The sequence below is a fragment of the Taudactylus pleione genome, unplaced genomic scaffold (genome assembly GCF_031769625.1).
Source record: "Taudactylus pleione unplaced genomic scaffold, aTauple2 ptg002154l, whole genome shotgun sequence".
Lineage (NCBI taxonomy): Eukaryota > Metazoa > Chordata > Amphibia > Anura > Myobatrachidae > Taudactylus > Taudactylus pleione.
This window is the reverse complement of record NW_028286548.1, coordinates 26962-171140: the sequence shown is the minus strand read 5'-3', so window position 1 is coordinate 171140 and position 144179 is coordinate 26962. Positions and strand designations below refer to the sequence as shown.

Sequence of the window (144179 nt, the reverse complement as noted above, 5' to 3'; positions counted from 1 at the left end):
CACGTGCGGCTACTGCACACACAATTCACAAACACAGAAAATATTTTTTTATTTTGTTTGGAGTGTACTTTTGGGTTTACAGCACCCTTTAATGGTCAAGCCAGCCGGCCCTTTACTTTTGACACAGGCGCACGCTTGGCACTACTTTGCTGATGCACGTGCGGCTACTGCGCACACAATTCACAAACACAGAAAATATTTTTTTATTTGGTTTGGACTGGAGTGTACTTTGGGGGTTACAGCACCCTATAAAGGTCAAGCCAGCCGGTCCTTTACTTATGACACAGGCGCACGCTTGGCACTACTTTGTTGATGCACGTGCGGCTACTGCGCACAAAATTCACAAACACAGAAAATATTTTTTTATTTTGTTTGGAGTGTAATTTTGGGGTTACAACACCCTATAATGGTCAAGCCAGCCGGCCCTTTACTTTTGACACAGGCGCACGCTTGGCACTACTTTGTTGATGCACGTGCGGCTACTGCGCACACAATTCACAAACACAGAAAATATTTTTTTATTTGGTTTGGACTGGAGTGTACTTTGGGGGTTACAGCACCCTATAATGGTCAAGCCAGCCGGTCCTTTACTTATGACACAGGCGCACGCTTGGCACTACTTTGTTGATGCACGTGCGGCTACTGCGCACACAATTCACAAACACAGAAAATATTTTTTTATTTGGTTTGGACTGGAGTGTACTTTGGGGGTTACAGCACCCTATAATGGTCAAGCCAGCCGGTCCTTTACTTATGACACAGGCGCACGCTTGGCACTACTTTGTTTATGCACGTGCGGCTACTGCGCACAAAATTCACAAACACAGAAAATATTTTTTTATTTTGTTTGGAGTGTACATTGGGGGTTACAGCACCTTTTAATGGTCAAGTCAGCCGGTCCTTTACTTATGACACAGGCGCACGCTTGGCACTACTTTGTTGATGCACGTGCGGCTACTGCGCACACAATTCACAAACACAGAAAATATTTTTTTATTTTGTTTGGAGTGTACTTTGGGGGTTACAGCACCCTTTAATGGTCATGCCACAGCCGGCCCTTTACTTATGACACAGGCGCACGCTTGGCACTACTTTGTTGATGCACGTGCGGCTACTGCGCACACAATTCACAAACACTGAAAATATTTTTTTATTTTGTTTGGAGTGTACTTTGGGGGTTACAGCACCCTTTAACGGTCAAGCCAGCCACCCCTTTACTTGTGACACAGGCGCACGCTTGGCACTACTTTGTTGATGCACGTGCGGCTACTGCGCACACAATTCACAAACACAGAAAATATTTTTTTACTTTGTTTGGAGTGTACTTTGGGGGTTACAGCACACTATAATGGTCAAGCCAGCCGGCCCTTTACTTATGACACAGGCGCACGCTTGGCACTACTTTGTTGATGCATGTGCGGCTACTGCACACACAATTCACAAACACAGAAAATATTTTTTTATTTTGTTTGGAGTGTACTTTGGGGGTTACAGCACCGTTTAAAGGTCAAGCCAGCCGGCCCTTTACTTATGACACAGGCGCACGCTTGGCACTACTTTGTTGATGCACGTACGGCTACTGCGCACAGAATTCACAAACACAGAAAATATTTTTTTATTTTGTTTGGAGTGTACTTTGGGGGTTACAGCTCCCTTTAATGGTCAAGCCAGCTGACCCTTTACTTATGACGCAGACGCACGCTTGGCACTTTGTTGATGCACGTGCGGCTACTGCGCACACAATTCACACACACAGAAAATATTTTTTTATTTTATTTGGAGTGTACTTTGGGGGTTACAGCACCCTTTAATGGTCAAGTCAGCCGGCCCTTTACTTATGACACAGGCGCACGCTTGGCACTGCTTTGTTGATGCATGTGCCGCTACTGCACACACAATTCACAAACACAGGAAATATTTTTTTATTTTGTTTGGAGTGTACTTTGGGGGTTACAGCACCTTTTAATGGTCAAGCCAGCCGGTCCTTTACTTATGACACAGGCGCACGCTTGGCACTACTTTGTTGATGCACGTGCGGCTACTGCGCACACAATTCACAAACACAGAAAATATTTTTTTATTTTGTTTGGAGTGTACTTTGGGGGTTACAGCACCCTTTAATGGTCAAGCCAGCCGGCCCTTTACTTATGACACAGGCGCACACTTGGCACTACTTTGTTGATGCACGTGCGGCTACTGCACACACAATTCACAAACACAGAAAATATTTTTTTATTTTGTTTGGAGTGTACTTTTGGGATTACAGCACCCTTTAATGGTCAAGCCAGCCGGCCCTTTACTTTTGACACAGGCGCACGCTTGGCACTACTTTGCTGATGCACGTGCGGCTACTGCACACACAATTCACAAACACAGAAAATATTTTTTTATTTGGTTTGGACTGGAGTGTACTTTGGGGGTTACAGCACCCTATAAAGGTCAAGCCAGCCGGTCCTTTACTTATGACACAGGCGCACGCTTGGCACTACTTTGTTGATGCACGTGCGGCTACTGCGCACAAAATTCACAAACACAGAAAATATTTATTTTTTTTGTTTGGAGTGTACTTTGGGGGTTACAGCACCCTTTAATGGTCAAGCCAGCCGGCCCTTTACTTATGACACAGGCGCACGCTTGGCACTACTTTGTTGATGCACGTGCGGCTACTGCGCACACAATTCACAAACATAGAAAATATTTTTTTATTTTGTTTGGAGTGTACTTTGGGGGTTACAGCACCCTTTAATGGTCATGCCACAGCCGGCCCTTTACTTATGACACAGGCGCACGCTTGGCACTACTTTGTTGATGCACGTGCGGCTACTGCGCACACAATTCACAAACACAGAAAATATTTTTTTATTTTGTTTGGAGTGTACTTTGGGGGTTACAGCACCCTTTAACGGTCAAGCCAGCCAGCCCTTTACTTGTGACACAGGCGCACGCTTGGCACTACTTTGTTGATGCACGTGCGGCTACTGCGCACACAATTCACAAACACAGAAAATATTTTTTTATTTTGTTTGGAGTGTACTTTGGGGGTTACAGCACACTATAATGGTCAAGCCAGCCGGCCCTTTACTTATGACACAGGCGCACGCTTGGCACTACTTTGTTGATGCATGTGCGGCTACTGCACACACAATTCACAAACACAGAAAATATTTTTTTATTTTGTTTGGAGTGTACTTTGGGGGTTACAGCACCCTTTAAAGGTCAAGCCAGCCGGCCCTTTACTTATGACACAGGCACACGCTTGGCACTACTTTGTTGATGCACGTGCGGCTACTGCGCACAGAATTCACAAACACAGAAAATATTTTTTTATTTTGTTTGGAGTGTACTTTGGGGGTTACAGCTCCCTTTAATGGTCAAGCCAGCTGACCCTTTACTTATGACGCAGACGCACGCTTGGCACTACTTTGTTGATGCATGTGCGGCTACTGCACACACAATTCACAAACACAGGAAATATTTTTTTATTTTGTTTGGAGTGTACTTTGGTGGTTACAGCACCTTTTAATGGTCAAGCCAGACGGTCCTTTACTTATGACACAGGCGCACGCTTGGCACTACTTTGTTGATGCACGTGCGGCTACTGCGCACACAATTCACAAACACAGAAAATATTTTTTTATTTTGTTTGGAGTGTACTTTGGGGGTTACAGCACCCTTTAATGGTCAAGCCAGCCGGCCCATTACTTATGACACAGGCGCACACTTGGCACTACTTTGTTGATGCACGTGCGGCTACTGCACACACAATTCACAAACACAGAAAATATTTTTTTATTTTGTTTGGAGTGTACTTTTGGGTTTACAGCACCCTTTAATGGTCAAGCCAGCCGGCCCTTTACTTTTGACACAGGCGCACGCTTGGCACTACTTTGCTGATGCACGTGCGGCTACTGCGCACACAATTCACAAACACAGAAAATATTTTTTTATTTGGTTTGGACTGGAGTGTACTTTGGGGGTTACAGCACCCTATAAAGGTCAAGCCAGCCAGTCCTTTACTTATGACACAGGCGCACGCTTGGCACTACTTTGTTGATGCACGTGCGGCTACTGCGCACAAAATTCACAAACACAGAAAATATTTTTTTATTTTGTTTGGAGTGTACTTTGGGGGTTACAGCACCTTTTAATGGTCAAGCCAGACGGTCCTTTACTTATGACACAGGCGCACGCTTGGCACTACTTTGTTGATGCACGTGCGGCTACTGCGCACACAATTCACAAACACAGAAAATATTTTTTTATTTTGTTTGGAGTGTACTTTGGGGGTTACAGCACCCTTTAATGGTCAAGCCAGCCGGCCCATTACTTATGACACAGGCGCACACTTGGCACTACTTTGTTGATGCACGTGCGGCTACTGCACACACAATTCACAAACACAGAAAATATTTTTTTATTTTGTTTGGAGTGTACTTTTGGGTTTACAGCACCCTTTAATGGTCAAGCCAGCCGGCCCTTTACTTTTGACACAGGCGCACGCTTGGCACTACTTTGCTGATGCACGTGCGGCTACTGCGCACACAATTCACAAACACAGAAAATATTTTTTTATTTGGTTTGGACTGGAGTGTACTTTGGGGGTTACAGCACCCTATAAAGGTCAAGCCAGCCAGTCCTTTACTTATGACACAGGCGCACGCTTGGCACTACTTTGTTGATGCACGTGCGGCTACTGCGCACAAAATTCACAAACACAGAAAATATTTATTTTTTTTGTTTGGAGTGTACTTTGGGGGTTACAGTACCCTTTAATGGTCAAGCCAGCCGGCCCTTTACTTATGACACAGGCGCACGCTTGGCACTACTTTGTTGATGCACGTGCGGCTACTGCGCACACAATTCACAAACATAGAAAATATTTTTTTATTTTGTTTGGAGTGTACTTTGGGGGTTACAGCACCCTTTAATGGTCATGCCACAGCCGGCCCTTTACTTATGACACAGGCGCACGCTTGGCACTACTTTGTTGATGCACGTGCGGCTACTGCGCACACAATTCACAAACACAGAAAATATTTTTTTATTTTGTTTGGAGTGTACTTTGGTGGTTACAGCACCCTTTAACGGTCAAGCCAGCCAGCCCTTTACTTGTGACACAGGCGCACGCTTGGCACTACTTTGTTGATGCACGTGCGGCTACTGCGCACACAATTCACAAACACAGAAAATATTTTTTTATTTTGTTTGGAGTGTACTTTGGGGGTTACAGCACACTATAATGGTCAAGCCAGCCGGCCCTTTACTTATGACACAGGCGCACGCTTGGCACTACTTTGTTGATGCATGTGCGGCTACTGCACACACAATTCACAAACACAGAAAATATTTTTTTATTTTGTTTGGAGTGTACTTTGGGGGTTACAGCACCCTTTAAAGGTCAAGCCAGCCGGCCCTTTACTTATGACACAGGCGCACGCTTGGCACTACTTTGTTGATGCACGTGCGGCTACTGCGCACAGAATTCACAAACACAGAAAATATTTTTTTATTTTGTTTGGAGTGTACTTTGGGGGTTACAGCTCCCTTTAATGGTCAAGCCAGCTGACCCTTTACTTATGACGCAGACGCACGCTTGGCACTACTTTGTTGATGCATGTGCGGCTACTGCACACACAATTCACAAACACAGGAAATATTTTTTTATTTTGTTTGGAGTGTACTTTGGGGGTTACAGCACCTTTTAATGGTCAAGCCAGACGGTCCTTTACTTATGACACAGGCGCACGCTTGGCACTACTTTGTTGATGCACGTGCGGCTACTGCGCACACAATTCACAAACACAGAAAATATTTTTTTATTTTGTTTGGAGTGTACTTTGGGGGTTACAGCACCCTTTAATGGTCAAGCCAGCCGGCCCATTACTTATGACACAGGCGCACACTTGGCACTACTTTGTTGATGCACGTGCGGCTACTGCACACACAATTCACAAACACAGAAAATATTTTTTTATTTTGTTTGGAGTGTACTTTTGGGTTTACAGCACCCTTTAATGGTCAAGCCAGCCGGCCCTTTACTTTTGACACAGGCGCACGCTTGGCACTACTTTGCTGATGCACGTGCGGCTACTGCGCACACAATTCACAAACACAGAAAATATTTTTTTATTTGGTTTGGACTGGAGTGTACTTTGGGGGTTACAGCACCCTATAAAGGTCAAGCCAGCCAGTCCTTTACTTATGACACAGGCGCACGCTTGGCACTACTTTGTTGATGCACGTGCGGCTACTGCGCACAAAATTCACAAACACAGAAAATATTTTTTTATTTTGTTTGGAGTGTACTTTTGGGGTTACAACACCCTATAATGGTCAAGCCAGCCGGCCCTTTACTTTTGACACAGGCGCACGCTTGGCACTACTTTGTTGATGCACGTGCGGCTACTGCGCACAAAATTCACAAACACAGAAAATATTTTTTTATTTTGTTTGGAGTGTACATTGGGGGTTACAGCACCTTTTAATGGTCAAGTCAGCCGGTCCTTTACTTATGACACAGGCGCACGCTTGGCACTACTTTGTTGATGCACGTGCGGCTACTGCGCACACAATTCACAAACACAGAAAATATTTTTTTATTTTGTTTGGAGTGTACTTTGGGGGTTACAGCACCCTTTAATGGTCATGCCACAGCCGGCCCTTTACTTATGACACAGGCGCACGCTTGGCACTACTTTGTTGATGCACGTGCGGCTACTGCACACACAATTCACAAACACTGAAAATATTTTTTTATTTTGTTTGGAGTGTACTTTGGGGGTTACAGCACCCTTTAACGGTCAAGCCAGCCAGCCCTTTACTTGTGACACAGGCGCACGCTTGGCACTACTTTGTTGATGCACGTGCGGCTACTGCGCACACAATTCACAAACACAGAAAATATTTTTTTACTTTGTTTGGAGTGTACTTTGGGGGTTACAGCACACTATAATGGTCAAGCCAGCCGGCCCTTTACTTATGACACAGGCGCACGCTTGGCACTACTTTGTTGATGCATGTGCGGCTACTGCACACACAATTCACAAACACAGAAAATATTTTTTTATTTTGTTTGGAGTGTACTTTGGGGGTTACAGCACCGTTTAATGGTCAAGCCAGCTGACCCTTTACTTATGACGCAGACGCACGCTTGGCACTTTGTTGATGCACGTGCGGCTACTGCGCACACAATTCACACACACAGAAAATATTTTTTTATTTTATTTGGAGTGTACTTTGGGGGTTACAGCACCCTTTAATGGTCAAGTCAGCCGGCCCTTTACTTATGACACAGGCGCACGCTTGGCACTGCTTTGTTGATGCATGTGCCGCTACTGCACACACAATTCACAAACACAGGAAATATTTTTTTATTTTGTTTGGAGTGTACTTTGGGGGTTACAGCACCTTTTAATGGTCAAGCCAGCCGGTCCTTTACTTATGACACAGGCGCACGCTTGGCACTACTTTGTTGATGCACGTGCGGCTACTGCGCACACAATTCACAAACACAGAAAATATTTTTTTATTTTGTTTGGAGTGTACTTTGGGGGTTACAGCACCCTTTAATGGTCAAGCCAGCCGGCCCTTTACTTATGACACAGGCGCACACTTGGCACTACTTTGTTGATGCACGTGCGGCTACTGCACACACAATTCACAAACACAGAAAATATTTTTTTATTTTGTTTGGAGTGTACTTTTGGGTTTACAGCACCCTTTAATGGTCAAGCCAGCCGGCCCTTTACTTTTGACACAGGCGCACGCTTGGCACTACTTTGCTGATGCACGTGCGGCTACTGCGCACACAATTCACAAACACAGAAAATATTTTTTTATTTGGTTTGGACTGGAGTGTACTTTGGGGGTTACAGCACCCTATAAAGGTCAAGCCAGCCGGTCCTTTACTTATGACACAGGCGCACGCTTGGCACTACTTTGTTGATGCACGTGCGGCTACTGCGCACAAAATTCACAAACACAGAAAATATTTATTTTTTTTGTTTGGAGTGTACTTTGGGGGTTACAGCACCCTTTAATGGTCAAGCCAGCCGGCCCTTTACTTATGACACAGGCGCACGCTTGGCACTACTTTGTTGATGCACGTGCGGCTACTGCGCACACAATTCACAAACATAGAAAATATTTTTTTATTTTGTTTGGAGTGTACTTTGGGGGTTACAGCACCCTTTAATGGTCATGCCACAGCCGGCCCTTTACTTATGACACAGGCGCACGCTTGGCACTACTTTGTTGATGCACGTGCGGCTACTGCGCACACAATTCACAAACACAGAAAATATTTTTTTATATAATTGGAGTGTACTTTGGGGGTTACAGCACCCTTTAACGGTCAAGCCAGCCAGCCCTTTACTTGTGACACAGGCGCACGCTTGGCACTACTTTGTTGATGCACGTGCGGCTACTGCGCACACAATTCACAAACACAGAAAATATTTTTTTATTTTGTTTGGAGTGTACTTTGGGGGTTACAGCACACTATAATGGTCAAGCCAGCCGGCCCTTTACTTATGACACAGGCGCACGCTTGGCACTACTTTGTTGATGCATGTGCGGCTACTGCACACACAATTCACAAACACAGAAAATATTTTTTTATTTTGTTTGGAGTGTACTTTGGGGGCTACAGCACCCTTTAAAGGTCAAGCCAGCCGGCCCTTTACTTATGACACAGGCGCACGCTTGGCACTACTTTGTTGATGCACGTGCGGCTACTGCGCACAGAATTCACAAACACAGAAAATATTTTTTTATTTTGTTTGGAGTGTACTTTGGGGGTTACAGCTCCCTTTAATGGTAAAGCCAGCTGACCCTTTACTTATGACGCAGACGCACGCTTGGCACTTTGTTGATGCACGTGCGGCTACTGCGCACACAATTCACACACACAGAAAATATTTTTTTATTTTATTTGGATTGTACTTTGGGGGTTACAGCACCCTTTAATGGTCAAGCCAGCCTGCCCTTTACTTATGACACAGGCGCACGCTTGGCACTGCTTTGTTGATGCATGTGCCGCTACTGCACACACAATTCACAAACACAGAAAATATTTTTTTATTTTGTTTGGAGTGTACTTTGGGGGTTACAGCACCTTTTAATGGTCAAGCCAGCCGGTCCTTTACTTATGACACAGGCGCACGCTTGGCACTACTTTGTTGATGCACGTTAGGCTACTGCGCACACAATTCACAAACACAGAAAATATTTTTTTATTTTGTTTGGAGTGTACTTTGTGGGGTTACAGCACCCTTTAATGGTCAAGCCAGCCTGCCCTTTACTTATGACACAGGCGCACGCTTGGCACTGCTTTGTTGATGCATGTGCCGCTACTGCACACACAATTCACAAACACAGAAAATATTTTTTTATTTTGTTTGGAGTGTACTTTGGGGGTTACAGCACCTTTTAATGGTCAAGCCAGCCGGTCCTTTACTTATGACACAGGCGCACGCTTGGCACTACTTTGTTGATGCACGTGCGGCTACTGCGCACACAATTCACAAACACAGAAAATATTTTTTTATTTGGTTTGGACTGGAGTGTACTTTGGGGGTTACAGCACCCTATAAAGGTCAAGCCAGCCGGTCCTTTACTTATGACACAGGCGCACGCTTGGCACTACTTTGTTGATGCACGTGCGGCTACTGCGCACAAAATTCACAAACACAGAAAATATTTTTTTATTTTGTTTGGAGTGTACTTTTGGGGTTACAACACCCTATAATGGTCAAGCCAGCCGGCCCTTTACTTTTGACACAGGCGCACGCTTGGCACTACTTTGTTGATGCACGTGCGGCTACTGCGCACACAATTCACAAACACAGAAAATATTTTTTTATTTGGTTTGGACTGGAGTGTACTTTGGGGGTTACAGCACCCTATAATGGTCAAGCCAGCCGGTCCTTTACTTATGACACAGGCGCACGCTTGGCACTACTTTGTTGATGCACGTGCGGCTACTGCGCACAAAATTCACAAACACAGAAAATATTTTTTTATTTTGTTTGGAGTGTACATTGGGGGTTACAGCACCTTTTAATGGTCAAGTCAGCCGGTCCTTTACTTATGACACAGGCGCACGCTTGGCACTACTTTGTTGATGCACGTGCGGCTACTGCGCACACAATTCACAAACACAGAAAATATTTTTTTATTTTGTTTGGAGTGTACTTTGGGGGTTACAGCACCCTTTAATGGTCATGCCACAGCCGGCCCTTTACTTATGACACAGGCGCACGCTTGGCACTACTTTGTTGATGCACGTGCGGCTACTGCACACACAATTCACAAACACTGAAAATATTTTTTTATTTTGTTTGGAGTGTACTTTGGGGGTTACAGCACCCTTTAACGGTCAAGCCAGCCAGCCCTTTACTTGTGACACAGGCGCACGCTTGGCACTACTTTGTTGATGCACGTGCGGCTACTGCGCACACAATTCACAAACACAGAAAATATTTTTTTACTTTGTTTGGAGTGTACTTTGGGGGTTACAGCACACTATAATGGTCAAGCCAGCCGGCCCTTTACTTATGACACAGGCGCACGCTTGGCACTACTTTGTTGATGCATGTGCGGCTACTGCACACACAATTCACAAACACAGAAAATATTTTTTTATTTTGTTTGGAGTGTACTTTGGGGGTTACAGCACCGTTTAATGGTCAAGCCAGCTGACCCTTTACTTATGACGCAGACGCACGCTTGGCACTTTGTTGATGCACGTGCGGCTACTGCGCACACAATTCACACACACAGAAAATATTTTTTTATTTTATTTGGAGTGTACTTTGGGGGTTACAGCACCCTTTAATGGTCAAGTCAGCCGGCCCTTTACTTATGACACAGGCGCACGCTTGGCACTGCTTTGTTGATGCATGTGCGGCTACTGCACACACAATTCACAAACACAGAAAATATTTTTTTATTTTGTTTGGAGTGTACTTTGGGGGTTACAGCACCGTTTAATGGTCAAGCCAGCTGACCCTTTACTTATGACGCAGACGCACGCTTGGCACTTTGTTGATGCACGTGCGGCTACTGCGCACACAATTCACACACACAGAAAATATTTTTTTATTTTATTTGGAGTGTACTTTGGGGGTTACAGCACCCTTTAATGGTCAAGTCAGCCGGCCCTTTACTTATGACACAGGCGCACGCTTGGCACTGCTTTGTTGATGCATGTGCCGCTACTGCACACACAATTCACAAACACAGGAAATATTTTTTTATTTTGTTTGGAGTGTACTTTGGGGGTTACAGCACCTTTTAATGGTCAAGCCAGCCGGTCCTTTACTTATGACACAGGCGCACGCTTGGCACTACTTTGTTGATGCACGTGCGGCTACTGCGCACACAATTCACAAACACAGAAAATATTTTTTTATTTTGTTTGGAGTGTACTTTGGGGGTTACAGCACCCTTTAATGGTCAAGCCAGCCGGCCCTTTACTTATGACACAGGCGCACACTTGGCACTACTTTGTTGATGCACGTGCGGCTACTGCACACACAATTCACAAACACAGAAAATATTTTTTTATTTTGTTTGGAGTGTACTTTTGGGTTTACAGCACCCTTTAATGGTCAAGCCAGCCGGCCCTTTACTTTTGACACAGGTGCACGCTTGGCACTACTTTGCTGATGCACGTGCGGCTACTGCGCACACAATTCACAAACACAGAAAATATTTTTTTATTTGGTTTGGACTGGAGTGTACTTTGGGGGTTACAGCACCCTATAAAGGTCAAGCCAGCCGGTCCTTTACTTATGACACAGGCGCACGCTTGGCACTACTTTGTTGATGCACGTGCGGCTACTGCGCACAAAATTCACAAACACAGAAAATATTTATTTTTTTTGTTTGGAGTGTACTTTGGGGGTTACAGCACCCTTTAATGGTCAAGCCAGCCGGCCCTTTACTTATGACACAGGCGCACGCTTGGCACTACTTTGTTGATGCACGTGCGGCTACTGCGCACACAATTCACAAACATAGAAAATATTTTTTTATTTTGTTTGGAGTGTACTTTGGGGGTTACAGCACCCTTTAATGGTCATGCCACAGCCGGCCCTTTACTTATGACACAGGCGCACGCTTGGCACTACTTTGTTGATGCACGTGCGGCTACTGCGCACACAATTCACAAACACAGAAAATATTTTTTTATATAATTGGAGTGTACTTTGGGGGTTACAGCACCCTTTAACGGTCAAGCCAGCCAGCCCTTTACTTGTGACACAGGCGCACGCTTGGCACTACTTTGTTGATGCACGTGCGGCTACTGCGCACACAATTCACAAACACAGAAAATATTTTTTTATTTTGTTTGGAGTGTACTTTGGGGGTTACAGCACACTATAATGGTCAAGCCAGCCGGCCCTTTACTTATGACACAGGCGCACGCTTGGCACTACTTTGTTGATGCATGTGCGGCTACTGCACACACAATTCACAAACACAGAAAATATTTTTTTATTTTGTTTGGAGTGTACTTTGGGGGCTACAGCACCCTTTAAAGGTCAAGCCAGCCGGCCCTTTACTTATGACACAGGCGCACGCTTGGCACTACTTTGTTGATGCACGTGCGGCTACTGCGCACAGAATTCACAAACACAGAAAATATTTTTTTATTTTGTTTGGAGTGTACTTTGGGGGTTACAGCTCCCTTTAATGGTCAAGCCAGCTGACCCTTTACTTATGACGCAGACGCACGCTTGGCACTTTGTTGATGCACGTGCGGCTACTGCGCACACAATTCACACACACAGAAAATATTTTTTTATTTTATTTGGATTGTACTTTGGGGGTTACAGCACCCTTTAATGGTCAAGCCAGCCTGCCCTTTACTTATGACACAGGCGCACGCTTGGCACTGCTTTGTTGATGCATGTGCCGCTACTGCACACACAATTCACAAACACAGAAAATATTTTTTTATTTTGTTTGGAGTGTACTTTGGGGGTTACAGCACCTTTTAATGGTCAAGCCAGCCGGTCCTTTACTTATGACACAGGCGCACGCTTGGCACTACTTTGTTGATGCACGTTAGGCTACTGCGCACACAATTCACAAACACAGAAAATATTTTTTTATTTTGTTTGGAGTGTACTTTGTGGGGTTACAGCACCCTTTAATGGTCAAGCCAGCCTGCCCTTTACTTATGACACAGGCGCACGCTTGGCACTGCTTTGTTGATGCATGTGCCGCTACTGCACACACAATTCACAAACACAGAAAATATTTTTTTATTTTGTTTGGAGTGTACTTTGGGGGTTACAGCACCTTTTAATGGTCAAGCCAGCCGGTCCTTTACTTATGACACAGGCGCACGCTTGGCACTACTTTGTTGATGCACGTGCGGCTACTGCGCACACAATTCACAAACACAGAAAATATTTTTTTATTTGGTTTGGACTGGAGTGTACTTTGGGGGTTACAGCACCCTATAAAGGTCAAGCCAGCCGGTCCTTTACTTATGACACAGGCGCACGCTTGGCACTACTTTGTTGATGCACGTGCGGCTACTGCGCACAAAATTCACAAACACAGAAAATATTTTTTTATTTTGTTTGGAGTGTACTTTTGGGGTTACAACACCCTATAATGGTCAAGCCAGCCGGCCCTTTACTTTTGACACAGGCGCACGCTTGGCACTACTTTGTTGATGCACGTGCGGCTACTGCGCACACAATTCACAAACACAGAAAATATTTTTTTATTGGTTTGGACTGGAGTGTACTTTGGGGGTTACAGCACCCTATAATGGTCAAGCCAGCCGGTCCTTTACTTATGACACAGGCGCACGCTTGGCACTACTTTGTTGATGCACGTGCGGCTACTGCGCACAAAATTCACAAACACAGAAAATATTTTTTTATTTTGTTTGGAGTGTACATTGGGGGTTACAGCACCTTTTAATGGTCAAGTCAGCCGGTCCTTTACTTATGACACAGGCGCACGCTTGGCACTACTTTGTTGATGCACGTGCGGCTACTGCGCACACAATTCACAAACACAGAAAATATTTTTTTATTTTGTTTGGAGTGTACTTTGGGGGTTACAGCACCCTTTAATGGTCATGCCACAGCCGGCCCTTTACTTATGACACAGGCGCACGCTTGGCACTACTTTGTTGATGCATGTGCGGCTACTGCGCACACAATTCACAAACACTGAAAATATTTTTTTATTTTGTTTGGAGTGTACTTTGGGGGTTACAGCACCCTTTAATGGTAAAGCCAGCCAGCCCTTTACTTGTGACACAGGCGCACGCTTTGCACTACTTTGTTGATGCACGTGCGGCTACTGCGCACAGAATTCACAAACACAGAAAATATTTTTTTATTTTGTTTGGAGTGTACTTTGGGGGTTACAGCTCCCTTTAATGGTCAAGCCAGCTGACCCTTTACTTATGACGCAGACGCACGCTTGGCACTTTGTTGATGCACGTGCGGCTACTGCGCACACAATTCACACACACAGAAAATATTTTTTTATTTTATTTGGAGTGTACTTTGGGGGTTACAGCACCCTTTAATGGTCAAGTCAGCCGGCCCTTTACTTATGACACAGGCGCACGCTTGGCACTGCTTTGTTGATGCATGTGCCGCTACTGCACACACAATTCACAAACACAGGAAATATTTTTTTATTTTGTTTGGAGTGTACTTTGGGGGTTACAGCACCTTTTAATGGTCAAGCCAGCCGGTCCTTTACTTATGACACAGGCGCACGCTTGGCACTACTTTGTTGATGCACGTGCGGCTACTGCGCACACAATTCACAAACACAGAAAATATTTTTTTATTTTGTTTGGAGTGTACTTTGGGGGTTACAGCACCCTTTAATGGTCAAGCCAGCCGGCCCTTTACTTATGACACAGGCGCACACTTGGCACTACTTTGTTGATGCACGTGCGGCTACTGCACACACAATTCACAAACACAGAAAATATTTTTTTATTTTGTTTGGAGTGTACTTTTGGGTTTACAGCACCCTTTAATGGTCAAGCCAGCCGGCCCTTTACTTTTGACACAGGCGCACGCTTGGCACTACTTTGCTGATGCACGTGCTGCTACTGCGCACACAATTCACAAACACAGAAAATATTTTTTTATTTGGTTTGGACTGGAGTGTACTTTGGGGGTTACAGCACCCTATAAAGGTCAAGCCAGCCGGCCCTTTACTTATGACACAGGCGCACGCTTGGCACTACTTTGTTGATGCACGTGCGGCTACTGCGCATAGAATTCACAAACACAGAAAATATTTTTTTATTTTGTTTGGAGTGTACTTTGGGGGTTACAGCACCCTTTAATGGTCAAGCCAGCTGGCCCTTTACTTATGACGCAGGCGCACGCTTGGCACTACTTTGTTGATGCACGTGCGGCTACTGCGCACACAATTCACAAACACAGAAAATATTTTTTTATTTTGTTTGGAGTGTACTTTGGGGGTTACAGCACCCTTTAACGGTCAAGCCAGCTGGCCCATTACTTATGACACAGGCGCACGTTTGGCACTACTTTGCTGATGCACGTGCGGCTACTGCGCACTCCATTCACAAACACAGAAAATGTTTTTTTATTTTGTTTGGAGTGTACTTTGGGGGTTACAGCACACTATAATGGTCAAGCCAGCCGGCCCTTTACTTATGACACAGGCGCACGCTTGGCACTACTTTGTTGATGCATGTGCGGCTACTGCACACACAATTCACAAACACAGAAAATATTTTTTTATTTTGTTTGGAGTGTACTTTGGGGGCTACAGCACCCTTTAAAGGTCAAGCCAGCCGGCCCTTTACTTATGACACAGGCGCACGCTTGGCACTACTTTGTTGATGCACGTGCGGCTACTGCGCACAGAATTCACAAACACAGAAAATATTTTTTTATTTTGTTTGGAGTGTACTTTGGGGGTTACAGCTCCCTTTAATGGTCAAGCCAGCTGACCCTTTACTTATGACGCAGACGCACGCTTGGCACTTTGTTGATGCACGTGCGGCTACTGCGCACACAATTCACACACACAGAAAATATTTTTTTATTTTATTTGGATTGTACTTTGGGGGTTACAGCACCCTTTAATGGTCAAGCCAGCCTGCCCTTTACTTATGACACAGGCGCACGCTTGGCACTGCTTTGTTGATGCATGTGCCGCTACTGCACACACAATTCACAAACACAGAAAATATTTTTTTATTTTGTTTGGAGTGTACTTTGGGGGTTACAGCACCTTTTAATGGTCAAGCCAGCCGGTCCTTTACTTATGACACAGGCGCACGCTTGGCACTACTTTGTTGATGCACGTTAGGCTACTGCGCACACAATTCACAAACACAGAAAATATTTTTTTATTTTGTTTGGAGTGTACTTTGTGGGGTTACAGCACCCTTTAATGGTCAAGCCAGCCTGCCCTTTACTTATGACACAGGCGCACGCTTGGCACTGCTTTGTTGATGCATGTGCCGCTACTGCACACACAATTCACAAACACAGAAAATATTTTTTTATTTTGTTTGGAGTGTACTTTGGGGGTTACAGCACCTTTTAATGGTCAAGCCAGCCGGTCCTTTACTTATGACACAGGCGCACGCTTGGCACTACTTTGTTGATGCACGTGCGGCTACTGCGCACACAATTCACAAACACAGAAAATATTTTTTTATTTGGTTTGGACTGGAGTGTACTTTGGGGGTTACAGCACCCTATAAAGGTCAAGCCAGCCGGTCCTTTACTTATGACACAGGCGCACGCTTGGCACTACTTTGTTGATGCACGTGCGGCTACTGCGCACAAAATTCACAAACACAGAAAATATTTTTTTATTTTGTTTGGAGTGTACTTTTGGGGTTACAACACCCTATAATGGTCAAGCCAGCCGGCCCTTTACTTTTGACACAGGCGCACGCTTGGCACTACTTTGTTGATGCACGTGCGGCTACTGCGCACACAATTCACAAACACAGAAAATATTTTTTTATTGGTTTGGACTGGAGTGTACTTTGGGGGTTACAGCACCCTATAATGGTCAAGCCAGCCGGTCCTTTACTTATGACACAGGCGCACGCTTGGCACTACTTTGTTGATGCACGTGCGGCTACTGCGCACAAAATTCACAAACACAGAAAATATTTTTTTATTTTGTTTGGAGTGTACATTGGGGGTTACAGCACCTTTTAATGGTCAAGTCAGCCGGTCCTTTACTTATGACACAGGCGCACGCTTGGCACTACTTTGTTGATGCACGTGCGGCTACTGCGCACACAATTCACAAACACAGAAAATATTTTTTTATTTTGTTTGGAGTGTACTTTGGGGGTTACAGCACCCTTTAATGGTCATGCCACAGCCGGCCCTTTACTTATGACACAGGCGCACGCTTGGCACTACTTTGTTGATGCATGTGCGGCTACTGCGCACACAATTCACAAACACTGAAAATATTTTTTTATTTTGTTTGGAGTGTACTTTGGGGGTTACAGCACCCTTTAATGGTAAAGCCAGCCAGCCCTTTACTTGTGACACAGGCGCACGCTTTGCACTACTTTGTTGATGCACGTGCGGCTACTGCGCACAGAATTCACAAACACAGAAAATATTTTTTTATTTTGTTTGGAGTGTACTTTGGGGGTTACAGCTCCCTTTAATGGTCAAGCCAGCTGACCCTTTACTTATGACGCAGACGCACGCTTGGCACTTTGTTGATGCACGTGCGGCTACTGCGCACACAATTCACACACACAGAAAATATTTTTTTATTTTATTTGGAGTGTACTTTGGGGGTTACAGCACCCTTTAATGGTCAAGTCAGCCGGCCCTTTACTTATGACACAGGCGCACGCTTGGCACTGCTTTGTTGATGCATGTGCCGCTACTGCACACACAATTCACAAACACAGGAAATATTTTTTTATTTTGTTTGGAGTGTACTTTGGGGGTTACAGCACCTTTTAATGGTCAAGCCAGCCGGTCCTTTACTTATGACACAGGCGCACGCTTGGCACTACTTTGTTGATGCACGTGCGGCTACTGCGCACACAATTCACAAACACAGAAAATATTTTTTTATTTTGTTTGGAGTGTACTTTGGGGGTTACAGCACCCTTTAATGGTCAAGCCAGCCGGCCCTTTACTTATGACACAGGCGCACACTTGGCACTACTTTGTTGATGCACGTGCGGCTACTGCACACACAATTCACAAACACAGAAAATATTTTTTTATTTTGTTTGGAGTGTACTTTTGGGTTTACAGCACCCTTTAATGGTCAAGCCAGCCGGCCCTTTACTTTTGACACAGGCGCACGCTTGGCACTACTTTGCTGATGCACGTGCTGCTACTGCGCACACAATTCACAAACACAGAAAATATTTTTTTATTTGGTTTGGACTGGAGTGTACTTTGGGGGTTACAGCACCCTATAAAGGTCAAGCCAGCCGGCCCTTTACTTATGACACAGGCGCACGCTTGGCACTACTTTGTTGATGCACGTGCGGCTACTGCGCATAGAATTCACAAACACAGAAAATATTTTTTTATTTTGTTTGGAGTGTACTTTGGGGGTTACAGCACCCTTTAATGGTCAAGCCAGCTGGCCCTTTACTTATGACGCAGGCGCACGCTTGGCACTACTTTGTTGATGCACGTGCGGCTACTGCGCACACAATTCACAAACACAGAAAATATTTTTTTATTTTGTTTGGAGTGTACTTTGGGGGTTACAGCACCCTTTAACGGTCAAGCCAGCTGGCCCATTACTTATGACACAGGCGCACGTTTGGCACTACTTTGCTGATGCACGTGCGGCTACTGCGCACTCCATTCACAAACACAGAAAATGTTTTTTTATTTTGTTTGGAGTGTACTTTGGGGGTTACAGCACACTATAATGGTCAAGCCAGCCGGCCCTTTACTTATGACACAGGCGCACGCTTGGCACTACTTTGTTGATGCATGTGCGGCTACTGCACACACAATTCACAAACACAGAAAATATTTTTTTATTTTGTTTGGAGTGTACTTTGGGGGCTACAGCACCCTTTAAAGGTCAAGCCAGCCGGCCCTTTACTTATGACACAGGCGCACGCTTGGCACTACTTTGTTGATGCACGTGCGGCTACTGCGCACAGAATTCACAAACACAGAAAATATTTTTTTATTTTGTTTGGAGTGTACTTTGGGGGTTACAGCTCCCTTTAATGGTCAAGCCAGCTGACCCTTTACTTATGACGCAGACGCACGCTTGGCACTTTGTTGATGCACGTGCGGCTACTGCGCACACAATTCACACACACAGAAAATATTTTTTTATTTTATTTGGATTGTACTTTGGGGGTTACAGCACCCTTTAATGGTCAAGCCAGCCTGCCCTTTACTTATGACACAGGCGCACGCTTGGCACTGCTTTGTTGATGCATGTGCCGCTACTGCACACACAATTCACAAACACAGAAAATATTTTTTTATTTTGTTTGGAGTGTACTTTGGGGGTTACAGCACCTTTTAATGGTCAAGCCAGCCGGTCCTTTACTTATGACACAGGCGCACGCTTGGCACTGCTTTGTTGATGCATGTGCCGCTACTGCACACACAATTCACAAACACAGGAAATATTTTTTTATTTTGTTTGGAGTGTACTTTTGGGTTTACAGCACCCTTTAATGGTCAAGCCAGCCGGCCCTTTACTTTTGACACAGGCGCACGCTTGGCACTACTTTGCTGATGCACGTGCGGCTACTGCGCACACAATTCACAAACACAGAAAATATTTTTTTATTTGGTTTGGACTGGAGTGTACTTTGGGGGTTACAGCACCCTATAAAGGTTAAGCCAGCCGGTCCTTTACTTATGACACAGGCGCACGCTTGGCACTACTTTGTTGATGCACGTGCGGCTACTGCGCACAAAATTCACAAACACAGAAAATATTTATTTTTTTTGTTTGGAGTGTACTTTGGGGGTTACAGCACCCTTTAATGGTCAAGCCAGCCGGCCCTTTACTTATGACACAGGCGCACGCTTGGCACTACTTTGTTGATGCACGTGCGGCTACTGCGCATAGAATTCACAAACACAGAAAATATTTTTTTATTTTGTTTGGAGTGTACTTTGGGGGTTACAGCACCCTTTAATGGTCAAGCCAGCTGGCCCTTTACTTATGACGCAGGCGCACGCTTGGCACTACTTTGTTGATGCACGTGCGGCTACTGCGCACACAATTCACAAACACAGAAAATATTTTTTTATTTTGTTTGGAGTGTACTTTGGGGGTTACAGCACCCTTTAACGGTCAAGCCAGCCGGCCCATTACTTATGACACAGGCGCACGTTTGGCACTACTTTGCTGATGCATGAGCGGCTACTGCGCACTCCATTCACGAACACAGAAAATGTTTTTTATTTTGTTTGGAGTGTACTTTGGGGGTTACAGCACACTATAATGGTCAAGCCAGCCGGCCCTTTACTTATGACACAGGCGCACGCTTGGCACTACTTTGTTGATGCATGTGCGGCTACTGCACACACAATTGACAAACACAGAAAATATTTTTTTATTTTGTTTGGAGTGTACTTTGGGGGTTACAGCACCCTTTAAAGGTCAAGCCAGCCGGCCCTTTACTTATGACACAGGCGCACGCTTGGCACTACTTTGTTGATGCACGTGCGGCTACTGCGCATAGAATTCACAAACACAGAAAATATTTTTTTATTTTGTTTGGAGTGTACTTTGGGGGTTACAGCACCTTTAATGGTCAAGCCAGCTGACCCTTTACTTATGACGCAGACGCACGCTTGGCACTACTTTGTTGATGCACGTGCGGCTACTGCGCACACAATTCACACACACAGAAAATATTTTTTTATTTTGTTTGGAGTGTACTTTGGGGGTTACAGCACCCTTTACCGGTCAAGCCAGCTGGCCCTTTACTTATGACACAGGCGCACGCTTGGCACTACTTTGTTGATGCACGTGCTGCTACTGCGCACACAATTCTCAAACACAGAAAATATTTTTTTATTTTGTTTGGAGTGTACTTTGGGGGTTACAGCACCCTTTAATGGTCAAGCCAGCCGGCCCTTTACTTATGACACAGGCGCACGCTTGGCACTGCTTTGTTGATGCATGTGCCGCTACTGCACACACAATTCACAAACACAGGAAATATTTTTTTATTTTGTTTGGAGTGTACTTTGGGGGTTACAGCACCTTTTAATGGTCAAGCCAGCCGGTCCTTTACTTATGACACAGGCGCACGCTTGGCACTACTTTGTTGATGCACGTGCGGCTACTGCGCACACAATTCACAAACACAGAAAATATTTTTTTATTTTGTTTGGAGTGTACTTTGGGGGTTACAGCACCCTTTAACGGTCATGCCAGCCGGCCCTTTACTTATGACACAGGCGCACACTTGGCACTACTTGTTGATACATGTGCGGCTACTGCACACACAATTCACAAACACAGAAAATATTTTTTTATTTTGTTTGGAGTGTACTTTGGGGGTTACAGCACCCTTTAAAGGTCAAGCCAGCCGGCCCTTTTCTTATGACACAGGCGCACGCTTGGCACTACTTTGTTGATGCACATGCGGCTACTGCGCACACAATTCACAAACACAGAAAATATTTTTTTATTTTGTTTGGAGTGTACTTTGGGGGTTACAGCACCCTTTAATGGTCAAGCCAGCTGACACTTTACTTATGACGCAGATGAACGCTTGGCACTTTGTTGATGCACGTGCGGCTACTGCGCACACAATTCACACACACAGAAAATATTTTTTTATTTTGTTTGGAGTGTACTTTGGGGGTTACAGCACCCTTTACCGGTCAAGCCAGCTGGCCCTTTACTTATGACACAGGCGCACGCTTGGCACTACTTTGTTGATGCACGTGCTGCTACTGCGCACACAATTCTCAAACACAGAAAATATTTTTTTATTTTGTTTGGAGTGTACTTTGGGGTTACAGCACCCTTTAATGGTCAAGCCAGCCGGCCCTTTACTTATGACACAAGCGCACGCTTGGCACTGCTTTGTTGATGCATGTGCCGCTACTGCACACACAATTCAAAAACACAGGAAATATTTTATTATTTTGTTTGGAGTGTACTTTGGGGGTTACAGCACCTTTTAATGGTCAAGCCAGCCGGTCCTTTACTTATGACACTGGCGCACGCTTGGCACTACTTTGTTGATGCACGTGCGGCTACTGCGCACAACAATTCACAAACACAGAAAATATTTTTTTATTTTGTTTGGAGTGTACTTTGGGGGTTACAGCACCCTTTAACGGTCATGCCACAGCTGACCCTTTACTTATGACACAGGCGCACGCTTGGCACTACTTTGTTGATGCACGTGCGGCTACTGCGCACACAATTCACAAACACAGAAAATATTTTTTTATTTTGTTTGGAGTGTACTTTGGGGGTTACAGCACCCTTTAATGGTCAAGCCACAGCTGACCCTTTACTTATGACACAGGCGCACGCTTGGCACTACTTTGTTGATGCACGTGCGGCTACTGCGCACAAAAATTCACAAACACAGAAAATATTTTTTTATTTTGTTTGGAGTGTACTTTTGGGGTTACAACACCCTATAATGGTCAAGCCAGCCGGTCCTTTACTTATGACACAGGCGCACGCTTGGCACTACTTTGTTGATGCACGTGCGGCTACTGCGCACACAATTCACAAACACAGAAAATATTTTTTTATTTTGTTTGGAGTGTACTTTGGGGGTTACAGCACCCTTTAATGGTCATGCCAGCCGGCCCTTTACTTATGACACAGGCGCACGCTTGGCACTACTTTGTTGATGCATGTGCGGCTACTGCACACACAATTCACAAACACAGAAAATATTTTTTTATTTTGTTTGGAGTGTACTTTGGGGGTTACAGCACCCTTTAAAGGTCAAGCCAGCCGGCCCTTTTCTTATGACACAGGCGCACGCTTGGCACTACTTTGTTGATGCACATGCGGCTACTGCGCACACAATTCACAAACACAGAAAATATTTTTTTATTTTGTTTGGAGTGTACTTTGGGGGTTACAGCACCCTTTAATGGTCAAGCCAGCTGACCCTTTACTTATGACGCAGACGAACGCTTGGCACTTTGTTGATGCACGTGCCGCTACTGCGCACACAATTCACACACACAGAAAATATTTTTTTATTTTGTTTGGAGTGTACTTTGGGGGTTACAGCACCCTTTACCGGTCAAGCCAGCTGGCCCTTTACTTATGACACAGGCGCACGCTTGGCACTACTTTGTTGATGCACGTGCTGCTACTGCGCACACAATTCTCAAACACAGAAAATATTTTTTTATTTTGTTTGGAGTGTACTTTGGGGTTACAGCACCCTTTAATGGTCAAGCCAGCCGGCCCTTTACTTATGACACAGGCGCACGCTTGGCACTGCTTTGTTGATGCATGTGCCGCTACTGCACACACAATTCAAAAACACAGGAAATATTTTTTTATTTTGTTTGGAGTGTACTTTGGGGGTTACAGCACCTTTTAATGGTCAAGCCAGCTGGTCCTTTACTTATGACACTGGCGCACGCTTGGCACTACTTTGTTGATGCACGTGCGGCTACTGCGCACACAATTCACAAACACAGAAAATATTTTTTTATTTTGTTTGGAGTGTACTTTGGGGGTTACAGCACCCTTTAATGGTCATGCCACAGCTGACCCTTTACTTATGACACAGGCGCACGCTTGGCACTACTTTGTTGATGCACGCGCGGCTACTGCGCACACAATTCACAAACACAGAAAAGATTTTTTTATTTTGTTTGGAGTGTACTTTGGGGGTTACAGCACCCTTTAACGGTCAAGCCAGCCAGCCCTTTACTTGTGACACAGGCGCACGCTTGGCACTACTTTGTTGATGCACGTGCGGCTACTGCGCACACAATTCACAAACACAGAAAATATTTTTTTACTTTGTTTGGAGTGTACTTTGGGGGTTACAGCACCCTTTAATGGTCAAGCCAGCCGGCCCTTTACTTATGACACAGGCGCACGCTTGGCACTACTTTGTTGGTGCATGTGCGGCTGCTGCGCACACAATTCACAAACACAGAAAATATTTTTTTATTTTGTTTGGAGAGTACTTTGGGGGTTACAGCACCCTTTAATGGTCAAGCCAGCCGGCCCTTTACTTATGACACAGGCGCACGCTTGGCACTACTTTGTTGATGCACGTGCGGCTACTGCGCACACAATTCACAAACAGAAAATATTTTTTTATTTTGTTTGGAGTGTAATTTGGGGGATACAGCACCCTTTAACGGTCAAGCCAGCCGGCCCTTTACTTATGACACAGGCGCACGCTTGGCACTGCTTTGTTGATGCATGTGCCGCTACTGCACACACAATTCACAAACACAGGAAATATTTTTTTATTTTGTTTGGAGTGTACTTTGGGGGTTACAGCACCTTTTAATGGTCAAGCCAGCCGGTCCTTTACTTATGACACAGTCGCACGCTTGGCACTACTTTGTTGATGCACGTGCGGCTACTGCGCACACAATTCACAAACACAGAAAATATTTTTTTATTTTGTTTGGAGTGTACTTTGGGGGTTACAGCACCCTTTAACGGTCATGCCACAGCCGGCCCTTTACTTATGACACAGGCGCACGCTTGGCACTACTTTGTTGATGCACGTGCGGCTACTGCGCACACAATTCACAAACACAGAAAATATTTTTTTATTTTGTTTGGAGTGTACTTTGGGGGTTACAGCACCCTTTAACGGTCAAGCCAGCCAGCCCTTTACTTGTGACTCAGGCGCACGCTTGGCACTACTTGGTTGATGCACGTGCGGCTACTGCGCACACAATTCACAAACACAGAAAATATTTTTTTACTTTGTTTGGAGTGTACTTTGGGGGTTGCAGCACCCTTTAATGGTCAAGCCAGCGGCCCTTTACTTATGACACCAGGCGCACGCTTGGCACTACTTTGTTGATGCATGTGCGGCTGCTGCGCACACAATTCACAAACACAGAAAATATTTTTTTATTTTGTTTGGAGTGTACTTTGGGGGTTACAGCACCCTTTAATGGTCAAGCCAGCCGGCCCTTTACTTATGACACAGGCGCACGCTTGGCACTACTTTGTTGATGCACGTGAGGCTACTGCGCACACAATTCACAAACACAAAAAATATTTTTTTATTTTGTTTGGAGTGTACTTTGGGGGTTACAGCACCCTTTAACGGTCAAGCCAGCTGGCCCTTTACTTATGACACAGGCGCACGCTTGGCACTACTTTGTTGATGCACGTGAGGCTACTGCGCACACAATTCACAAACACAAAAAATATTTTTTTATTTTGTTTGGAGTGTACTTTGGGGGTTACAGCACCCTTTAACGGTCAAGCCAGCTGGCCCTTTACTTGTGACACAGGCGCACGCTTGGCACTACTTTGTTGATGCACGTGCGGCTACTGTGCACACAATTCACAAACACAGAAAATATTTTTTTATTTTGTTTGGAGTGTACTTTGGGGGTTACAGCACCCTTTAACGGTCAAGCCAGCCGGCCCATTACTTATGACACAGGCGCACGTTTGGCACTACTTTGCTGATGCATGAGTGGCTACTGCGCACTCCATTCACAAACACAGAAAATGTTTTTTTATTTTGTTTGGAGTGTACTTTGGGGGTTACAGCACACTATAATGGTCAAGCCAGCCGGCCCTTTACTTATGACACAGGCGCACGCTTGGCACTACTTTGTTGATGCATGTGCGGCTACTGCACACACAATTGACAAACACAGAAAATATTTTTTTATTTTGTTTGGAGTGTACTTTGGGGGTTACAGCACCCTTTAAAGGTCAAGCCAGCCGGCCCTTTACTTATGACACAGGCGCACGCTTGGCACTACTTTGTTGATGCACGTGCGGCTACTGCGCATAGAATTCACAAACACAGAAAATATTTTTTTATTTTGTTTGGAGTGTACTTTGGGGGTTACAGCACCTTTAATGGTCAAGCCAGCTGACCCTTTACTTATGACGCAGACGCACGCTTGGCACTACTTTGTTGATGCACGTGCGGCTACTGCGCACACAATTCACACACACAGAAAATATTTTTTTATTTTGTTTGGAGTGTACTTTGGGGGTTACAGCACCCTTTACCGGTCAAGCCAGCTGGCCCTTTACTTATGACACAGGCGCACGCTTGGCACTACTTTGTTGATGCACGTGCTGCTACTGCGCACACAATTCTCAAACACAGAAAATATTTTTTTATTTTGTTTGGAGTGTACTTTGGGGGTTACAGCACCCTTTAATGGTCAAGCCAGCCGGCCCTTTACTTATGACACAGGCGCACGCTTGGCACTGCTTTGTTGATGCATGTGCCGCTACTGCACACACAATTCACAAACACAGGAAATATTTTTTTATTTTGTTTGGAGTGTACTTTGGGGGTTACAGCACCTTTTAATGGTCAAGCCAGCCGGTCCTTTACTTATGACACAGGCGCACGCTTGGCACTACTTTGTTGATGCACGTGCGGCTACTGCGCACACAATTCACAAACACAGAAAATATTTTTTTATTTTGTTTGGAGTGTACTTTGGGGGTTACAGCACCCTTTAACGGTCATGCCAGCCGGCCCTTTACTTATGACACAGGCGCACACTTGGCACTACTTTGTTGATACATGTGCGGCTACTGCACACACAATTCACAAACACAGAAAATATTTTTTTATTTTGTTTGGAGTGTACTTTGGGGGTTACAGCACCCTTTAAAGGTCAAGCCAGCCGGCCCTTTTCTTATGACACAGGCGCACGCTTGGCACTACTTTGTTGATGCACATGCGGCTACTGCGCACACAATTCACAAACACAGAAAATATTTTTTTATTTTGTTTGGAGTGTACTTTGGGGGTTACAGCACCCTTTAATGGTCAAGCCAGCTGACCCTTTACTTATGACGCAGACGAACGCTTGGCACTTTGTTGATGCACGTGCGGCTACTGCGCACACAATTCACACACACAGAAAATATTTTTTTATTTTGTTTGGAGTGTACTTTGGGGGTTACAGCACCCTTTACCGGTCAAGCCAGCTGGCCCTTTACTTATGACACAGGCGCACGCTTGGCACTACTTTGTTGATGCACGTGCTGCTACTGCGCACACAATTCTCAAACACAGAAAATATTTTTTTATTTTGTTTGGAGTGTACTTTGGGGTTACAGCACCCTTTAATGGTCAAGCCAGCCGGCCCTTTACTTATGACACAAGCGCACGCTTGGCACTGCTTTGTTGATGCATGTGCCGCTACTGCACACACAATTCAAAAACACAGGAAATATTTTATTATTTTGTTTGGAGTGTACTTTGGGGGTTACAGCACCTTTTAATGGTCAAGCCAGCCGGTCCTTTACTTATGACACTGGTGCACGCTTGGCACTACTTTGTTGATGCACGTGCGGCTACTGCGCACACAATTCACAAACACAGAAAATATTTTTTTATTTTGTTTGGAGTGTACTTTGGGGGTTACAGCACCCTTTAACGGTCATGCCACAGCTGACCCTTTACTTATGACACAGGCGCACGCTTGGCACTACTTTGTTGATGCACATGCGGCTACTGCGCACACAATTCACAAACACAGAAAATATTTTTTTATTTTGTTTGGAGTGTACTTTGGGGGTTACAGCACCCTTTAACGGTCAAGCCACAGCTGACCCTTTACTTATGACACAGGCGCACGCTTGGCACTACTTTGTTGATGCACGTGCGGCTACTGCGCACAAAATTCACAAACACAGAAAATATTTTTTTATTTTGTTTGGAGTGTACTTTTGGGGTTACAACACCCTATAATGGTCAAGCCAGCCGGTCCTTTACTTATGACACAGGCGCACGCTTGGCACTACTTTGTTGATGCACGTGCGGCTACTGCGCACACAATTCACAAACACAGAAAATATTTTTTTATTTTGTTTGGAGTGTACTTTGGGGGTTACAGCACCCTTTAATGGTCATGCCAGCCGGCCCTTTACTTATGACACAGGCGCACGCTTGGCACTACTTTGTTGATGCATGTGCGGCTACTGCACACACAATTCACAAACACAGAAAATATTTTTTTATTTTGTTTGGAGTGTACTTTGGGGGTTACAGCACCCTTTAAAGGTCAAGCCAGCCGGCCCTTTTCTTATGACACAGGCGCACGCTTGGCACTACTTTGTTGATGCACATGCGGCTACTGCGCACACAATTCACAAACACAGAAAATATTTTTTTATTTTGTTTGGAGTGTACTTTGGGGGTTACAGCACCCTTTAATGGTCAAGCCAGCTGACCCTTTACTTATGACGCAGACGAACGCTTGGCACTTTGTTGATGCACGTGCCGCTACTGCGCACACAATTCACACACACAGAAAATATTTTTTTATTTTGTTTGGAGTGTACTTTGGGGGTTACAGCACCCTTTACCGGTCAAGCCAGCTGGCCCTTTACTTATGACACAGGCGCACGCTTGGCACTACTTTGTTGATGCACGTGCTGCTACTGCGCACACAATTCTCAAACACAGAAAATATTTTTTTATTTTGTTTGGAGTGTACTTTGGGGTTACAGCACCCTTTAATGGTCAAGCCAGCCGGCCCTTTACTTATGACACAGGCGCACGCTTGGCACTGCTTTGTTGATGCATGTGCCGCTACTGCACACACAATTCAAAAACACAGGAAATATTTTTTTATTTTGTTTGGAGTGTACTTTGGGGGTTACAGCACCTTTTAATGGTCAAGCCAGCTGGTCCTTTACTTATGACACTGGCGCACGCTTGGCACTACTTTGTTGATGCACGTGCGGCTACTGCGCACACAATTCACAAACACAGAAAATATTTTTTTATTTTGTTTGGAGTGTACTTTGGGGGTTACAGCACCCTTTAACGGTCATGCCACAGCTGACCCTTTACTTATGACACAGGCGCACGCTTGGCACTACTTTGTTGATGCACGCGCGGCTACTGCGCACACAATTCACAAACACAGAAAAGATTTTTTTATTTTGTTTGGAGTGTACTTTGGGGGTTACAGCACCCTTTAACGGTCAAGCCAGCCAGCCCTTTACTTGTGACACAGGCGCACGCTTGGCACTACTTTGTTGATGCACGTGCGGCTACTGCGCACACAATTCACAAACACAGAAAATATTTTTTTACTTTGTTTGGAGTGTACTTTGGGGGTTACAGCACCCTTTAATGGTCAAGCCAGCCGGCCCTTTACTTATGACACAGGCGCACGCTTGGCACTACTTTGTTGGTGCATGTGCGGCTGCTGCGCACACAATTCACAAACACAGAAAATATTTTTTTATTTTGTTTGGAGAGTACTTTGGGGGTTACAGCACCCTTTAATGGTCAAGCCAGCCGGCCCTTTACTTATGACACAGGCGCACGCTTGGCACTACTTTGTTGATGCACGTGCGGCTACTGCGCACACAATTCACAAACAGAAAATATTTTTTTATTTTGTTTGGAGTGTAATTTGGGGGATACAGCACCCTTTAACGGTCAAGCCAGCCGGCCCTTTACTTATGACACAGGCGCACGCTTGGCACTGCTTTGTTGATGCATGTGCCGCTACTGCACACACAATTCACAAACACAGGAAATATTTTTTTATTTTGTTTGGAGTGTACTTTGGGGGTTACAGCACCTTTTAATGGTCAAGCCAGCCGGTCCTTTACTTATGACACAGTCGCACGCTTGGCACTACTTTGTTGATGCACGTGCGGCTACTGCGCACACAATTCACAAACACAGAAAATATTTTTTTATTTTGTTTGGAGTGTACTTTGGGGGTTACAGCACCCTTTAACGGTCATGCCACAGCCGGCCCTTTACTTATGACACAGGCGCACGCTTGGCACTACTTTGTTGATGCACGTGCGGCTACTGCGCACACAATTCACAAACACAGAAAATATTTTTTTATTTTGTTTGGAGTGTACTTTGGGGGTTACAGCACCCTTTAACGGTCAAGCCAGCCAGCCCTTTACTTGTGACTCAGGCGCACGCTTGGCACTACTTTGTTGATGCACGTGCGGCTACTGCGCACACAATTCACAAACACAGAAAATATTTTTTTACTTTGTTTGGAGTGTACTTTGGGGGTTGCAGCACCCTTTAATGGTCAAGCCAGCCGGCCCTTTACTTATGACACAGGCGCACGCTTGGCACTACTTTGTTGATGCATGTGCGGCTGCTGCGCACACAATTCACAAACACAGAAAATATTTTTTGATTTTGTTTGGAGTGTACTTTGGGGATTACAGCACCCTTTAATGGTCAAGCCAGCCGGCCCTTTACTTATGACACAGGCGCACGCTTGGCACTACTTTGTTGATGCACGTGAGGCTACTGCGCACACAATTCACAAACACAAAAAATATTTTTTTATTTTGTTTGGAGTGTACTTTGGGGGTTACAGCACCCTTTAACGGTCAAGCCAGCTGGCCCTTTACTTGTGACACAGGCGCACGCTTGGCACTACTTTGTTGATGCACGTGCGGCTACTGTGCACACAATTCACAAACACAGAAAATATTTTTTTATTTTGTTTGGAGTGTACTTTGGGGGTTACAGCACCCTTTAACGGTCAAGCCAGCCAGCCCTTTACTTGTGACACAGGCGCACGCTTGGCACTACTTTGTTGATGCACTTGCGGCTACTGCGCACACAATTCACAAACACAGAAAATATTTTTTTATTTGGTTTGGACTGGAGTGTACTTTGGGGGTTACAGCACCCTATAAAGTTCAAGCCAGCCGGTCCTTTACTTATGACACAGGCGCACGCTTGGCACTACTTTGTTGATGCACGTGCGGCTACTGCGCACAAAATTCACAAACACAGAAAATATTTTTTTATTTTGTTTGGAGTGTACTTTGGGGGTTACAGCACCCTTTAACGGTCAAGCCAGCCGGCCCTTTACTTATGACACAGGCGCACGCTTGGCACTACTTTGTTGATGGACGTGCGGCTACTGCGCACACAATTCACAAACACAGAAAATATTTTTTTATTTTGTTTGGAGTGTACTTTGGGGGTTACAGCACCCTTTAACGGTCAAGCCACAGCTGACCCTTTACTTATGACACAGGCGCACGCTTGGCACTACTTTGTTGATGCACGTGCGGCTACTGCGCACAAAATTCACAAACACAGAAAATATTTTTTTATTTTGTTTGGAGTGTACTTTTGGGGTTACAACACCCTATAATGGTCAAGCCAGCCGGTCCTTTACTTATGACACAGGCGCACGCTTGGCACTACTTTGTTGATGCACGTGCGGCTACTGCGCACACAATTCACAAACACAGAAAATATTTTTTTATTTTGTTTGGAGTGTACTTTGGGGGTTACAGCACCCTTTAATGGTCATGCCAGCCGGCCCTTTACTTATGACACAGGCGCACGCTTGGCACTACTTTGTTGATGCATGTGCGGCTACTGCACACACAATTCACAAACACAGAAAATATTTTTTTATTTTGTTTGGAGTGTACTTTGGGGGTTACAGCACCCTTTAAAGGTCAAGCCAGCCGGCCCTTTTCTTATGACACAGGCGCACGCTTGGCACTACTTTGTTGATGCACATGCGGCTACTGCGCACACAATTCACAAACACAGAAAATATTTTTTTATTTTGTTTGGAGTGTACTTTGGGGGTTACAGCACCCTTTAATGGTCAAGCCAGCTGACCCTTTACTTATGACGCAGACGAACGCTTGGCACTTTGTTGATGCACGTGCCGCTACTGCGCACACAATTCACACACACAGAAAATATTTTTTTATTTTGTTTGGAGTGTACTTTGGGGGTTACAGCACCCTTTACCGGTCAAGCCAGCTGGCCCTTTACTTATGACACAGGCGCACGCTTGGCACTACTTTGTTGATGCACGTGCTGCTACTGCGCACACAATTCTCAAACACAGAAAATATTTTTTTATTTTGTTTGGAGTGTACTTTGGGGTTACAGCACCCTTTAATGGTCAAGCCAGCCGGCCCTTTACTTATGACACAGGCGCACGCTTGGCACTGCTTTGTTGATGCATGTGCCGCTACTGCACACACAATTCAAAAACACAGGAAATATTTTTTTATTTTGTTTGGAGTGTACTTTGGGGGTTACAGCACCTTTTAATGGTCAAGCCAGCTGGTCCTTTACTTATGACACTGGTGCACGCTTGGCACTACTTTGTTGATGCACGTGCGGCTACTGCGCACACAATTCACAAACACAGAAAATATTTTTTAATTTTGTTTGGAGTGTACTTTGGGGGTTACAGCACCCTTTAACGGTCATGCCACAGCTGACCCTTTACTTATGACACAGGCGCACGCTTGGCACTACTTTGTTGATGCACGCGCGGCTACTGCGCACACAATTCACAAACACAGAAAAGATTTTTTTATTTTGTTTGGAGTGTACTTTGGGGGTTACAGCACCCTTTAACGGTCAAGCCAGCCAGCCCTTTACTTGTGACACAGGCGCACGCTTGGCACTACTTTGTTGATGCACGTGCGGCTACTGCGCACACAATTCACAAACACAGAAAATATTTTTTTACTTTGTTTGGAGTGTACTTTGGGGGTTACAGCACCCTTTAATGGTCAAGCCAGCCGGCCCTTTACTTATGACACAGGCGCACGCTTGGCACTACTTTGTTGGTGCATGTGCGGCTGCTGCGCACACAATTCACAAACACAGAAAATATTTTTTTATTTTGTTTGGAGAGTACTTTGGGGGTTACAGCACCCTTTAATGGTCAAGCCAGCCGGCCCTTTACTTATGACACAGGCGCACGCTTGGCACTACTTTGTTGATGCACGTGCGGCTACTGCGCACACAATTCACAAACAGAAAATATTTTTTTATTTTGTTTGGAGTGTAATTTGGGGGATACAGCACCCTTTAACGGTCAAGCCAGCCGGCCCTTTACTTATGACACAGGCGCACGCTTGGCACTGCTTTGTTGATGCATGTGCCGCTACTGCACACACAATTCACAAACACAGGAAATATTTTTTTATTTTGTTTGGAGTGTACTTTGGGGGTTACAGCACCTTTTAATGGTCAAGCCAGCCGGTCCTTTACTTATGACACAGTCGCACGCTTGGCACTACTTTGTTGATGCACGTGCGGCTACTGCGCACACAATTCACAAACACAGAAAATATTTTTTTATTTTGTTTGGAGTGTACTTTGGGGGTTACAGCACCCTTTAACGGTCATGCCACAGCCGGCCCTTTACTTATGACACAGGCGCACGCTTGGCACTACTTTGTTGATGCACGTGCGGCTACTGCGCACACAATTCACAAACACAGAAAATATTTTTTTATTTTGTTTGGAGTGTACTTTGGGGGTTACAGCACCCTTTAACGGTCAAGCCAGCCAGCCCTTTACTTGTGACTCAGGCGCACGCTTGGCACTACTTTGTTGATGCACGTGCTGCTACTGCGCACACAATTCACAAACACAGAAAATATTTTTTTACTTTGTTTGGAGTGTACTTTGGGGGTTGCAGCACCCTTTAATGGTCAAGCCAGCCGGCCCTTTACTTATGACACAGGCGCACGCTTGGCACTACTTTGTTGATGCATGTGCGGCTGCTGCGCACACAATTCACAAACACAGAAAATATTTTTTTATTTTGTTTGGAGTGTACTTTGGGGATTACAGCACCCTTTAATGGTCAAGCCAGCCGGCCCTTTACTTATGACACAGGCGCACGCTTGGCACTACTTTGTTGATGCACGTGAGGCTACTGCGCACACAATTCACAAACACAAAAAATATTTTTTTATTTTGTTTGGAGTGTACTTTGGGGGTTACAGCACCCTTTAACGGTCAAGCCAGCTGGCCCTTTACTTGTGACACAGGCGCACGCTTGGCACTACTTTGTTGATGCACGTGCGGCTACTGTGCACACAATTCACAAACACAGAAAATATTTTTTTATTTTGTTTGGAGTGTACTTTGGGGGTTACAGCACCCTTTAACGGTCAAGCCAGCCAGCCCTTTACTTGTGACACAGGCGCACGCTTGGCACTACTTTGTTGATGCACTTGCGGCTACTGCGCACACAATTCACAAACACAGAAAATATTTTTTTATTTGGTTTGGACTGGAGTGTACTTTGGGGGTTACAGCACCCTATAAAGTTCAAGCCAGCCGGTCCTTTACTTATGACACAGGCGCACGCTTGGCACTACTTTGTTGATGCACGTGCGGCTACTGCGCACAAAATTCACAAACACAGAAAATATTTTTTTATTTTGTTTGGAGTGTACTTTGGGGGTTACAGCACCCTTTAACGGTCAAGCCAGCCGGCCCTTTACTTATGACACAGGCGCACGCTTGGCACTACTTTGTTGATGGACGTGCGGCTACTGCGCACACAATTCACAAACACAGAAAATATTTTTTTATTTTGTTTGGAGTGTACTTTGGGGGTTACAGCACCCTTTAATAGTCAATCCAGCCGGCCCTTTACTTAAGACACAGGCGCACGCTTGGCACTACTTTGTTGATGCACGTGCGGCTACTGCGCACACAATTCACAAACACAGAAAATATTTTTTTATTTTGTTTGGAGTGTACTTTTGGGGTTACAACACCCTATAATGGTCAAGCCAGCCGGCCCTTTACTTTTGACACAGGCGCACGCTTGGCACTACTTTGTTTATGCACGTGCGGCTACTGCGCACACAATTCACAAACACAGAAAATATTTTTCTATTTGGTTTGGACTGGAGTGTACTTTGGGGGTTACAGCACCCTATAATGGTCAAGCCAGCCGGCCCTTTACTTATGACACAGGCGCACGCTTGGCACTACTTTGTTGATGCACGTGTGGCTACTGCGCACAAAATTCACAAACACAGAAAATATTTTTTTATTTTGTTTGGAGTGTACATTGGGGGTTACAGCACCTTTTAATGGTCAAGCCAGCCGGTCCTTTACTTATGACACAGGCGCAGGCTTGGCACTACTTTGTTGATGCACGTGCGGCTACAGCGCACACAATTCACAAACACAGAAAATATTTTTTTATTTTGTTTGGAGTGTACTTTGGGGGTTACAGCACCCTTTAATGGTCATGCCACAGCCGGCCCTTTACTTATGACACAGGCGCACGCTTGGCACTACTTTGTTGATGCACGTGCGGCTACTGCGCACACAATTCACAAACACAGAAAATATTTTTTTATTTTGTTTGGAGTGTACTTTGGGGGTTACAGCACCCTTTAACGGTCAAGCCAGCCAGCCCTTTACTTGTGACACAGGCGCACGCTTGGCACTACTTTGTTGATGCACGTGCGGCTACTGCGCACACAATTCACAAACACAGAAAATATTTTTTTACTTTGTTTGGAGTGTTCTTTGGGGGTTACAGCACACTATAATGGTCAAGCCAGCTGGCCCTTTACTTATGACACAGGCGCACGCTTGGCACTACTTTGTTGATGCATGTGCGGCTACTGCACACACAATTCACAAACACAGAAAATATTTTTTTATTTTGTTTGGAGTGTACTTTGGGGGTTACAGCACCCTTTAAAGGTCAAGCCAGCCGGCCCTTTACTTATGACACAGGCGCACGCTTGGCACTACTTTGTTGATGCACGTGCGGCTACTGCGCACAGAATTCACAAACACAGAAAATATTTTTTTATTTTGTTTGGAGTGTACTTTGGGGGTTACAGCTCCCTTTAAAGGTCAAGCCAGTTGACCCTTTTCTTATGATGCAGACGCACGCTTGGCACTTTGTTGATGCACGTGCGGCTACTGCGCACACAATTCACACACACAGAAAATATTTTTTTATTTTATTTGGAGTGTACTTTGGGGGTTACAGCACAATTTATTGGTCAAGCCAGCCGGCCCTTTACTTATGACACAGGCGCACGCTTGGCACTGCTTTGTTGATGCATGTGCCGCTACTGCACACACAATTCACAAACACAGGAAATATTTTTTTATTTTGTTTGGAGTGTACTTTGGGGGTTACAGCACCTTTTAATGGTCAAGCCAGCCGGTCCTTTACTTATGACACAGGCGCACGCTTGGCACTACTTTGTTGATGCACGTGCGGCTTCTGCGCACACAATTCACAAACACAGAAAATATTTTTTTATTTTGTTTGGAGTGTACTTTGGGGGTTACAGCACCCTTTAATGGTCAAGCCAGCCGGCCCTTTACTTATGACACAGGCGCACACTTGGCACTACTTTGTTGATGCACGTGCGGCTACTGCACACACAATTCACAAACACAGAAAATATTTTTTTATTTTGTTTGGAGTGTACTTTTGGGTTTACAGCACCCTTTAATGGTCAAGCCAGCTGGCCCTTTACTTATGACACAGGCGCACGCTTGGCACTACTTTGTTGATGCACGTGCGGCTACTGCGCACACAATTCACAAACACAGAAAATATTTTTTTATTTGGTTTGGACTGGAGTGTACTTTGGGGGTTACAGCACCCTATAATGGTCAAGCCAGCCGGTCCTTTACTTATGACACAGGTGCACGCTTGGCACTACTTTGTTGATGCACGTGCGGCTACTGCGCACAAAATTCACAAACACAGAAAATATTTTTTTATTTTGTTTGGAGTGTACTTTGGGGGTTACAGCACCCTTTAACGGTCAAGCCAGCTGGCCCTTTACTTATGACACAGGCGCACGCTTGGCACTACTTTGTTGATGCACGTGCGGCTACTGCGCACACAATTCACAAACACAGAAAATATTTTTTTATTTGGTTTGGACTGGAGTGTACTTTGGGGGTTACAGCACCCTTTAATGGTCAAGCCAGCCGGTCCTTTACTTATGACACAGGCGCACGCTTGGCACTACTTTGTTGATGCACGTGCGGCTACTGCGCACTCAATTCACAAACACAGAAAATATATTTTTATTTTGTTTGGAGTGTACTTTGGGGGTTACAGCACCCTTTAACGGTCAAGCCAGCTGGCCCTTTACTTATGACACAGGCGCACGCTTGGCACTACTTTGTTGATGCACGTACGGCTACTGCGCACACAATTCACAAACACAGAAAATATTTTTTTATTTTGTTTGGAGTGTACTTTGGGGGTTACAGCACCCTTTAATGGTCAAGCCAGCCGGCCCTTTACTTATGACACAGGCGCACGCTTGGCATTACTTTGTTGATGCATGTGCTGCTACTGCACACACAATTCACAAACACAGGAAATATTGTTTTATTTTGTTTGGAGTGTACTTTGGGGGTTACAGCACCCTTTAATGGTCAAGCCAGCCGGCCCTTTACTTATGACACAGGCGCACGCTTGGCACTACTTTGTTGATGCACGTGCGGCTACTGCGCACAAAATTCACAATCACAGAAAATATTTTTTTATTTTGTTTGGAGTGTAATTTGGGGGTTACAGCACCCTATAATGGTCAAGCCAGCCGGCCCTTTACTTTTGACACAGGCGCACGCTTGGCACTACTTTGCTGATGCACGTGCGGCTACTGCGCACACAATTCACAAACATAGAAAATATTTTTTTATTTGGTTTAGACTGGAGTGTACTTTGGGGGTTACAGCACCCTTTAACGGTCAAGCCAGCCGGCCCTTTACTTATGACACAGGCGCACGATTGGCACTACTTTGTTGATGCATGTGCGGCTACTGCACACACAATTCACAAACACAGAAAAAAATTTTTTATTTGGTTTGGAGTGTACTTTGGGGGTTACAGCATCCTTTAATGGTCAAGCCAGCCGGCCCTTTACTTATGACACAGGCGCATGCTTGGCACTACTTTGTTGATGCACGTGCGGCTACTGCGCACACAATTCACAAACACCGAAAATATTTTTTTATTTTGTTTGGAGTGTACTTTGGGGGTTACAGCACCCTATAATGGTCAAGCCAGCCGGCCCATTACTTTTGACACAGGCGCATGCTTGGCACTACTTTGCTGATGCACGTGCGGCTACTGCGCACACAATTCACAAACACAGAAAATATTTTTTTATTTTGTTTGGAGTGTACTTTGGGGCTTACAGCACCCTTTAACGGTCAAGCCAGCCGGCCCTTTACTTATGACACAGGCGCACGCTTGGCACTACTTTGTTGATGCACGTGCGGCTACTGCACACACAATTCACAAACACAGAAAATATTTTTTTATTTTGTTTGGAGTGTACTTTGGGGGTTACAGCACCCTTTAACGGTCAAGCCAGCCGGCCCTTTACTTATGACACAGGCGCACGCTTGGCACTACTTTGTTGATGCAGGTGCGGCTACTGCGCACACAATTCACAAACACAAAAAATATTTTTTTATTTTGTTTGGAGTGTACTTTGGGGGTTACAGCACCCTTTAACAGTCAAGCCAGCAGGCCCTTTACTTATGACACAGGTGCACGCTTGGCACTACTTTGTTGATGCACGTGCGGCTACTGCGCACACAATTCACAAACACAGAAAATATTTTTTTATTTGGTTTGGACTGGAGTGTACTTTGGGGGTTACAGCACCCTTTAACGGTCAAGCCAGCCGGCCCTTTACTTGTGACACAGGCGCACGCTTGGCACTACTTTGTTGATGCACGTGCAGCTACTGCGCACACAATTCACAAACACAGAAAATATTTTTTTATTTGGTTTGGAGTGTACTTTTGGGGTTACAGCACCCTTTAACGGTCAAGCCAGCCGGCCCTTTACTTATGACACAGGCGCACGATTGGCACTACTTTGTTGATGCATGTGCGGCCACAGCACACACAATTCACAAACACAGAAAATATTTTTTTATTTTGTTTGGAGTGTACTTTGGGGGTTACAGTACCCTTTCATGGTCAAGCCAGCTGGCCCTTTACTTATGACACAGGCGCACGCTAGGCACTACTTTGTTGATGCATGTGCGGCTACTGCGCACACAATTCACAAACACAGAAAATATTTTTTTATTTTGTTTGGAGTGTACTTTGGGGGTTACAGCACCCTATAATGGTCAAGCCAGCCGGCCCATTACTTTTGACACAGGCGCACACTTGGCACTACTTTGCTTATGCACGTGCGGCTACTGCGCACACAATTCACAAACACAGAAAATATATTTTTATTTTGTTTGGAGTGTACTTTGGGGCTTACAGCACCCTTTAACGGTCAAGCCAGCCGGCCCTTTACTTATGACACAGGCGCACGCTTGGCAGTACTTTGTTGATGCACGTGCTGCTACTGCACACACAATTCACAAACACAGAACATATTTTTTTATTTTGTTTGGAGTGTACTTTGGGGATTACAGCACCCTTTACCGGTCAAGCCAGCTGGCCCTTTACTTATGACACAGGCGCACGCTTGGCACTACTTTGTTGATGCACGTGCGGCTACAGCGCACACAATTCACAAACACAGAAAATATTTTTTTATTTTGTTTGGAGTGTACTTTGGGGGTTACAGCACCCTTTAACGGTCATGCCACAGCCGGCCCTTTACTTATGACACAGGCGCACGCTTGGCACTACTTTGTTGATGCACGTGCGGCTACTGCGCACACAATTCACAAACACAGAAAATATTTATTTATTTTGTTTGGAGTGTACTTTGGGGTTACAGCACCCTATAATGGTCAAGCCAGCCGGCCCTTTACTTGTGACACAGGCGCACGCTTGGCACTACTTTTTTGATGCACGTGCGGCTACTGCGCACACAATTCACAAACACAGAAAATATTTTTTTACTTTGCTTGGAGTGTACTTTGGGGGTTACAGCACCCTTTAATGGTCAAGCCAGCCGGCCCTTTACTTATGACACAGGCGCACATTTCGCAATACTTTGTTGATGCATGTGCGGCTGCTGCGCACACAATTCACAAACACAGAAAATATTTTTTTATTTTGTTTGGAGAGTACTTTGGGGGTTACAGCACCCATTAATGGTCAAGCCAGCCGGCCCTTTACTTATGACACAGGCGCACGCTTGGCACTACTTTGTTGATGCACGTGCGGCTACTGCGCACACAATTCACAAACACAGAAAATATTTTTTTATTTTGTTTGGAGTGTACTTTGGGGGTTACAGCACCCTTTAACGGTCAAGCCAGCCAGCCCTTTACTTGTGACACAGGCGCACGCTTGGCACTACTTTGTTGATGCACATGCGGCTACTGCGCACACAATTCACAAACACAGAAAATATTTTTTTACTTTGTTTAGAGTGTACTTTGGGGGTTACAGCACCCTTTAATGGTCAAGCCAGCCGGCCCTTTACTTATGACACAGGCGCACGCTTGGCACTACTTTGTTGATGCATGTGCGGCTGCTGCGCACACAATTCACAAACACAGAAAATATTTTTTTATTTTGTTTGGAGTGTACTTTGGGGGTTACAGCACCCTTTAATGGTCAAGCCAGCTGGCCCTTTACTTATGACACAGGCGCACACTTGGCACTACTTTGTTGATGCACGTGCGGCTACTGCACACACAATTCACAAACACAGAAAATATTTTTTTATTTTGTTTGGAGTGTACTTTTGGGTTTACAGCACCCTTTAATGGTCAAGCCAGCCAGCCCTTTACTTTTGACACAGGCGCACGCTTGGCACTACTTTGCTGATGCACGTGCGGCTACTGCGCACACAATTCACAAACACAGAAAATAATTTTTTATTTGGTTTGGACTGGAGTGTACTTTGGGGGTTACAGCACCCTATAATGGTCAAGCCAGCCGGTCCTTTACTTATGACACAGGCGCACGCTTGGCACTACTTTGTTGATGCACGTGCGGCTACTGCGCACAAAATTCACAAACACAGAAAATATTTTTTTATTTTGTTTGGAGTGTACTTTGGGGGTTACAGCACCCTTTAACGGTCAAGCCAGCCGGACCTTTACTTATGACACAGGCGCACGCTTGGCACTACTTTGTTGATGCACGTGCGGCTACTGCGCACACAATTCACAAACACAGAAAATATTTTTTTATTTTGTTTGGAGTGTACTTTGGGGGTTACAGCACCCTTTAATGGTCAAGCCAGCTGGCCCTTTACTTAAGACACAGGCGCACGCTTGGCACTACTTTGTTGATGCACGTGCGGCTACTGCGCACACAATTCACAAACACAGAAAATATTTTTTTATTTTGTTTGGAGTGTACTTTGGGGGTTACAGCACCCTTTAACGGTCAAGCCAGCCAGCCCTTTACTTGTGACACAGGCGCACGCTTGGCACTACTTTGTTGATGCACGTGCGGCTACTGCGCACACAATTCACAAACACAGAAAATATTTTTTTACTTTGTTTAGAGTGTACTTTGGGGGTTACAGCACCCTTTAATGGTCAAGCCAGCCAGCCCTTTACTTATGACACAGGCGCACGCTTGGCACTACTTTGTTGATGCATGTGCGGCTGCTGCGCACACAATTCACAAACACAGAAAATATTTTTTTATTTTGTTTGGAGTGTACTTTGGGGGTTACAGCACCCTTTAATGGTCAAGCCAGCTGGCCCTTTACTTATGACACAGGCGCACGCTTTTGCACTACTTTGTTGATGCACGTGCGGCTACTGCACACACAATTCACAAACACAGAAAATATTTTTTTATTTTGTTTGGAGTGTACTTTTGGGTTTACAGCACCCTTTAATGGTCAAGCCAGCCGGCCCTTTACTTTTGACACAGGCGCACGCTTGGCACTACTTTGCTGATGCACGTGCGGCTACTGCGCACACAATTCACAAACACAGAAAACAATTTTTTATTTGGTTTGGACTGGAGTGTACTTTGGGGGTTACAGCACCCTATAATGGTCAAGCTAGCCGGTCCTTTACTTATGACACAGGCGCACGCTTGGCACTACTTTGTTGATGCACGTGCGGCTACTGCGCACAAAATTCACAAACACAGAAAATATTTTTTTATTTTTTTTGGAGTGTACTTTGGGGGATACAGCACCCTTTAACGGTCAAGCCAGCCAGCCCTTTACTTAAGACACAGGCGCACGCTTGGCACTACTTTGTTGATGCACGTGCGGCTACTGCGCACACAATTCACAAACACAGAAAATATTTTTTTATTTTGTTTGGAGTGTACTTTTGGGGTTACAGCACCCTTTAATGGTCAAGCCAGCCAGCCCTTTACTTTTGACACAGGCGCACGCTTGGCACTACTTGTTGATGCACGTGCGGCTACTGCGCACACAATTCACAAACACAGAAAATATTTTTTTATTTGGTTTGGAGTGTACTTTGGGGGTTACAGCACCCTTTAATGGTCAAGCCAGCCGGCCCTTTACTTATGACACAGGCGCACGCTTGGCATTACTTTGTTGATGCATGTGCAGCTACAGCACACACAATTCACAAACACAGGAAATATTTTTTTATTTTGTTTGGAGTGTACTTTGGGGGTTACAGCACCCTTTAATGGTCAAGCCAGCCTGCCCTTTACTTATGACACAGGCGCACACTTGGTACTACTTAGTTGATGCACGTGCTGCTACTGCGCACAAAATTCACAAACACAGAAAATATTTTTTTATTTTGTTTGGAGTGTACTTTGGGTGTTACAGCACCCTATAATGGTCAAGCCAGCCGGCCCTTTACTTTTGACACAGGCGCACGCTTGGCACTACTTTGCTGATTCATGTGCGGCTACTGCGCACACAATTCACAAACACAGAAAATATTTTTTTATTTGGTTTGGAGTGTACTTTGGGGGTTACAGCACCCTTTATTGGTCAAGCCAGCCGGCCCTTTACTTATGACACAGGCGCACGCTTGGCACTACTTTGTTGATGCACGTGCGGCTACTGCGCACACAATTCACAAACACAGAAAATATTTTTTTATTTTGTTTGGAGTGTACTTTGGGGGTTACAGCACCCTTTAATGGTCATGCCACAGCCGGCCCTTTACTTATGACACAGGCGCACGCTTGGCACTACTTTGTTGATGCACGTGCGGCTACTGCGCACACAATTCACAAACACAGAAAATATTTTTTTATTTTGTTTGGAGTGTACTTTGGGGGTTACAGCACCCTTTAACGGTCAAGCCAGCCAGCCCTTTACTTGTGACACAGGCGCACGCTTGGCACTACTTTGTTGATGCACGTGCGGCTACTGCGCACACAATTCACAAACACAGAAAATATTTTTTTACTTTGTTTGGAGTGTTCTTTGGGGGTTACAGCACACTATAATGGTCAAGCCAGCTGGCCCTTTACTTATGACACAGGCGCACGCTTGGCACTACTTTGTTGATGCATGTGCGGCTACTGCACACACAATTCACAAACACAGAAAATATTTTTTTATTTTGTTTGGAGTGTACTTTGGGGGTTACAGCACCCTTTAAAGGTCAAGCCAGCCGGCCCTTTACTTATGACACAGGCGCACGCTTGGCACTACTTTGTTGATGCACGTGCGGCTACTGCGCACAGAATTCACAAACACAGAAAATATTTTTTTATTTTGTTTGGAGTGTACTTTGGGGGTTACAGCTCCCTTTAAAGGTCAAGCCAGTTGACCCTTTTCTTATGATGCAGACGCACGCTTGGCACTTTGTTGATGCACGTGCGGCTACTGCGCACACAATTCACACACACAGAAAATATTTTTTTATTTTATTTGGAGTGTACTTTGGGGGTTACAGCACAATTTATTGGTCAAGCCAGCCGGCCCTTTACTTATGACACAGGCGCACGCTTGGCACTGCTTTGTTGATGCATGTGCCGCTACTGCACACACAATTCACAAACACAGGAAATATTTTTTTATTTTGTTTGGAGTGTACTTTGGGGGTTACAGCACCTTTTAATGGTCAAGCCAGCCGGTCCTTTACTTATGACACAGGCGCACGCTTGGCACTACTTTGTTGATGCACGTGCGGCTTCTGCGCACACAATTCACAAACACAGAAAATATTTTTTTATTTTGTTTGGAGTGTACTTTGGGGGTTACAGCACCCTTTAATGGTCAAGCCAGCCGGCCCTTTACTTATGACACAGGCGCACACTTGGCACTACTTTGTTGATGCACGTGCGGCTACTGCACACACAATTCACAAACACAGAAAATATTTTTTTATTTTGTTTGGAGTGTACTTTTGGGTTTACAGCACCCTTTAATGGTCAAGCCAGCTGGCCCTTTACTTATGACACAGGCGCACGCTTGGCACTACTTTGTTGATGCACGTGCGGCTACTGCGCACACAATTCACAAACACAGAAAATATTTTTTTATTTGGTTTGGACTGGAGTGTACTTTGGGGGTTACAGCACCCTATAATGGTCAAGCCAGCCGGTCCTTTACTTATGACACAGGTGCACGCTTGGCACTACTTTGTTGATGCACGTGCGGCTACTGCGCACAAAATTCACAAACACAGAAAATATTTTTTTATTTTGTTTGGAGTGTACTTTGGGGGTTACAGCACCCTTTAACGGTCAAGCCAGCTGGCCCTTTACTTATGACACAGGCGCACGCTTGGCACTACTTTGTTGATGCACGTGCGGCTACTGCGCACACAATTCACAAACACAGAAAATATTTTTTTATTTGGTTTGGACTGGAGTGTACTTTGGGGGTTACAGCACCCTTTAATGGTCAAGCCAGCCGGTCCTTTACTTATGACACAGGCGCACGCTTGGCACTACTTTGTTGATGCACGTGCGGCTACTGCGCACTCAATTCACAAACACAGAAAATATATTTTTATTTTGTTTGGAGTGTACTTTGGGGGTTACAGCACCCTTTAACGGTCAAGCCAGCTGGCCCTTTACTTATGACACAGGCGCACGCTTGGCACTACTTTGTTGATGCACGTACGGCTACTGCGCACACAATTCACAAACACAGAAAATATTTTTTTATTTTGTTTGGAGTGTACTTTGGGGGTTACAGCACCCTTTAATGGTCAAGCCAGCCGGCCCTTTACTTATGACACAGGCGCACGCTTGGCATTACTTTGTTGATGCATGTGCTGCTACTGCACACACAATTCACAAACACAGGAAATATTGTTTTATTTTGTTTGGAGTGTACTTTGGGGGTTACAGCACCCTTTAATGGTCAAGCCAGCCGGCCCTTTACTTATGACACAGGCGCACGCTTGGCACTACTTTGTTGATGCACGTGCGGCTACTGCGCACAAAATTCACAATCACAGAAAATATTTTTTTATTTTGTTTGGAGTGTAATTTGGGGGTTACAGCACCCTATAATGGTCAAGCCAGCCGGCCCTTTACTTTTGACACAGGCGCACGCTTGGCACTACTTTGCTGATGCACGTGCGGCTACTGCGCACACAATTCACAAACATAGAAAATATTTTTTTATTTGGTTTAGACTGGAGTGTACTTTGGGGGTTACAGCACCCTTTAACGGTCAAGCCAGCCGGCCCTTTACTTATGACACAGGCGCACGATTGGCACTACTTTGTTGATGCATGTGCGGCTACTGCACACACAATTCACAAACACAGAAAAAAATTTTTTATTTGGTTTGGAGTGTACTTTGGGGGTTACAGCATCCTTTAATGGTCAAGCCAGCCGGCCCTTTACTTATGACACAGGCGCATGCTTGGCACTACTTTGTTGATGCACGTGCGGCTACTGCGCACACAATTCACAAACACCGAAAATATTTTTTTATTTTGTTTGGAGTGTACTTTGGGGGTTACAGCACCCTATAATGGTCAAGCCAGCCGGCCCATTACTTTTGACACAGGCGCATGCTTGGCACTACTTTGCTGATGCACGTGCGGCTACTGCGCACACAATTCACAAACACAGAAAATATTTTTTTATTTTGTTTGGAGTGTACTTTGGGGCTTACAGCACCCTTTAACGGTCAAGCCAGCCGGCCCTTTACTTATGACACAGGCGCACGCTTGGCACTACTTTGTTGATGCACGTGCGGCTACTGCACACACAATTCACAAACACAGAAAATATTTTTTTATTTTGTTTGGAGTGTACTTTGGGGGTTACAGCACCCTTTAACGGTCAAGCCAGCCGGCCCTTTACTTATGACACAGGCGCACGCTTGGCACTACTTTGTTGATGCAGGTGCGGCTACTGCGCACACAATTCACAAACACAAAAAATATTTTTTTATTTTGTTTGGAGTGTACTTTGGGGGTTACAGCACCCTTTAACAGTCAAGCCAGCAGGCCCTTTACTTATGACACAGGTGCACGCTTGGCACTACTTTGTTGATGCACGTGCGGCTACTGCGCACACAATTCACAAACACAGAAAATATTTTTTTATTTGGTTTGGACTGGAGTGTACTTTGGGGGTTACAGCACCCTTTAACGGTCAAGCCAGCCGGCCCTTTACTTGTGACACAGGCGCACGCTTGGCACTACTTTGTTGATGCACGTGCAGCTACTGCGCACACAATTCACAAACACAGAAAATATTTTTTTATTTGGTTTGGAGTGTACTTTTGGGGTTACAGCACCCTTTAACGGTCAAGCCAGCCGGCCCTTTACTTATGACACAGGCGCACGATTGGCACTACTTTGTTGATGCATGTGCGGCCACAGCACACACAATTCACAAACACAGAAAATATTTTTTTATTTTGTTTGGAGTGTACTTTGGGGGTTACAGTACCCTTTCATGGTCAAGCCAGCTGGCCCTTTACTTATGACACAGGCGCACGCTAGGCACTACTTTGTTGATGCATGTGCGGCTACTGCGCACACAATTCACAAACACAGAAAATATTTTTTTATTTTGTTTGGAGTGTACTTTGGGGGTTACAGCACCCTATAATGGTCAAGCCAGCCGGCCCATTACTTTTGACACAGGCGCACACTTGGCACTACTTTGCTTATGCACGTGCGGCTACTGCGCACACAATTCACAAACACAGAAAATATATTTTTATTTTGTTTGGAGTGTACTTTGGGGCTTACAGCACCCTTTAACGGTCAAGCCAGCCGGCCCTTTACTTATGACACAGGCGCACGCTTGGCAGTACTTTGTTGATGCACGTGCTGCTACTGCACACACAATTCACAAACACAGAACATATTTTTTTATTTTGTTTGGAGTGTACTTTGGGGATTACAGCACCCTTTACCGGTCAAGCCAGCTGGCCCTTTACTTATGACACAGGCGCACGCTTGGCACTACTTTGTTGATGCACGTGCGGCTACAGCGCACACAATTCACAAACACAGAAAATATTTTTTTATTTTGTTTGGAGTGTACTTTGGGGGTTACAGCACCCTTTAACGGTCATGCCACAGCCGGCCCTTTACTTATGACACAGGCGCACGCTTGGCACTACTTTGTTGATGCACGTGCGGCTACTGCGCACACAATTCACAAACACAGAAAATATTTATTTATTTTGTTTGGAGTGTACTTTGGGGTTACAGCACCCTATAATGGTCAAGCCAGCCGGCCCTTTACTTGTGACACAGGCGCACGCTTGGCACTACTTTTTTGATGCACGTGCGGCTACTGCGCACACAATTCACAAACACAGAAAATATTTTTTTACTTTGCTTGGAGTGTACTTTGGGGGTTACAGCACCCTTTAATGGTCAAGCCAGCCGGCCCTTTACTTATGACACAGGCGCACATTTCGCAATACTTTGTTGATGCATGTGCGGCTGCTGCGCACACAATTCACAAACACAGAAAATATTTTTTTATTTTGTTTGGAGAGTACTTTGGGGGTTACAGCACCCATTAATGGTCAAGCCAGCCGGCCCTTTACTTATGACACAGGCGCACGCTTGGCACTACTTTGTTGATGCACGTGCGGCTACTGCGCACACAATTCACAAACACAGAAAATATTTTTTTATTTTGTTTGGAGTGTACTTTGGGGGTTACAGCACCCTTTAACGGTCAAGCCAGCCAGCCCTTTACTTGTGACACAGGCGCACGCTTGGCACTACTTTGTTGATGCACATGCGGCTACTGCGCACACAATTCACAAACACAGAAAATATTTTTTTACTTTGTTTAGAGTGTACTTTGGGGGTTACAGCACCCTTTAATGGTCAAGCCAGCCGGCCCTTTACTTATGACACAGGCGCACGCTTGGCACTACTTTGTTGATGCATGTGCGGCTGCTGCGCACACAATTCACAAACACAGAAAATATTTTTTTATTTTGTTTGGAGTGTACTTTGGGGGTTACAGCACCCTTTAATGGTCAAGCCAGCTGGCCCTTTACTTATGACACAGGCGCACACTTGGCACTACTTTGTTGATGCACGTGCGGCTACTGCACACACAATTCACAAACACAGAAAATATTTTTTTATTTTGTTTGGAGTGTACTTTTGGGTTTACAGCACCCTTTAATGGTCAAGCCAGCCAGCCCTTTACTTTTGACACAGGCGCACGCTTGGCACTACTTTGCTGATGCACGTGCGGCTACTGCGCACTACAATTCACAAACACAGAAAATAATTTTTTATTTGGTTTGGACTGGAGTGTACTTTGGGGGTTACAGCACCCTATAATGGTCAAGCCAGCCGGTCCTTTACTTATGACACAGGCGCACGCTTGGCACTACTTTGTTGATGCACGTGCGGCTACTGCGCACAAAATTCACAAACACAGAAAATATTTTTTTATTTTGTTTGGAGTGTACTTTGGGGGTTACAGCACCCTTTAACGGTCAAGCCAGCCGGACCTTTACTTATGACACAGGCGCACGCTTGGCACTACTTTGTTGATGCACGTGCGGCTACTGCGCACACAATTCACAAACACAGAAAATATTTTTTTATTTTGTTTGGAGTGTACTTTGGGGGTTACAGCACCCTTTAATGGTCAAGCCAGCTGGCCCTTTACTTAAGACACAGGCGCACGCTTGGCACTACTTTGTTGATGCACGTGCGGCTACTGCGCACGACAATTCACAAACACAGAAAATATTTTTTTATTTTGTTTGGAGTGTACTTTGGGGGTTACAGCACCCTTTAACGGTCAAGCCAGCCAGCCCTTTACTTGTGACACAGGCGCACGCTTGGCACTACTTTGTTGATGCACGTGCGGCTACTGCGCACACAATTCACAAACACAGAAAATATTTTTTTACTTTGTTTAGAGTGTACTTTGGGGGTTACAGCACCCTTTAATGGTCAAGCCAGCCAGCCCTTTACTTATGACACAGGCGCACGCTTGGCACTACTTTGTTGATGCATGTGCGGCTGCTGCGCACACAATTCACAAACACAGAAAATATTTTTTTATTTTGTTTGGAGTGTACTTTGGGGGTTACAGCACCCTTTAATGGTCAAGCCAGCTGGCCCTTTACTTATGACACAGGCGCACGCTTTTGCACTACTTTGTTGATGCACGTGCGGCTACTGCACACACAATTCACAAACACAGAAAATATTTTTTTATTTTGTTTGGAGTGTACTTTTGGGTTTACAGCACCCTTTAATGGTCAAGCCAGCCGGCCCTTTACTTTTGACACAGGCGCACGCTTGGCACTACTTTGCTGATGCACGTGCGGCTACTGCGCACACAATTCACAAACACAGAAAACAATTTTTTATTTGGTTTGGACTGGAGTGTACTTTGGGGGTTACAGCACCCTATAATGGTCAAGCTAGCCGGTCCTTTACTTATGACACAGGCGCACGCTTGGCACTACTTTGTTGATGCACGTGCGGCTACTGCGCACAAAATTCACAAACACAGAAAATATTTTTTTATTTTTTTTGGAGTGTACTTTGGGGGATACAGCACCCTTTAACGGTCAAGCCAGCCAGCCCTTTACTTAACACAGGCGCACGCTTGGCACTACTTTGTTGATGCACGTGCGGCTACTGCGCACACAATTCACAAACACAGAAAATATTTTTTTATTTTGTTTGGAGTGTACTTTTGGGGTTACAGCACCCTTTAATGGTCAAGCCAGCCAGCCCTTTACTTTTGACACAGGCGCACGCTTGGCACTACTTGTTGATGCACGTGCGGCTACTGCGCACACAATTCACAAACACAGAAAATATTTTTTTATTTGGTTTGGAGTGTACTTTGGGGGTTACAGCACCCTTTAATGGTCAAGCCAGCCGGCCCTTTACTTATGACACAGGCGCACGCTTGGCATTACTTTGTTGATGCATGTGCAGCTACAGCACACACAATTCACAAACACAGGAAATATTTTTTTATTTTGTTTGGAGTGTACTTTGGGGGTTACAGCACCCTTTAATGGTCAAGCCAGCCTGCCCTTTACTTATGACACAGGCGCACACTTGGTACTACTTAGTTGATGCACGTGCTGCTACTGCGCACAAAATTCACAAACACAGAAAATATTTTTTTATTTTGTTTGGAGTGTACTTTGGGTGTTACAGCACCCTATAATGGTCAAGCCAGCCGGCCCTTTACTTTTGACACAGGCGCACGCTTGGCACTACTTTGCTGATTCATGTGCGGCTACTGCGCACACAATTCACAAACACAGAAAATATTTTTTTATTTGGTTTGGAGTGTACTTTGGGGGTTACAGCACCCTTTATTGGTCAAGCCAGCCGGCCCTTTACTTATGACACAGGCGCACGCTTGGCACTACTTTGTTGATGCACGTGCGGCTACTGCGCACACAATTCACAAACACAGAAAATATTTTTTTATTTTGTTTGGAGTGTACTTTGGGGGTTACAGCACCTTTTAACGGTCAAGCCAGCCGGCCCTTTACTTATGACACAGGCGCACGCTTGGCACTACTTTGTTGATGCACGTGCGGCTACAGCGCACACAATTCACAAACACAGAAAATATTTTTTTATTTTGTTTGGAGTGTACTTTGGGGGTTTCAGCACCCTTTAATGGTCAAGCCAGCCCGCCCTTTACTTAGGACACAGGCGCACGATTGGCACTACTTTGTTGATGCACGTGCGGCTACTGCGCACACCATTCACAAACAGAGAAAATATTTTTTTATTTTGTTTGGAGTGTACTTTGGGGGTTACAGCACCCTTTACCGGTCAAGCCAGCTGGCCCTTTACTTATGACACAGGCACACGATTGGCACTACTTTGTTGTTGCATGTGCGGCTACTGCACACGCAATTCACAAACACAGAAAATATTTTTTTATTTGGTTTGGAGTGTACTTTGGGGGTTACAGCACCCTTTATTGGTCAAGCCAGCCGGCCCTTTACTTATGACACTGGCGCACGCTTGGCACTACTTTGTTGATGCACGTGCGGCTACTGCACACACAATTCACAAACACAGAAAATATTTTTTTATTTTGTTTCGAGTGTACTTTGGGGGTTACAGCACCCTTTAACGGTCAAGCCAGCCGGCCCTTTACTTATGACACAGGCGCACGCTTGGCACTACTTTGTTGATGCACGTACGGCTACTGCGCACACAATTCACAAACACAGAAAATATTTTTTTATTTTGTTTGGAGTGTACTTTGGGGGTTACAGCACCCTTTATTGGTCAAGCCAGCCGGCCCTATACTTATGACACAGGCACACGCTTGGCACTACTTTGTTGATGCACGTGCGGCTACTGCACACACAATTCACAAACACAGAAAATATTTTTTTATTTTGTTTGGAGTGTACTTTTGGGTTTACAGCACCCTTTAATGGTCAAGCCAGCCAGCCCTTTACTTTTGACACAGGCGCACGCTTGGCACTACTTTGCTGATGCACGTGCGGCTACTGCGCACACAATTCACAAACACAGAAAATAATTTTTTATTTGGTTTGGACTGGAGTGTACTTTGGGGGTTACAGCACCCTATAATGGTCAAGCCAGCTGGTCCTTTACTTATGACACAGGCGCACGCTTGGCACTACTTTGTTGATGCACGTGCGGCTACTGCGCACAAAATTCACAAACACAGAAAATATTTTTTTATTTTGTTTGGAGTGTACTTTGGGGGTTACAGCACCCTTTAACGGTCAAGCCAGCCGGACCTTTACTTATGACACAGGCGCACGCTTGGCACTACTTTGTTGATGCACGTGCGGCTACTGCGCACACAATTCACAAACACAGAAAATATTTTTTTATTTTGTTTGGAGTGTACTTTGGGGGTTACAGCACCCTTTAATGGTCAAGCCAGCTGGCCCTTTACTTAAGACACAGGCGCACGCTTGGCACTACTTTGTTGATGCACGTGCGGCTACTGCGCACACAATTCACAAACACAGAAAATATTTTTTTATTTTGTTTGGAGTGTACTTTGGGGGTTACAGCACCCTTTAACGGTCAAGCCAGCCAGCCCTTTACTTGTGACACAGGCGCACGCTTGGCACTACTTTGTTGATGCACGTGCGGCTACTGCGCACACAATTCACAAACACAGAAAATATTTTTTTACTTTGTTTAGAGTGTACTTTGGGGGTTACAGCACCCTTTAATGGTCAAGCCAGCCAGCCCTTTACTTATGACACAGGCGCACGCTTGGCACTACTTTGTTGATGCATGTGCGGCTGCTGCGCACACAATTCACAAACACAGAAAATATTTTTTTATTTTGTTTGGAGTGTACTTTGGGGGTTACAGCACCCTTTAATGGTCAAGCCAGCTGGCCCTTTACTTATGACACAGGCGCACGCTTTTGCACTACTTTGTTGATGCACGTGCGGCTACTGCACACACAATTCACAAACACAGAAAATATTTTTTTATTTTGTTTGGAGTGTACTTTTGGGTTTACAGCACCCTTTAATGGTCAAGCCAGCCGGCCCTTTACTTTTGACACAGGCGCACGCTTGGCACTACTTTGCTGATGCACGTGCGGCTACTGCGCACACAATTCACAAACACAGAAAACAATTTTTTATTTGGTTTGGACTGGAGTGTACTTTGGGGGTTACAGCACCCTATAATGGTCAAGCTAGCCGGTCCTTTACTTATGACACAGGCGCACGCTTGGCACTACTTTGTTGATGCACGTGCGGCTACTGCGCACAAAATTCACAAACACAGAAAATATTTTTTTATTTTTTTTGGAGTGTACTTTGGGGGTTACAGCACCCTTTAACGGTCAAGCCAGCCAGCCCTTTACTTAAGACACAGGCGCACGCTTGGCACTACTTTGTTGATGCACGTGCGGCTACTGCGCACACAATTCACAAACACAGAAAATATTTTTTTATTTTGTTTGGAGTGTACTTTTGGGGTTACAGCACCCTTTAATGGTCAAGCCAGCCAGCCCTTTACTTTTGACACAGGCGCACGCTTGGCACTACTTGTTGATGCACGTGCGGCTACTGCGCACACAATTCACAAACACAGAAAATATTTTTTTATTTGGTTTGGAGTGTACTTTGGGGGTTACAGCACCCTTTAATGGTCAAGCCAGCCGGCCCTTTACTTATGACACAGGCGCACGCTTGGCATTACTTTGTTGATGCATGTGCAGCTACAGCACACACAATTCACAAACACAGGAAATATTTTTTTATTTTGTTTGGAGTGTACTTTGGGGGTTACAGCACCCTTTAATGGTCAAGCCAGCCTGCCCTTTACTTATGACACAGGCGCACACTTGGTACTACTTAGTTGATGCACGTGCTGCTACTGCGCACAAAATTCACAAACACAGAAAATATTTTTTTATTTTGTTTGGAGTGTACTTTGGGTGTTACAGCACCCTATAATGGTCAAGCCAGCCGGCCCTTTACTTTTGACACAGGCGCACGCTTGGCACTACTTTGCTGATTCATGTGCGGCTACTGCGCACACAATTCACAAACACAGAAAATATTTTTTTATTTGGTTTGGAGTGTACTTTGGGGGTTACAGCACCCTTTATTGGTCAAGCCAGCCGGCCCTTTACTTATGACACAGGCGCACGCTTGGCACTACTTTGTTGATGCACGTGCGGCTACTGCGCACACAATTCACAAACACAGAAAATATTTTTTTATTTTGTTTGGAGTGTACTTTGGGGGTTACAGCACCTTTTAACGGTCAAGCCAGCCGGCCCTTTACTTATGACACAGGCGCACGCTTGGCACTACTTTGTTGATGCACGTGCGGCTACAGCGCACACAATTCACAAACACAGAAAATATTTTTTTATTTTGTTTGGAGTGTACTTTGGGGGTTTCAGCACCCTTTAATGGTCAAGCCAGCCCGCCCTTTACTTAGGACACAGGCGCACGATTGGCACTACTTTGTTGATGCACGTGCGGCTACTGCGCACACCATTCACAAACAGAGAAAATATTTTTTTATTTTGTTTGGAGTGTACTTTGGGGGTTACAGCACCCTTTACCGGTCAAGCCAGCTGGCCCTTTACTTATGACACAGGCACACGATTGGCACTACTTTGTTGTTGCATGTGCGGCTACTGCACACGCAATTCACAAACACAGAAAATATTTTTTTATTTGGTTTGGAGTGTACTTTGGGGGTTACAGCACCCTTTATTGGTCAAGCCAGCCGGCCCTTTACTTATGACACTGGCGCACGCTTGGCACTACTTTGTTGATGCACGTGCGGCTACTGCACACACAATTCACAAACACAGAAAATATTTTTTTATTTTGTTTCGAGTGTACTTTGGGGGTTACAGCACCCTTTAACGGTCAAGCCAGCCGGCCCTTTACTTATGACACAGGCGCACGCTTGGCACTACTTTGTTGATGCACGTACGGCTACTGCGCACACAATTCACAAACACAGAAAATATTTTTTTATTTTGTTTGGAGTGTACTTTGGGGGTTACAGCACCCTTTATTGGTCAAGCCAGCCGGCCCTATACTTATGACACAGGCACACGCTTGGCACTACTTTGTTGATGCACGTGCGGCTACTGCGCACACAATTCACAAACACAGAAAATATTTTATTTTTTTTTGCTCTTGGGGGGAGCACCCCTGATGGACAGAGCACCCCCTGGGCAACATTACAGCACCCCTTTAGGACTGGGACTCTGCACAGGACTTTGGAGTGGACACAGCCCCTATGGACAACTGACTGCACAACACAGTCCAGCCAGCCCCTATGGACTTTGGAGGAGTGGACACAGCCCCTATGGACAACAGCAGCACAGCACAACACAGCCAGCCCCTATGGACTTTGGAGGAGTGGACACAGCCCCTATGGACAACAGCAGCACAGCACAACACAGCCAGCCCCTATGGACTTTGGAGGAGTGGACACAGCCCTTATGGACAACAGCAGCACAGCGCAGCACAGCACAGCACAGCACAACACTACACTGCACTACACTACACAGCCCAGCCAGCCGTAACTCCCACCCTCCCTCTTCACTGTCCACAGCCGAGTGAGAAAATTGCGCCGACGCGGGTACCTTATATAGGATCCAAAACCCGCGAGACCCGGAAGGCGGGATGATGATGTTTTACCTCGATTTCAGATCCGAGTCAGGCGGGAAAAGCCGAGCCTGACTCGGATCTGCCTTGGATCGGGGGGGCTCGGGGGGGGTTCGGATTTCAGAAATTCGAACCCGCTCACCCCTAACTGTAACTAGCCCGAAGTGGTTGAAAGGACTAGGAGGCAGCTTGACCGGGTAAGGACGCACCACAATACACAAAACTGGGATTGGTGTATTTCATTTCTGGGTATATTTTTTAAGAAAAAAATCCATCTAAACTGTTACTGCATTTATGCTGAAGTAAAACATTTTTAAATTATTTATTAAAATACTTGACATATAGAAATGAAAACCACAGATTAACTTGGTCTGCAAAAAAAAACAGTACAGCATTTTTTGAAGGTATTAGCATAAACATAAAATATATATATAGCATACTTTTGTTGATACCAACTTTGCTGTTTGAGGGTTTTGTATATACAGTATCTGAAGAAAGATCAGATCATTGTTAGAATAGTGATGTTATGGTTAACTTATGTAAGATAGTTACGAGGGCCTATTTAATATTAAAGCCTTCACTATAATTTTACTGCCAACTTTAGATCTCGTTTACCTACTGAGCATGCATACAGTATAGGCACACTTGCCTACCCCTCAGAAAATTGGGTGGTGCTCCGGGCCACCCAGAAAAGCAAGCAAGTCTCCCAGCCAGCCGCCTACCCCACCTCAGGACCGTAACTAGGGTGGTGCGACCAGTGCCATGGCACAGGGCACCGCAGGGCAGGGAGAGGCGCTGTATGGGCCTGTCAGTTTTCCTGTTTATTATCATTCTCACTTGTAGCTTCCTCTTCTTTTATCCCCAGCATCTCCTGGCCTCCCCTATGTCTTCCCTGGCCCTTCCCCATGAGGCCATGGCTCTTTTTCTTATGTCCCTATTTAAAAAATGGGGGGCACTAATGCTCTCTTTGGCACAGGGCACCAAAAAGTCTAGTTATATCTCTGCAGTGGGGGAAGTGTATGACGTTATTTGCACTGGATTGCGTCATCATGGCCCCGCCCCCTGATTCACAATGCCTGTAAACTCGGCCGCATTTGACGAACCGCACCCCCTTACTATGCATTCTGGCTGCCTCCTCCCTGAGAGGGCAGCCAGAATGTCGGCAAGTATGAGTATTGGTTGTCAAGGAGGGATCCAAAAAACATAGCTTATAGGCTACAATGGCTATTGTCATCTAAAGCTATTGAGGCCAGGCTGCAAAATGCTATGCTTGGCCAAGACCGCAGTCCCCATTGAGAATAATTGTATTGCGGTATTCTGAGTCACTTAGCTGAATGCAGGGGGTATTTCTGATACCTCCTATAATAGCAGTGATACTTAAAGGAACTGCTGTTTCTGCATAATTTTAACTTTAATAAATAGACCCCTGGGTGTTACTAGGCTAGGTTATTATTTTTATTTGATTGTATGATCACTATATAGTTGGGAGTTATAGACAATGTTGTGTTTTGCTATTGTACTGTTTGAGGATGCAAGTGAAATAAGATCCTTACCAGAAACTAACATAAAATGTGTCATTATTACTGTAAAAGAGGAAGCCTGATAGTTTTATTAAATCTCTCTGCAAAGTAGAATTTTACAGCCTGAAAATTAGCATTTTTAAAACAGATCCTTACATATTGCTGCCCCCTAAAGCCAACTATGATGGCTGACGTAGTTTGCTTCATTATAGGCAAGTACAGCTTGCAGTGTGCAAAATGTGCTTTACAGCAAATACATTCTCCTTTTCCAAACCACATACATTAATCAGTTTTTATGTTATGGAACAGAGCTAAATGAACCATAGGGTTGAAGCCCACTCTTAGAATAAAATCAGGATATAGATAATTAATTTTATTAGTTTTTATTTCTGAAAAAAATGAACAACAAAAAAAAATAAAGCAAACACAGGTAAATACAATACGGAAATGGATCATGCAAAAAAATCACTAATAAAAGAAAAAAATTACAATACAACAACAAAACTAAATTAATGCAATCAATATGTATTACAAGGTGTAAAGACAATAGCTCTCATTGCCCTATAATCAGTGAGACTTAAAGGGGGAGATTTATCAAAGCTCTGGGCGGGAGGTATCAGGGATCACATTTTGAATGCGATACGTCTCGCCACTTATTGCATGCATAGCGATATTTATTAATGCCGTATGCATGTTAAATTATTTTTAAAACTGTAAAGGACAGTTCTTCCTATAAGAGCTGTCCTTTGTTATATGAGGCCGTGGGGGACCCTGGGGGAATGCTGCGAAAAGAAACCCATAGGCTTCTATTAGGGTACACCATTTTTAGATGGTGTTGCCGATTGCACGCAACCTCCGGAAAGTTTTGCTTCCAGAGCTTGATAGATATGGGGAATGAGGTCAAACCTCAGAAAACTGCAGATTGCAGAGGTTTGACTGCATTTTAGTGTTAGTATATCCTACCTTTTATCTCCAGGCCTTGATAAATATCCCCTTAGTAATGGACGAGTTTTCAGTGTGACTAATACTCCTTTTACACTGGCCAAATAACCTGGGTTATTGTTGTGTCAACCCAGGTCGCGGTTCAGTGTAAAAGGCGCCAGGTTGGATTTCCAGTTGACCCGGCAATCCAACCCGGGTAGCAAGCAGGGTTGAACACAGGAGCGGTCCCGTGTACCTCTGCAGCATGAACAGGTGACGCGGCTCATCAGACCCGGGTCCCGTTAACACCCTATGGGGAGCCGGCTCACCCGCACTTGGATGATGTCAGAGGAGAATCCCCGGCAATAACCCTTGTCCAACCAGCAGTGTGAACGGGTTTCAAGCTGCTGTGTCGCGGCTTGAAACCCGTGTTCAGTTATCTGGGCTGGACCCAGAAATTTGATGTAAAAGAGGTATTACATACTGATAAATATAGTTTAGAGACTCAGACAATGTTGGCCTATCTTGTCTCACATCAGTTACAGATCATTACATAAGGAGTCTCATAAAGGCACAATGGTGCTGAAAGCAGGAATTCATGTGTCTAGAAGCCGTGCATTCAATGCAGGCCTAATACTGTCTAATATTTATGTATATATTATTTACATATGTATATACTCTGCTAATAAAATTTAATACATTATTTCAAGGAGAATAAAAATAAAGAAGGCAGGGAGGACAAGTAGGCAAATGCTGTATTGTCTATGTGCCTATTAGAAGTAATACGAAGCATATATTTCTATATAGTCTATTTATATGTTTTATAGAGATTCTGTTTATGTTGTGATTTATGTGTGTATACCTTTCAGTTGTCCCAAAGCCTCCTGTCACTTTTGCACTACTAGTTTACATATTGTGGATACATTTTATGAAAAATGATCATGTGATCTCCCAGTATTCTAGTAGGTAACCTCAATTAAAACCTTGTGCTAAATCATTTTTTCATCACTTACATTTATTCAGGTTTGCAAGCCAGACTAATTTGTAATAAGTGCAAAATTATATGACCTGCCTGCTAATCTAACAGATAATGTGAACTAAATGCTATAGTGTAAGGCTTAGAAACATACGTGTGCAAACTATTATGTTCAAGTCTAAATCACCCGCTTAACGTGAAAGCACGCTTAAGACTTTACCATAGAATGGTAACTACTGGGCAATAAGTGGAGGGAGGTGAGTTTATAACTGTTTTGCAAGCTATTAAAAATTCAATGTCTAATTATAACTAAGCAATTGTTGCAGAACTTTGATAGATATTAAATACCTTTTACATATACTGTAATATATATTAGATGTATACTGTCAATGTTCCAAATTATATAGTCTATTTATTCTCTGACAAATTCAAATGAGGCTTCATGTTGACTGGCATTTGTTTTGAAATAGTTGGAATTGGGTCACTAGAAACAATGGTATCCATTTTCAGACATTAGGGCCTGATTCTGAATTGTACACAACCCGATAGTTTGCATACATGAAGAACTGCACATATGCATGGTCTGTACTCTGCATGTGCTGATTTCCTTTTGCTAGCTTGCTTGCAATGTCCGGACGCTGCAGCCTGATTGACAGGCTGTGGCTGTTTATGTGTGGGACTGCATCAGGCAACATCCCAGAAAACAGGTGCGCGTCGGCCCCAATTTCTGGTTGTGCTATAGCCAGTGACTGCAGCTGCATGAAAACTCCAGCCATCATGAGTAACCAGAAGGTCGCTCAGATGATCGATGGTCATGCAGGTGATTCCATGGCTGCATCCTCTGATGCAGCAGTGGATCACAGAAGCTGGCAGGAGACGCCTATTTACACAAGACGCCTTTAGCGGCATTGGCATATTATTGCACAGCTGCTACATACAAAGGCGCATTGGCAGTGCAATAGCATGCATCTCTAAAACAGGCCCGTAGTTCCATGCGTTGTACTAATAATAAAGGCTAAAGATGCCAGTACAAATCATGAAAATAATGCTAGGTATATGAGGCCTAATTGTGCTTTTTAACGCTGAAGCTTCTACACATTTAGATCTATTAAATCATGTGTAAAAGTATACGTATGGTTTTCATTACACATTAAAAAAAAAATGCTAACACTTTGTTGTTCTATTTATAAATAATGTATTGTTTTACTTTGTGTTTGGGGTAGATACAGTATGTCACTCTTTTTATTACTATAACTTGTTTGCTTTAGTTAAGAGGTTGATTAGCATGATTTAATACCACCTCCTCACATCCTCTGGCACCAGTACAAAAATAAAAATAGGTAATTATTCAAAAGCAGTAAACTCTAGTAATACTTGGTACTGTGGTGTACATCAGTCATGTGCAGTATTTTATATATATATATATATATATATATATATATATATAAGGTGCAAAGGGAATGGGCGGCACTGCAGGACTTTTACCATAAGCAAAATTTTAATGCCAACATTTCAGGGCTTCACGCCCCTTTATCAAGGTTACATACGTATGTAACCTTGATAAAGGGGCGTGAAGCCCTGAAACGTTGGCATTAAAATTTTGCTTATGGTAAAAGTCCTGCAGTGCCGCCCATTCCCTTTGCACCTTATCGTTTTACTTTGAGGAGGGCACGCAGGCCATTATATACCACGGGATACGGGAGTGCCGGACCGATTGGATCCATATATATATATATATTAACATCATAATGAAATATAATTCCATTGACTTTAAAATGTTCTTAAAGTAATTAGTGTAGTATAGTCTCTTAGAGGCATATACAACTGCAGGGAAAATTTTTACCTGGCTGCGGGAAATACCTGGGTAGAAAATCAGTCATGGTGATTTCTATAGTAATTATCATGGCTGTTTTCTCACAGCCCCAGAACAGTCTAAATTTAATTAAAGTATTTATTTAAATAAAAAATAATTGCCTTTTCATCTTATTATTTTATTTTTTCAATTGGCTTACAATTACCCCCAAATCACCTTTTTTACACTTTTTTGTGCATATTTTGTTTTATTAGTTTATAATAAAATGAAAAATGTTTGCTTTTTATAATTTTTTTACTTAAAAAATGCACAAATCGGCCATTTAATGCATTTTAAAAAAACTAATATTTTTCTTTGCGACAATAACTATTTTTACTGTTACCCAATATTTTTTAGATTTTTTTTTAGAGTATAGGTTGTTCCCATCTTTTAAAAGATTTTTTCCTTCAAAAAAATTTTGACCGATTTTTTCTGGGATTCCGGCAGTCAGAATGCTGACGCCGGAATCCCGACACTAGTCAGAATGCCGACACCGGCATATCGACTGCCCCCGTTGGTGTTAGGGGGAGAATTAGGGTTAGGGGTTAGGGTTAAGCACTAGGGAGAGGATTAGGCACTAAGGCGGGAGGGTTAGGTTTAGGGTGCTGGAAGGGTGAAATTGGGTTTAGGCACTAAGGGGGAGGTTAGGTTTAGGCAACGGGGAGGGAGGGTTAGGGTCAGGGTAGGGCAGGGGGATGGTTAGGATACTGATCAACAAAGTGTTGGTATTCTAACTCTGTTGGGATGCCAGCGTCGGTATTCTGACCGCCAGGATCCCAAACGCCGGCATGTATTCATGTTTTTCTATTTGATACCTCGGGTATCTGGAGTGTGATACCTGCAGTAATAGATTAATTTGTTGCGATCTCTGTGTACATTTTTCCGGTGAAAACCTTGCAGCCAATTGGATATGCCCCTATATGTCTAGTGCTTGCTTCAACACATTTCTTCTTAATGTAGCAAATTGATCAGTCATATATTTTATTATCACCTTTATAAATTTCTATTTAGGAACAGCTAGTTTAAAATGATTTAAAACATTTTAGATATCTATGTTTGGAGTGTGAGAAATATACAGATGTACAGGGTAGTAATGTTGCTAGAAAGTGATTTTTTTTAAAATTGTGCAATATTCATACTTCATGGTAAACTGGTGACACTGGACAGCATTACACTGCTAGAATTACCACATGTGTACAGATATACTAGTAATGTGTTAATAGCAATAGGTGTAAGAAAACTACTGTTTTATGTGTGTTGGTAAAAGACTCACTGCATTAGAAATGTTTTTTAGCAGTGCGTATTATTACTCAGATAACCACAGATTGCAACAGTCGAAAACACATGATAACATCCAATGGTATTGGGGGTTTCAGCTGATTTCCATCCAGTCTCAGATATCGAAGGTGGGGAACAAAGGAAAAATCAGAAGACATGAAATCGGCTGGTGCAAATGGCAGTGGGCATAGTTCGGTGCCATTAATTTCTGTGTAAAAAATGAGAGAGAGAGAGAAATCACTAACAGAATAAACATCAATGCTCTAAGGCAGCGATTCCCAAACTCCACCATTACAGTCCAGGATTTAAGGATATCCATGCTTGCACAGGTGACTTAATTAGCACTACAGTCAATTTGATTTAACTATCTGGGTTCAAGCATGGATATCCTGGGCTGTAATGGTGGAGTTTGGGGCCCTCTGCTCGAAGGAATGCATTCTAATTATCTAATTAATTATGTGCAAATAAGGAAAAATTATTAGATAGAGAAGATATGAAAATGTCCTGCATGGCTGCATTAATATTATGATCCACATGTTCTCAATGTGGACCTGTTATCCCTTAATAAAATCACATAGTTTTCTTTAAGATATTACTTAAAAACTTTTCTAAATGAAGAAACCTTAATACTGCTGACTGCTGACCAAAGAGGTACAATGGCAATGGCATGTTTTGTTAAAAAAATGCTACTAAGAATAAGTTGTCCGACCATGGTGACTATATTTTCCTTAAACCATCTCAAGTATTACGTAATTTGGCCATTTTCCATTTGGTAGGTAGATCATATGCTGTTGACAGTAGCCATGGGAGGATCTGGGATCTTCCAAGAAAGATTTTTAGATTTTGTTTGATAAGTTTTTGGCTATAACTAGTGGTGTCAGGTAAGGGTCTGAGAAGGCTGGAAAAGAGCAAATAATAAGGCATCTGAATGTTGGGTATAAATTGTATAAGAACATGTAATTTAGTCGAGCAAGGAGACAAGTTTAAGCATGTCCACCAGATGTGCAGCAGGGTGCCTCTGTGTCAGCATGATCTCCAGGATTGATCGGTGGAGTTTGGCAACAATGTATAAAGACATGTAGGCACTCTAAACCACCTATAGAAAAGGTGTTTTATTCTCACTGAAATGGAGGCTTTAGCCAAATTAGCTTTAATTACATTCCTCTCTTCAGGGTCCAATGTCTCCCCGAATCTCTTTTCCAAGAGAGTTCATGTTAATCTTTTAAGGGTTGATTGTCGGTTAATAACAATTAATATAATGTAGATACCATGCCCTTGGATGATACTTCATTTATGTAGAACGACTCTATCGGGGAAATTTGTGGCAATGGAATCAGTGACAAATTGAGTTATAAGGCTAACTTGTACTTACTGAAACAAAACATTTTGAAGGAGATAGAATTTAGAGAGGCGTGCAAAGACTAAAAAGGATCGCAAAGGAGCTTAGTTATTTGGAAAGAGTATATTATTTTGTCCAAACAAGGTACTCCTTATGATCTTATCCTGGGATGAATTTCACATTATTCCAACAAGGAGTAAAGAAGGGATGTGCTGACTCCATTTGGTAAGTACGAGTACATGAGTTTCAAATCGACAGGGAAAATTTTACTGTGGGGAAAGTATTTACTACTCTGGTTCTGATATGAGAGGGGATCCACAATAGAGAATATAAGGAGAACTTATCAAGTAGCTCTTCCTCTATAGATGTCCATACTTTACAATGTGGGGACAAGTACCACAGTATACATAGGGTTTTGTATGTTGCCTTGTACAGTAGTACTTTAACAGTTTGGGAACTCCAAGGCCTCCAGTCATGTGATGCTTATGCAATTTTTTCATCCTATCTCTGCATTTACAGCCTGCCCATATTTTTCATGCATGCATTGGAAGGGATGTAATATGTATTATTATAGCGCAGTAATATGCATCAGGCCAAAATTCCAAATAATAAATAAAAACACAGTGGCATGTGCCAAATGATGATGTTACTACTAATTTTAATATCAACAATATCCACCAACCAATTATGTACTACTGAGAGTCCATCAATGACAGCAGTATGAGTGAGGGAAAAGACTCTTGAGAATCAGTAAAAGGAGGCTCATATAAAAGCCAAAAAGGCTCTTTTGTTGGTATTTTTGTGGCCACCCTCAGCTCCAACTAGAGCAGTTTGGCAGGGCTGTACCTTCAGAAATGGCAAAACAAGACAGAGTATCAAGTATGAGGATCCTGCTCTCCCTCTGGACAACACTTTGTCATGCTGAATAGATGTGATGCAAGTATAAACACAGCAACATGGATTGGTCCATCAAAGGCATGCAAACTTTCATTTCTGTAACTCTTATCTCTCTTTGGCCTAGTGTGCTCCATGCGGATGGGGATGGTGACAGTTGGTTAGGGACAGTTGGTTCTCTATACAAAGGGTCATCAGCAGTCAACTGTGGAATGAAGTAAATATTTAGCATGACATTTTTTAAAATGTTCTTATCTTTGGACAATGGAATTGCACACTTTCAATGTAAACTGCAATAGGTTAAAAAATAAAAAAGAGATATATAGAAATATTCTCAAATTGTCTACTCCACCCAAGCACAAAGTTGTATTTCAAAATAGTGATTGTTCATTTTAGTAGAACGTCTTGCTTCATAATTCCATATAATTGCTAATACGTAATTGTAAAAGGCATGGTAATGAGAACATTCCTTCCTCAGCTACTGTATATTTTGCATTGTCTCCTACACTCACACACTCACATATGAATCTAATCAGGATGAATGTGGTTCCATAATAAATGTGTCCTACAAGTCCCCATATCCTGTCCAGCTTCCCAGTTCCTAGGTGATGGCTGCACCAGAGGCTAAGGTGGCAGATACCCCTCGGGCCTGTCCTATTTTCAGTGCCTTTGGCCAGCTGTGGACATCTATAAGACTGCACTGTGCATCAGCATAGAGGTGTTATTCAACCAACACTACCCACTGTGACCTGTTTATTAGTAGGTAATTTAGAACAAGCATTAGTTAAATTTATATAATTTTATCAGTAGTGCTTTTATCAATTTAGTACAGTTTAAAGAGTTTTGTGTCCCTAAGACACATTCTTCAATCTATGGTGGTCACTAAAACATTGTCAGTGTTGTATGGGAGTCACTACAGCATTCTCTGCAATGTATTCTAATCAGATGGAATTTTGGGCCTGATTAAGATATGGACGCTAATGCGATCGCTGCTGCAATTCATATTCAATGCAGCAGTGAAAATATGCTAATGTCTGCAAAGATCACCCTAGCATAAGGACGCCCACTGCTGTCTTTTTACCTGCGTCCAATGATGCACTCCTGCGTAAATATCGATAACATCACCGTAACATCGGCGGCCATCTTATCCTTGCGGCAGGTCTGACCTGCCGCAGCCTTGGGAGCTCTTCAGACACACAGAGCTACGTATACACTCACAGTGGCTAATTTATGCATGCCCATGTAACAAATACAGATGCTGGAAGCCCGACTGTTGAAAATCACGACTACAGCTGGTAAGCAACCTAACCTCCCCCCCCTAACCATAACCTCCCTAGGGGGTGCCTAACCCTTACCCTCCTCCCCGCAGCCTAACTCTAACCCTCCCAGGGGGCCACCAGTATCAGTTAATTCTCCCTAGATCACCAGGGCAGTCAGGCACTAGGCCCGTGGGCACTTTCAGGCATTAGGCATGTGGGCAAATAGGCGGGCACTATACCCGGGCACCATAGGGGGCAATAGGCCCTATAGATTGCAATTAAGTTTGTTAGGAGTAAACTGAGTGTTAGGTACAGGTCACTAAAAGTACAGTTAGGTGGGCGGTCCTGTCCGTGCCCACCATAAATGTATGAAGTAGCTCTGTGCATTAGGCCCAGGCCACTAGGGGAGCCCCTCACTTAGGCAGGCTCATAGTCCTGAACCATCATTGTCAAAAAGGGGACTCTGGGCATTAGGCCCAAGTCTCTTCTCTGTGCTCCTGAAATAGTCAGGCTTATAGCCTGAGCCACCAGTACAACCCTGGGCATTAGGCCCAGGCACTGAGCCCTCGAGAGTGAACAGGCAGTAGGCCCAGGTCACTAAAATGATAATTAGGTTGGCAATTGCATATATATATATATATCTATATCTCAGAGGTGTGAGGTGTGTCATCAGCTCTGCGGCTCCCACCCTCTGGTTGTATACCTTGTGTGGAGGAGTGGCCCTAGCTCTCCACACCCATAGGAAACTGATACCCTGTTGGAGTTGTCAGGCTCCCGCTAAAGCAATGGTTTTCTCAAAAGAGGAGCTGGCCAGCTCTAGTTAGACAGGTAGCAAACATTTAAAGAGACAGTACCGTGTTTTGCTCTTGTGTAATTACCGTCTGTCATGATGGTTATTGTTCTGTGCAGGGTAAAAGTAAAAATTTTTTATTGTTAAACGTGCCACACTACACACGCAGTAGGTTGAGGGCGATGTTGTCATAGTAAGTGTAGTGGCGTGACACATTTAATTTAAGTTTAGGCCCTGCACGGCTGTTGTGTTTTGTTGTCTCCTTACAGGGATCTGTAGGCAAGTGGACGGATGAAGATCAAGAGTGGACACGGTGAGAAACATCTATGTGTGTACTTTCTCTTAACGTTTGTTTGTCTCTATCTGTCTTTCTTTCCTTCTGGGCGGACAGTGGACCTTGTACTCCGGTGGAAGGTTGAGTTCTACCTGGTGCGAAAGTACAAATAGGTGAAACTCAGGATCTGAGGCCAAAAGTGCTAGTGATGATCTTCACTTAAAACCCAAATCCGTTTTGTGTGGTCCTCTATCCGGTAGGGAATATCAGTCTGCGTTGAGGAAGGACTGCTCTCACATCATCTCCTTTCTCCTAGGTCATCATGTCTGTGTCCAGTTTGGTATTCCAGGACCGTCTGTTCACCATACGGCCTGAAGGCGAGAGGGTGCGACGCCAGGTAAGTCATGAGAGTACACCTGTATGGCAGCAGGTACCGCACTGCTCTTACACATGCGCGATGGTAAGCAATCGCTTGATCTGCTTGATAATCGTATTAGCGTCCATCTCTGAATCAGGCCCTTTGTCAGATCTGCTAAAAGCTTTTAATGTAATAATTTTTTGTTTGCTATATGAAACCAAACCAAAAGCACACTCAAACAGTTTTCGTTAATCACATTTTGCACTATGGCGTGCTGTTAGTAGAGTATGGTCCACTTGCCACTTTCCTACTCCTACTAAGAAGTCTCCTGAATTTGTACAATTTGTCATCCACCATTGTAAATACAATGTACATAATATAAAAACATGCAAATTTCCATTTATTAAAAAAAAAAATATTCAGATGCAAAAGTCTAAAGGTGTCCATCCACTAGACGATTAAGTTGAGCGATTGACCGATAACGATATCGTTCAATCGTTCATAAATCGTTTGCAAAAATGTCTAAAACGACCAGCAATACGCGCTCCCACATCGGGCAAACATGCTGGACAACCTGACAATAACGTCAGGTTCAGCATGTTTGCAGATGATTGATGTGCCTACACTGAACATCTGCTTGTTCAGTGTAGGCACATCACAGACTGACAAATGACTGCACGATTACAATGTCGTAATCGTGCAGTCGTTTTGAGGTCTGCTAGTGGATGGGCAGTATAAGTCAGCCTGCTTTGTTATTCTTCATTGATTGTGTATACCCTTTTCTCCTATAATTGCCTATTTAACATTAAATAATTGCGTGATATGGCTGTTTTTAGGGGGGAATCCACAAATAGTAAGGATCCCCCAGATGTACTATGGAGGGATTGCAGCAGATATCTCCAATATCTGCCACAATTCCTCCATTTTTGTGCAGAAATGCAGCCCCCATATGTTTCTGCAGTGCTGCAGGATTTATAAAAGCTTCAGAATTTGTTGCATTCTGGAGCTTGGCCCCGATAAGATAACGATATCTCCAGATGTCCTATAGTAGCCAACAGTATGCGTTACTATTTCACAGGATTACTCCTGAGAGGGTGTCTCCTGCTCCTTCACTGTTTCCCCCTGGAGATGTGTGCACACGTGCAGTGTGCATCTGGGACCTGAACCAGGAAGCATTATGATAGCTTTATGCAATGTGATAGCTATCACACTGCATCCTGTTCTTTGCAAGGATGGGCTCTTGTAGTAAATTTGCATGAAATATTAATTTTCATATAGGCATTTACATGAAAAATATTTATCACATCCCCATTAAAATGCGGATTGTGATAAATATGCCCCATAATATCAATACCTGTTTACATTAAGGTGCCTACACAGTTACCGTTATTTTACCCGATCTGCCCGATTCCGACGCATCGGAACGACAAATCATGTAAAATAGGCAAAAATTATTAGTCCCCATTCATGATCACGATGCGATGCGCGTCCCCGCTAGTCGCACATCGCATTGTCAGGTCTGCCGTGCTGTAAGACAGATCTGGCAATCTGGGAAAAAAGTCCAGGATGCACGATGGATCGTTTGAAGATGGACCAAAGACAATGTTGTTAATTCTATTTTTTACACACTACATACATTATCAACCTGCCACGTACCGCCCTAGGGTGGCGGGGATAGCCCCGGACTATCAGCCTAGGTCAGGGGTGCCCTGGAGAGGGTGACCCCTTTATTGGGGGGGTCTCCAACTCCCCTGGGCTGACTGGTGGTCAGGACTAATGCTGCAGCTGGGGGGGCCCAGTGATAGGGCTCCCCTGCTGTGGCATCAGCCCCCCGCTAGAAAGGGTCCGGTGCTGGTTGTAGTTATAGGGGGATCCCTACTACATTTTTCCCCCCTATAATTAAAAGTAGGACTGGCCCTGCAGCCTGGTGCTGGTACCTAATTTACGGTGGAACCCTACACGTTTTGTTCCCCGTAATTTTAGGTACCAGGACAGGCTGGCAAGTCTGGGGCAGGTTAGCCTTTTGGGGGGGACCTCATGTCATTTTTTTTTAAATAATTAACCCTAAAAATAAAAAAAAAAGAACAAACAGTCTGCACATACAGTATTTCACTGATATGTGCAGCCTGCTTGTTCGGGAGACAAATTCAGCCATTTAAATCGGGACTTCAAAATGGACAGGATCGACCAAATACACCAATAATAAAAATGATCCTGTCAAAACCGGGAGCGTTGTAAATTCCTGATGTTTTAAGTGAAAAAAACAGCAGTTATTGACTGATCCTATCCAAGTTGAAAAACGGGAAAAATCTGGACCAAATCGAATCTTAGTAAATTTACCCCAGAGAGCTCAGCAGATAAGTGATACGCTAAGCAGGCAATCAGAGCCATGCACAGCTCCAGAGACAATGGGCACATTTAGAGGCATACTAGGACTGATAGTGAACTGTACTAAGCTAATCTGATTGAGAAATACTGTGAAGCCAGTAAACCTGAGCATACCTGTAACCTGTGTGTCAGAAGTCAAAGCGAGAAGTGATGCCTTGGAGATCAGCAGAGCTGCTAAAAAGGACAGTATAGTGATAGGGAATGACTAGCCTAAAGGCTTGGAGTGTCAGATTCTTTGCATTACTGTCAGCTCTTGTGTATCACTCTGGAACCTGTCCATTACTTAATTGCAACTACTAAGTATGTGCTGGAGAGGTACAATCAGGGTCAACAACAAAATACATAGGGCCTGGTACACTAACCTTTTTAGGGATGCGGATCCCTCCCCGGAAGGTACAAGCCTGTCGCCTATCAGTTCATCCCCCCAGACCCATCCCAGAGTCTGCAGAACCATCCCATTTTGCCATCACCAGCCTCATTCCCATCTATGTCTCTCCATCTCCAGCCTCTTCCCCCTTTCTGTGCAGCAGTGCACTAGTCCCGCCCCCCTCTGCTCCACAAATGTGTCCCTTTGGCACCAGCAATGCTCCCTTGTCACCGTGTCTCTCTGGCACCAGCACCCAACCCCATCCCTCTATCCTCGGAACTGTGGCTCTCTGATGCCAGCACACACACCCATTTCTCTCCGACACACCAGTCCTCCCTCTTCAGTGTATCTCCGGCTCCAGCACAAGCCCCCCCTCCCTTTGTCTCTCCAGCCTAGACTTAACACTTACCTTATGTGTCTTCGGCTGCTCCTGCCTCAGCTTCACCAACCTCTTCCAATCACCGTTGCAGTATGACATAATGACATCACGTGTGCAGCACCGCAAAATGTACAATCTTTATGACACTGACCACTGGGGCTGGATTGAGGACTCTCTCTTCATGCCTGTGCAATGCAGTATTCACTGCAGTGGCACAAGCAGCAGAGCTGGATTAAATCTTTGGGGTGCTCGGGGCACTTAGTACAGGGTGAGCTCTAAAGAGCAAAATTTGGGACACAGGAATTGTGTTCTCATGCGCTTTCAACGCATACATGAAAAGGGAGCCTGATCACACATCACATCCCCAATTCATGTCATGCAGGGTGAGCATTTCCCCCCTTTCTTTCCTCCTGCAGGACAATGAAGCCCACTGGCGGGGGGAAGGAAGGCAGGGAGTATTAAGAGAGGAGGGGGCCCGTGTGCATTTCCCTTCCGGGGCCCTCGGCAGCCGGCAGCAGACTGATGGCTGACTGTAGCAGCAGTCCATTTTCCCAGCCACCATTTTCCCAGCGATTTCTTCACTGCGCATGCGCAAATCGCCGGGAATATGAGGCACCCATTTTCTGGCCTAATGTGCAGGGCTGAGACACCCGATGTGGGACCTTGGAGAGGTAAGTATTAGAGTTATTGGTAAGTATTAGAAAATACTAGAAAAAACATTGTAAGTACGCCCCTGCATGTCTGTCCCACCAAAATTGGGATAGTGGGGGGGGGGTATGCATACATACATAGTCATAGACTTATACACATACAGTCACACACATATTACATACATACAGTCACATGCATGTAGACATATGTTCATGCACATACATAAAGCTGCACATACATAAAATCACACACTAATACACATACATACTGTCATACACATATACATAGTCACACACAGTCACAACTATACTATACACATACATATATTCACATACATATATACACATACATAGTTACACATATACTGGCAAATATTGTAACACATAAATACACATACACAGTCACACACATACATACATACTTAAACATACATACTGTGATACTTGGGGTAATTAGCTTGGTAGCCTAGTGTCAGTGGTGCAGTGATTAGGTGCAGAATCAGACTCCACACATGGCATTCCAGTAAAACAAATGAACGTGGTGCTTTACTTCCAGCATAATCAGGAAAATAATAAACTCCTAGTCCTTTCTTAGGGCACTACCTCACTTCATGAACCCTCTCTAAAGAAGCAGCTACTCTGCATGAAAGTCTCTCACAGTCTCTGAGATTGGTGGTCCTTCCTGCCACAAGCAGGACTGGACACTGGCCTCCTGGCCTGGTATAGCTTCCTTAGCTTGTTGGCTGCTGCCTCTCACAGTCTGGCCTGCTTCCTTGCAGGTACCATAGCTCAGTCCCAGAGTTGGATAGCCTTCCCTGTATCTTACAGGTCTAGGCTCAGGCCTCCTGGCCCTCACTCTGTCTGACTGGTCTGCCTCAGTCCTCCCTGGACTGAGTTCACTTGGCAGCCCTTACACCTCTTCCAAGAATCCTTTTCTTCTCTGTGTGGGTGAATCTCTCCTGCCCCACACAAAATATGCTGCTCACCAGCACCATCTCTGATGATACTGCCACAATACATAGAGTTCCCCTTCTCTGAGCTATGTTATCATTATAAGCAGGGGAGTCAGAACAGCAATATATACTTTAATTTTGGTGCCCTCCCTCTCCAACTTACCCCTAGCCTCCAACATGACCCCTTCCATCAGGTACAAAATGCTCTGCTCCTGGACTTCCCCCCTAATATATAATTGCAGTCACCTGTGTTGAGCTTGTTAATTGATGAGACAGGTGTTTCACCACAGGTGGCTGCAATTAAGAAGTAAGTCCAGGAGAAGAGCATTTTGTACCTAATGGAACGGGTCAAGTTGGAGGGTCTGACTTACCTGTTGCTGGGTTACCACTGCCCCAACACTGCTGTGGTACAATGTGAATGATGAAACGTGACCGGTAACTGCAGCTGAGCTGTGTACGTGTTGTGATGCAGTCCCACACTCGCACACAAAGCCAGTTACAACAGCACACCATTAGACTGTTTTTGGAGCAGCCAGCCATCACTATTGCTGACACTGCCCTCTGATTGGGTGGAGGCTGCTGCTGCTCCCACCATGAGTGTGGGAGCTCAGGGCTGCGGGCGTTGGATGCTGCAGAGCACACAGAAGAGTGGGAGGAGCGGCTGTCAGAGCCCCAGTCCTCTGCTGCCAGCAACACTCTGCCATCCTTGGCTACTGCACCAGTCTCCTTGGTGCCTTTCAAATGTTTGTTGGAGAGGTGAGCTGCCCCCTTGCCCTCCCCATTCCGACGCCCTTGATTATAAGATGGCTGTTGGATAATCAAGTCTCCTCCTCTCCTTTCTTCCATGATGCAGACACTGATTGTACAGTGCCGTGTAGCCCTGTCCCTTGATCAGACTCCAAATGCTGTGTAGCCCCGACCCCTGCTCAGACTACACTACAGCTTATTAATGGATTGAGAGAAGGGAGCCTGGGTAACTTGCCCCCAATGCACCCCCCTTAATCCGGCTCTGACAAGCAGGCAAGTGGTCAGGTACTGGGCTGGACTATGTGGATTCCTGAGTGGTCTCGGGGCCGGTACAGGTGTCCTCCTAGTACCTCCCTTTCTCTAGGCCTGTGTACAATAAAAGAGAGTACATTAATGAGACATGCACTGTATGTAACAAATGTTATCCATCAGGACCACCCTCTTCACTCAGGAAGTGGACGATAGACTTGCCTACCTTTCCGGAATCCTGGAGAGCTACTTGATATTCGAGATGTTCTGGGAGAGTAGGCAAGTATGACATGTTATGTGACCTGTATTGCTAGTGCTAAATGTGTGATATCTGACAGACAACCTTGATTTTCAAACTTGTATGTGTGAGGGCCACTTTCCATATTTTGAAACTTGCATCTGCTCTGTGCTAGGTTTTCATCTGAGTATGGCCTCAGTGGTAAAAGATTGAGTGTCTTAGTATGCAAAAACTTCAGCGACACGCCGCAACACTCCCATAATGTGCCATGACAGTTAGGAGCTGATTGGTTGGTACTTTATCTCTATCCACTTTATCTCTCTCCAAGGCTTAGTACATCTAGTACTTTATCGTGTGCATAGCCATTTCTGCTACAAGGAGCATTATGTTGGTGTGCTCACAATCCCTCATATGTGTCTCCAGGCAGCAGTCATACTTACATACACCATCCCAGTAGTCATATTTGTCATCTCAAAAGACAGTCACAATTAACAGTACACCTGCTTTGACAGATGGAATCCAGAGGTTATTTCATATAATCTTATATTTAAGGTTTTATTTTTCCATGGATGCACATTTACTTTTTTGCCTAATCCCCAAATCATTTGTATCTTGGCCTCTCTCCCAGGATTTGTAAGGAAGTTCCTGTCTCCATAAATCTTTTCTATGGCTTTCTGTCTACTTATACAGGTTTGACAGGTGTTTGCTGTTCAGTTTACATTTCTGGATTCATTGAAACCTAGACAGTTTAAAAATGCATTGGAAGGATGGAAACATCTATTTAAAAGGCTTTAAGTCATCACATAACTCAGGCAAATATAACAACTGTTAAAATGTCATACTTTTATACAGTATATTGCCAGATGTTATATACATTTACAAGTTCCATACATCATTTAACTTTTTCAAAAGATGAGAGGGAAATATTTTTAAAATGTATTTATTGCATTTTATAAAAAAACATATATAAATTTTAAATTGATGAATTTAACTAATTTAGATTAAAAATATGAAAATTATTTTACAGGAATTGCTTAAATGACAATGGATTTTGTTTTAAATCTCACTCTTATGGTGCATACACACGGTCAGATTTGTCAGATCATGGATTTCGTTGAATGATAACGAAGAATGATAAACGATTGAACGATTTCATCAACGATTTGAACTATTTTGTGAACGATGAATGATTTCTGACAGTAATAAAATTAATGAAATCGTCCACATCTTACTGCAAACACAGTCGATGTCAGATATCATTATCTGACATGCGGGAACATGCATCGTTGGTCGATGCATGCCCAACATGTCAAAGATTTGAACGATTGAACGATTTTTACAATCGTTATCGTTCAGATCTTAAACAAAATCTGACCGTGTGTATGCAGCATAACCCTAACCCTTATTGAAGCCTAACTCTAGAATAGGGTCATTATACACAATGGCATCTCATTATGTCAGTGACGACATGTTGAATGTCAGCATTCTGTACATGCAGACATTATGGAGTCGACATTCTGACTGCTATTTATATTAGGAGCTTTGTTTGCCAAACCATCTGTGAGAGGCTAATAAAGAGAGTGTCAGTCTCTGTAGTCAGTCTCTCACTGCCCGTGGAGATGGTTAGAGGCCTGCTGAGAGACACTGATACTGCTTAAATTTTCTGGCATGACTGTGCTCACCTGTCTGTCCCCGCCGTCCTCCCCACCGCGCCGCTCGCTGTGCTTCCAGCGCATCCGGCGCGATGACGTCATCAGGCGGGGACATCCAGAGGCTCCATCACAGGACTTTCGTTCATTCCTACATCTAAAGTGGACTCTTTTCAATGGAAAATAGATACTTACAAATTTAATAGGACTCTCCGCCTGAAAGAATTTTTCGGTAAGAACAGGGACAACACACAATCTTCATCAACACCGGCAGTGCCACCTCGGTTAAAAAAGATGATGTCGAGATCTAATTTTGATCCCTCCTCGCAGAATGCGTCCATCAAAACATTCACGAGGTTGTTGGATAAACAGGGCCTTGATTTACAGCAGGAGTCATTTCATCACCATAATTTGAGCAATGAAGAGAAGGCGGCCTTAAAATCTTTGTCAAAAAGGACAGATATCATCATAAGGGGTGCTGATAAAGGTGGTAGTGTAGTTGTGCAGGATCTAGAGGCATATCGGAGAGAGTGTTCACGACACCTTAACGATGTTGACACTTATGAATTGTTAACATCAGACTCTACTCCTATGTTTCAATCTGAGTTATTTTCCTTGTTGTCTGATGCATTACAAGATAAAATAATTAATCAAGAGTTGTATTTGGCTTTGCAGGTTGAGTTCCCCATTGTCCCTTTGTATTATACAATACCTAAAATTCACAAAAGTGTAATTGATCCTCCTGGCAGACCGATTATTTCGGCCAGGGGATCTTTATTCCAGCCAGTGGCAACATATTTAGACACCTTGTTGAACCCTTGTATACAAGGGTTACAGTCATATTTGAGAGATTTTACGGACCTATTGCTGCGATTGCAGGAATTGAAATCATTGCCTGAGAATGTAATATTATGCAGTGCAGACGTTACAAGTTTGAACACATGCATACCCCACAAGGATGGGATTGATGCTGTAAAGGGGCTAATTACGGATAATCCTAAGTAGAGTGGACCGCCGGTAGAATTTTTTCTGGCATTACTAACAATGGTGCTGACCAGGAACTACTTCTACCATGACGGAGAATACTATATCCAGAGGGCAGGGTGTGCCATGGGATCGGCAGTGGCCCTGGCATATGCCAACGCATTTATGTACAGTGTGGAACAGCAATTGCTATATTTAGAAGGGATTTTGAATCCACATATTATTTTATATCTGAGGTTTATTGATGACCTCTTGATATTGTGGAGTGGTCCAGAAATTGAATTGGTTTCCCTATTGGAGTCCCAAAACTCTTCAAATAGTCCAGTTAAGCTCACATATAAGATGAGCAGGGAATCTATTCAATATTTGGATGTTAATATATATCGTCAAGGTCAACAGCTCAGTACCTCGCTATATAGTAAGGAGACGGATAGAAACACATTGCTTCGTCATGAAAGTTTCCATCCGCTGCCCCTGCGAAAGGGGCTGCCCTACTCACAGTTTCTGAGGGTAAAAAGAATCACCTCAGATCCAGCCCTAGTGAATCAGGCATTGGATGTTATGATGGAGAAGATTATTGAGAGAGGGTACAAGCGCCAGCATCTTTTGCGGCTAAAACAAAAAGTGGTTGATATGCCTAGGGAAGAAACCTTCAAATCTAAAAAAAACATAAATGCAGCCAAGCAAAGGATCCCATGGGTTAACAGATTTGGGCCTAATAGCCAACAGGTTAATTGTATGGCCAAGAAATGGTGGCCCATGGTTACCAGTGATCCGGACTTGATGTCTTTACAGGATGCTCAGTTACTGCCCAGCTACACTAGGAATTCCAACATCAGGGATCAGGTAGTAAAACTGGACATAACCGGTTTTGGTAAAATTACTAAAACTAATTTTTTGTCCCGCAGACCAGGATGTTACCGTTGCTTGGGATGTGTCACGTGCAGATCCTTATTGACAGGAGATACATTTGGTCATCCGCACACGGGTAGACGTTTGAAAATCAATTTTCCCGTTACCTGTACAACTACACATGTGGTCTACATGTTGAGTTGTCCCTGGGGTCTGGCCTATGTAGGGAAGACCCAGAGACAATTCAAAGAACGAATGGCGCTGCATAGGAGCGCCATTAGACAGGCACTAGAAACTGGATCGAGTGAGCAACCGGTGGCTAGGCACTGTGCAACAGCAAAACACAGTGTGGCCAGCATTCGATCAATTATTATTGATCATGTACCGTTTAACAAAAGAGGAGGAAATAGGGATAAAATCCTTTTACAGAAAGAGAGTAAATGGATTTACCAACTTAATACCATAAATCCAAAGGGCTTAAATGAAGTGCTACCATTGCAATGTTTCTTGTAAAGGTTAATTAGTGGTAGACCCAATATTTTGCTAACAATTGTTTTAGCTTTATATGTGATTAGTATATACATATAACAACAGGGGGTTGATAGACGAGTATTCGTTGGTATTTTGGAATATATAAGCCATTATAGTGGATCCTCGGGTTCATTGGGTTTTGTTTTGATTTTTAATTGTATGTTTTTTATCTCTATGTATTCGTTGATAGATTGTAGTATAACTCTATGTGTATTATTTGTTTATTATAGATATGGAGGTTGCTTGGCAACCAAAAAACAAGTCCTGTGACGGAGCCTCTGGATGTCCCCGCCTGATGACGTCATCGCGCCGGATGCGCTGGAAGCACAGCGAGTGGCGCGGTGGGGAGGACGGCGGGGACAGACAGGTGAGCACCGTCAGTGTTAATTGTTTGTATGTCTATGTTTGTATATATATGGCTGTGTTACAGCCTTTCATTGTGTATGTATCCCTGAAGACGAGGGGCTGTCCCTCGAAACGTCGGAATAAAGATTTAACCTTTTTCATACTATTGGAAAGACTGCAGAGTGCCACCTTCTTTTGCTTTTTTATATATATATATATATATATATATATATATATACAGATGCAGAAACACGAGAGATATATATAAATATATATATATATTAGGGGTGAGCGGGTTCGGATTTCTGAAATCCGAACCCCCCCGAGCCCCCCCGATCCGAGTCCGATCCGAGTCAGGCTCGACTTTTCCCGCCTGACTCGGATCTGACATCGAGGCAAAACGTCATCATCCCGCCTTCCGAGTCTCGCGGGTTTTGGATCCTATATAAGGTACCCGCGTCGGCGCCATTTTCTCACTCGGCTGTGGACAGTGAAGAGGGAGGGTGGGAGTTAGTGCTGTGTAGTGTAGTGTAGTGTAGTGCTGCTGTTGTCCACTACTTCAAAGTCCATAGGGGCTGGCTGTGTTGTGCTGTGCTGCTGTTGTTAATAGGGGCTGTGTCCACTACTTCAAAGTCCATAGGGGCTGGCTGGACTGTGTTGTGCAGTCAGTTCTCCATAGGGGCTGTGTCCACTCCAAAGTCCTGTGCAGTGTCCCAGTCCTAAAGGGGTGCTGTAGTGTTGTCCAGGGGGTGCTCTGTCCATCAGGGGTGCTCCCCCCAAGTGCTAAAAAAATAATATATTTTCTGTGTTTGTGAATTGTGTGCGCAGTAGCCGCACGTGCATCAACAAAGTAGTGCCAAGCGTGCGCCTGTGTCATAAGTAAAGGGCCGGCTGGCTTGACCGTTAAAGGGTGCTGTAACCCCCGAAAGTACACTCCAGTCCAAACCAAAAAAAAAATATTTTCTGTGTTTGTGAATTGTGTGCGCAGTAGCCGCACGTGCATCAACAAAGTAGTGCCAAGCGTGCGCCTGTGTCATAAGTAAAGGGCCGGTTGGCTTGACCGTTAAGGGTGCTGTAACCCCCGAAAGTACACTCCAGTCCAAACCAAAAAAAAAATTATTTTCTGTGTTTGTGAATTGTGTGCGCAGTAGCCGCACGTGCATCAACAAAGTAGTGCCAAGCGTGCGCCTGTGTCCCATAAGTAAAAGGCCGGCTGGCTTGTCCGTTAAAGGGTGCTGTAACCCCCGAAAGTACACTCCAGTCCAAACCCCAAAAAAATTATTTTCTGTGTTTGTGAATTGTGTGCGCAGTAGCCGCACGTGCATCAACAAAGTAGTGCCAAGCGTGCGCCTGTGTCATAAGTAAAGGGCCGGCTGGCTTGACCGTTAAAGGGTGCTGTAACCCCCGAAAGTACACTCCAGTCCAAACCAAAAAAAAAATTATTTTCTGTGTTTGTGAATTGTGTGCGCAGTAGCCGCACGTGCATCAACAAAGTAGTGCCAAGCGTGCGCCTGTGTCATAAGTAAAGGGCCGGCTGGCTTGACCGTTAAAGGGTGCTGTAACCCCCGAGAGTACACTCCAGTCCAAACCAAAAAAAAAATAATTTTCTGTGTTTGTGAATTGTGTGCGCAGTAGCCGCACGTGCATCAACAAAGTAGTGCCAAGCGTGCGCCTGTGTCATAAGTAAAGGGCCGGCTGGCTTGACCGTTAAAGGGTGCTGTAACCCCCGAAAGTACACTCCAGTCCAAACCAAAAAAAAATTATTTTCTGTGTTTGTGAATTGTGTGCGCAGTAGCCGCACGTGCATCAACAAAGTAGTGCCAAGCGTGCGCCTGTGTCATAAGTAAAGGGCCGGCTGGCTTGACCGTTAAGGGTGCTGTAACCCCCGAGAGTACACTCCAGTCCAAACCAAAAAAAAAAATATTTTCTGTGTTTGTGAATTGTGTGCGCAGTAGCCGCACGTGCATCAACAAAGTAGTGCCAAGCGTGCGCCTGTGTCATAAGTAAAGGGCCGGCTGGCTTGACCGTTAAAGGGTGCTGTAACCCCCGAAAGTACACTCCAGTCCAAACCCAAAAAAAAATTATTTTCTGTGTTTGTGAATTGTGTGCGCAGTAGCCGCACGTGCTTCAACAAAGTAGTGCCAAGCGTGCGCCTGTGTCATAAGTAAAGGGCCGGCTGGCTTGACCGTTAAAGGGTGCTGTAACCCCCGAAAGTACACTCCAGTCCAAACCAAAAAAAAAATTATTTTCTGTGTTTGTGAATTGTGTGCGCAGTAGCCGCACGTGCATCAACAAAGTAGTGCCAAGCGTGCGCCTGTGTCATAAGTAAAGGGCCGGCTGGCTTGACCGTTAAGGGTGCTGTAACCCCCGAGAGTACACTCCAGTCCAAACCAAAAAAAAAATTATTTTCTGTGTTTGTGAATTGTGTGCGCAGTAGCCGCACGTGCATCAACAAAGTAGTGCCAAGCGTGCGCCTGTGTCATAAGTAAAGGGCCGGCTGGCTTGACCATTAAAGGGTGCTGTAACCCCCGAAAGTACACTCCAGTCCAAACCAAAAAAAAATTATTTTCTGTGTTTGTGAATTGTGTGCGCAGTAGCCGCACGTGCATCAACAAAGTAGTGCCAAGCGTGCGCCTGTGTCATAAGTAAAGGGCCGGCTGGCTTGACCGTTAAGGGTGCTGTAACCCCCGAGAGTACACTCCAGTCCAAACCAAAAAAAAAATTATTTTCTGTGTTTGTGAATTGTGTGCGCAGTAGCCGCACGTGCTTTAACAAAGTAGTGCCAAGCGTGCGCCTGTGTCATAAGTAAAGGGCCAGCTGGCTTGACCGTTAAAGGGTGCTGTAACCCCCGAAAGTACACTCCAGTCCAAACCAAAAAAAAAATTATTTTCTGTGTTTGTGAATTGTGTGCGCAGTAGCCGCACGTGCATCAACAAAGTAGTGCCAAGCGTGCGCCTGTGTCATAAGTAAAGGGCCGGCTGGCTTGACCGTTAAAGGGTGCTGTAACCCCCAAAGTACACTCCAGTCCAAACCAAAAAAAAATTATTTTCTGTGTTTGTGAATTGTGTGCGCAGTAGCCGCACGTGCATCAACAAAGTAGTGCCAAGCGTGCGCCTGTGTCATAAGTAAAGGGCTGGCTGGCTTGACCGTTAAGGGTGCTGTAACCCCCGAAAGTACACTCCAGTCCAAACCAAAAAAAAAATATTTTCTGTGTTTGTGAATTGTGTGCGCAGTAGCCGCACGTGCATCAACAAAGTAGTGCCAAGCGTGCACCTGTGTCATAAGTAAAGGGCCGGCTGGCTTGACCATTAAGGGTGCTGTAACCCCCGAAAGTACACTCCAGTCCAAACCAAAAAAAAAATTATTTTCTGTGTTTAGCCGCACGTATATATCAAATCGATATAACATAAATGGAGGACCAAACTTTCTCCGATAAAAATAAAATAGAGAAAGATCAAGAACCACTTCCTCCTAGTGCTGAAGCTGCTGCCACTAGTCATGACATAGACGATAACATGCCATCAACGTCGTCTGCCAAGGCCGATGCCCAATGTCATAGTAGAGGGCACATACAATCCCAAATGGCAAAGTTCAGGAAAATGACCTTGAAAAAGACATTTAAATCAGCTGAAGAGAAACGTAAACTTGCCAATATGCCATTTACGACACGGAGTGGCAAGGAACGGCTAAGGTCGATCCCTAGTATGTTCATGACTAGTGGTTCAGCTTCACATGACGATGGAAGCCCTCCTCCCACTAAAAAAATCAAAAGAGTTAAGCTGGCAAAAGCACAGCGAAGAACTGTGCTTTCTAAGAAGATATCACAAATCCCCAAGGAGAGTCCAAGTGTGGTGGTGGTTGCGATGCCTGACCTTCCCAGCACTGGACGGGAAGAGGTGGCTCTTTCCACCATTTGCACGCCCCCTGCAAGTGCTGAAAGGAGCACCCACAGTCCACTTGCTGATATGCAAATTGAAGATGTCACTGTTGAAGTACAACAGGATGAGGATACTGGTGTAGCTGGCGCTGAGGAGGAAGTTGGCGAGGAGGATTCTGATGGTGATGTGGTTTGTTTAAATCAGGCTCCGGGGGAGACAGTTGTTGTCCGTGGGATGAAAAAGCCCATCACGGTCATGCCTGGGCAGAAGACCAAACATTCCACCTCTTTGGTCTGGCAATATTTCTATCCAAATCCGGACAACAACTGTCTTGCCATATGTACCATATGTAAAGGTGAAATAAGTAGGGGTAGGGACGTCAACCACCTAGGAACATCCTCCCTTATACGGCACCTGCAGCGCGTTCATAAAAAGTTACTGTCAAGTTCAGAAACTTTGGCTAAGACCGTAAGCAGTCCAGGGACACCTAAATCCCGTTGTCCTGTTGTATCCAAGCGCCTGCAAACCACACCGTCAACTCCCTCCTCGTCAATTTCCTCCTTAGTCAGGATCGGAAGTAGTCCTGCAGGCCATGTCACTGGCATGACTGACTCTCCTATCCGGGATTCCTCTGGAGGATCCTGCATTGCTACGCCTACTGCTGCCGCTGCTGCTGTTGCTGCTGCTGGGAGTCGTTCATCATCCCAGAGAGGAAGTAGGAACACCACTACTTTTACTAAACAATTGACCCTCCAACAGTCCTTAGCGAGGAGGATGAAGTACGACAGCAGTCATCCTGAAGCAAAACGTATAACTGAGGCCTTGACTGCTATGTTCGTGTTAGACGTGCGTCCGGTATCCGCCATTAGTGCAGTGGGATTTAGACAATTGATGGAGGTAGTGTGTCCCCGGTTCCAAATCCCGTCTAGATTCCACTTCACTAGGCAGGCGATACCGAGACTGTACAGAAACGTCAGAAAAAGTGTCCTCAGTGTCCTGAAAAATGCCGTTGTACACAATGTCCACTTAACCACGGACATGTGGACAAGTGGAACAGGGCAGACTAAGGACTATATGACTGTGACAGCCCACTGGGTAGATGTATCACCTTACGCAGCAACAGCAGCAGCGTCACCAGTAGCAGCATCTCAGAAACGCCAGCTCGTTACAAGGCAGGCTACGCTGTGTATCACCGGTTTCAGTAAGAGGCACACCGCCGACAACCTCTTAGAGAAACTGAGGGAAATCATCGCCCAGTGGCTTACCCCACTTAGACTCTCCTGGGGATTTGTGATATCTGACAACGCCACCAATATTGTGCGGGCAAATTCCAGCACGTCCCATGTTTTGCTCACACAATAAACTTGGTGGTGCAGAATTTTCTGAAAAGCGACAGGGGCGTGCAGGAGACGCTTTGGGTGGCCCGAAAAATTTCTGGCCACTTTCGCCATTCAGCGACTGCGTGCCGAAGACTGGAGCGCCAGCAAACACTCTTGAACCTGCCCCGCCATCACCTGAAGCAAGAGGTTGTGACGCGGTAGAACTCAACCCTCTATATGCTTCAGAGGATGGAGGAGCAGCAAAAGGCCATACAAGCCTATACATCCACCTATGACATAGGCAAAGGAGGGGGTATGCACCTGACTCAAGCGCAGTGGAGAATGATTTCCGTGTTGTGCAAGGTTCTCCAGCCCTTCGAACTTGCCACACGTGAAGTCAGTTCAGACACAGCCAGCTTGAGTCAGGTCATTCCCCTCATCAGGCTTTTGCAGAAGCAGCTGGAGAAAGTGAAGGAGGAGCTAAGACGGAGCGATTCCGCTCGGCATGTGGGACTTGTGGATGAAGCCCTTCATTCGCTTTGCCAGGATTCCAGGGTGGTCAATCTGTTGAAATCAGACCACTACATTTTGGCCACCGTGCTTGATCCTAGGTTTAAAGCCTATGTGGTGTCTCTCTTTCCGGCCGACACAAGCCTGCAGAGGTGCAAAGACCTGCTGGTGAACACACTGTCAGCTGAAGCGGAACGTGACACGTCAACGGCTCCTTCTTCATTTTCTCCCGCAACTGGGGCTGCCAGGAAAAAACTTAGGTATCCTAAGCAACCCGCTGGCGGTGATGCAGGGCAGGCAGGACCAAGTTTGGACATCTGGTCCGGACTGAAGGACCTGGCAACAATTTCTGACATGTCTACTGTCACTGCATATGATACTGTCACCATTGACAGAATGGTGGAGGATTACATCGGTGACAGCATCCAAGTAGGCATGTCAGACAGTCCATACCTGTACTGGCAGGAAAAAGAGGCAATTTGGAGGCCCCTGTACAAGCTGGCTCTATTTTACCTGAGTTGCCCCCCCTCCAGTGTGTACTCCGAAAGAGTGTTTAGTGCAGCCGGGAACCTTGTCAGCGAAAGGCGTAGGAGGTTGCTTCCACAGAATGTGGAGAAGATGATGTTCATCAAAATGAATTATCAGCTCTTCCAGGGAGACCAGCCTCCAGAAGGTACAGAGGGACCTGTGGTGGTGGATTCAAGTGGGGACGAGTTAATACTTTGTGAGGATGAGGATGTACACACTGAAGAGGGTGAGGAATCGGTGGATGAGGAGGATGAGGATGACATCTTGCCTCCGTAGAGCCAGTTTGTGCAGGGACACATTAATTGCCAGCTTGTTTTGTGGGGGCCCAAACGAACCAATCATTTCAGCCACAGTTGTGTGGCAGACCCTGGCGCTGAAATGATTGATTTGTTAAAGTGTGCATGTCCTGTTTATACAACATAAGGGTGGGTGGGAGGGCCCAAGGACAATTCCATCTTGCACTTCTTTTTTTTCTTTGCATTATGTACAGTTTGGGGCCTAGTTTTTCTAACTGCCATCCTGTCTGCCACTGCAGTGTCACTCCTAGATGGGCCACGTGTTTGTGCCGCCCACTCGTGTCGCTTAGCATAGTCATCCAGCTACCTCGGTGCAACCTTTTGGACATGAAAACACTATTGTGAGGTGTGAGGTGTTCAGAATAGACTGGAAATGAGTGGAAATTAAGGTTATTGAGGTTAATAATAGCATAGGAGCAGAGAAACCAACAAATTCTGTGATTTTAGCTGTTTTTATGCTTTTTAAAAAAAAAATACAGATCCAAAACACAAAACCCAGAACCCAAAACACGGAAGGGTGGTTTTGGCAAAACCAATCCAGATCCAAAACACGAAGAAAGATCCAGATCCAAAACCAAAACACAAAACACGAAAAGTGGCCGGTGCACACCCCTAATATATATACACATATACCTTGTTTGTGTGTAGGTAATATATATATATATATATATACCGTGTTTGTGTAATATATATATATATATATATATATATACTGTATATATATATATATATATATATATATGTGTATATATATATATCGTTCAAATGGCGGCACTCCGTAAAAAACAGCACTCAAGTCATAAAGTTGTATACTTGCAGGGTGCCCTCCTCAGTCTTACCACAAATAAATGAGGGAAGCTGTGTATATCGTTGAAATGGCGGCACTCCGTAAAAAACAGCACACAAGTCAGTGCATAGTATAAACAACGTTTCAGCGCTTTATTTCGCGCTTTTGTCAAGCCAACATGCACGACTAAGTTTATAGTTTATGTTATCACATGCCCGTGCTCCAAAATTTATGTAGGTAAGACAGAATGTACCCTCAGAGAAAGGATGGCGCAGCATCGTTCTGCCATTCGTGCAGCACTTGTTACAGGCACTAGTGAGCAGCCTGTGGCCAGGCATTTTGCTGCAGAACAACACAATCTTTCAACTTTGCGCTATCGTATCATAGATCACGTACCTCCCCTGGTGAGGGGGGGCGACAGAGCACGCAGATTACTGCAATGTGAATCCCAGTGGATTATGCGATTGGACTCTCTTTCCCCACGTGGTTTGAATGAGACGCTGGGTTTACACTGTTTTATTTAGTGATTTTCTCTGCATTTAATTGAACATTGGGTTGTGTTATATCCATTACACTAGCATGTCAGCAGTATACCTCTTATTTATTAGATCGGTTATCATTTAAGGCACAGTTTGTTGCACTGATTGACGATGTTTATATTTTATATTTTACATGTGTCTACATCTGGCTTTGATTGTTATCGACAGTCTTTAACATGTAATTTGATCATGATAATTTATTTGTGCCCCCTTAAAGGTATCTATGTTATCTATTTAACTATCTAGTGTTTGTTAAACAGTGGCATAGTTTTTGATAATTCCATGCAGTCACATTGTAACTATCTTATTGTGATATTGTTGTTATGTGTTGTTTGTAACATTGTTTTGTTTCTACTGTGGGTTTCTATAACAACGGGGTTATGTGACGTCACTTCCGGTCTCCGTCACTTCCGGTTTCGGGACCGTGAGTCGGCGTCGCTGATGGGTTTGTCTTGTATTTATAGTGGTAAGTGTAATGTGTCTTTGTATGTTATGTTGGCTTGACAAAAGCGCGAACTAAAGCGCTGAAACGTTGTTTATACTATGCACTGACTTGTGTGCTGTTTTTTACGGAGTGCCGCCATTTCAACGATATACACAGCTTCCCTCATTTATTTGTGGTAAGACTGAGGAGGGCACCCTGCAAGTATACAGCTTTATGACTTGAGTGCCGGATCTTTGGACTATTGTATATATATATATAAATAGTATATGTGTGAGACATACTCAGCAAACATACAGTATACACACACAGCATTCAGCACATGCACACATAGCATTCAAACAGCATACATACACAGCATATTTACTAAGTACAAACACAGACACACACATAACATACTAATAGCAGCTTTTCCTACTGCTAGCTGTGGACGTCCTCCTCTGTGCCGGGCTGCAGCGATCCTCCCTCAGGCTCTCCCGCGCTTACTCTGGGAGGACTGTGTAGAGATTGTGGTGCGCTGCCCAGACCCTGCCGGTTTAGCTGTCAGCTCTTCCGTGTCGGGTGATGTTAAAGCCACCTGACGCGTAAGCGCTGACAGCACTAATGGTAGCTGAAGGGGACAGTGGGTGGTCCACGGCTGGTGCAGAGACGGAGACAAGGTTGTCTCCGTCTCTGGAAAAAAAAGTGACCCATCAGGGGGGGTTTCTGGGGGCTTAGAAACCCCCCCTACGTGCGCTACTGGGTTCGGGTGACTAGGGGAGTGACTAGACTAGGGACCTCATTCAGAGCCGGACGCTATTTGCGCTCACTCGTTCAGAAAAAAGGGGTGGCTATTAAAATGAACCGTTCACTCTTTGCGGTCTGGTCAAGCCTCTAGGTCTGAACGAACGAACCAAACATGCGGTCGTTTTTTGGTAAACTACGCCCCCTGGCCGCTCGCATCCTACGTCATGTCCGCTATTTATTAGATTAATCAAGTACATCGACCAGCGTATGAACTGCTTGCTATTCTTGTGGTTGGTTTTTCCTACCGCAATCTTGCGAGCAGTTCTGACTATAAAATAACCCAGTGACGTGGTCAATGGCGCTGCTGTATTAATTATGCACACCCATAAAACGCCCTTTTTGACCTTTAAGCACGCCTGCGTTCGGATCTCCACTCCCCGTTTTCAAACACCTTCCCCTGTTACCACCCACATACGCCTCCTCCTGTCACTCAAAATAGCAGGCATTCGCTATTTAGCGAACAAACGATTTTTGGCCGCACTGACTGGTTAGCGCATGCGTATTACAATCCATATGCATGCGCAGTTGTGCAAACATCACTCGGAACAAACGAGCGGCCGAATCAGGCCCATAGGTCTCCTAGTTGCGGCCAAACCCAGGTTTGGCTTGACCTGCCCAGAGGCGCGGAGTCTAACTCACTTGGTGGTTTTCTCCAGTGACCCCTCCAATTGGGATTTGGTTTTCAGCTGCACCAAGTGAGCAGGTCGCGGCCCTCTGGCCAGGTACCTGGGAATGGCAGAAGACCGGAAACTATAATGAATGCAATAGCACTGGAGGTGAATGGAATGAATGAACTCTGGAAATGGAACTGAATGCTATAACACAGGCATGGACTGGAGACAGTTAAATATGCAGAAAAACACAGACATATACTGGGGATTGCAAAGGCAAGAGCAGAGTGGACTCAGGGAATATATGGGAATGCTAGAAATGATTGAAGCTGATTACCAGAGACAAGACACTGAGCAAAGAACACAGACATATACTGGAGATTGCACAGACAAGAGCAGAGTGGACTCAGGGAATATATGGGAATACTACAAATGATTGGAGCTGATTACCAGAGACAAGACACTGAGCAAAGAACACAGACATATACTGGAGATTGCACAGACAAGGGCAGAGTGGACTCAGGGAATATATGGGAATGCTGGAAATGATTGGCAGAGACAAGACACAAAGAAAAGTCAGGCATACACTAGGAGAGTGCTAAATGCAAGTGCAGATTTGCACTGACAAGACACAGTGCAGATTGACACAGATATGTGCTGGGAGGTCCAGCTGTGAGCTAATTAATACCAGCAGGTAATCTGACACCTCAGTGACACAAGGAAGCTGCAATACTAGCCGCACATATACAAAGACACACAGACATAGAAAACAAAACAGTCTGGATACTGGGAGAGACTAAGACTAAGAATAGCTTGGAAGCTAATACTGGAAACTGGAGAACTGTGAACAGGCTGAAGTAACTCTCTGAAAGATTAGCACAGAGCAATGCTGGTATCACTGGAACAGAGAAGAAGTTGAACAGCAACTTCCTGGAGTTCTGGAGGCGGATTTATATCCAGGGGTGGCAGATTACTGGAGCACAGCATCAGCTGAATGAAATCATGCTACCATAGGTTAGGAGTACTGTCACATGAGAGGAACTGTCATGGCGGCGCCTATGATGGGAACTCCGATCCCCAGCACACACAGCCGACCATGGAAGCTCGCAAAAAGCACCTAAGGCAGAATACTCAGCCCCACATCCATCACTGCACCAGACGTCTGACAGCAAGGAAGTCAGGGGAAGCCGGCAAGGAAGTGAGAGAGGCCGATACTAGGCTGAACCCTGACAGTACCCCCTCCTTTTAGGGTGGGCACCGAACACCCATAAAGGCTCAACTGGAACTCCTCAGAAAGACACAAAAATATATATTTGAAAAACACAGGAAACTCGAAAATCCGACTTGAAAACAAACAAACAAAAAAAAATCTTGCTTGAAGATACAATAAGAACTGGAAAATTTAGAAGAACAAGGTTCCCAATACCAGATGGATTCTGAGACTAATATTTGGAAGAAATAGTCAACTTTGTCCAAGAAAGGTTGGTCACCAGGAAGTCATCGATTCTTCTTCTTTTTCCGAGACTTTTTCGAACCACTTGCAGAAGAAGAAGACTTAAGTTGCAAAGTGTCTTTCATGGGAACTACCAAAATATTTTTTTCATCGTACTCAGGATCATAGTCAGAATCTGTGTTATAATTCATCATCCTTATGCCTCCTTGAGTCTTATACTTCTGGACAGGTTGTTTTTGTACTGGATCTTTTTGAGAAGGACTCAAAGAAATGCATCTGAGCTTAATAGCAGAGGGTGGTACCCCAGAACTTGAGACTTTGTTGAGATGAGTATCCTCGAGAGAATTGTAAGGATAAGTTGGACCAAATTCTTTAATGACTGCCGCAGTAAAGGCTACTAAATCTGCCAGCATCGGATCCTTTGAATCATAAATAGGCTCAACCCAGTCCCAAGCTTTACCTCAGAAAGATGAAATTATAAATTTTACTACATTAGTAGGCTTGATTTCAGACCATGGAGAGGATTTCATAATAGCGATGAAATGATCCACCAAAGCATAATACTGCGTTATATCTCCATAAACAAAAATGGACATAGAAACATCAGATGGATCCTGAGGTATACCTTTAAATGTAGTGGTAGCATCATCTTGTGAACCTCTTAACGGATTGGGCACTAAAACATTTGACTTTGACACAACACTAGAAGATTCTTCCTTGAGTAAAGAACCGGAGATCTTTCCTTGGGATACAGATTTTGAAATCCCTTTTTGAGATGTAAAACTTGAGACTTTCCCCTGGACTATGAGACTTGATACCCCCTGCCGGGGTACATAACTAGAAACCTCCTCTGGAGGTATGATGCTTGAACCCCCATATTGGGGAGTAACACTTGGAAACCCTTGTTCTTGGGGTACAAGACTTGAGACCCCCTCCTGGGGTAAGACACTTGAACTCTTCTTCGGAAATGTAATACTCGAAATCCCCCCTGGGGGATGGCACTAGGAATCCCATCCTGGGGTGAGACACTTGAAGTCCCCTCCAGGGGAATAACACCACGAACCCCATCTTGGGGCATTACACTGGGAACCCCGTCCTGGGGTAAAACACTTGAATTCCCCTCCTGGGGTATAACACTGGGAACCCCATCTTGGCATGAGGCACTTGAAATCCCCTCCTGGGGTATAACACTGGGAATCCCATCTTGAGGTATAACACTCGGAACCCCATCCTGGGGTGAGACACTTGAATTCTTCTTCGGAAATGTAATACTCGAAATCCCCCCTGGGGGATGGCACTAGGAATCCCATCCTGGGGTGAGACACTTGAAGTCCCCTCCAGGGGAATAACACCACAAACCCCATCTTGGGGCATTACACTGGGAACCCCGTCCTGGGGTAAGACACTTGAATTCCCCTCCTGGGGTATAACACTGGGAACCCCATCTTGGGAAGAGGCACTTGAAATCCCCTCCAGGGGTATAACCCTGGGAATCCCATCTTGAGGTATAACACTTGGAACCCCATCCTGGGGTGAGACACATGAGGTCCCATCTTGGAGAATAACACTTGAAATTCCCCCTTGGGGCACAACACTGGGAACCCCATCCTGGGGTGAGACACTTGAAGTCCCCTCCAGGGGAATAACACCACGAACCCCATCTTGGGGCATTACACTGGGAACCCCGTCCTGGGGTAAGACACTTGAATTCCCCTCCTGGGGTATAACACTGGGAACCCCATCTTGGGAAGAGGCACTTGAAATCCCCTCCAGGGGTATAACCCTGGGAATCCCATCTTGAGGTATAACACTTGGAACCCCATCCTGGGGTGAGACACATGAGGTCCCATCTTGAGAATAACACTTGAAATTCCCCCTTGGGGCACAACACTGGGAACCCCATCCTGGGGTGAGACACTTGAATTCCCCTCCTGGGGTATGACACTGGAAACCCCATCCTGCAGTGGAATACTTGAAATCCCTTTCTGGGGAAGAATATTTAAGGCTCCTTCTTGGGGCATAACGCTAGGAACCCCCTCTTGGAGTATAGCATTAGAGGCCCCTCCTTGGGGTATGACACTTGAAACCCTCTCCTGGGGTATAGAGTCAGGAAACCCCTGTTGAGGTACTTGACTTGAAGCCCCTTCCTGGGAAACAAGATTCAAAACCTTCTTTTGGGGTGAGAGACTCAAGGCCCCCTCCTGGAGTACAGAACTTGACACTCCCTGTTGGAGTATGGGACCCAAAATCCCCTTCTGGGAAGCTGACTTGGCTTTTCCTTTCGGGGTATGCAATATGAAACCCCCTTCCCCCTTTTGGGATGCAAGAACACAGACTTCCTCCTGGGGTGAATGGCTCAGAACCCCCTCTTGAGGTATGGAACTTGAGACCCTCCTTGGGGTGCGAGACTTGAGACCCCCTGCTGGGGTGCGAGACTTGGGGCCCCCTCCTGGGGTGCAAGACTTGGGGCCCCCTGCTGGGATGCGAGACTTGGGACCCCCTGCTGGGGTGCGAGACTTGGGACCCCCTGCTGGGGTGCGAGACTTGGGACCTCCACTCGGGGTAAGGAAGTTGAGACCCCTCCTGGGGCTACTGACTGGAGTCCCGTATTGGGAAAAACAGAATCCGGACTGGGACCGATGGAAATGGAATCCGGGCCGTGACCAGTAGAAATGGAATGAGTAGTGTCCCTGACTTTAGAAGGTTGAAATATCCTCCCAATATTTCTTAGACGAGGGTTGAAGCATCTTGTAGCAGGGCCCCAATTGAAAACTTGAACTTTCTTTTGCTCAGTGGACATCACCTCCTTATCTGTAACTGAAGAAACGGGAATCACTTATGGATGATAGGGAGCACTGAAAGCGCAGACGTTGGGAGTCACACACTTGTCACCACTTCTCAGTGGGCGCAGGGTACAGTCCTTAAGAAAGTGATCATCATAACCGCAATATAAACAGAGATGCAGTTCCCGGCGTCGCTGACGTTCAACCTCAGTAAGTTTAGGGCGCAGGAAACTTTGATGCTTTACTTTAGTTTGTTTGGAAAAGCTGTTAGTTAAGTCAGGAGTAGCACTAGAAAGCTTGGGAATAACTTGAAAAATTTTGGGACGGAGATTTTGTAGTTATTCTAGAAGCCAGTAGAAACTCTTGAAAGGTTCAGGGTCACGCATATCAGAAAATTGGGGAACCAGAGGACACTTGAGAGGTTCACTAGCTTGCACATAAAATTTTTCATCTGTAGGTGTAATTGAAACTTCAGAACAAAACTGTGGAGAATTCACTGGTGGAACTTGTGGTTGGTCTGGGGAGAAGCAGCTAGAACTGAATGATTAACCATCATTTGACTTGAGAGTTCTTGCAGCTGCTGTCTGACAGATTGCAAAGCTGTCTCCTGTGCAGTCACATGAAAGAGTAAATCCTGAAACCCTGCATCACCCTGGAACCCGGCGGCTTGCATATTGGGCTGTTCAAACTGTCACGATCCAGTGCAAGAATTCCTCTGTGGAGGACGGTGAACCGAGGGGTTCGGGTGACTAGGGGAGTGACTAGACTAGGTCTCCTAGTTGCGGCCAAACCCAGGTTTGGCTAGACCTGCCCTGAGGCGCGGAGTCTAACTCACTTGGTGGTTTTCTCCAGTGACCCCTCCAATTGGGATTTGGTTTTCAGCTGCACCAAGTGAGCAGGTCGCGGCCCTCTGGCCAGGTACCTGGGAATGGCAGAAGACCAGAAACTATAATGAATGCAATAGCACTGGAGGTGAATGGAATGAATGAACTCTGGAAATGGAACTGAATGCTATAACACAGGCATGGACTGGAAACAGTTAAATATGCAGAAAAACACAGACATATACTGGGGATTGCAAAGGCAAGAGTAGAGTGGACTCAGGGAATATATGGGAATGCTAGAAATGATTGGAGCTGATTACCAGAGACAAGACACTGAGCAAAGAACACAGACATATACTGGAGATTGCACAGACAAGAGCAGAGTGGACTCAGGGAATATATGGGAATGCTAGATATGATTGGAGCTGATTACCAGAGACAAGACACTGAGCAAAGAACACAGACATATACTGGAGATTGCACAGACAAGAGCAGAGTGGACTCAGGGAATATATGGGAATGCTGGAAATGATTGGCAGAGACAAGACACAAAGAGAAGTCAGGCATACACTAGGAGAGTGCTAAATGCAAGTGCAGATTTGCACTGACAAGACACAGGGCAGATTGACACAGATATGTGCTGGGAGGTCCAGCTGTGAGCTAATTAATACCAGCAGGTAATCTGACACCTCAGTGACACAAGGAAGCTGCAATACTAGCCGCACATATTCAAAGACACACAGACATAGAAAGCAAAACAGTCTGGATACTTGGAGAGAACTACTCTCAGACTAAGAATAGCTTGGAAGCTAATACTGGAAACTGGAGAACTGTGAACAGGCTGAAGTAACTCTCTGAAAGATTAGCACAGAGCAATGCTGGTATCACTGGAACAGAGAAGAAGTTGAACAGCAACTTCCTGGAGTTCTGGAGGCGGATTTATACTCAGGGGTGGCAGATTACTGGAGCACAGCATCAGCTGACTGAAATCATGCTACCATAGGTTAGGAGTACTGTCACATGAGAGGAACTGTCATGGCGGCGCCCATGATGGGAACTCCGATCCCCAGCACACACAGCCGACCATGGAAGCTCGCAAAAAGCACCTAAGGCAGAATACTCAGCCCCACATCCATCACTGCACCAGACGTCTGACTGCAAGGAAGTCAGGGGAAGCCGGCAAGGAGGTGAGAGAGGCCGATCCTAGGCTGAATCCTGACAACTTGCCTACACTCCTGGAACAGCAAGTAGGCTTCTGAAAATCGCTCCCAGCCCCCCGCTAGCCAGGGCAAGTCTCCTGGCCTGGCCGCCAATCGCGCAAAATCCCAATAGCCGCCCACTTACTGAGAGAAAGTGGGCAGTCCGGGGGGGGGCAATGACGTGATTTGCTCTGTGTCATCGTAGTCCTGCCCCCTGCTTTATATTGCCACTAATTTCGGCATTGTATAGCAAGGGGTGGGGCTGCCATGATGAAATTATGATGCCACAACCCCGCACCCCCCGCCATTGGGGTGCACATTCCAAATTGATCATTTTTAAATTCTTGAACATTTACCCACATAGCATTCGATTTTTAAATCAATTTAAAAATCGAATGCTAGTAAATTAGAGATTTGCCCAGTGATTTAGACAGTCAGTTTTAAGTCGATTTCAGTCGATTAAAATCGACATAAAAATGTACTCAAAAATCATTTAGTAAATATACCTTAGTAAATATACCCCTGTATTAGTTAGAGCTAAACAGGTTAGGTTTTATATTTATATTCTGCTTATTTTGTATGCTGAAATAAAACTAGTTATGGATACTTGTACTAAGGTCCTAGACTGGCGTGCTTCTGATTGACTGCAGCATGCAACGTGTCACCGTCTACTCTGGGAGACAGCTCCCTTTAACCCAATCTTGTGACAATAAATTTACAGTATATATATATATATATATATATATATATAAAATTCAAAACTATATCCATTTACTCTGACATTTCAGTCAATGTAACTTTTCTCAAGGACTCACCAAGCATATGTGCCCATGTCAGTACTAAGGGGTCTATTAACTAAGCTCAATAATCGCATTTCTCCATCATATTAGCTGGAGATTGCGTTATTGATGTTATCTCCATATTTAAGTGCAGGTAAAAGTCTGGAGAAATCTCTGATTTCTCTGAGTTTTCAGCTGTCACAGAAGAAGGTGCAGCCCCATAGGATGATAGGGGTATGATAGCATGATATTTATATAAAGAAAAGTAGCAACCCCTACTTTCATATAGCTGGCTGGCAGTGGGACTTCGGGACTCACTTTGAAATGAGTTTCGTTTAATGTCTGACTCTCTTTCACAGTGTGCATATGGCGCATACGCACTCATGAGATCTTTTTCGGCATCCACTAGTAAGTATTCGCTGGGACAGATGTTTTTCACATTGGGTGTCCCGGTGGATAATTCCATTTAAATATGGCAATATTTAATTTGCGAACAGCAGCGATTTTTCTGAATCTGAGAGGTATGCTTTACTAAATAGACCCCAAAATACCAATAGTTACACACACACATCTAACCAAAGCAATGTCCCCACATAACATATAGTGAAGATATAGAAAAACAACTAACATAACACATAATTACATAACAGAGCTGCACAGCGGTACAATATACAAAATGTCATTTAGTGTGGGAACATATAAAATTACAGTTGCTAAATTACAGATAGGAAAACATGCCTTATCCCATGTTTCTTAAACTGCAGCACCAAATAAAACAGTGACAATGATTGCTGATATCAACAAGACGAAACCAAACTCTAGCAGGCATATGCTGTTTACCTTTATTTTAGTCCACACTACTCCAGAATTTTCATTTATTACATGGCCATATCGAGAGTCATGGCGTTACTTTAATGTAAGCAACATATGACAGCTAGAGTTTGTTTTAATCTTGTTGATATTTGGAAGACTAATACAACTTTTCCACCAAAAACCCGTCTCCAACCCTGGACACTGAACATGGACTAAACACTGGTCAGAGCTGGGTTTTACCCTTCACACAGGCGGCTGGACCCCGGGTCTTCCGTCGTTACAGTGGGTGCTTGGAGACTATGTCATTCCTGAATGCTACTGAAGCCAGCCAATCTGCTGATTTGAGGCATGACCTGGGCTATCATGACCCGGGTCGCGCTGTTTACACCGCACAATTACCCAGGTTATTTTTCGCAGATGATTTTACACCAAGCTGCGACCCGAGCAGAACCGGCAATAAACCGGGTTATTTGGGCAGTGGAAAAGGGGTTTAAGGGTAAATTTACTAAAGGTCGAGTTTGTTTTTTTGGTTGTCTTTCCATTCAATCCGCTCATTTACTAGTCACAAAACCGATGGAAAGATGATCAAATAACTGACTTTAGAACACATCGGACCAACTATCGATTATTTTACATAGACAAGTAGTATACAAATCAGAGATTTACTAAGCATCGGCTTTCAAAACGACCAAAAGCCGACCATAAAACAATAGCAAGCCTGCCAAAAAATTGACCTGTCTGTGGGAGGCAAGTTTGGGTGAAGCACTGCATTCAGAAAATAAAGTTGTTGCTACTGCTCCTCCCACAGCCCTGTGGCAAAGGAGAGTTCACCCAGGGACACTCTCGATAAGAATGAATGGGGATGCATTGTTTGATCAGTTTGCGGCTTTTCCCATGATCTGACCAATCAGCGCATCCCCATCCAGTCCAGTGACCTCTCATTTGCAACAGGGCTCCAGGAGGAGCAATAATGACTGTTTTTTGCTTTGCCAAGATCCAGGATGCTACATGGACTGAAGAGGATGTGACATCTGCATATTGTAAGAAATACATTGGAGAATGAGGGCTGTGTAGGGGTGTGTTTATATGATAAAAGACTTCTACATTAGGTGTCTGTGTCCTGTCTTTTGTTTAATTTTGTTTTATTTTTTTTGGACTACAGGTGCCAGCAGGGCCCTTAATGTCTGGGCATACTGGAAAATGTGGTTTGACAAGTATCATCATGCCAGGGCAGGCTTGCTTGGACCTATAGGGTACCTGTAAAAAACTATATTAGCTAACTCTATTATTACTATTACCTCCACACCCAAAGGCCATGGGGTGCGGATAAGAACCCTGGGCTTTTCCCCCCCAATTTTCCAATATTAGCCTAGGCTTAGAGATTTGGGGCGGGGGGCACATATTTTTCCCCCTGAATTTAACCATTTATTAACATTTTCAGCAAAGTCTGCACAGAGCACACTGATCTGTGCAGGGTTTCCTCTCTGCAAAAGATTGAAGGTGGGTTTGCAGTTGGATCTGCTGCGGTACAGGGTAAAGGATGCCATTAGATGGTTTTTAAGACTGCAAATTGACGTTGATACCAGCCAGGTTCAGCCGAAGGCAAACCCTACATTTACCCCTAAGTTTCTTTAACAAAAAGGATTACTAAGCCTCACAGTGAATATGAACATAAATAATTTGTAAATATTTGTAGTGAACAAATGTATTTCTCAGCAGTTTTTATAATTAGTGCTGGATTATTGATATGCTTTCTGAAACAGAAAGAATGGACAAAATAAAAATTGATTCTGATATGATGAATGAAAATTCTGTAATTTATGAAAAGGTCAATGTATTGACCTTTTGAGCTATCTGGCAAGAATATTGATTTAGACTTAAAACCATATGTTTTAAATGGGAGGAGCATCAGACCTTGAACAGGATGCTTTAGAAATTGCTTGGTCAATATTGGATTCCACAACAGATCACCATAAGATTCATGAGCAGCTCTTACACTACAGCATCTCATTTTCCTCGGTAGTTAGATGAGAAAACTCAGATAACTCACTCTTCACCAGTGTGTGATTAATTAATGTCTGCTCAGCGTAATAAATAAAAGATATGCTATAATGATAAAGGGGGTTGCTGCAACTATAAGAAAATATTAGGTCTGTACTGAATATGATTATTGTATTGCTGTTTAACCACTACATGACTTAAAGTTTGCTGATGGAAAGAATGGGGAGGGGGAGAGTCACAGGGAATCCCTTTCGCTGTCTCTAGCCATGTTTATGTAATTAGTGTTAACCAAAATAATTTATTGAGGAAAATATTGGTGTGATAAATTCTGTTTGGTATTCTCACATCTGCATAACCAGCCCCGGATTGCTCAGCCAGTCTTGGTTCCAGAACTTATGGGGAACAAAACGTGTAGGGTTTCCCCGTAATTTAGGAACCAGCACCTGGCTGTAGGGCCAGTGCTGGTTTTAAAAATAGGGGGCAAATAAATGCGTAGGGGTCCCCCTATATTTAAAACCAGCACTAGACCCCAACCAACTGGGGTGTAATGCCACAGCCAGGACACCCTATCACCGGGTTTCCAGGGCCAAAACTTTCGCACCTCAAGCTGGTCAGCCCAAGCCGGGGATCTCAGTGGAGATGGAGACCCCCAAGAAGGGGTCCCCCCTCCTCCAAAACCCCAGGCTTAGGCTTAAGCCTGGCGCTCTTCCCTGCACCCCTGGAGCGGTGGGTACAGGGGTAATAATGTGGTATATAGTGCAAAACTATTGTAATTTACAATGGAACTACAGGTGCTAGCATGTCTGCCCTTTTGCAATTGTGAAACTACAAGTGCCAGCAGGCAGCCAGCATCTGTACCCCCAATGTAAATTAAATAGTTAAAAAAGTATAACATTATTACATACCTACCTATCCCATTCACACATACCTACTGCCAGATGATCTGTCCACTTCTCCCATGTAGAATCAAATGGGTGTACGTGGATGATAAACATGGCTAAACTCACCCGAGATTGCAATCTCAGCCAAACTCTTAAATTTACCCCAAAGGGTCTGATTAAAAGTTGCTGGCAGATCTATATGTGGTTGCATTTGGAATAAAGATATTTTGCTAACTGAATGCTAATGTGACTTTACTATCATCTTCATGTGTACGCATCATGCCGCCCACTGTTTTCTGTCTGCTACCACAGCAGGGAGATCCAATTGATGGTCCTCTTCCATGTGTACAGTCATTTGCCAAATGAAATGCCCATTTCACATACAATTAGAAGTAGCCAAGATCCATCCAACTTCAAATTGCTTGGAGATGTGGAAATGGTGCTTATGTTCTATACAGCGCATGCTAAGAGGGATACTTAATATTTGCGGTTACCTTCCTTTTTGGGGGATACCCCTCAAATATTTGTTTATCAATTGGCCATTTGGGCTTGATTTGACTGCAATTTGTAGCCTGCGTGAAACATGATTGAGAAAGTCAGTGATAAGAGTGATTTATCCCTTGCAGTCATTTCCAAGCTATGCATTCAGAGTTTGCACTCTGAACAGAAAAACACATTTGCTTGCAACCATCAGTAGGATGTTTCAGTATAGGAAGATAATTAAACTTAACATGTCTAAGACTGAGCTGGTCATCTTCCCACCCCCTCGTATAATCTCACTGCCCACATTTTCATTATCTATTAATGGCACATCTGTCTCCCCTAGCCCCCAAGTGCGTTTTGGAGTTATCCTTGACTTCTCCCTCCCCTTCATACCACACATTCAGTATCTCTCACAGTCCTGCCACTTCCATCTCAAATATATTTCCAGGATCAGAACCTCTCTCACCCTGGAGGCAACTAAGACCCTCATCCTCTCACTGGTCAACTCCAGATTGGACTATTGTAACCTCCTCTTATCTGGCCTCCTCTTATCTGGCCTCCCTCCCTCAATGCTGCTGCTTGGCTCATCTTCCTCTCCAAACATTCTACATCTACCTCCCCTCTCCTACAAGCCATACATTGGCTCCCCTTCAGAACCCAATTCAAGGTTTTTACACTCACTTACAAAGCCCTCACCCAATCCCCATGTTCTCCCATTTACATCTCTGATCTCATCTCACTTCACACTTCTGCCCACCCACTTTGCTCAACAAATGCATGCCATCTCTCTTGCCAACTGATTACTTCTTCCCACTCCCGCCTCCAAGATTTTACCTGTGCTGCTCCCTATGTCTGGAATTCTCTCCCTCTCCCTATCAGACTCTACATCTCTCTACAAATCTTCAAATCTTCAAATGAGCTCTCAAGACCCGCTACTTCATCAAAGCCTTCCAGCTCTCATCCTAACCTGCAGCTCCATGCTTCTTCCTCACTGTCTGCCCCTTCTGTGTCTGTCTGTCCCTCCCCTTTAGAATGTAAACTCTCATGAGCAGGGCCCTCTTTTTTCATGTGCTTCTCCTTCCCTTACTCATACGATCATCTACTCCAAACTCCCCACAAGGGCACCTAACACTTGGTTGCTAATGTGCTGCTGCTTTTGAGTTTTATGATCGCTATTGCAGCAATGTTAATAAACAATGTCCTTGCCCTGCATTGTTTTGTACTGCAAGTTGCTGTCTTCTTGTTTGCTCATTTGTTTATGTACTTTGTGAGGGTATGCAGTCAGGAAACCGGCGGTCGAAATCCCGACCGCCCGCTTCCCGACTGTGCAATCCCAACAGGGGACAAATGATAGGCTTCGAAATTCTGACGCCTATCAGTATACCTATGCTGGGAGCCCGACGCCCGGCATTCCAAACAAAGGTAAGCCGGGTGGTGGGCATGGACAGCCACAGGGGGGTTAATCACCCACCATGGAGGATTAGCTTTAGGCTGCAGGGACGGGGGGTAGATTTAGGGACTTAGAGGGGGGTTAGGGATAGGCACTAGGGGGGAGGTTAGGGTTAGGCACCCCTAAGGGAGGGTTAGGGTTAGGGGGGGAGAGGGTTAAGTTAGTTAGTGTACTTACCGATCTGGATTTTCAGTGGTGCCGGTCTTCTGACGTCAGGACATACAGTCAGGTGCATAAATATTGGGATATTGACAGAATTTTCATATTTTGGCCTCTATTCACCACCACAATGGCTTTGAAATGAAACAAACAAGATGTGCTTTAACTGCAGACTTTCAGATTTAATTTGGGGGTAATTACATCCAAATCAGGTGAATGGTGTAGGAATTACAACAGTTTCTATATGTGTCTCCCACTTTTTAAGGGGCCAAAAGTAATGGGACTATCAACTCAAAAGCTATTTCATGGACAGGTGTGGGCTATTTCCTCGTTATTTCATTATCAAAAAGGTCTGGAGTTGATTCTAGGTGTGACATTTGCATTTGGAATCAGTTGCTGTCGACTCTCAATATGAGATCCAAAGAGCTGTCACTATCAGTGAAGCAAGCCATCATTAGGCTGAAAAATCAAAACAAACCCATCAGAGAGATAGCAAAAACATTAGGTGCGGCTAAATCAACAGTTTGGAACATTCTTGTTTGTTTCATTTCAAAGCCATTGTGGTGGTGAATAGAGGCCAAAATATGAAAATTCTGTCAATTTCCCAATATTTATGCACCCTTTGTGAGGCACTGCGGAACCCTTGACGCGCCATATAAATAAAGTATAATAATAATAAAAATTACGCATGGACTTTTTATGCGGTGGTAATCAAGGTGGAATGGTCTAAGCAATCAGGTGGGCAAACGTTGACTCATTTGGTTCTTTCCACAGGATCTTGGGGAGACATTTGCTAAGGTTCAGTTTAGTGAAACCACTTTTTTTCCCAGCCATTTGTTGGCAGTATGGAAATTGCAACTATATTATAGGCAATACCACTGGGAAATTGCTGGAAAAACACTGTTTCAAAAAAGAGTGAAAAATTACAAATTGCTGTCACAATGAAGAATATAAAGCATGAGATTTATGAATATGTAGTTGACAAATTACTGGGAATAACACCATAAAAAAGAAATGCTTGTGAGAGGCGAGATGGCCTTACTGCATGTCTGTTAGGATGGAAAAAAAAAATAAAAGAATGGAATAATGTTATACTCCCGCCATTCCCTTGTATAACAGCAATGAGCCGGTATCTCTAGGGGACCAGATGCCCCCAGATGACCTGGCCCAAAGCTGAGTAACACATACTGTTACAGAAGGGCGGGGGTTTAACATTATTTTTTTTTTTTACCTTTTATTCCTACTAATATAGGGTAAATCTTTGCTACTTTGCTATTTTACCATGCAGATTGCCCTAAAATGCATCCAATTTAGTTGTGAAATCACCCCAAATTATTTTGGATTTTCAGCCTCCAAACTGCAAGATAGTCATTCCTTCACAAGATAGTCAATCCCTCACAAGATACAGTAGTCATTCCCTCAAAAGATAGTTAATCTTTACAAGAACTCATTCCCCAACAAGATAGTCATTCCTTCACAAGATAGTCAATCTTTCACAAAATAGTCAATCCTTCACAAGATAATCAATCCTTCACAAGATAGTCAATCCTTCACAAGGTAGTCAAATCTTCACAGGGTAGTCATTCCTTCACAAGATAGTAATTTCTTCACAAAATTGTCAATCCTTCACAAATACATTGGGCTTTTACCGTAATATTCTACTCCCAGCATTCCCTTGTGTAACAGCAATGAGCTGGCATCTCTAGGGGACCAGGTGCCCCCAGATGACCTGGGCAAATGCTGAGTAACACATACTGTTACAGAAGGGCGTGGGTTTAACATTATTATTTTTAACCTTTTAATCCTACTAATTTAGAGTAAATCTTTTTAGATTGCTACTTTAACAGGCAGATTGCCCTAAAACGCATGCGATTTAGTTGACCACTCACCCCAAATAATTTTGTATTTTCAGCCTCCAAACTGCAAGATAGTCATTCCTTCACAAGATAGTCATTCCCTCACAAGATAGTATATCCTTCACAAGATTGTCATTCCTTCACAAGATAGTCATTCCCTCACAAGATAGTATATCCTTCACAAGATTGTCATTCCCTCACAAGATAGTATATCCTTCACAAGATTGTCATTCCTTCACAAGATAGTCATTCCCTCACAAGATAGTATATCCTTCACAAGATTGTCATTCCTTCACAAGATAGTCATTCCCTCACAAGATAGTATATCCTTCACAAGATTGTCATTCCTGCACAAGATAGTCATTCCTTCACAAGATAGTATATCCTTCACAAGATAGTCAATGTCAATCCTTCTCAATATAGCCATTCTTTCACAAGCCATTAAAATTTTCATAAGATAGTAATTATTTCACAAGATAGTCATTCCCTCACAAGATAGTATATCCTTCACAAGATTGTCATTCCTTCACAAGATAGTCATTCCTTCACAAGATAGTCATTCCTTCACAAGATAGTCAATGTCAATCCTTCTCAATATAGCCATTCTTTCACTAGCCATTAAAATTTTCATAAGATAGTAATTATTTCACAAGATAGTTATTCCTTCACAAGATAGTCATTCTTTCACAGCCTTTTGTTTTGTATGCTGTGGCTTTCTCCTCTTACTCCTCTACAGACAGTATATTTTTGTCGATGGAGCTTGTTTTTAAGGAAAATTAAATGTTCACTGTAATTGTGTTTTGTTGACTTGGAACTGAGAAACTGGATTCTTGCCTCAAAACCCTGGTGCATTGAGAAGTGTTAGGACAGGATATTTTTCTTTTGAATAGCTGCTTCTTTCACCACTTTAGCCTTAAGCTGAATTTCTCTTGTAAAGCTGAATATTTCTTAAATGAAAGGTAATTTCAAATTTTGTACATGTGGTAACTGCTTCTGCTTAATAATTTATTTCTGATATAGTTCTCAGTATTGTATGGATTTCCAATTCATGCCTCCAGATAGGCAGCAGGTGGGAGGTCCCCTGCGCCTGCTGCAGTGATTCCATACAGCTAGCAGCTGCTGCAGGGTTGCTGCCGTCCTCTCTCTCCCTCTGGCTGCTCCATGCTGTCTCCACTTCCGAGTTGCACAGGAGGCATGCAGAATTTAAAGGGCCAGACCGGCCAAAATGATGACATCAGATTGGCACCCAAATTGAACTCCACCTATAAAGGAAGTCCCTGGGAACACTCCTGTTCCAGAGTATAGGCTCCAATACCTTACTCCAGCAACAGCACTGACCATTGGGTTCCTTGCTTCCATTACTGGTCCCCGATCGTCCTTGGACCCACATCTCTATGGACTTTGTTACAGATCTGCCTCCCTGCCAAGGCGTAAATACTATCTGGGTGGTGGTGGACAAATTCTTCAAGGCAACTCACTTTGTTCCCTTATGTCGCATATCGACTAGACAATAAAGTGGACAATTTGAATGATAATGATATCCTAATCATTCTTCATCCGCAATATCATCCAGTGGGTATGCAGTCAACAACCAGCAATGCGTCCTCCCATTAATGACATTGTGCCTGGCACTGTAGGGCAAACACTAGATGATATAGCTCATGTCGTCTAGTGGATACCCGCCTTTAAAGGGTCTACCTTCAGGCCCAAAATTAGCAGAAGCATTCATAAGAGAAATCTTCAGGTTGCACAGGTTTCCCAAGGACACTGTATTTGATCAAGGGGTACAATTCACCTCTAAGTTCTGGAGAGCACTATATAAGTGCTTTGGTATCAACCTGAGTTTTTCTTCAGCCTACCATCCTCAGAGTAATTGACAGACGGAGCGAGTGAATAAAGATTTTGGAGAAATTTATTCAGATTTACATTTCTGACAATCAAGATAACTGGTCTCCCTGTTGCCATGGGTTTAATTCGCCCACATTAATCTGTTCCATGAGATGTCTGGTCACTCTCCGTTCTTCATTCAGTATGGTCTGCATCCTATGTTACCAGAGTTGACAGTCTACCAATCTGTATCACTTCCAGCTGTTCATGGTACTGTGAATCACTTTCTCAATAGCTGGAAAGAGGTGAAGAAGAATCTATGCAATGCTTGTTTACAGTACAATTGTTTGCTGATAAAAAAGGAGGAAGATTCCTATGTTGAGTCCTGGTGATAAACTTTGGTTAAAAACCAGACTTGTGCACCTGAAGCTGCCCACCATGAAGTTCAGTCCCAGATTCATTGGTCCTTTCCAGATCCTTCCAGATCCTCCAAGTGATCAATCTGGTCCTCTCATTCCATCCAGCTGCAGCATGCTGTCTCCTCTTCCGGGTTGCACAGACTGCTCCCATAGGAGTGTGTGGGCCGATCCATGCAGGATTTAAATAGCCAAATCGGCCAAAACCTTACTCCAGCATCAACCTTGTGCTATTACATTCTTTGCGAAAATTATGTTCCTGATTCCTATTTCTCTGTATTGGTCCAGATTCCAGTCTGCTGTGCTCCGTTACAGTTTCTGTTCCATCCATGTTCCTGCCAACTGGCTTCCTGCAGTTTGTCTCTACAGTTTCTGCAAGCCATTCAACATACACCAGTGTCTGCATGAGAACCCAGTCTGAGGGCCGCGACCTGAGTGACAGGCGCAGCTAAGTCCAAACCTCACTGTGGGGGTACTTGGTGAATACAATTGGCATGTTAGACTCAACGCCTAAATGCAGGTTGTCATGATCTGGCTAAGGTGATTCTCTGCCACGGGATTAGAAGACGTGGCCCCAGGTTGAGGAGGGAACAGGAGACGAGGGACCTGAATTAGTGACTTCCTCATCCACCAGAACCGGATGTTGGCGACACCTGACCAAAGGCAAAAAGCTAACTTACTGGGAGGTGTTCACCAGTGACCCCTCCAAGCGGGATTTGGGCTTAAGCTGCACCCAGCAAGCAGGTTGTGGCCCTTTGATCAGGTATCTTGCACAAGTAGGAAAATGGAAGAACACTATCACAGGGAAAGTAAAGGAGAAAGATATTGGAGGTTTGTAACAAAGTGATGTATTGAGTACACAAATGCTGGCACAGGAGATTAGCACTAGGAGATAGTACATAGATAACATACTGAGTACACACTCAATAGCTTCAGATGCAGAGCTGGCACTGGAGAATGATATTTGTAGATGGTACTTGGATGATGTGCTAAGTACGCACACTGTGGCTTCAGACGCAGCACTGACACAGGAGACTGGTATTATGAACTGGTACTTGGATGTTGTACTAAGTACGCACACTGTAGCTTCAGATGCAGGAGACTGGTGTCACAAGATGGTACTGTGAAACCCTACTGGTACTGTGGTACACTTACATGAAGTACCTGAATACTGTCTCTCCCCTCTTCACGGTGACTCTTCTTTGCTCTGGTTATGGCGTGGGTATGGCATCCATGACCAGCAGGGCCCCCGAATTCTCGGGTGCTTAGCACAAAGTACCTGATGGAGGGAACACATGTGGACAACAGGTGCAGTGCAATAAAGAAATGTTGGGCGCCAGACCATCTCATGAAGCAATAACAGGAAAACTTTATTTACACTCCTCCATACCCTCCAGCACAGTAAGCGTAAAGGTTACAAGCTCTACTTCGACAACTTCCTCCAGCACAATTCTTGCAGCAGATGGTAAATGCTGTATTTTACGCTTAATGGTTACAGAAGATTAGTTACGTTCCACTCCAAACGAACACCTCCAGCGCAGAGTTAAACATATGACACAGCAGTGAAATAGTAGCACATACCCGGTGTTGCCGGGCTCAGTAGTTCTACGCATGTCAGCCCAAGAAAACTTCATACAGCATACAGGGGACTCCAGATTCGAAGTTCATCGCACTCATCTCTATCCTCACAAGAGACTGCTAACGTGCGGCACATTCCATTACACAGGGACCCTCTCTCCTTCCATCACCCTGCATACACCTTCTTCAGGCATACTAACGTCCTGTATATCCCAGGACTCTGCCTTTAGTACAAGTCCCACTATCCAGGGACCTTTCATCTGACATGCTGGGCTTCTCTACTTCAGCACTTTTTTACACAGGATTCTTCCATAGGACTCCCCTATAGCCACACTGCCATTTTGCACTGAGCCATCCCTCACTATGGGGCACTTCTCCAGGGGCTATCAACCAGGGATCCAGCACTATGCATCACAGACACTCATCCTCTCATCACATGGGCTGTCTCTTCACGGGAGATCTCTCATCTTCCACTGTGGTATCAGGCAGTACTTCCACTGAGATCCTCTGCAGTGACTTCCTCACTGAACAGGCACTCTGCTTCCAGCTGCTACCTCTGCAGCACTCCCCAATCCTCTTCTAATAAGGGAGTCTCATTATCAATAGTGCTGCTCCTCATACAGCAGCTCCCTTGCAGGACTGTGGGGAAGGGTGACTCCCCCCCTTGTCTGTATCCAGGGACTTCAAGATCCCTTATAGCCTAGGGGCTTCTTGCAGGGGCCCCTTTCTGCATTACAGGGGCATTCCCCCTGTACATATAAGATGTGGCTCATGGCAGCAGCCATGCTCCCTCCCCTGAACCTCAGGGAACCACGGGACCACCCTCCTCCTGTCCTGCGGCCCCAGCCTAAGATGGCCACCCTTCTTCTCCCTAAGGAGCTTTTCGTGCTCCAACAAGGCCACGCCCCCTTTTCCTCATGAGGCCACGCCCCCTTTGCAGCCTGCTTCCTCCTGTCCTCTTGGTGATTGACAGATGATGTCACCGGGAGGTGGGGCTTAATTACTGGGGCAGAGCTTAAGCCTGGCTCTGTCGGGTATTACAGTACTAAGTACACGCATTGAGGATTCAGTCGCGGAGCTAGCACAGGAGATGACTCTAACAGATTGTACTCAGAAGACATTCTGAGTTCACACACCATGGTAAACACTAGAAACAAGTCACTAGAAGGAACGGAGCCTAGAACCTGGAATGCTACAACAGCAAGTTTACACTGGAAGTAACAATGTTGTATAGGCAATTTCCTGTTGTCCAGAGCCCGGTATATATATACCCTAAGGTAGCAGTCCATTGGAGGACACTGTTAGCTGACAGCAACTAATTCTACCATTGGGCAAAGGATTAGTCAGGTGAAAACTATTTTCTCATCCTATAGTGCTGCTCTCTCCCTCTCTAAACAGTCATATTTCAAGATCCTCATCTATTCTCAGTCCTCTAATCCCCAGCATCTCTTCACCACATTCAACTCCCTCCTTCACCCACCCCCTCCTCATCTCCCCTCCTTGCTCTCTGCCCTTGACTTTGCTACCTACTTTACATCTAAAATTGATTCCATATGTCAGGACATCATATCCAACCAGTCCCCCAGCTCTCCACCTCCTCCTTTCCCAGATCACCCCTCCCAATCAACTTTACCAACTCTAACATCCTTCTCCCCTGTATCTGGAGAGGAAGTCATGGCCCTCATCCGGTCCTCCCCCCCTTCCACCTCCCCCCTTAATCCTATCCCCTCCCGCCTCCTCAGCTTCCTCTCTCTTTCCGCCTGCTCCCATCTTGCCCACCTCATTAACCTCTCCCTCTCATCAGGCACTGTTCCTTCTGCATTCAAGCATGCCCTTGTCTCCCCCATTCTTAAAAAATCTACCCTTGATCCTAACCTTCTTTCTAACTACTGACCCATCTCTCTCCTCCCTTTTGCCTCCAAACTCCTTGAGCGGATTGTCTAGAAACGCCTTACCACTTTTCTTTCCTCCCATTCCCTCCTTGACCCTTTTCAGTCCGGCTTCCATTCTCTCCACTCCACTGAAACTGCCCTCACGAAAGTCAGCAACGACCTCCTTGCTGCCAAATCCAAGGGCCACTACTCTCTTCTAATTCTCCTTGATCTCTCTGCTGCTTTTGACACTGTGGACCACCCTCTCCTGCTGCATATCCTTCACTCCCTTGGTCTATGTGACACTGCGCTCTCCTGGCTGTCATCCTACCTCTCTGACCGATCTTTCTCAGTTTCCTCTCATGACTCCTCTTCCCCCCCACAGCCTCTTACAGTAGGTGTCCCTCAAGGTTCTGTTCTTGGACCTCTTCTATTCTCCCTCTATACTTCCTCTCTAGGTGAACTCATCAGCTCTTTTGATGTCCATTATCATCTCTATGCTGATGATACTCAAATCTACATTTCCTCCCCTGATCTCTCCCCCTCTCTTCTGACTCGTATCTCCAACTGTCTCTCTGCCATCTCTTCCTGGATGTCCCAGCGATTTCTTAAACTCAATATGTCTAAGACAGAGCTGATCGTCTTCCCACCCTCCCACATAACCTCACTTCCCACTATTTCTTTATCAATTGATGGTATAACTATCTCATCTAGCCCCAAAGTGCACTGTCTTGGAGTTATCCTGGACTCATCCCTCTCCTTCAAACCACATATCCAGAACCTTTCACAGTCCTGTCGTTTCCATCTCAAAAATATTTCTAAGATCAGACCCTATCTCACCCAGGATGCTACAAAAACTCTCATACACTCACTGGTCATCTTCAGATTGGACTACTGTAACCTCCTCCTATCTGGCCTCCCCAAATCCCATCTCTCTCTTCTCCAGTCTATCCTTAATGCTGCTGCACGGCTTATCTTCCTCTCCAAACGCTCTACATCTGCTTCCCCTCTCCTACAAGCCCTCCACTGGGTCCCCTTCCCTTTTAGAACCCAATTTAAGGTTCTCACGCTCACTTACAAAGCCCTCACCCAATCTTCCCCCATATACATCTCTGATCTCATCTCCCTTCACTCTCCTCTCCGCTCTCTTCATTCAACTAATGCACGCCGCCTTTCAAGCCAGATGATTACTTCCTCCCACTCCCGCCTCCAAGATTTTGTCCGCACTGCTCCCCACCTCTGGAAATCTCTCCCACTCCCCATCAGATTCTCCACCTCTTTGCAATCCTTCAAATGGGCTCCCAAGACCCATTATTTCATCAAAGCCTTCCTGCTGTCATTCTAACTCCCTGATGCATACACCTTCCTCCCAATCTGTGTCACCCCTGTTTGTCTTCCCCTCCCCTTTTAGAATGTAAGCTCTTATGAGCAGGGCCCTCTAACCTCTTGTACTTCTCCCTACTTTAGTTTCATCTACTTCTTACTCACCACTAGGGCACCTAACACTTGGCTGCTTATGCTCTGTTGCTTATATGGGTATTATGGTCACTAATGTAGCAATATATATAATCCATGTCCTGGTCCTGTATTGTATTGTTCTGTAAGTCGCTTGTCTACAACTTGTTTATGTGCTTTGTAAGGTGCTGCGGAACATTTGTGGCGCCATATAAATAAGTGATAATAATAATAATAATAATAAACAGACTGTCATGGCTGTGACCATGACAGTAACCGCAGAAACCACATCACGGAGAAAGCACATGGATGTCTTAGCAGACCCCAGGTATAATCCTCAGCACATCACTCGTCTCCGCACCTGGCGTCTGACCTCTCTAGAGATCAGGGCAAGCCGGCGCTGAGGTAACAGCTGATCTTAAGCTGCAACCTGAGACAGGGCCTCTGCCTATCCCATGGTATGAGTTGCATCCACTATCCATCCGTGACCTGTGATACCCATAGATAGTGCTGTATTTAGAGATATGGGGTGCCCTTCATATGTGAAGGAGATCTGGGTTGCAAAGAGGGATCCATGAAATGTGAGTATGGTCTCAAGGGTGTTTCAAGGAAAAGGGCGAGGCTTATGTTTGGCACATAGAGCCCACAGTGATATGGATGCACTGGTGCATCCAGGGGAGGGTAATAGAGGCAATTGCCCCCTCTACACCTAGCCCCATTTCCCAAAAACCTCACACAAGTGCGACATACATGATGCATCATGTGACAGACTTTCTGGGCTGGCTCAGTGCCACTGAATTAGTAGTAGTCTCTTCCGCGGCTGGCCCCCCCCTGTGACTGTCTTCCTTTGTGTATGCGCAAGGTCAGAGATTTCTGACATGCGAAGTGAGGACAGTCAGAATGCTGAGGATCCGTCAAGGCGGGCGCCATCTTGAGGCTCAAACAGTGGAGCAGACTGGGTTGTGTAGGCTGGCGGTGGTTGGATAAATTCACAGTTGGACTCATCTTCTCCTGCCAGTCACTTTTGTTTTTGCTGTGAATCATTGTGGAGAATATCATTAGTGGTCCGGGGATGGGAAGGGGGGGAGAGGTAGAGAGTCAGATGCACATGTGGGGCTAGGAAACCTGCTTTGTGGAGCAAATTATTATTGGGCGGTAGGGTGTCTGGTGCACATGTGGGGTTGGGAAGCCTGCTTTGTGGAGCAAATTATTATTGTGGGGGGAGACTGGTGCACATGTGGGGCTAGGGGGGAGCCTGCTCTGGGGAGCATATTATTATTCGGAGGAGGGGGGTCTGGTGCACATGTGAGGCAGGGGGGAGCCTGCTCTGTGGAGCATATTATTATTCGGAAGAGGGGGGTCTGGTGCACATGTGAGGCAGGAGAGAGCCTGCTCTATGGAGCATATTATTATTCAGAGGAGGGGGGTCTGGTGCACATGTGAGGCAGGGGGGAGCCTGCTTTGTGGAGCATATTATTATTCGGAGGAGGGGGGGTCTGGTGCACATGTGAGGCAGGGGGAGCCTGCTTTGTGGAGTAAACTCTTTTACACTTTTACCCTTTGTGGTTTATCTCTTTTACACACCCACTGGGAAATTACAGTAAAAATCTACAAAGTGATTGACCGCTTTGCGAACAATGTAAAAAGAAGACTGGAGTTTGTATTGTATAAGGTACTATAGGATTATTTTTATTTATTATTATCTATTTCCTGTTAATGAGTATTCTGTAAGTGGGAGGAGTAATGAATAGAGGGCAGAAGTCAGTATTAATTCTTAAACCGCCCCCCCCCCCCGTAAAAGTAAAGTCTAGATCCGCTACTGTGTGGGTGTGGACAGTGACATGGAAGCAGCAGCTGCTCCTACCCTCTTGGATGAGGGGGCTGCTGTGCAGCACTGCAATCCACAGAGGAGGAGACAGTCCCAGTCTGGCTGATCCCCGGCATCTGCGCAATTGATCTGTTAGACACCGGGACAGGTGCATGCACAGAAGCAGCGGTGGGACCATGCATCCCAGAAGCCAGGTATGGCTGCCTGATAGGCAGAGGAATGTCTTATCACTGGAAACACGATGCCAGACTGGCAGTCCCAGGGGAGAAAACACCTTTCCCTCTCTCTAGTGCACATGCACAATCTTGGAGGCAGACGTGAAAGGAAGTGATGAGAATGGAGGTGACGTGGTAGGTTGGAGATGTGAGGGAGAGAGGAGTTGGTGAGAGATTTATATGTGAGGGTGAAGAGTTTGAACTGGATTATGAGGGAGATGGGGAGCCATTGAAACTGGTCATTGAGAGAGGAGGACAATGCAGTACAGTGAGAAATGAAAATGAGACGAGCAACCACTGTAAAGTGGCACAGTGCCAGAGTCTTTGCTTTCATTGTGCGGCACCATCTTCCCAAAGATGTCACTGGAAAAATGGCGCTGTAGAGGAGGAGGTACCTGCTTGCTGTCACAAAGTAAGTATATACTTCAGGAGGAGCGATGGACCCAGACCCCCACTGGGCCCTACCAACAAGCCCGGGCAGGGTAATTAGTACCCACTCCCTTCCCCTCTCGGCAAAGTGCTAAAACCCCCACATTGTACTCCCCAGTCTGTATTGTTATAGGACTGTCTTGTACTTATGCTTTGGTTGCCTATTGTGTATTGTAGTTATCAGTATGCTATGTTACTCGTTTAATTTGTATTGTTTTCATGTTTTACCTACTCGTACAGCACTGTAGAAACTTTGTGCATTCTAAATAAAAGATAATAATGTCCTATATGAAAAAGATCACATATTAACAGTCCCCCTATGTGTCCACACTCACTTGACCATAGAGCTCATCTGATATGTGTTTTTATAAGAATTCTCCGATGACTCCTTTCATCCAGCTACTTTCCTCTATAAATGAAAATTTTATCACAGAAACATCTCCAAATGCCTACAACATGTACTCAGAAAACAGAAAAAGGACCATGATTCAGGCATATTATCTTTAAAAATTTATTAGAAAAATTAGAATATGTAAATGCACTTACAAACATGAATAATTAAAAAAAACATATCAATCAATGTCCCCCTCTAGGGTGCTGCAAGTTCTTCTACATGCTTTCAAAAGAAAGAAATGCATTTAAAGACAATGAGATGTTCCCTGGGGTCTGTGTACAGTATGTTCCTATCCACATCAGGGGGCTGATTCTGAGTTGAGAGCAAAGCAATAAAGAGCAAGTAAGTTTGCCAGGTTGCACTGCAAGTGCAGATGTAAAATGTACAGTGTAGAAACAAATCTGGATAGTATATGTGGGCTAAAGTCAAAAGCAGCCACTATTTACCCTGCATGCAAAATATATAAATAAATATATAAATAAATGTATTTGCACCCCTTACATTGCAACAAGGTTTATTCCAGATACAAAGTTACTTGCTTTGTGCCCAACTTCAGCCCCTATGAGTTGCAGGGTGAGAGACCATGATGCATAGAATGAAATCTCCAAAATGTTTCAATCTTAATGGTCTTTTTCAAGACAGTGAGTTCTCATAAATGGACATTGTACATATAGGGAGAAACTAATTGGAATCTCATGCACAATAGCTGTAAAACGATATTTCCCAAAATGTCTAAAAAATCCATAAGTATTTTAAAAATACACAAAGACATTGTTATAATATAATAAATATAAATAAAATCTTTCAGTCACTTCTGTGTGCTTCAAATACCCTAAACTGGTGATCACACAACTTTGCTGAATAGCAGTGGCGTAACTAGGGTATTTGGGGCCCAGGGCAAGTAAAAAAATAGAGCCCCCCCACCCCCACCAAATACAGTAGGTGCGTGTGCCAAAGACGTGTGCTGAAAAGGTGGGTGTGGTCACATGTCACAAGGTGCGTGGCCACTGGAAAAGGGGCGTGGCAACATGACACCACTGTTTCTCGGCACTCTGGGAACATTCCTTTCCATTCCATATGTCCCAAGTAGTAGTTCCCCTCTTGCCATGCCCACTGTAGTTCTGCCCATTATGCAATGTTCCCACTAGCAGCGCCTCTTATGCAGTGCCCCCTGTAGTAATACCCCTATACAGTGCCCCCAGCAGTGCCCCTTATACAGTACCCCCAGTAGTGCATCCTTATACAGTGCCCCAGTAGTGCCACTTATACAGTGCCCCTTATGCAGTGCCCCCAGTAGTGCCCTTTATACAGTGCCCCCAGTAATGCCCCTTATACAGTGCCACTAGTAGTGGTCCCCCCTATGCAGTGCCCTTTATACAGTGCCCCAGTAGTAGTCCCCCCTATGCAGTGCCCCCAGTAGTGGTCCCCCATATGCAGTGCTCCCAGTAGTGCCCCTTATACAGTGCCCCGAGTAGTGGTCCCCACTATGAATTGCTCCCAGTAGTGCCCCTTATACAGTGCCCCCAGTAGTGGTCCTCCCTATGCAGTGCCTCCAGTAGTGATCCCCCTTATGCAGTGCCCCTTATACAGTGAACCCAGTAGAGGTCCCCCCTATGCAGTGCTCCCAGTAGTGCCCCTCATACAGTGCCCCTAGTAGTAGTGCCCCCTTTGCAGTTCCCCAAGTAGTGGTGCACCCTGTGCAGACCCCCTTATATAGTGCCCCCAGTAGTAGTCCCGCCCAGCAGTGCCCCCAGCAGTAGTCCCCTCTATGCAGTGCCTCTTATATAGTGCCCCAGTAGTAATTCCGACCTATGCAGTGCCCCCAGCAATGGTCCCCCTGATGCAGTGCCCCTTATATAGTGCCCCAGTAGTAGTCCCCCCCATGCAGTGCCTCCAGTAGTAATTCCCCCTATGCAGTGCCCCCAGCAGTGGTCCCTCCAATGTAGTGCCCCTGTTATATTGCCCCCAGTAGTAGTCTCCTACCCCCCAGCAGTGACATCCAAACACGCACATTGAATAAAAAAAAAAAAACCTGAATCCCCGTTCCTGCTCCCGCTGCCGTCCACTTCTCCTGGATTGGCCCGCTCTGCATTATGGGAGAGATATGATGACGTCTATCCCAACACCCAGGGGTGGTCTAAGAGAGGAGTGGGCCTGTGTGTAGTCTCTTTGTGGAACCTCTACTCTATCCGCAGTGCAGTTGCAAGTAGATTCTGGCACTTTGCCAAAGTCTACTGCATAGGCCAGGGCTCCGGGAACATGGCACCCGCACCATGTTCCCTGTGATTTCTGTACTGCACATCCAGCGTAATTTTACCAGTGATTTGTGCAGTGCTGATGCGGGACTCCAGAGAGTATACTAAATGGGTTCAGGGTCTGCGGTGTGCACTGCACATCCTGCACCTATTGTAGATACTCCACTGTATACAACTGTTTATAATAGGGATATGCAGGCTCGGATTAGTTCGGATTTTCCCTCCAAATTCTGATTTTTTCCCACCAAAAATCGTGTCTCAGAAAGCGGCAAACCTTCATCTTTCATGGACAAACATCATCTTTCATGGACTTTTGTCCAGGAATGATGATGTTTGGCCATGGAAGATGACATTTTGCCTCTTTCTGAGACCTGATTTTTGGCGGGAAAAATCAGAAATCCAAACTAATCTGAGCCTGTACAACCCTAGTTTATAAGAGTAAAGGCCCCCATACACGGCACAATATACATGCCGATCCAACGGATCGGCACGATATAGGTGCTATATTGTGCCATGTATGGGCACGATATCATACCTGATATCGTGCTGCGTGCTCCCGCGGGGTCGTACATCGCATCCCCAGGTCTTCCTGAAAAACCATCTGATCTGGGATGCGATGTACGATCCCATTCAGATGAAGGAGGGGGAAGCCGGCATATCTGGCAGTCTGCGGGGCCCGCACGATTGCCGGCGGTGACAGCACGATCTGTCTGCCGACAGATCGGCAGTCGCTCTACACGGTGCATCGTGTACGGGCCCCTTAAGAAAGTGATTTATCTTTTAAAATGCTAGTGTGGAAAGTTATGCAAAGGCAAAACTTCCCATTTTATTAATTTGTCCTATACATTTTTAAAAATAATATGCAAGGATTTAGTGTTTTCTCTTTCATGAGTAAATGTTGAAGATATTTGGAGATATTCCTGTAATAGAAATTTCCTTTATAGAGAACTGAAGCTGGAAGACAGGAGTTAATAAAAGATTATTTGTGTACTGTATTTGATTAAATTCATATCCTTGTGATAAAAAATAACTGTTGCTTCAGTTTGCTACATTGTATGTAGGAATGGGTATGAAATACTGCCGGCCGCATGCGTCAGCGGCAGCCCGACAGGAGCAGAGTTGTAAGCAGCGGAAGCCCGACAGCGCTGGAAATCCCGATCGTGGATAGGTAAGTATAGACTAACCTAACCCCCTTAACCCTAACCCTCTTTAGGGGTGCCTAACCCTAACTTCCCCCCAAGTGCCTAACCCTAATCCCCCCTCTAAGTGCCTAACCCTAACCACCCCCTTCCCCGCTGCCTAAACCTAAGTCCCCCGGGGGGGTGCCTAACCCTAAGTCCCCCCCGGGGGTGCCTAACCCTAACCCTCCCTCCCCCTAGCCTAACCCTAACCCTCCTGGGGGGATGCCTAACCCTAAGTCCCCCCCGGGAGCCCTAAACCTAACCCTCCCCCCCCGCGGCTGTCATCTCACGGCGCACAACGATCGTGATGCCGGGCGCCGGTCTCCCGGCGTCGGGGAAATGCGGGCGTCTACATCTAGATTCCCGATTGCTTCCCTTGTATGTATGTGCTAATTTTGTGGGGTGTTCCTAAATACATCTTTTAAGTATCTAGGACTTGACAGTGTAGAATAGTATGATTGGGCTGCCATGCAGTGTGATTTAACACGATTTTGTAACCTGTGCGAAAAGTGAGCAAAAGACTAATCATGGAGCAATGGAAGTGATAACCGGTAGCAGCTTTCAATCACTTACAGTTTGCATGGGCAGATTTTGTATATACACCAACCAACATAATAAATATTCTAACTTGTTGACCACATGCTCAGGGTCACCAAAAGGAGGGTCAAGTACACAATATATGTGTGCAGGGGAGATGTAACTAGTGGTGGATTTTACCTAGGGGCTGCAGAACTGTATCCCCTAAACCATGGGCATAACTACCATAGGTGCAAGGGGTGCAGCTGCTATGGGGCCCAGGGCTTAGGAGGGCCCATCTTTCATATCAAAGTTACATGTGTTATATACATTTTTCACCATTGGGTGGTACGGGTTGGGTACTGGATGCTGGTGATCAGGATTCCGGTGGTCAGAATCCCGACGTCCGCAACCTGACAGGGTTGTGATACCGACACCTGTCGGGCAGTATTCTAACCCTCCCCCTCTCCTTACCACTAACCCTCCCATCCTGGTGCCTAAACCTAACCTCCCCCCTAGTGCCTAAACCTAACCTCTCCCTCCCCGCACAATAAACGTAACCCTCTGCCCTTAGTGCTTTTCCCTAACCCTCCTCCTAGTGCCTAACCCTAAGCCCTAATGCTAACCCTCCCCCTAACCCCAATACTTACCTTCGGGATCCCGGCGGTCGGTATACCCGGCTGTGTAATTGCTCCCTCTGTCAGGGTTAAAAATATTCTTTGAGTATATATGAACAGTACTAGAATATATCACATATAAATCACAATACCCATAACCACTGCCCCTCACAGCTGATTGCTGTTAAACGGCTGCTGCTAGCTTAAATGAACTCATTTATAGACATCATTTTAATAATAATCAACAATTACAAATATAATAATAACAATTACACAGCGGGATAGATTGCGCTAGACATCTGTGCATAAGATTGATTTAATTCAACTTAACTGACGGCACAATAACTAATACCACAGGAAGGAGATATATATGTCTTATAAAAGCTTACAGACAGGCAGTCACGCTGTGCAATAACGAGTGTGGAATATGTGCACGTCCATTCTACGGTATAAATCCTTTTGGACGTGATAAATGCACAGAGAAATAAAGACTGCAGGGTATATATACCTACAATCTATCTGATGAATGGAGGGTATATATTCATATGATCTATCTGATGAATGCTGACTAATTATAGAATTGTCACAGAGTATATTATTATGTGCAGGATACACATGAACCATCAAAGTATTATAGAAGAAGCAAACATATAGTGTAATAATAAGTGCAGAACATATTTGTGGTCACACTTGCTAGGGCACCCTGTTTTTCAAATGTAAGACAAACTTTTTTCTTTTTCCAGGTGCTTATTAACTGATAGCCCTGGGTATTGTCCTGTCTCTTTAAGGCAGGACCCAGTTTCATGTTTAAAATATATGCAAGCTTGAGCCCAAGATGGCAGATCAAGTTCATGCATCTGAGATGGGAATGACCGTGAAGCGGTGGCCAGCTTAACAAATTATTGCAATATTTTGGAACCAACATTCCCTATGTTTAAAGGAGTTGCAGTTTGAAAAGCATGTGAGTGCCGAGTTTGTGTGATATTTTTTATGTAGATGGTGTGGTCACATACCAAGGGCACCCCAGATGGTCGAGTGCCGTGGATTGAGCCTGTCATTTATATATATATATATTAGGGGTGTGCACCGGCCACTTTTCGTGTTTTGTGTTTTGGTTTTGGATCTGGATCTTTCTTCGTGTTTTGGATCTGGATTGGTTTTGCCAAAACCACCCTTCCGTGTTTTGGGTTCTGGGTTTTGTGTTTTGGATCTGTATTTTTTTGAAAAAAAGCATAAAAACAGCTAAAATCACAGAATTTGTAGGTTTTTCTGCTCCTATGCTATTATTAACCTCAATAACCTTAATTTCCACTCATTTCCAGTCTATTCTGAACACCTCACACCTCACAATAGTGTTTTTATGTCCAAAAGGTTGCACCGAGGTAGCTGGATGACTATGCTAAGCGACACGAGTGGGCGGCACAAACACGTGACCCATTTAGGAGTGACACTGCAGTGGCAGACAGGATGGCAGTTAGAAAAACTAGGCCCCAAACTGTACATAATGCAAAGAAAAAAAAGAAGTGCAAGATGGAATTGTCCTTGGGCCCTCCCACCCACCCTTATGTTGTATAAACAGGACATGCACACTTTAACAAATCAATCATTTCAGCGCCAGGGTCTGCCACACAACTGTGGCTGAAATGATTGGTTCGTTTGGGCCCCCACAAAACAAGCTGGCAATTAATGTGTCCCTGCACAAACTGGCTCTACGGAGGCAAGATGTCATCCTCATCCTCCTCATCCACCGATTCCTCACCCTCTTCAGTGTGTACATCCTCATCCTCACAAAGTATTAACTCGTCCCCACTTGAATCCACCACCACAGGTCCCTCTGTACCTTCTGGAGGCTGGTCTCCCTGGAAGAGCTGATAATTCATTTTGATGAACATCATCTTCTCCACATTCTGTGGAAGCAACCTCCTACGCCTTTCGCTGACAAGGTTCCCGGCTGCACTAAACACTCTTTCGGAGTACACACTGGAGGGGGGGCAACTCAGGTAAAATAGAGCCAGTTTGTACAGGGGCCTCCAAATTGCCTCTTTTTCCTGCCAGTACAGGTATGGGCTGTCTGACATGCCTACTTGGATGCTGTCACCGATGTAATCCTCCACCATTCTGTCAATGGTGACAGTATCATATGCAGTGACAGTAGACATGTCAGAAATTGTTGCCAGGTCCTTCAGTCCGGACCAGATGTCCAAACTTGGTCCTGCCTGCCCTGCATCACCGCCAGCGGGTTGCTTAGGATACCTAAGTTTTTTCCAGGCAGCCCCAGTTGCGGGAGAAAATGAAGAAGGAGCCGTTGACGTGTCACGTTCCACTTCAGCTGACAGTGTGTTCACCAGCAGGTCTTTGCACCTCTGCAGGCTTGTGTCGGCCGGAAAGAGAGACACCACATAGGCTTTAAACCTAGGATCGAGCACGGTGGCCAAAATGTAGTGGTCTGATTTCAACAGATTGACCACCCTGGAATCCTGGCAAAGCTAATGAAGGGCTTCATCCACAAGTCCCACATGCCGAGCGGAATCGCTCCGTCTTAGCTCCTCCTTCACTTTCTCCAGCTGCTTCTGCAAAAGCCTGATGAGGGGAATGACCTGACTCAAGCTGGCAGTGTCTGAACTGACTTCACGTGTGGCAAGTTCGAAGGGCTGGAGAACCTTGCACAACACGGAAATCATTCTCCACTGCGCTTGAGTCAGGTGCATACCCCCTCCTTTGCCTATGTCATAGGTGGATGTATAGGCTTGTATGGCCTTTTGCTGCTCCTCCATCCTCTGAAGCATATAGAGGGTTGAGTTCCACCGCGTCACAACCTCTTGCTTCAGGTGATGGCGGGGCAGGTTCAAGAGTGTTTGCTGGCGCTCCAGTCTTCGGCACGCAGTCGCTGAATGGCGAAAGTGGCCAGAAATTTTTCGGGCCACCCAAAGCGTCTCCTGCATGCCCCTGTCGCTTTTCAGAAAATTCTGCACCACCAAGTTTATTGTGTGAGCAAAACATGGGACGTGCTGGAATTTGCCCAGATGTAATGCCCGCACAATATTGGTGGCGTTGTCAGATATCACAAATCCCCAGGAGAGTCTAAGTGGGGTAAGCCACTGGGCGATGATTTCCCTCAGTTTCTCTAAGAGGTTGTCGGCGGTGTGCCTCTTACTGAAACCGGTGATACACAGCGTAGCCTGCCTTGTAACGAGCTGGCGTTTCTGAGATGCTGCTACTGGTGACGCTGCTGCTGTTGCTGCGTAAGGTGATACATCTACCCAGTGGGCTGTCACAGTCATATAGTCCTTAGTCTGCCCTGTTCCACTTGTCCACATGTACGTGGTTAAGTGGACATTGTGTACAACGGCATTTTTCAGGACACTGAGGACACTTTTTCTGACGTTTCTGTACAGTCTCGGTATCGCCTGCCTAGTGAAGTGGAATCTAGACGGGATTTGGAACCGGGGACACACTACCTCCATCAATTGTCTAAATCCCACTGCACTAATGGCGGATACCGGACGCACGTCTAACACCAACATAGCAGTCAAGGCCTCAGTTATACGTTTTGCTTCAGGATGACTGCTGTCGTACTTCATCCTCCTCGCTAAGGACTGTTGGAGGGTCAATTGTTTAGTAAAAGTAGTGGTGTTCCTACTTCCTCTCTGGGATGATGAACGACTCCCAGCAGCAGCAACAGCAGCAGCGGCAGCAGTAGGCGTAGCAATGCAGGATCCTCCAGAGGAATCCCGGATAGGAGAGTCAGTCATGCCAGTGACATGGCCTGCAGGACTACTTCCGATCCTGACTAAGGAGGAAATTGACGAGGAGGGAGTTGACGGTGTGGTTTGCAGGCGCTTGGATACAACAGGACAACGGGATTTAGGTGTCCCTGGACTGCTTACGGTCTTAGCCAAAGTTTCTGAACTTGACAGTAACTTTTTATGAACGCGCTGCAGGTGCCGTATAAGGGAGGATGTTCCTAGGTGGTTGACGTCCCTACCCCTACTTATTTCACCTTTACATATGGTACATATGGCAAGACAGTTGTTGTCCGGATTTGGATAGAAATATTGCCAGACCAAAGAGGTGGAATGTTTGGTCTTCTGCCCAGGCATGACCGTGATGGGCTTTTTCATCCCACGGACAACAACTGTCTCCCCCGGAGCCTGATTTAAACAAACCACATCACCATCAGAATCCTCCTCGCCAACTTCCTCCTCAGCGCCAGCTACACCAGTATCCTCATCCTGTTGTACTTCAACAGTGACATCTTCAATTTGCATATCAGCAAGTGGACTGTGGGTGCTCCTTTCAGCACTTGCAGGGGGCGTGCAAATGGTGGAAAGAGCCACCTCTTCCCGTCCAGTGCTGGGAAGGTCAGGCATCGCAACCACCACCACACTTGGACTCTCCTTGGGGATTTGTGATATCTTCTTAGAAAGCACAGTTCTTCGCTGTGCTTTTGCCAGCTTAACTCTTTTGATTTTTTTAGTGGGAGGAGGGCTTCCATCGTCATGTGAAGCTGAACCACTAGTCATGAACATACTAGGGATTGACCTTAGCCGTTCCTTGCCACTCCGTGTCGTAAATGGCATATTGGCAAGTTTACATTTCTCTTCAGCTGATTTAAATGTCTTTTTCAAGGTCATTTTCCTGAACTTTGCCATTTGGGATTGTATGTGCCCTCTACTATGACATTGGGCATCAGCCTTGGCAGACGACGTTGATGGCATGTTATTGTCTATGTCATAACTAGTGGCAGCAGCTTCAGCACTAGGAGGAAGTGGTTCTTGATCTTTCTCTATTTTATTTTTATCGGAGAAAGTTTGGTCGTCCATTTATGTTATATCAATTTGATATATACGTGCGGCTAAACACAGAAAATATTTTTTTTTTTGGTTTGGACTGGAGTGTACTTTCGGGGGTTACAGCACCCTTAACGGTCAAGCCAGCCGGCCCTTTACTTATGACACCGGCGCACGCTTGGCACTACTTTGTTGATGCACGTGCGGCTACTGCGCACACAATTCACAAACACAGAAAATAATTTTTTTTTTGGTTTGGACTGGAGTGTACTTTCGGGGGTTACAGCACCCTTTAATGGTCAAGCCAGCCGGCCCTTTACTTATGACACAGGTGCACGCTTGGCACTACTTTGTTGATGCACGTGCGGCTAATGCGCTCACAATTCACAAACACAGAAAATTATTTTTTTTTTGGTTTGGACTGGAGTGTACTTTGGGGGTTACAGCACCCTTTAACGGTGAAGCCAGCCGGCCCTTTACTTATGACACAGCCGCACGCTTGGCACTACTTTGTTGATGCACGTGCGGCTACTGCGCACACAATTCAACAAACACAGAAAATAATTTTTTTTTTGGTTTGGACTGGAGTGTACTTTGGGGGTTACAACAACCTTTAACGGTCAAGCCAGCCGGCCCTTTACTTATGACACAGGAGCACGCTTGGCACTACTTTGTTGATGCACGTGCGGCTACAGCGCACACAATTCACAAACACAGAAAATAATTTTTTTTTTGGTTTGGACTGGAGTGTACTTTCGGGGGTTACAGCACCCTTTAACGGTCAAGCCAGCCGGCCCTTTACTTATGACACAGGCGCACGCTTGGCACTACTTTGTTGATGCACGTGCGGCTACTGCGCACACAATTCACAAACACAGAAAATAATTTTATATTTGGTTTGGACTGGAGTGTACTTTGGGGGTTACAGCACCCTTTAATGGTCAAGCCAGCCGGCCCTTTACTTATGACACAGGCGCACGCTTGGCACTACTTTGTTGATGCACGTGCGGCTACTGCGCACACAATTCACAAACACAGAAAATTATTTTTTTTTGGTTTGGACTGGAGTGTACTTTCGGGGGTTACAGCACCCTTAACGGTCAAGCCAGCCGGCCCTTTACTTATGACACAGGCGCACGCTTGGCACTACTTTGTTGATGCACGTGCGGCTACAGCGCACACAATTCACAAACACAGAAAATAATTTTTTTTTTGGTTTGGACTGGAGTGTACTTTCGGGGGTTACAGCACCCTTAACGGTCAAGCCAGCCGGCCCTTTACTTATGACACAGGCGCACGCTTGGCACTACTTTGTTGATGCACGTGCGGCTACTGCGCACACAATTCACAAACACAGAAAATTATTTTTTTTTTGGTTTGGACTGGAGTGTACTTTGGGCGTTACAACACCCTTTAACGGTCAAGCCAGCCGGCCCTTTACTTATGACACAGGCGCACGCTTGGCACTACTTTGTTGATGCACGTGCGGCTACTGCGCACACAATTCACAAACACAGAAAATAATTTTTTTTTTGGTTTGGACTGGAGTGTACTTTCGGGGGTTACAGCACCCTTAACGGTCAAGCCAGCCGGCCCTTTACTTATGACACAGGCGCACGCTTGGCACTACTTTGTTGATGCACGTGCGGCTACTGCGCACACAATTCACAAACACAGAAAATTATTTTTTTTTTGGTTTGGATTGGAGTGTACTTTTGGGGGTTACAGCACCCTTAACGGTCAAGCCAGCCGGCCCTTTGCTTATGACACAGGCGCACGCTTGGCACTACTTTGCTGATGCACGTGCGGCTACTGCGCACACAATTCACAAACACAGAAAATAATTTTTTTTTGGTTTGGACTGGAGTGTACTTTCGGGGGTTACAGCACCCTTTAACGGTCAAGCCAGCCGGCCCTTTACTTATGACACAGGTGCACGCTTGGCACTACTTTGTTGATGCTCGTGCGGCTACTGCGCATACAATTCACAAACACAGAAAATCATTTTTTTTTGGGTTTGGACTGGAGTGTACTTTGGGGGTTACAGCACCCTTAACGGTCAAGCCAGCCGGCCCATTACTTATGACACAGGCGCACGCTTGGCACTACTTTGTTGATGCATGTGCGTCTACTGCGCACACAATTCACAAACACAGAAAATAATTTTTTTTTTGGTTTGGATTGGAGTGTGCTTTCGGGGGTTACAGCACCCTTAACGGTCAAGCCAGCCGGCCCTTTACTTATGACACAGGCGCACGCTTGGCACTACTTTGTTGATGCACGTGCGGCTACTGCGCACACAATTCACAAACACAGAAAATAATTTTTTTTTTGGTTTGGACTGGAGTGTACTTTCGGGGGTTACAGCACCCTTTAACGGTCAAGCCAGCCGGCCCTTTACTTATGACACAGGTGCACGCTTGGCACTACTTTGTTGATGCTCGTGCGGCTACTGCGCATACAATTCACAAACACAGAAAATCATTTTTTTTGGGGTTTGGACTGGAGTGTACTTTGGGGGTTACAGCACCCTTAACGGTCAAGCCAGCCGGCCCATTACTTATGACACAGGCGCACGCTTGGCACTACTTTGTTGATGCATGTGCGTCTACTGCGCACACAATTCACAAACACAGAAAATAATTTTTTTTTTGGTTTGGATTGGAGTGTGCTTTCGGGGGTTACAGCACCCTTAACGGTCAAGCCAGCCGGCCCTTTACTTATGACACAGGCGCACGCTTGGCACTACTTTGTTGATGCACGTGCGGCTACTGCGCACACAATTCACAAACACAGAAAATAATTTTTTTTTTGGTTTGGACTGGAGTGCACTTTCGGGGGTTACAGCACCCTTTAACGGTCAAGCCAGCCGGCCCTTTACTTATGACACAGGCGCACGCTTGGCACTACTTTGTTGATGCACGTGCGTCTACTGCGCACACAATTCACAAACACAGAAAATAATTTTTTTTTTGGTTTGGATTGGAGTGTGCTTTCGGGGGTTACAGCACCCTTAACGGTCAAGCCAGCCGGCCCTTTACTTATGACACAGGCGCACGCTTGGCACTACTTTGTTGATGCACGTGCGGCTACTGCGCACACAATTCACAAACACAGAAAATAATTTTTTTTTTGGTTTGGACTGGAGTGCACTTTCGGGGGTTACAGCACCCTTTAACGGTCAAGCCAGCCGGCCCTTTACTTATGACACAGGCGCACGCTTGGCACTACTTTGTTGATGCACGTGCGGCTACTGCGCACACAATTCACAAACACAGAAAATAATTTTTTCTTTGGTTTGGACTGGAGTGTACTTTCGGGGATTACAGCACCCTTAACGGTCAAGCCAGCCGGCCCTTTACTTATGACACAGGCGCACGCTAGGCACTACTTTGTTGATGCACGTGCGGCTACTGCGCACACAATTCACAAACACAGAAAATTATTATTTTTTTGGTTTGGACTGGAGTGTACTTTGGGCGTTACAGCACCCTTTATCGGTCAAGCCAGCCGGCCCTTTACTTATGACACAGGCGCACGCTTGGCACTACTTTGTTGATGCACGTGCGGCTACTGCGCACTCAATTCACAAACACAGAAAATAATGTTTTTTTTGGTTTGGACTGGAGTGTACTTTGGGGGTTACAGCACCCTTTAACGGTCAAGCCAGCCGGCCCTTTACTTATGACACAGGCGCACGCTTGGCACTACTTTGTTGATGCACGTGCGGCTACTGCGCACACAATTCACAAACACAGAAAATATTTTTTTTTTTGGTTTGGACTGGAGTGTACTTTCGGGGGTTACAGCATCCTTAACGGTCAAGTCAGCCGGCCCTTTACTTATGACACAGGCGCACGCTTGGCACTATTTTGTTGATGCACGTGCGGCTACTGCGCACACAATTCACAAACACAGAAAATTATTTTTTTTTTGGTTTGGACTGGAGTGTACTTTGGGCGTTACAGAACCCTTTAACGGTCAAGATAGCCGGCCCTTTACTTATGACACAGGCGCACGCTTGGCACTACTTTGTTGATGCACGTGCGGCTACTGCGCACTCAATTCACAAACACAGAAAATAATTTTTTTTTTGGTTTGGACTGGAGTGTACTTTGGGGGTTACAGCACCCTTTAACGGTCAAGCCAGCCGGCCCTTTACTTATGACACAGGCGCACGCTTGGCACTACTTTGTTGATGCACGTGCGGCTACTGCGCACACAATTCACAAACACAGAAAATAATTTTTTTTTTGGTTTGGACTGGAGTGTACTTTCGGGGGTTACAGCACCCTTAACGGTCAAGCCAGCCGGCCCTTTACTTATGACACAGGCGCACGCTTGGCACTACTTTGTTGATGCACGTGCGGCTACTGCGCACACAATTCACAAACACAGAAAATAATTTTTTTTTTGGTTTGGACTGGAGTGTACTTTCGGGGATTACAGCACCCTTAACGGTCAAGCCAGCTGGCCCTTTACTTATGACACAGGCGCACGCTTGGCACTACTTTGTTGATGCACGTGCGGCTACTGCGCACACAATTCACAAACAGAAAATAATTTTTTTTTTGGTTTGGACTGGAGTGTACTTTCGGGGGTTACAGCACCCTTTAACTGTCAAGCCAGCCGGCCCTTTACTTATGACACAGGCGCACGCTTGGCACTACTTTGTTGATGCACGTGCGGCTACTGCGCACACAATTCACAAACACAGAAAATAATTTTTTTTTTGGTTTGGACTGGAGTGTACTTTGGGGGTTACAGCACCCTTTAACGGTCAAGCCAGCCGGCCCTTTACTTATGACACAGGCGCACGCTTGGCACTACTTTGTTGATGCACGTGCGGCTACTGCGCACACAATTCACAAACACAGAAAATAATTTTTTTTTTGGTTTGGACTGGAGTGTACTTTCGGGGGTTACAGCACCCTTAACGGTCAAGCCAGCCGGCCCTTTACTTATCACACAGGCGCACGCTTGGCACTACTTTGTTGATGCACGTGCGGCTACAGCGCACACAATTCACAAACACAGAAAATAATTTTTTTTTTGGTTTTGACTGGAGTGTACTTTGGGGGTTACAGCACCCTTTAACGGTCAAGCCAGCCGGCCCTTTACTTATGACACAGGCGCACGCTTGGCACTACTTTGTTGATACACGTGCGGCTACTGCGCACACAATTCACAAACACAGAAAATTTTTTTTTTTTTTGTTTGGACTGGAGTGTACTTTCGGGGGTTACAGCACCCTTAACGGTCAAGCCAGCCGGCCCTTTACTTATGACACAGGCGCACGCTTGGCACTACTTTGTTGATGCACGTGCGGCTACTGCGCACACAATTCACAAACACAGAAAATTATTTTTTTTTTGGTTTGGACTGGAGTGTACTTTCGGGGGTTACAGCACCCTTAACGGTCAAGCCAGCCGGCCCTTTACTTATGACACAGGCGCACGCTTGGCACTACTTTGTTGATGCACGTGCGGCTACTGCGCACACAATTCACAAACACAGAAAATAATTTTTTTTTTGGTTTGGACTGGAGTGTACTTTCGGAGGTTACAGCACCCTTAACGGTCAAGCCAGCCGGCCCTTTACTTATGACACAGGCGCACGCTTGGCACTACTTTGTTGATGCACGTGCGGCTACTGCGCACACAATTCACAAACACAGAAAATAATGTTTTTTTTGGTTTGGACTGGAGTGTACTTTGGGGGTTACAGCACCCTTTAACGGTCAAGCCAGCCGGCCCTTTACTTATGACACAGGTGCACGCTTGGCACTACTTTGTTGATGCACGTGCGGCTACTGCGCACACAATTCACAAACACAGAAAATAATTTTTTTTTTGGTTTGGACTGGAGTGTACTTTCGGGGGTTACAGCACCCTTAACGGTCAAGCCAGCCGGCCCTTTACTTATGACACAGGTGCACGCTTGGCATTACTTTGTTGATGCACGTGCGGCTACTGCGCACACAATTCACAAACACAGAAAATAATTTTTTTTTTGGTTTGGACTGGAGTGTACTTTCGGGGGTTACAGCACCCTTAACGGTCAAGCCAGCCGGCCCTTTACTTATGACACAGGCGCACGCTTGGCACTACTTTGTTGATGCACGTGCGGCTACTGCGCACACAATTCACAAACACAGAAAATAATATTTTTTTTGGTTTGGAATGGAGTGTACTTTCGGGGGTTACAGCACCCTTTAACGGTCAAGCCAGCCGGCCCTTTACTTATGACACAGGCGCACGCTTGGCACTACTTTGTTGATGCACGTGCGGCTACTGCGCACACAATTCACAAACACAGAAAATAATTTTTTTTTTGGTTGGACTGGAGTGTACTTTCGGGGGTTACAGCACCCTTTAACGGTCAAGCCAGCCGGCCCTTTACTTATGACACAGGCGCACGCTTGTCACTACTTTGTTGATGCACGTGCGGCTACTGCGCACACAATTCACAAACACAGAAAATAATTATTTTTTTGGTTTGGACTGGAGTGTACTTTGGGGGTTACAGCACCCTTTAACGGTCAAGCCAGCCGGCCCTTTACTTATGACACAGGCGCACGCTTGGCACTACTTTGTCGATGCACGTGCTGCTACTGCGCACACAATTCACAAACACAGAAAATAATTTTTTTTTTGGTTTGGACTGGAGTGTACTTTGGGAGTTACAGCACCCTTTAACGGTCAAGCCAGCTGGCCCTTTACTTATGACACATGCGCACGCTTGGCACTACTTTGTTGATGCACGTGAGGCTACTGCGCACACAATTCACAAACACAGAAAATATTTTTTTTTTGGTTTGGACAGGAGTGTACTTTCGGGGGTTACAGCACCCTTTAACGGTCAAGCCAGCCGGCCCTTTACTTATGACACAGGCGCACGCTTGGCACTACTTTGTTGATACACGTGCGGCTACTGCGCACACAATTCACAAACACAGAAAATAATTTTTTTTTTGGTTTGGACTGGAGTGTACTTTCGGGGATTTCAGCACCCTTAACGGTCAAGCCAGCCGGCCCTTTACTTATGACACAGGCGCACGCTTGGCACTACTTTGTTGATGCACGTGCGGCTACTGCGCACATAATTCACAAACACAGAAAATAATTTTTTTTTTGGTTTGGACTGGAGTGTACTTTGGGGGTTACAGCACCCTTAACGGTCAAGCCAGCCGGCCCTTTACTTATGACACAGGCGCACGCTTGGCACTACTTTGTTGATGCACGTGCGGCTACTTCGCACACAATTCACAGAGAAAATAATTTTTTTTTTGGTTTGGACTGGAGTGTACTTTCGGGGGTTACAGCACCCTTTAACGGTCAAGCCAGCCGGCCCTTTACTTATGACACAGGCGCACGCTTGGCACTACTTTGTTGATGCACGTGCGGCTACTGCACACACAATTCACAAACACAGAAAATAATTTTTTTTTTGGTTTGGACTGGAGTGTACTTTGGGGGTTACAGCACCCTTTAACGGTCAAGCCAGCCGGCCCTTTACTTATGACACAGGCGCACGCTTGGCACTACTTTGTTGATGCACGTGCGGCTACAGCGCACACAATTCACAAACACAGAAAATAATTTTTTTTTTGGTTTGGACTGGAGTGTACTTTCGGGGGTTACAGCACCCTTAACGGTCAAGCCAGCCGGCCCTTTACTTATGACACAGGCGCACGCTTGGCACTACTTTGTTGATGCACGTGCAGCTACTGCGCACACAATTCACAAACACAGAAAATTATTTTTTTTTTGGTTTGGACAGGAGTGTACTTTCGGGGGTTACAGCACCCTTAACGGTCAAGCCAGCCGGCCCTTTACTTATGACACAGGCGCACGCTTGACACTACTTTGTTGATGTACGTGCGGCTACTGCACACACAATTCACAAACACAGAAAATAATTTTTTTTTTGGTTTGGACTGGAGAGTATACTTTCGGGGGTTACAGCACCCTTTAACGGACAAGCCAGCCGGCCCTTTACTTATGACACAGGCGCACGCTTGGCACTACTTTGTTGATGCACGTGCGGCTACTGCGCACACAATTCACAAACACAGAAAATATTTTTTTATTTTGTTTGGAGTGCCCTTTGGGGGTTTCAGCACCCTTTAGCGGTCAATCCAGCTGGCCCTTTATTTATGGGACACAGGCGCACGCTTGCCACTACTTTGTTGATGCACTTGCGGCTACTGCGCACACAATTCACAAACACAAAAAAATATTTTTTTTTATTTTGTTTGGAGTGCCCTTTGGGGGTTACAGCACCCTTTAGCGGTCAATTCAGCCGGCCATTTATTTATGGGACACAGGCGCACGCTTGCCACTACTTTGTTGATGCACGTGCGGCTACTGCGCACACAATTCACAAACACAAAAAAATATATATTTTTTATTTTGCTTGGAGTGTACTTTGGGGGTTACAGCACCCTTTAACGGTCAAGCCATCTGGCCCTTTACTTATGACACAGGCGCACGCTTGGCACTACTTTGTCGATGCACGTGCGGCTACTGCGCATATAATTCACAAACACAAAAAAATTTATTTTTTTATTTAGTTTGGAGTGCCCTTTGGGGGTTACAGCACCCTTTAATGGACAAGCCAGCCGGCCTTTTACTTATGGGACACAGGCGCACACTTGGCGCTGCTCCTTCGTTGATGCACGTGCAGCCACAGTGCACACAATTCACAAACATAGAAATTTTTTTTTAATTTTGTTTGGAGTGCCCTTTGGGGGTTACAGCACCCTTTAATGGTCAATCCAGCCGGCCCTTTATTTATGGGACACAGGCGCACGCTTGGCACTACTTTCTTGATGCACGTGCGGCTACTGCGCACACAATTCACAAACACAAAAAAATATATATTTTTATTTTGTTTGGAGTGCCCTTTGGGGGTACAGCACCCTTTAGCGGTCAATCCAGCTGGCCCTTTATTTATGGGACACAGGCGCACGCTTGGCACTACTTTGTTGATGCACGTGCGGCTACTGCGCACACAATTCACAAACACAAAAAAAAATTTTTTTTTATTTTGTTTGGAGTGCCCTTTGGGGGTTACAGCACCCTTTAACGGACAAGCCAGCCGGCCTTTTACTTATGGGACACAGGCGCACGCTTGGCGCTGCTCCTTTGTTGATGCACGTGCAGCCACAGTGCACACAATTCACAAACACAGAAAAAATATTTTTTTGAGCACATGGGGGGAGCACCCCTGATGGACAGAGCACCCCCTGGACAACACTACAGCACCCCTTTAGGACTGGGACACTGCACAGGACTTTGGAGTGGACACAGCCCCTATGGACAACTGACTGCACAACACAGTCCAGCCAGCCCCTATGGACTTTGAAGTAGTGGACACAGCCCCTATGGACAACAGCAGCACAGCGCAGCACAGCACAGCACAGCACAGCACAACACTACACTGCACTACACTGCACTACACTACACTACAACACTACACTACACAGCCCAGCCAGCCCTAACTCCCACCCTCCCTCTTCACTGTCCACAGCCGAGTGAGATAATGGCGCCGACGCGGGTACCTTATATAGGATCCAAAACCCGCGAGACCCGGAAGGCGGGATAATGACATTTTGCCTCGATTTCAGATCCGAGTCAGGCGGGAAAAGTCGAGCCTGATTCGGATCGGCCTCGGATCGGGGGGGCTCGGGGGGGTTCGGATTTCAGAAATCCGAACCCGCTCACCCCTAGTATATACTGCAATAAGCATTACCTAATCTATAAATATCCTAATATCATCTTATTGGAGGAATAGGAGAATCCTTGAAATACCCATATGAGGATCCTAACACAAAAAAACCCACTCCCTATTACAAGTTTGACTTTTGTTATTATGTTATTATAGGTTGAACTGTATAAAAGATACAATAACCACACAATGGAGCAAAAATGAAGGAGAAAAAAAACGGATTCTTTGTATAGGCTGCATTCTGTTTTTTGTATCCATGCTACAAATGGAATCCTGTGATATCTCCTACACTAATAAGTGACGAAGGAATACTCAAAACAAAAATGCTGACTAGTATCAGGAGAGTAGGAGTGAATATTTATGGAACTCAGTGATACATAATCAAGTGAACAAGAGCAATATACGTACATATTATCATATTCTTGAATAGAATTAACGGAGGACCGTACGGCATCAACTTTTACAACACTCTTTCATTCTTCTTTCACATTTCTCTATATTTTTGATATTTCACTAACTTTTCATTGATTGTACATTTCAATGTCATTAATAAAATTTACATTTTAATTATATGAGTGCACCATAATTAAGGCAACCCTATTCAATTCTATCTTCTTGTTTGTAATACTTGCAAAATACTCTTATGCCATTTTTCAACCTTGATTTTTATATATCAACCTGATGGGCTTGACTTTCCTTGATCATAACAGCCATGTTTGGTCAGATGAAAATCAAACACCAAATGGAGAGGCTATTTTGTGATGATATCTGGAGATGTTCTCCCTCCTCCGCTCCCAGCCTTCCCATACATAATCCCAGAAGCACAATGATAAGAGATGTTTAGTACCAGACTTTAAAATCCCTCTGACCCCTTCCTGTTCGGAGCTTCTGTTTTGTGTGCTGCCGGAGACATCATCTCATGCATGCCCCTTTGATTCTTTTAAAAAAATTTGGAACCATCGAGAAGCTCTGCTGGGGCAAGAACTGATGTGAATGAGTATTTTTTTGTATATGCCTCCCCTCCCCCCTCATAAATGTGCTTCAGAATAAAAAAATGTAATTACATTTACTACTAATCACTAATCAACCTTTCCTTTCCCTGCCTTCAACTACATACATACTCCAACTCCCTCAGGCCTCTTGAAAAATAAAAACATTTGTTTCTTGATGTGCCATGCTGGAAGTTGAACTGCCATAGCTGCTGCAATCTTTGACATGCAGTTGCTAAATCTGAAAATGTCCAGAAATGTTTATGGCCACAGACAGCATTTCCTGCATGCCCCTTTAAGTTTAAAAAATATTCTGAACCACCAAGTTGCAAAACATGGGACATATTGTTCACCCATGCTCTCCCCTCCTTGATCATAAATTTGATTTGAAATAAAAGAATGTAATCAAACTTACTATGAATCAACCCTTCCTTTCCCTGCCTCTAAATACATACACACTCCATCTCCCTCAGGCCTCTTAATTAATGAAAACATATGTTTCCTAATGTGCCATGTTGGGGGTTGAACTGCCACATGTTTGTGCAGCCCACTGCTGCTGCTTAGCTTAGTCAGCCACACTTCGTGCAACTTTTGGGCCTAAACTGGATGAAAACAATATTGTGAGCTGTGAGGTGGTCAAAATTGACTGGAAATGAGTGGACATTAATGTTATTGAGCATAATAATACTGTATGAACAAAAAAAAAGCCCAAATTATGTGATTTTAGTAGTTTTTAGAGATTTCTAAAAAAAGAAAATACAGATTCAAAACCAAAACACTCAAGGGCAGTTTTGCAAAACCAAATCCAGATCCAAAACCTCGAAGGAGATACAGATCCAAAACCAAAACACGGGGGTCAGCGCACATCCCTAATATATTCACCATCAGACAAAAACATATGTGTGTTATGTATTTCACTTCACAATATATATATAATAGCTCTATCTATCTATCTATCTATCTATCTATCTATCTATCTATCTATCGATCTATCTGTCTATCAAATCTTGTAAAGTACCCTACACTATACATTATATATATTTCAAATAACAACCTTTTACAGAGGTGGCCAGGGCACTTCAGAGCAGCCAGTGCACACTGGCAAGTCTGTGGAATCAGGCTGAAGATACAATGATCTCCCGCCAGGCCGGCTGCTTTAAATTTTTACCAAGTGGCTCCCTCACCACATACTAGGGATGGACATCAGAAACCGGTGATTAGCAACCATCGATGTTTCCGAGTCGATGGAAGTACTTTTTCCATGTAATTGTTGCTGGGCTCTTTCACTGGGCTTTTGTTGCTGGGCTATTTCACATAGGGTCTCTATCCCAGTACTCCCTATATAAACACGTTGCCTGGATGCAGAAACCCACTTCACTATTTGGCACTTATCAAAGGCCTCTTTGATGTGGTCAGGCTGTGACAGCAAGCACTTCCTCTCTACAGTAGTCCTCTGCAGGGATATGAATTGTGTGCAGGTACTTTCCCTCTTCTTCTGCTAGCATGCAGACCTCCACTCTGCAATATTTTTTGGCAACCTTGCTCCATAGAACCAGCAATACCCCGACTGTAATATGCAGGATATATTTCTGCTGCCCTCATGACAGCTGCCATGCTCCCACTCCTGGCAAGGCTGGGGAACCTTGAATCTTCCCTGCTCCTACCCCAGGTCCCTGGCAGACTCGGTTGCCAAATGATTCCCATTTATCCAGCCATGGAGCATTCATGCCACTAAATCTAATCCCATCGAGAATAATCACTACATGCACTCCTAGCCCTTCATCGCTGCTAGCCCTCTCAGTAAAACATGACTGCACTCACCAGGTGGCATGTGTGTATTTTACACCACTAAAAGCTGATATGCCGCAATAATGCCTCATCTGCTGCCAACAAAGCTCAGGCTACTCAATGTGGATCAGATAGAGGGGCTATATCTGGGTCTTCTTAGCATGCCATAGGTCCCTGTTTGCCACTTCAGACAGTTTGTGATGGGGTACATAGGAGCTGCAGGTATTTCCACCGCTCTGATCTTTCTACGGCTCTTTCTCTAGCTCCTGCACTGCAAAATCCTAATGCTATAGGGATTACTCAGAGTATTAGAATTAGCAGTGACATGTTTGTTATACCTTGTACCTGTTTAGTTATAGAGGGATTTTTCAATTTCAATTTGAGCCAAGGGAGTCTTGGATGACAACAAAGCTATGTACTCTAAATTGTGGATAGATAGACTAGATTTTCAAGATAGTGGTTCCAACATTGTATAGTATTTTATATTAGTACAACTAATATACTTTGACTGACTTTGTTGGCTGTGATCTTTTATCTTTTTAGAAGGGAGCACTAACACATGCATAACTTCAAAGGCATTTAAAATACAACATTAAAAAGTATAAACATCTGTAGACTGCCATTTAGTTCACATTCCTTCAGATGACGTTAAAAAAAAATGCAAAAAAATGAAACTTTACATTTTTGCTTAACTTTGGTATTATGCCTAGATGAGAAGATTTGCCTTTAAGTCACCCAGTAGTTTTATTATTGCATCAATCTTTTATTAAACTACGGTAAACACATTAAACCCAAATTCTACATAAATAATGACTTGGACACAAAAATATGGTGAAAGAGGTCACAGTCTTAATTTATTGACCGAATTAGAATTGAATTATGAAGAGTGCCAATAAAAGCAGTGCAACCTCCGCCACAGCCAGATAAGATATTTAAGTAAATTGGGGTGGCACACACCCCAGTGCAAACAGAATTGGGCAGTTCCAATCCCCCTCAATTTGTATAGTATTGGATCCTCCCTGAGATGGAGACAAGGGACCTCATTCAGACCCACTCGCAAGCACTATGCACTCGCAAGCGGGTCGATGGTAAGGGCCTGCGCACATGCAGCGCTCGCACTGCACGTGCGCAAGCCCCGGAGCGAGTGACAAATGCACTCGCTCCGGGGCTCTCTACAAAAGGGGCGGCTGTCGATGTTGATCGACAGCTCGCCCCATTTTATAGGCGGGGTGGGGGGGTGGCCGGACAAATGGAGGCATTCCTGAAGGACCACCTGCCATTTGTAGGCGGCCCTACTGACATCACCAGTGATGTCAGTAGGGAGCTTTCTGGTCTGTTAAAGCAGGAAGCTACCTGGGGTTTGCGGTAGACGAGACCCTACCGCAAGGGTCTCGTCGCAAGCCCCGATGGTCGCGATGGTCTCGACCATCGCGACCATCACCTAGTCACTCGCTAAAGCTGTGGGTGGCAACCCACAGCTTAGCGAGCGGCCAGGAGGCCGCCTTTCAAAAGAAAAGCGGCCTCATTCAGAGCGAGCGCTCGATTTTTGCGAGTGGCTCTGAATGAGGTCCTAGGTTCTTCCCTGAGGTAGAAATGAAACCCGTCTGTCTCAAAGGGTAAGTGCCACCCAATCACTCTTGTGTTATAAGAGGTCGCCAAGGTTCACTGCTTTCCTCCTAGTTGTGCTTTCCCTGTTGGAGATAATTAGAGATGAGCAGCTCAGTTTTGCTGAAAACTGAATACACCCATTCTTTTAGGTTCCGAGTCAAATTGCAATTCCACACACAATTGGTCGATTGTTGCGTTCTGCGCATGCGTATGCATCGCAGTGCGCATACGTGAACTAGCTATTGTGATGGTGACTGCGTTCACTGAGGCTACGCAGACCCCTCGCAGATTGATTAACAGGAAGCACCATTTGTGGGTGGTGATGGGGGGTGGTCGGGGAGATGCAGCGTGCCAGTGCATTTGCGCGCCGCTGCAGGGGCGTGCATAAATTAGCCACTGCAATGCCATACGCAGTCTAAGGTCTCAAAGCATGTGTGGTTGTTAGCAATTTCTGAGTAAGGTCAGGGCTTGTGCAAGTTTGCACGAGACTGCGATGGTACTCGATTGTACCAATGGTTTAGCTATTCTGCTAAGTATTACGGATTTGTGCAATGTAAAGTGGGCATCCTTATGTAGTGCTAAGTTTGCATTGCGATCGCAGTTGAACTGCGTGTGTATGCAATATTGTGTGCAGTAGTGAATCAGGCTCTGAGTCCAGACTTGGTTCACTTTTGGTGTTCCAAGTAGAACCGAGTCCCGGCTTGGGTCATGCTGCAACTCGAATTTTGGATCTAAATCTGGATTTTATGTATTTTTAATTGCATGTAAGTCCATCCCTTGGGATTTCTGGTGCCAAAATTGGTCAAAATTGACTGGAAATGAATGTTAATAATACTATAGGAACAAAAACAGGTCCAAGTAACAGTCAAATCCAAAACCGAACCAAAACACTTAAGAGTGGTTTTGCCAAAACCAAAACCATAACATTTGAGGGTACTGTAGGTTTGCCAAAGCCAAAACCAAACACAGGGGTTGGCGCACATCTCTTGTGAAAATAGTAACCAATGTAAAAAGTGGGCGCTAATCAGGGTACAATTAAAAAAGCATTTAATAAGGGGCAATAGGAGTAACCTCCAAGGTATATAAACACATATGGAAAAACATAAATAATATTCAGAACATCCAAAAATACAACAAATGAAATAATGAAATTAAAGATGATGCATGAAATTAAAAAATAAAAAATAAAAAATACAAAATATATAAAAAATATATATATATGTATATATATATATATATATATATGTAAACAAAAATAAAAAAATACAAAATAAACAATGAAGTACATTAAACTATTAAATAATGAAATTAAAATGAAATGATGTAATAAATACACAGTGTATGCATACACAATAATAATAAAACAGCATGCACCACTCCTCGTATGGTGCTGCACATGGAACTACACAAATGTATTAAATCACAGAGCAATTGCTGTTTGATAAACTCAGATGTAGCAATGTTGAATCGATTAGGATACTAGGATCACTTAACAAGAGGGATACATATCCTTCAAAAAAAAACTGTGTACATTTGTATCTGAAATAATTCCTGCTAAAAATTGTTCCCAAAAGAGAAAAATTCTCTGAAGCAAGATATAGATGGATCCTAGCTCATAAGTGTATAGCAATCCAAGTTGGAGTTATGGACGGATCCAAATCGAATTTTAATAGTTAGAGGCTGTGGATATGCAGCATGGGTTGTCAGATGGGAGAAAGTTAATCACATGCATGTGTGTTTGTAAAATGTCCCGCTCAGTTTCTCTGCCCTGAATGTATCCCTTTTATTAAGACCAAGTTCTGCATGGTCAGCAAGCCGGCAGCAGTATTTTACCAGTGTGATGGTCAAATCAGCAGGGACCCACGATCAGGGTAACAGCAGCCCATGTACTCAATGCCTCTCCACAGCAGGCACTCGTGTAATGCGTTTCTCCACCTATACGCCCATCAGCAGTTTTATTTTTTTATTTTTTTATATTTTCATTTATTTTCATTTATATTCATATGAATTTTATTTTAATTTATTATTATTTGTAGATTTAATATTTATTATTAGTATTATTTTAATTTAAATGTATATTATATGTTTATTCTAATCTAATTTTTTATGTATATAATTTTATTGTTATGCATATTGGTATCAATATCTTCTTTAAATCACCACTGTGCCAAGAGCACGTTTTTTTCAGAGCAAGTGACAGATAGTTGCAGTTAATACACAAATAGAATGCTGCTATTCTTACAATTGGATACTCGGCAAACATCTCTAAATCAGCTTATGAATACAATGTTGCCATCTGTATTATTGGCTGTTATATATATATAGAACGGAGTCTGATGTGACAGCTAATTACGCAAGTACAATTGAAGTGAGGAGAACACTTTTTCTATCAACTGAAGAAACACTATTATGAGAATGCGCATGCGCTACAATAAGTTTGGAGACAACACCTGTGATCCGCTTAATTGAAGATGCTATTTATAGCGACTGCCGGGTCTTTGTGTTACACTGTCTGAGGAAACCGCTGATGGGCGTATAGGCGGAGAAACGCGTTACACGAGTGCCTGCTGTGGAGAGGCATTGAGTACATGGGCTGCTGTTACCCTGATCGTGGGTCCCTGCTGATTTGACCATCACACTGGTAAAATACTGCTGCCGGCTTGCTGACCATGCAGAACTTGGTCTTAATAAAAGGGATACATTCAGGGCAGAGAAACTGAGCGGGACATTTTACAAACACACATGCATGTGATTAACTTTCTCCCATCTGACAACCCATGCTGCATATCCACAGCCTCTAACTATTAAAATTCGATTTGGATCCGTCCATAACTCCAACTTGGATTGCTATACACTTATGAGCTAGGATCCATCTATATCTTGCTTCAGAGAATTTTTCTCTTTTGGGAACAATTTTTAGCAGGAATTATTTCAGATACAAATGTACACAGTTTTTTTTTGAAGGATATGTATCCCTCTTGTTAAGTGATCCTAGTATCCTAATCGATTCAACATTGCTACATCTGAGTTTATCAAACAGCAATTGCTCTGTGATTTAATACATTTGTGTAGTTCCATGTGCAGCACCATACGAGGAGTGGTGCATGCTGTTTTATTATTATTGTGTATGCATACACTGTGTATTTATTACATCATTTCATTTTAATTTCATTATTTAATAGTTTAAGGTACTTCATTGTTTATTTTGTATTTTTTTATTTTTGTTTACATATATATATACATATATATATATATATTTTATATATTTTAAATTTTTTATTTTTTAATTTCATGCATCATCTTTAATTTCATTATTTCATTTGTTGTATTTTTGGATGTTCTGAATATTATTTATGTTTTTCCATATGTGTTTATATCCCTTGGAGGTAACTCCTATTGCCCCTTATTAAATGCTTTTTTAATTGTACCCTGATTAGCGCCCACTATTTCTTTTTACATTGGTTACTGTTTTTTGGGGATTTTCCAGTTTTCCCCACTGTAGAGGGCTGGCTTTTCATTGGGTTTATCTGCATGTAGAGATCAATACGATCTAATAGTAGGTATTAGCGCTTGTAGTTTTGTCTTTTCTTGTGAAAATACAATAAAATACATTCCAACGAAAATAAAAAAGACATACTGTACTACCCATCAAATCCGGTGGCTAGGCATAACAAAATTGGAATGAGGAAGATGGTTCCTCTGCCAGTTCATTTAAATGAATCTATACCCTCCCACTAAAACCCTATTGGCTAACTGAGACTGACCTTAAAACTGGTGATCCTAACCTAACAAATTAACTCTTACCTAACAAAGGATTGATTACATAAAAAAACCCTATGTGCTTACCTCTCCTCACATTTAATTAAGAATTTGGATCCTCATTTAGTACACAAATCTTTGTTGCATTTCTAAATTAGCAGCTGTTTTATGCAGAGCTAAGAAGAACTCTATGCTATGATACCCTACGACAAAATTGGTCCTCAGAGAAACATAACTGGCATGTTTTACAGGGGATCAGGTCACATGGTTGACAGGCACCATGTCGACATCCTCACATTGTCAACATGCTCACAATATCAACATCTGAAATGTCACCATGTGAAATGTTGACTTTCTCAGAATGCCGATGGTTAGGGGTTAGTTGCTGCTGAGTGGGTTATGGTTAGGCTCTGGGGGAAAGTTATGATTATGCACTATGGGGAGGTTACAGTTAGGCACTAGGGTGATGGGTAGGAGTAGGGATTAGGGGTAGGGGAGTAATACTTACCAGAACTGCCACTCGTCAGATGTCTGTGCCGGAAATGCTGCACATGTGACCACTGTGGACCCGGAAGAAGAGACAGCTGCCGGAACCAGGTATGTGCTAAGCATGTCAACATTCTCATATCGACCTGATGCACGTCGACTTCATAAATACCACACACAGTTTTACAGATCTTCTCAGTTTCACAAGTGAAATAATTAGCACCACCTGTGCAACATCTAGGAGATACTGAATTATACTGCCTGCTTTCTCAATTGCATGTTTACAGTAATTTTGCTAGCTGTTGATAAGGAGATGGCCTATTACTCACAAGCACCATGCAATTTAGAAAATACTTAGATTGACTGTTCAGTAGCTCAAATTTTCTAGAAAGCGTGTGCACCAACAGCATATACACTCATGACAATTATTGTATTTCCACACACTATATTGTAATCTCAATTATGTTTAACATTTGTTTCAGCTGTGCCATCTTCCAGTTAGAATGGAAGAGAGCCCATGAGCAGTGCCCCCAGATGCCTTAATTTTCATGTTGTATTTATTTTGTCTACATTTTATGTCTCTATTTTATGTATATCCTGGTTTCCCCACTGTGGAAACATGTTGCGTCATCCAAATCCATGATGATGATTATAATAAAAATAATAATAAAAATAATAATAATATGCAAAGAGTGAAAAACAGACACACAATCTACTTACTTTCAATTATGTTGTCATTCAGGTAGAGGTGCTCCAGTTTGGGGCTAATGGATGGGACCACTGTAAACTTGTTATGGGATAGTTGAAGGACCAAGAGGCTGGATATGTTGAAGATGTTCTTAGGAAGACCTTTTTCAGACAATTGGTTGTAATTGAGCCTTAAGAAAGATAAATTGTGCAGATCTTTAAAGTAGTCAGAGGGAATGTCTTCTATATTATTTCTGTCGAGAAATAGCTGATTCACAGTCTCTGGCACAGTGGGAGGCATTTTACGCAGAATATTGTGAGCCAAATTTAGCTGAATAAGGTTCTTCAGACCCTTAAATGTATTCTTGTTAAAGACCCCATCACTTAGCTTGTTGTGATGCAAGTCCAGCAAAATCAGGTGGTCCATTTTACTGAAAATTCCAGAAGGTATTTTGGAGATCTGATTTCGGCTGAGACGAAGTTGCTCTAGCCGTGGAGGCAAGTAAGATGGTACCTCCTTCAGCTGGTTCTTCTCCATATATAAATAGGTCAGATTTCCCATCTTCTCCAGGATTTTTTTGTCTACTTTCTTAATGCGGTTGTTGTCGAGATTGATCCACTGAACCTCAGTGGCATTCTTGAATGCATCCTCTGGCAAATCATCAATGAAGTTATTTTGCAGGTAAACATACCTGGCACGAGTCGGGAGAATTGGCACTTTGCGCAAATTGCGACTGTCACAATAAATTGTTGAAGGGAAATCTGGAGGGCAGAAGCATTCCCGAGGACAGTCTGGAAAAACTGATGGAGGTCCTGGTGGAAACGGAGGGGGCAGGTCCGTGGGTTCCACAGGTTCTGGTGCAGGTGGGGTTGGCCTCTTAGTTGGGCGCACTACTGTGGGACGAGGTTTACGTCTCTGACCACTCACTTCAATTACTAGAATCAGCACCAAAGGTAAAAGTGAAAATACCCAAGTTCTCATAGTCACCACCTGCAAATAAAAGTCAAATAAGAAACAATTAAACACATGTAAAAATGTGGTTGTGTAATTGAACATAATTTAAAAAAAAAATTAAAAACAGATAAATATTTTTCCCAGGAGAAAATACCTGTTAATACAATTTTACTTACTTTAACAGTAAAAACCTTGATGAAATTTAACAGGTCTGTGAAAAAGAGAACATTTCCAGAACCAGGAGTAGACTCGTTTGTGGCGGCTTTCCATTTAAAATACTCTGCTTTTTATTTTAATCTATTGTTTTGTATGAGGTTCTAACACAGCACACTCTACATGTGGAGCTGTATCTTAGCAAGTACCCAATCTATGAAGTCTATGAATTGCACATGAGTCATTGACATCAATGAGGCACAAAGCAAAGGTAGCAATTTTGACAATGATTCAGAGGTGGAAGCAGTTGCAGCCACGATCCCATCTTTTTACACAACAGCGTCTGCGTCTTTATACAAATGCCACAACCGATTCTCAGCCTATTGAGATGCCCACTGGCAGTGGCGCATTCCATCACCGCACGTAGTTCAAGGCACCATCATTACACCATCAGTCACAACTTTGAAGATTGCACCTACCCTAAGGCATGTACAATTTCATCATCTGAACGAGTGTCAGTGCGACACAATCATTGACTGCAAAACGCATGCGTCTGGTTAGCCACCCGCCTGTTACCTCCTTGAAATGCCCACTGAAATTGCATCTCTTTGCATGCAATTTCGATCTGTTAGCGCGGTAGCCACCGGGACACATTCGCAGGGCGACCAGGATGCCAGCGCAGACTGAAAATATTGGCCAGTTGCTTATGGCATTGACATTACGTGGACCTCTGAATCAGGCCCTTTGTGTGGTGAGCAAAATGTCTCAGTGGTGTCACTGGATCTTATTATCTACCATATGCATTGCATCCTGTTTTCTGATGTCATATATCATTTTTTGTTTTTCTGCACTCACTGTAATGGACCTGAATATGGATGGTAGAGTAGGATAGTTGGACCTTTCAAAACAAGGGCAGGCAATATGGAACATTGGTGCCTGTTTTTCCAACAAATGCTAAAACAAGATTTCTCTTTGGAGGACAAGGCATTTGAATGGGCTAGAGTTTGAGATGATGCAGACATGAATAGAGCAGTTGCTGATCTAACAGTAGTTCAAGCTTTTTAATTCCATAAAAGATTACACTATCCAGAGAGTTGTGACTATAGGATATTAAACAAAGAAAAATGGGAACTTCCAAAATGTCGCATAAAGGTAACAGACTATCACAACACTATCCCTTTGAGGGTCACCATAAAACTCTAAGACAACAGAAATGGGGCAATTTGTAAATGGCGCTTAATATACAATAAATCTAAAACTGGATTTAATACACCAAGATAGTATGTCTGATATCCAAGTCCAACACAATATGTGTATCCTCAATGTAAATTGTCGATACCCTCGTGTTTAAGGACCGTCTTTCACCTCCCTGCTGACACTCACATTAAATTTCATTCTACATGCACATAAAGGTTTCTTTAAAAGTCGGCTGCAATATCTCAGCTCACATTGCTGGAAGAAATCTCTGTTGTACAGCACTTACATGAATTATTCTTGTTTTGTGCATGTATAGCAATCTTTCACCCCTTTCCTTCTTGTTTGGGACTTTCCTTTCCCCTTCAGGAGCAAAAATAGGAGAAAATTCCAATGTGAGGTAGTAATGGTAAAAAAAAACTTTTTAAAATTATTTATTAAAATATATCTCAAAAGTTGATAAAATTTTCCAATAGAAATAAAATAGCATATATCAATTTCTGTTGTCTTAGAGTTGTGACTATTGGACCTTGACCACAGCTATCTATAGAGCGTTAAGATGCATACCTAAACCAAAGCCAAAACAATCTCGTAATGCAAAGTTATGGCACTGGAAGAAAAGACAGACATGATGTGATGTTCTTTTACTGATATCTGTTTTACCATAGTTGCTAGAATTGAAGCTCATCATGAATAGTACTATCTCACTATTTATTGAAATAATTCTGTCCTTAACCATGTTTAAATGCCTGCTTCTCCTTGGTTAAGGCAAAATTAAGTATCAACCTAATTTTAGATTATAACGTAGAAGATAGATAGAAGTGATATCTCCAGCATTTAGAATATCAACACTCGTAGCAGTCATCCCTATAGTTCTCTATAGGGACAGCTTGTCGCCGTAAGCTAATGGCTTCCGAAGATGGTGTTAGCAACCTCTCCTTCATGGGGGAAAGCAAGGCTTTCTGATAGCTGGAGCTCTTCCCTTTGTACATTGTATGTATTTTGCTTTGCACATCAGCAGTCTAATGGCCACGCTTGGGCATTTACACAGATGGAACCGAATCCAAAAGTACAGTGGTAGCGTTAGCTATCGCTTTCCTTTCTATTTTTCACCAATGCTACCCCTTCATAAATAGCTCCAAAATAAACATTCCAAATCACTACAATATGTGGCGATAAGAAAGATTAATTTTCAGAGCCTGTGGGCAAATATTAATATTAATAGTCACCTGAACCTCGGCATGCTACAAAACAGGAAGTTTCATATTAAGAAAGCAGTGGTCCAATTTATGATATAAGAGAATTTTGGTCATTTGGTTTTTACTTTTACAGACATTAGCATTTCATTGATGGACAAAAAGTCTGTAAGCTGCAAGTTGTGGAAATGTAAATACAGTGTGCATAAATAAAATACATAGGGGTAGATGTACTAATCCAGGAGAGAGATAAAGTGGAGAGAGACAAAATGACAGCCAATCAGCACCTGTAATTTTTCAAACACAGTCTGTAAAGTGTAAGTTAGGAGCTGATTGGTTGGTACTATCTCTCTCCAATTTAACTCTCAGCTAAGGCTTAGTACATCTACCCCTTTATGTGAGCAATCACCTTGTACTGTACACACACAGTTATTAGATTCCATATCCCATTACTTGTATAGGTCAAACAAACATCCTTTAAATAAAAAAAAAACAATTTGGACACGAACTATGTGCCTGATTCATAGTTGTACTATAATTCTGCCGCGTTTGGGATTTTCACAAATCTGGATATGCGAATATATGATAATGCAACAGCTGCTGGAGCTTGTAGTGAGATGCCCATCTGAGCCATCGCAGCAGTCCGCAATTGCGTACACATATTTAGCATCAGACACAGATCAT

At 44.5% G+C, this 144179-nt stretch overlaps 1 protein-coding gene across 1 annotated transcript; it reads right to left on the bottom strand.

Moving 5' to 3' along the window:
- Positions 1-60444: 60444 nt before the first annotated feature.
- On the bottom strand, positions 60445-140979 carry LOC148433702 (prolargin-like). The gene is made up of 2 exons (XM_088465815.1): positions 140031-140979; positions 60445-62161 (listed from the first exon to the last, which is right to left on the bottom strand). The coding sequence occupies exons 1-2, from the start codon at positions 140977-140979 to the stop codon at positions 61986-61988; spliced, it is 1125 nt and encodes a 374-aa protein (XP_088321941.1). The 3' UTR covers positions 60445-61985.
- Positions 140980-144179: the final 3200 nt, after the last annotated feature.

Bases quoted from the DNA above. Each gene is read 5' to 3' on its own strand.
- LOC148433702 (XM_088465815.1), bottom strand. From the start codon at position 140,979: ATGAGAACTTGGGTATTTTCACTTTTACCTTTGGTGCTGATTCTAGTA. The intron at 62,162-140,030 runs GTAAGTAGATTG...TTTTTTACACAG, and splicing joins GAATGACAACATAATTGAAA to AAATTAATGGCACCGAACTA.